The sequence below is a fragment of the Achroia grisella genome, unplaced genomic scaffold, assembly GCF_030625045.1.
Source record: "Achroia grisella isolate CSIRO2021 unplaced genomic scaffold, CSIRO_AGI_Agris_v1 utg241, whole genome shotgun sequence".
Classification (NCBI taxonomy): domain Eukaryota; kingdom Metazoa; phylum Arthropoda; class Insecta; order Lepidoptera; family Pyralidae; genus Achroia; species Achroia grisella.
This window is the reverse complement of record NW_026712734.1, coordinates 4,573,445-4,681,132: the sequence shown is the minus strand read 5'-3', so window position 1 is coordinate 4,681,132 and position 107,688 is coordinate 4,573,445. Positions and strand designations below refer to the sequence as shown.

The 107,688-nt window shown below is 34.8% G+C and overlaps 1 protein-coding gene across 1 annotated transcript; it reads left to right on the top strand.

Annotated features, from left to right (window-relative positions):
- The first annotated feature begins 33,186 nt into the window (after positions 1 to 33,186).
- LOC131842670 (ATP-binding cassette sub-family D member 1) lies at positions 33,187 to 90,408 on the top strand. The gene is made up of 16 exons (XM_059191241.1): positions 33,187 to 33,351; positions 69,478 to 69,841; positions 71,997 to 72,122; positions 73,667 to 73,871; positions 75,656 to 75,755; positions 77,030 to 77,161; positions 77,795 to 77,934; positions 78,792 to 78,964; positions 80,054 to 80,225; positions 81,560 to 81,666; positions 82,620 to 82,788; positions 83,483 to 83,636; positions 84,052 to 84,204; positions 84,888 to 85,121; positions 86,228 to 86,353; positions 87,070 to 90,408. Exons 2-16 carry the CDS (start codon positions 69,683 to 69,685, stop codon positions 87,257 to 87,259), a joined length of 2,340 nt encoding a protein of 779 aa, XP_059047224.1. The 5' UTR covers positions 33,187 to 33,351; positions 69,478 to 69,682; the 3' UTR covers positions 87,260 to 90,408.
- Positions 90,409 to 107,688: the final 17,280 nt, after the last annotated feature.

Genomic DNA, 107,688 nt, shown 5'->3' with positions numbered 1-107,688 from the left:
GTTGTCCACAATGGACTGACTGATTTGACTTCAAGCTCATGCTATCATCATCTACTAGTGTCCCCAACTAGTAGTATAGTTCTGTTTATTATTAGTATAGACAAGAGCACCATTCTTAAAATATTCAAATAAAGTTAAATAAAAAAGAATTTATTCATGTAGGATATTTTAGCCGCTTATGAAAGTCAGGATTATATTATTAATATTTTTTTCCTACCATCCAGTTTAGTATACAGATTCAATTGAGAAGAACTGGTAAGACACTCAATTGAATTTCTTCTATTTTTGTTGAAACACTACTTGAAAGACTCTTGTGATATATGGTATATACATCAATCTATAAGGGTGTGAGATCATATCCCACTGCTGTCACCATGTGATATAATGGCAATTGATTCTCAAACTGTATTTATTCTTTTTTTTATTATCTAAATTGATTTTGGGAGTCTTGTTACCAGACATGTCATACCCATTATAGCTATCCTAAACTAAATGAAATTTAAATAATTACTAACTGAGAGGAATCTATGTATCAAATTGCTTTTCTCAGTGCACACACAAACACAGAGCAATCTCAGAAGAGGCATGTAGTACACTCTCAATAATACCCACACCAAATTTATTGATTTCAAAAGTTTTAATAAATAGTTTCTTCTCATCTTGCAGCTTGCTTCTCATTCCATCAATAGATGCTGGACATCTTCAGCTTTTCTACACAGCACAATCAAGTAAAAAAATCACCCCCTTATGTTATGTGTTAAATTTATTTTTATGAAGTAAATCTTTAATGAAAGCAGTGCAACATACTAACATAATATACATAGAAAACACCCAAACTAATACAAACAATCATACTCCTAAATACAAATATCTGCACCTTGCGAGCAATTGAACCCATCATAATCAGAAGTAAGGTGATGTGCTAAGGCCATAGACCACAGAGACCATCAAATTTTTTTTTTAAATACGCCAGCATATTTACCCATCCTACTACAAAAAGTGTTTTCATCACAGAATGAGTGGGAAGGTATATAATTTGTATGTTTTATTTTGTTTCATTGTGCCAACTATCAGCCTCGACAAATGGTTACCCATTACACACTTTAACTGTTGTACATTATGAGTTATTTTCCAGTGTCATTAACATATATAATTAGTCATCAACCCTTTGTCTACAATTCCTGATAGGTACCTATTGAAATGCCAAGTTAATACATTATGAATAATTATACGCACATCTGTTGCTACTCTCAAGGACAAATATGATAATATTTTGTGTAATATTGAATAAATTTTAATATTGAATGTAAAAAAACCCAAGGAATGATGGATAGATGATGGATGATGAATTTTTAATGGAATGGTTTAAGGCCTGCGCTTACGGTTTACACTGGCGCGGCACCAGTGGAGGATGATAAGATGAACATATAGTTAGGTCAGTCAACCCATCGTGACAAATTCACCAGGAATTTATTAAGATGGTTTCCAGGGGTAACCACATGGAGATGAACCTGACTTGGTACATTGTTAGCAATGGGTGATGGATAGATGATGAATGATGAATTTTTAATGGAATGGTCCAAGGCGCTTACGGTTTACGCTGGCGCGGCACCAGTGGAGGATGATAAGATGAACATAAAGTCAGGTCAGTCAACCCATTGTGACAAATTCACCAGGAATTTATTAAGGTGGTTTCCAGGGGGAACCACATGGAGATGAACTTGACATGGTACATTGTTAGCAATGGGGTCACCGGTCCACATTACTAATTCTCTTTCCCCCCAATGATGACTATTGAAGCTGTTGAGTTGTATAGTATGTTGGGAGACTGCCTGAAAGCAACCTCCCAACATACTATACCCTCAGTGCCTTTAGGAGATAGGCTAGGTAAATCATGGCCCTACATACCGGCTGAATGTGAGGCTGTGTACGGAAAAACAGTCACATGTTAGAAGGAGAGTGATTTTAAGCTAGTAGGAATTTGTGGAGAAGAGGAAAATTATATACGCGGATGCCAAATAACGGTGAAAAGACTAGGGAATATCTTATGAATGTAAAAAAGACTAGGGAATATCCTATTAAAAAAAAAATATCCTATTTTTTTTTGTAGTGCATTTCAATATATATATTAAACCAAAGTAGGATACTGTTTACTGAAGTAGACTTTCTACGAAGTCGACAGCGTGGGTACCTCTGTTTACCTTATTCTACCGGTCAGCACTTTGTGATATAGCGGAGAAATTATAGGGCCCTTAACACATTAGACATGACACCTTAGTTCTCAGAAATGGTAACGTAAAAGGAGGCAACGGTAGCACATGATAATGTCATGATTTTTTTTATAATTATTGTTTTATTAACCGACTAAAATTTTTGTTCGTCCGATTGTTCTTACTAATCTCAGAAATGGCTGGACCCCTTTTGATGAGACTTTCATTCATAGATAGCTAATATTATAAGGACTAACATAGGCTGCTTTTATTTTAGATATTTTATATATTTCAATTCAAAACGGACGATATCGCGGGTAGTAATTAGAAAATAAATAGAATAAATCTGCCAAATATAGTCCCTATACTGGTCCCAGAATCCGGTAGGATACGTGACGTGATGACGTCGCTACCAAATTGTTGAGGCCGGTTTTGTTATGAATTTATAATCCATTTACAACGTCATAAGTTTAAAATTTATTGCTGACAAATAGCGAAATATATAACTAATTAAAACAAGTAATATTTAAATATGGGCTGTGAATATTTTATTACATTTAAGGTTCCGCGTTGGGTTTTAGAAACCTGTATATCGTTTCATCAATTCCGCCTTCTATACCAATGTATTAGATCACAATGTCTTTATGCACGTTTACCCTTACTGGATTGTTTTTTTTTGTTATTGTTTACACTGGTTAAACTGAATTGTTATTGTTAAGAATGTATAGCTTTATGCTTTTGCCTACTCTCAGTCTATGGTAATAAAAATAATATATAGATATTGTCTGTGGAAAATCATTATCATTATTACATAGTATAAAAAGTCTCTGTCGCTGTCTGTCCGTCTCTATATATGCTTAAATTTTTAAAACTACGCAACGGATTTTGCAGCGGTATTTATATATATAGAGTTATTCAACAGGAAGGTTTATGTTTATAATACATGTACACCCGTGCGAAGCCGAGGCGAGTCGCTAGTAAGTGAATAAAAACATCATAAAATTACTAGTTAGTTTATTATAAATAAATATCCACATTAACAAAGGTTATGGCCATAATATTATAATAATCTATAATATAATAATAATCTCAGCACAATTCATACAGCGCCATCTAGACCCAAGATAAGTTAGCTAAAGCTTGTGTTATGGGCACTAGATAACTGATAGAAATACATAAATTTTTTCGTAAATACATACATATTATATATAGAAAACATCCAGAGTCCAGACTGACACACAATCGTACTCATGAACACCAATGTTTGTGCCGTGCGAAGAATCGAACCCTCGACCATCGGACGTGAAGCGGTGTGCTAGACCGCCAGACCACCGAGGTCGTCAAATAATAGTTCAGATTACGTATGTTTGCTAAATAAATGCCACATTAAGCAGTGAGGAGTGTCAGTGGAGATAAAGCCCAATGGATGTAAATGACATGAAATTTGAAGTTTTATTTTATGGGTGATTATGGAATGGTGCACCCGCCTGCGCTAACGGTTTACGCTGGCGGGCAACATTACGTTACATATATGACTAGCTCAAAATAACGGACATAAATTATATTTTATTTTAAAAGTAAACAGACGAAGTCTGGGAAAACCACAAGTAAGACATAAGTTTAAAAATATCAGACAATTTACTATAATTATCTTATTAAGCGTAATAATGTATTACAATCACAGCAGATTACAAACAAATGCATTACAAAATGCAGTAATTTTGGTCTATTATATTATTATCTAAAAAGAAAATTGTATCTGTCGTCAGTCAGACTTTACAACGTGTATTTCAGTAATTTCTTGCCTTTCGGATTAGTGTACCTACTGCTATATTCTTTTAGTCCAAATCCATACGTCATACTCGTGAACGAGTGCTGCTTGTAGGGACTGGTCTGCTCTAATCACTACGACTGTTTTAATCCTATTGTGTATTTAATATTTGACCCTAATAAATTAGTGCTAGTTGGTGGTTGGTATTCGCATGTTTTAAATTGGAGATGTAAAGTAACAATGATTATTTAAAAGAGCAACACGCAAGAACGACTTTACAGCTTCACCGGACGATAGAGGGCGAGTGCAGATGGCACTCCAAACCAAAGGAAGGACTTATGGAGCGGCTGAGGGATAATTTCCGCCTGACGGATACGACTTTAGTCTAAGGATACCGCTCGATCGGGGATTGATCGGAGGGTAATGTATAATAATAATCTCAGGACAATTCACACAGCGCCATCTAGACCCAAGTTAAGATAGCTAAAGCTTGTGTTATGGGTACTAGACAACTGATACAAACACATAGATTTTTTTTAGTAAATACATACATATTATACATAGAAAACACCCAGACCGATACAAACAATCATACTCATGAATACAAATGTTTGTGCCGTGCGAGGAATCGAACCCGCGACCATCGGACGTAAAGCGGTGTGCTAGACCGCTAGACCACCGAGGTCGTCGTCGTATGAATGACCTTCTAGGGCATTTATGGTAGTCAAAGGCTTTGACATATCTGTGTTGTAATAAAGGTAGATAATACTTTGCATATACCCTTATAGTTAGGTAGAAATTTAAAACAATACCAGTTAAATGGTGTTGCCTAGATTCGAACCTACGACCTTTGAGGTCTATAAGTCAAAGTCGTAAACTAATAGGCCACGCCGCTCCCATGCTATGCATGCATATTGCGGTATGAATTTGTATTTCGTTATTTTCCCAAAACAATAACCAATTTATACGACTTTTAGATTAAGATGATTTAATAAAAGATACGTAGAGAGGTTTTTTGCAATATTTTGCAATTTATTTTAGCTAGTTGGCGCTAGATGGCTCTGTTAAACAATTGTGAATTTGCGACGGTATTCTAAAACGTGATATAAAAGTTTTAAAATGTAAATATATGATCGAAGTAGATTTAGACCAGTAGTAAATACAGTCCCCCGTCCCGTCAATCTATCATCCTATTAAAACGGGGATCGAAATTTCGACAACCCACGGTGAGGTTCGAACCTCTCACACTAAATTCGTATCCGTCAGGCAGGAGTTGGCCTTCAGCGCTCCATAAGTTCTTCCGCGGGTTTGGAGTACCTTTAAATAAATTTAAAATATTTATTGAGCAAAGCCACTAAAATAGAAAGAATAGAATAGAATAGAAATAATCTTTATTCAAATAAACTCATTACAAGCACTTTTGAATAGTCATATTTTGATTCTACCACTCATTCGGAATGCAGATTCATCACAAGAAGAATGAGCAAGAAACTTGTGTGTTGCTCTTTTTAATAGATGTTTTTTTTATATACAAATAATTACAGTGTAACAAGTAAGAGGCATGCGACAATCAACATAGAAATCGCTACTCACTCATTATTAGTGTAATCAGATAATATTGTCAGTGCTAGGAATTTAAAATTTTTCTACAAAAACATTAACTCACTAAAGAAAGAAAAAAAGAAAAAAAAATATTCGCTTTTGCTTCGCGATTACTTAAATGGCAAACGTGCATGGCAATAGTTCGTGCACGGCATTTTCACAGCTGTGTAAGTGTACAATATAAATGAACTGGCTATTAAAAAAAAGAAATTTTTGTTTCTTGCCAGTTCTTCTCAATTGAATCTATACACTGAACTGGACGGTAGGGATAACAAATATTAATACAAACAACTGGACGTTTATAACCGGCAAAAAGGTCTTGGTGAATTTGTCACGATGGGCTAACTGACCTGATCTGATGCTCATCTTGTCATCCTCCACTGGTGCCCCGTCAGCGTAAACCGTTAGCGCAGGCGGGTGCACCATTCCATTATCATACACTAAAAAAAACCGGCAAAAAGGATTGTTGGTAATGTGGATTGATAATCCCATTGCTAGCAATGTACCATGTCAGGTCGACCTCCACGCGGTTCCCCCTGGAAACCATCGTGTTAAATTCCTGGTGAATTTGTCACGATGGGCTAACTGACCTGACCTCATCATCTTATCATCCTCCACTAGTGCCCCGCCAGCGTAAACCGTTAGCGCAGGCGGCTGCACCATTCCATTATCAAGCCTCAAAAAAAAAAGAACCGGCAAAAATGTCCTACATGAATAAATGATTTTTGATTTGCTTTGATTTGTTATAATTTCGGTTGTTACTTTTGTACTTTTATAATACTATAATTATTAAACGTTTATTACCGTATACTAAATAATATAAATAGTATTGAGATAATAGAGAAGTCGGTTATAAGACATGTGGATATGCAAATGACATAAATTAAGGAAACCGAAATTATGTTCAAGTTAAGTAGGTGATGGATTGCGCGCATAGAGTTCCGTAGCTGTGTTTTTTTTATTCAATATATCCGGGACGATGTGTGCCCGGATATCAATAAACCAGCTTATTATTAGTTCATAGAAACTAATTCTTGATCATACTAACGAAATATATAGGTATATACTGTTTTAAACTTGACGCGGTCATTATTTATACGTATATAATTAGTAAAAATCACGGGATCTTACAACGTTTTATATTTATGTGATTTTTACTAATTATACGTAGAAATATATAGTAAATAAATATAAAACGTAGGTATATTTTTACTAATTATACGTAGAAATATATAGGTACACCCGCCTGCGCTTAACGGTTTACGCTGGCCGGACACCAGTGGAGGATGATAAGATGAACATGAGATCAGGTTAGTTGGCGCTTCGTGGGAAGTTCACTAGGAATTTATCACGATTTCTAGAGGAGCCTGGAGGTCATAATGGAATGGTGCACTCATCCGCTTTAACGGTTTACGCTGACGGGCACCAGTGGAGATTGATAGGATGAGCTTGAGGTCATGTTTGGCCCATCGTGACATGTTCAGTAAGAATTTATCACAATGATTTACAGTAGGAACCGCGTGGAGGTAAACATGACTTAGTATTGACATCTTAGAGAAGTCAGTTATAAGATCTGTACATGCAAATGACATAATTTAAGGAAATCTATATTAGAAGTGGGCGATGGATTGCGTACATAGAGTTCCGTAGCTTTGTAATACGTAGGCAGGTGGTACTAATTATTCTTTACCTACAGCCATAACTTAAACATGCCATAAAAAACAGAATAATTATAGAAAAATTAAGTAACCCTCGCTGGTCTTGTGGTTTAGCATACCGCCTTATTTTCCGATGGTCGCAGGTTCCATTCCTCGTACGCTACAAACATTTATATTCATGACAATGATTGTATTTGTCTGGGTGGTTCCTATGATTATTTTTATTTTACTTTTAAGTATTTTTATAAGTTATCTAGTACCCATAACAAAAGCTTTTCTCAGCTTGGGATCAGATGGCGCTGTGTGAATCGTCAAAAAAAAAACTCAACTTCATAACGGAAGACTGAGTCGTCTGGGTAATGATTAGTAAAAAAAAACTAGATATAGACCGAGGTAGATTTTTTAAAAAGTCTTCTGCATGGGTATCTCAATCTCAGTTACTTCAGTCGCCAAACAACTTACTGTTTTTACCTGCGATTCGGTTGAGTGTCTCCTTTTTTAATTACTCCAATGCTGATGGCCGCAGCTGCCTTTTACTGCTTCACCGAACGATAGGGCGCGAGTACAGATGGCACTCCAAAGCCGCGGAAGGAATTATATAGCAACTGAAGGCCAACTCCCGGCTGACACAGTCACACGACACGACAAAGTCGTATACTTTACTCTGAGGGCATCGCTAGGGGTTCAAACAAATTGCAGGATAGTGAGGAAAGATATCTTCTTTTTTTTTTCCATATTCGTCCATCTCCTTTTGATGGAACAGGCAAAGATCCTTAGACCGTACAGCCTAGTCTACGTTTAAACTTCTATCTTAATTCTATGCAATTGCAACAACTTTTTTTTATACTACAATGGTGACAAAGCATACAGCAGATCTAATGGTAAACGGTTATCGTAGCCTATAGCTGTCTAAAAGACTAGGGCAGTCACAAGCGCGTTGTCGACCCTTAAGAATTCCTAATATATGCTTGAAAAATGCCATGCTGTCTTGTCTAGAGAAAACCTCGGTAGGTAGTTCATTCCAGTGAAAGGCGCATACTATATACGAACAGTGCAAATATACATTGCGTATTCGGTTTCAGGTTGGTATAGTTTTTTTAATAATATTGGTGCCAATATCAAGTCGGTGTGTGAAATATTTTATATATGTAACAAGGATATCAACAATTACCGTGATAATGATTGCCACCTCTAACCAAAACACTATTTTATGTGTTGCAGTTAATAGTTAATGAAGTTAATATCATTATTTTTTAGTATTTTCTTTATAAATAAAAATAAATAATAAATATTTAATAACAATTACTTACAATCTCATCATCTAGTCCCAAATGTAAGCAGAGTTTGTGTTATGGGTTAGACAACTGATATAAATACACAAATACATTTTTGTTCATAAACATATACATAATATTTACCATACAAACAATCATACTCATGAATACAAATGTTTGTACTGTGCGCGGATCGAACCCGCGACCATCGGAACTAAAGCGGTGTAATAAACTGCTAGACCACCGAGGTCGTTAAAATGTGTTTTCAAATCTTTCATACTATTCTATGTTGACGGATACTATGTGATTAATTTTGAGTAAAAGAAATTCCTAGCAGAAATAATGTATGTCTGGAAGCTAATGACTGCTAAACCACCATCATAAAATTAGGCATAATATAGGTTTTTATAGTGGATGAATAATAATTAAAATCATTAATAATTTGGCAGTTCCGAGTGCACCGGTAAAAGATAATGGGCGTGAAGATAGATATATATAAATCAGAATATTTCGTAATAATGTATAAGTTAATTTGAAAACAATAAGAGCTGAGTTTCTTATATAAGCACTTTTGTATTTCATTTCATATATTTTTTACTCTAACACTCATTCGGAACGTAGACTCATCACAAGAAGTATAAGCAACATACTCGAATGGTTCTCTTTTAAATAAATGTTGTTCGAAGTAAATTGAATAAATAAATATATAACTAAATATTATATTAAATCGGCGTTTTGGTTTAAGAACTACAGGAAACTAAAGATCATATTAATGTGGAGCAATTTATCCATTTATTACCACTCTCTATCGAATAGGTAGTTTGTTATACCGGTTAGATAAAAATGGTTCACAAATAAAATCACACAGAATATTTCATCAAAGCATTTGAGGACTAAATAGTAGATAGAGATGTGAAAGTAACGACAACAGAAGTACCCACACCTACTATTTACCAAACTAAGTAGTACTCGTTACTAGAATATAGTTACAGTACTAGTTATCTTTCATTAAATTGACAGTGCTTTAAATGAATATATAGTGGAGTTCTATGTGTTTTGGTATACATTTTTTAGGTCGCAACTTTATGTAATGTAGACTGAGTATCTACACTTTTACAAACTATTGTAGAGCTGTTTCCCATAGCTGGCGTATAGCTTCAACTACCCGAACTAAGAAATAACTGATATATACAGTAACTATTTAAATGTACTAACTAAGTAATTATAGTCACTATATAACTACAGTACATAAACAGTTGTAGTTGCTGGCCAAGTACAACAACTAAGTAACTAGAGTAACTAGTGACTAAAAGAATTCTAAAATAATAACAAGGTACTTCGTTTCAGGTGACGTACTAGTTATTTCGTACTCGCTACGTACCGTTTGCAAGCTCTACTAAACTGCAATGCAATTCGTAAATGGCAGTTGCCGCGTGTCTAACCTACTGAGGGACCGGTTCCACGGGTTCGATGCTCGACTGCATTCTCCTATATTGATTCGCGAGCTGTTGAAGACGTGATGCTAGATATCGTAAATGTTGAAATAAGTCGTACACCGTGATTACACTAAAATATGACGTGAAATAAATAGAATAGAAATCGTTTTTATTTGAAATGGATTGTTACTTATGCTCTTTTATTTCATAAGTAGAAATATATTCGGAATAATTTTTAAGGTTTTTTGATAATAAATTATACTTTTTTATCTGAAACAAGACCTACTTCGAGATTCCTACGAAAGTGATTCACTCAGCTAAGTATGGGTAGCTCGAAAATCAGGTCGATGTCCAAGTTCTGAAAACCGTGAACCAAACTCCTGATGAATTCGTTATGATGAGCTGACTGGTCTGATTTCATTCTCAAATTATTTATTATACTACATCGTTGGCCTAGCTCAGTTCACGCAGGCACCGTTAGCGCAGGCGGTTGCACCATACCATATCTAGATAATCATTATATATATTTATATTGGAATTATGCAAATAATTAAAATTGAAGTGTGAGTTTGTAATATTTAAATAAACAGCTTTTCACTACATGCATATGACAGTATATACGGTACTTACAACAAAAAAATATTTAAACAAATTTTGGCTGTCTGTCTGTTTGTTCTTCATATCTGAAATGACTGGCGATTTTGATAGGACGTTCACTCAAAGTTAGCTAACGTTGTAAGGAGTAACTTGGGGTACTTTTATTTTAAACAAAAATTTATGTTATAAAAAAAGTTTATATTCCACTTAGACGATGTCTCGGCTGATAGCTAGTCCGCAATAACACAGGCAACACATTGCATTTTGTGATCAGAAAATGTTTACCACTTTCCTTCAAGAAGGCCGTCACCTCATTCACCATTCAGTTGTAGATAAGGTCCGCCGCTGATTTACCATTTCGAATGTGCAAACACTTATCTGCATTTATGTATATCCTTACCACATTAGTTTATGAAGTAATCAGTATACAAAATCAAGGCCAAAACCCAACCGGTTGAGTTGAACACTTTCTACAAAAACACTCGATTGAGTCTTCATTGGTCGGCCGGCCGAGTTGTTTTCACTTATGTGATTCATAGATGTATCTATCACCACGTGGTTGGTATTAAACGTTTTTGTGTTCACATTTAATGGATTATTATTAGTGGTCGCCTTATGCTCGAAATTAGACCATAATTAATTTATAAGTTCTAATACAATAGAATAGTTCTTAGACAATAGAACCTTAATAATGTTCTACTGTCTAAGACTACTTGTATATATACATTTTATTTAATCTTTTTTTTCGTTTGCTTGTTTTTTATATTGTAACATTGTTGAAAAGCACTGAATAAATATTTTTTTCTTTCTTTCTTCTTTGTGTGTGTGTGTCTAATACATGATAGTGTGTGTAATGTTTTATTTATTTAAAATGTAAATAAAAAAAATATTAGCATTCTTCATGAAATTTTATGCTCCTCCGTTCGAGAAATTTTCGTAAAGTGTACAAAATTTTTGCTACACTTATTAATATCCCTCTGATCGATACCCCGTTCAATTCAAACGGTGATGGAAATTACGGCGATCTGAACACACGTTCTATTATAACTAGCAGTGCACTTTGCAAAGTCGTATTCGTCAGGCGGGAGTTGGCCTTCAGCCGCTTCGTAAGTCCTTCCTCGGGTTTGGAGTGCCATCTGCACTCCCCCTATTGTTTGGTGAAGCTGCTAGAGCCAACTGCGGCCAACAGCATTAGAGTAGTCCAAAAAAAACGTATTAATATAATGATCATAATCATTGTCCTCAACCGGCCACTGGTCATCGAGCTCTAAACATTTTCGTGTTGACAGTTAACGGAACTTTGAGACTTCCTGCTATTGGTACAATTTTTTCTTCTTCAGTCATCTACTTGAGCATTGACATATCATCTGTTTTTACCATCGTGGTGGCTTCTATTTGGTTATATGCTGTTTTGTTTTGTAATTTATCATACTAAAATTCCAATTTAGGGACCAAGTGCAGCCAATTCTTGGGCTTGGATATCTCTTTTCAAGAACAGGTTTTTGCCTGTTATTACCACAACAGAAGAGAAACATAAGTCTCTGTTTTTCCGATTACCACGGTGGTCAGATAGTGCACTGTTTCAAGTTTTCCTTCTCTAGCACCGACGTGAAATGAAAATAAAAAAGGCGTACATTTAGTAACATCACTAATTTAAAAATATTTATTGTAAGGCAACAAGCACTCTTGCTGAATGTGACGGCGATACTATTAAATCACAAATAATATACCCTTGTTGATTCTGGGTATACCTCTTGGAAATGGACATGGAAAAGCACAGTAGGTTTGTCTTTATCTTTACCTTCGTGATAAACCTAGCGGTCCAATACTGCGTAAAATATATAGAGTATCTACAATTTAGGTGAGATATGCCCTGATCACGGATTTCCTATCGTTCATATACGAACATAACAGTATTTACTACTGGTATCGAATCCAGTTATAAATTAGTTTGTTTATTTCCTACTTCCTGATCTTTTATAGTGGCAGTGCTTTAACTTTCTATTTCTTTGTGATCATTGCTATCAAACCTGATACTTTTAAGTGTTGTGTCTAAAACTTCTGTAGTAACTACAGCTACATTGTCATTCGATATTGTTGGGTTTTTATTTAAAATTAATATTAATTTAGTAGTTACATTTTTAACATTAAAACTGATAGCACCTATACAAGCATTTTCTGTCTGATTTGGATGTGTGTCGATATAATCATCATCACACAATGCTTTAAAGTGCGGAAGCTAGTCTTCGATCTACATCAGAGGATATTTCGCTTACTGTTACGATCAGACGATTAGATAGTTATAAGTATAGTATATTATATAGAATACTGTTTTATTTAGAGTGTCTTCTGTTCACATAAGAATTTAGTGACATGCTGGTAATGAAAGAAGATCTGACCTTTTGTTTTATCTCCATCGTCACTACACTAACATCTCTCCAATGTGCTTACTCTTCGTTTGTAACTGCTGACTACACTTCCTCTTACAGATAATAAATATCATTAGGCTAGTATTTAGACACTTCTTAATTTGACTGTGGAGTATATTATACTTATTATATTTTTCAGTAATTATCTACTATTAGGTAACACTTTGACTGCTTATTTAAATTACAAATTTACATAACCAGTGTTTACTTGACCTTACCTTAAAAGATTAACTATTGAAAAATAAATTACGCGTCCAATACGTTCTTAACTGGTTTCTTTTTGTAATAATAACTCGTAGTTTAAATATAGAACGCAATATTTTTTATTCTTCTATATTTAGTAATGAGTTCTAGCAAAGTATATGTCGTTAATTTTAGAGACATATTGTCTATGGTGTGTTTTTTATAGACAAATGTTGTTATGATGGTTACAAATATTTTTTATGCTTACGAAGGTTGACTTGTTAACTAATGGGAAATGCCATTTACCTTTGTCTCATAAGAGTTGTATAATTTTTTATTCTGTGTAAAAATTTAAAAAATATTCATCATCTGCTTCTTCCTTATTATAATCTTACTATATCATCTTTCACACAGTCCATTCATCTGTTTTTCGGCCTTCCTCTGCCCTTATAATCATCCACATTCATATGTAACACCTTAAAAATATAAAATATATAATTACAGTTTAATGAAGTATGGAGTTTTTTTGCACCAATTTATGGGAATTTAATGACTTTACTGTATTGTCGTTTTTCGCGACAATTATTGCTATTGCACCAGGAAGCACATGCCCAACGGTGGGATATCCCATGCTGATGAAGAAGAAGAATGTTGATATGATTTATAATTATTAAATATTTGATAAGAATGCTGATATAAACAACTATTTGACGACCTTGGTGGTCTAGCGGTTTAGCACACCGCTTTATATCGGGGGTTTGATTCTTCACAATCAATCTTCCAATTCCCTTCCGCCCTGTCCTGAGTACAACACCCGTTTCACAAACCGACTAGCTGTCTTCCGATTGCAGTTAGCTAACTTCCGTTTCCGTTGCTAATCGTATGGTACAGTGGGCACTTTGCAATCGACATCTATTGCATTACTGCGGCAAAACACGTCTTTGTTCGGTCATACGCATGATCAAAGAGTATTTTATATCCAACTAGCTGGTACCCGCGACTTCGTCCGCGTGGAATTTAACTTTCATTTTCTAAAATAAAAATAGCCTAAGTTACTCCTTATTACATCAGCTATCTGCCAATAAAAGTCCAGTCAGAATCGGTCCACCCATTTCAGAGATTAGGCGGAACAACCTGACAGAGAGACAAAAATTGTAAAAAATGTTATTTTGGTGTAAGTACCGTATTTATTCATATGCTTGTGGTAAAAAATGTTTATTTCAATATTACAAACAGACACTCCAATTTTATTTATATGTATAGACTAGCTGACACTGCGAACTCCGTTTCGCTTCAAGATTAAATATGTCAAACGTTTTTTGAAGTTTACGCAATAAATTTCTGATCGCACCCTGTTTGACAGGTATCAGCCGTGTTATGAGAAAATATAGTTGTTGTTTTTAGTATTTTACATGCAATTTCTTCATATTTTATCAAAGTTTAAACCTTCTCTGGACTTACACGAGTATTTCAAGTCTAAAATTAGCCAAATCGGTACAGCCGTTCTCGAGTTTTCGCGAGACGAACGAACAGCAATTCATTATATATATATATATATATATATATATATACATTATTATAACTAATATAAATTATAATATAATATATAATAATCCTTATAACATTAGATATCTGCCAGTGAAAGTCCCGTCAAAATCGAAGAAGAGAAAACTTCGAAATTTTCTCAATCTAGATGACATGTATGCATTTACTAAAACGTATCAACGTTTTAGTAAATGCATATGTGTGCTTAAATCTTTAAACTACGCAACGGATAATAATATAATAATAATAATATATTTATTGACACCAATTTATATATAGTTACAGTTATTCTCCTTATAAACTATTACATTTTTGTTAAATACACATCATACATATAATTTACCAGTAGCATCTATACTAGGCCGAGCCTGTATCATAGATACTACCTTCTTCCAGCGACAAATAGGTAAAAATTAAAATGTATAAAAATAGAATGATTCGAGAGCAAGGTTTATACATATGTTGTTGTAGTATGGAACAAGCCGAGAAGTTAAAAGATTTGCAATGCATCCGTGTAAAGCCGGGACGAATTTTTAGTAGCCTATAAATTTCATGTTTTTAAACCGCGGACACATAATAATTATAATAATCTCAGGATATTTCACACAGCGCCATCTAGACCCAAGTTAAGAATAGTTAAAGTGTGTTTTGTTTGTAGATAACTGATACATATACATAGATATTTTTTATGTAAATAAATACATATAGTAAAACACCCAGACCGATACAAACAATCATACTCATGAATACAAATGTTTGTGCCGTGCGAGGAATCGAACCCGCGACAATCGGTCGTGTGCTAGACCGCTAGACCACCGAGGTCGTCAATCTAGTAGGACATGTAAAAGACTTTTACGTAGTAGAAAATAAAGTCGCTGTCGCTGTCTGTCCGTCCCTATGTGTGCTTAAATCTTTAAACTACGCAACGGATTCTGAAGCAGTTTTTTTAATAGATAGAGTGACTCAAGAGGAAGGTTTATATATATAATACATGTACACTCGTGCAAAGTCGGGGCGAGTAGCTAGTTTTTAGATAAACTTATTGCATAGTTCCCGACCGAGAGCGAGTTCGTATCGCTTCTGCGGATCAGTTCGCTCTATTAGTTCGTTAGCTCCTGACTCACAGATCTCTTAAAGTATTGAACCTCGATTCAATACAAATAGACTCTGATAACTAGGTTGATGTACCTCTAGGGCACTCGTAAGCCTACGAGAGGCTTGTAGAGGTAGGTAGGTGTTTTTTTTTACTGCGTAACTGTACGTTTTTTTTACGTCGTCCCACTTCTATTCTTGTTTTTATTTTCGATCGTAAATACGTGTTTTTTTTTAGTCCGGAAGTATGGGGTTTTTTTACAAATTCATAGTGATTATGAATACGAAAGTGTGTTTTGTTTGTTACCTTTTCACGGTTGAATGGTTTTTTTTAATGGCTGATAGTGGCATGGTATACTCAAATGCGCTAACGATTTACGCTGGCGGGGCACCAGTGGAAGATGATAAGATGAACATGAGGTCAGGTCAGTTAGCCCATCGTGACAAATTCACCATGAATTTATCATGATGGTTTCCTGGGGAGGCCAACTACTGAATGGATTTTGATGAAACTTTATAGTATACAGTAATAGCTTTTCACCAAATGCATTTGAAAGTATATAGGGCACTTGCATAAAAAAATTGTCTGACTGTCTTAATGTCTGAAATAACTGATCAGATTTTGACGGGAATATCACTCCCAGATAACTAATGTTATAAGGAGCAATTGAAGGTACTTCTATTTTAGATAGTATATATAGTTCTAACATCAGAATTTAACAAAAATTGGCCGTCTGTCTGTTCTTACTAATCTTTGAAACAGCTGGGCCGATTTTGACGGGACTTTTAATCCCAGATAGCTAATATTATAAGGAGCAATATAAGGTACTTTTATTTATATTAATAATGATACTCGGACGAAGACGCGGAGTACAGCTAGTATTATAAATATGTACAGCTGATGGTATTTTTAACTTCAATTGTGCCATCCGCCAATACAGTGTTTCTACATATCGTTTAGGTATCGACTTGTCTTAATATTTACAAGTAGTGTCATATTTGAAACGGCCTACTTTGGCAACGGTTGCATTTGTGTATAGTCGACTGCGAAAATTCGTAACACGATTAGATGTAATATGTTTATATAATCTTCATTATATATTACAAGAATTGTTATATCGATACATAACAATTTTGTAATTGTTTATATAGGAACAGTAAGATTAATGATATACAAATTGAATAAAAAAAAATCTTTCATTTTTTTCTTTTCCAAAATATCATTTTAAATTACTTGGCCTACTGTGGCCAGATAACTTTTTAAATTAGGTACTTTAAGACTCCAGAAGTCAAGTAATTAAGAAATTTATTGCAACAACTGAATGTATTTTTTGTAACTATTTCCATATAAATGTAAATTAAAATAAAAAATGTTACTAAATAAATAGTAGGTTAGTGAATGTTCGTCGCACTTGTTACAACGATATATATATTACTGACTGTACCGAACAAATATGCCATTTTGGTATAAATATTTTTGCAACTTTTCTATGTAAATACAAATATGTAAGTAATAAACAATGTTTTTAACTAAATAAATAGAGCCAATGAATATTCATAATAATTACTACAATATATATAATACAATATATATAAAGCTGACTGTACCAACCAAATAGGTTCATTGACACTCACCTACTAACCTCATCAAATATTGACACGTTTCATCTGTTTGATTCTTGGATGGCAGGCGCAGTATTTCGCGTATTTACCACTATGATCATGGTTTTTTATTATGTACCTTATTTTATGATCAGTAGAGTCTATTTTTATATAACTAATACGGTGGTCCACCTGATGGAAGGTTAGGTAGGCTTCGATACTTCGATGCAAACATTTTGTATTGATTTGTATGTAGTAATGAGTATGATTGTGTGTATCAGTCTGGGTGTATATTTTTTTATTTGTTGATCATGGAATGGTGTTTTTTACCAGTGGAGGATGATAAGATGAGCATGAGGTCAGGTCCGCTGGCCAATGATGACCAGGAATTTATCACGATGGTGTCCAAGGAGAATCGCGTAGAGGTCCACCCTACATGCTAGCAAGAGGATCATTATGATAGAGATATTCAGTGGATTACGTATACAGTTGTAAATATAATTTACTTCGTTCCGATTGCAGTTGCACGTTACATACAAACTGTTACTTAGCAACAATACTTATTTTAAATGTGATGGATTATACTTTTTCTACTTCAATCAATGTGCCTAATACGGTCCCTTAATCCATTACATTTAAGACATTCTACATCTCTACATTTAAATAACATACATAATATAAAACAATATACAGAAGAGTAAACAATAGAACTACTAGCAAAAAACATATCCAAAATTAAATCTGTTAAAATACCAATAATTTCTGTTGGACCTATTCAAGATCGCTAGAAGGCATTGGATGCGAACAGCGCAGGACCGATCGTCGTGGAGATCTTTGGGGAAGGTCTTTGTTCAGCAGTGGACGTCTTCCGGGCTGAGATGATGATGATGATTGTTTTCGTATAAAACAGTGGACAATCGAGCTTGCGGCTCACCTGATGGTAAGAGATTACCGCCGCCCATGACAACCCGCAATGTCAGGGGAATTGCAAGTGCTTTGTCTGCCTTTTAAGAAGGAATAAGCTCTTTTCTTGAAGGTTTCAATATCGTATCGGTTCGGAAATGTGGCTGGAAGGTGATTCCACAATGTGATTGTGCGAGGCAAAATGTTTCTGGAAAAACGCACTGTATAGTACCGCCATTCGTCCAGATGATCAGGATGGTATATATCCTTTGATATCCTGGATTTACTATATATATACTAATATCGTTTTATGTGAAATTTGAAATTTAATATATATGTTTATATTATTTTTTAAATGTCTAGTACATGTTGTTTCAATGAAATTTATAATTCTGTTTTTGTTTCAGAAAACGCATCACATATTGTAAGTACAGCTACGTTTATATATTACCCTTGAGACATACATAATCATAATATTATAAACGCCAAAGTTTTTAAGTATGGATGGATGGAATGGATGTATGATTCTCTCACGCAAAAACTACTGAACGGATTTGATGAAACTTTATAGTAATACAGCTTATATTATAGTAATTACATCTGAGGACAATTCACACAGCGTCATCTAGTCCTAAACCAAGTAGAGTTTGTATTATGGGTACTAGACAACTGATATAAATACATTTTTATTTGTAAATACATGTTACTAATATTATAAACGTGGAAGTTTGAGAGTGTGGATGGATGGATGGATGGATGGATATGAATGTGTTGGCAATTGATGAATAAAGCATTTATCTATCTATCTTAGACGACCTCGGTGGTCTAGCGGTCAAGCACATCGCTTTACGACCGATGGTCGCGGGTTCGATTCCTCGCACGGCACAAACATTTGTATTCATGAGTATGATTGTTTGTATCGGTCTGGGTGTTTTCTATGTATAATATGTTTGTTTTCAAAATAATCGATGTATATGTATCAGTTATCTAGTACCCATAACACAAGCTTTAGCTAGCTTATCTTGGGTCTAGATGGTGCTGTGTGAATTGTCCTGAGATGATTATTATTATTATTATTATTATTATCTATAATTGTGATAGTAGTGAGACATAATTTGAGGAGATTTGTTTACCCAATTGGGTCATCCGACATCCTGGGAAAGGAAAGGGTTTTCCCCTTTTCTTTTTAAACCGTTATACGTGATAAAACGTAGTACAATAAGATAACAGATGCCCGATGCAGAGGTTTGATTAAATAATTAACATATAGTAGATTTTTTTTATTTTAAAACAATATATGTATATAATAATATTAATAATAGCCGTAGACAATTAACACAGCGCCATCTAGCTCCACGATAACCAGAGTGTAATGGGTACTAGACAACTGATATAAATACTTAGATATTTTTTTTGTAAAAAAACATCTATTCAAAAGCGCAACACACAAGTTTCTTGCTCATTCTTCTTGTAATGAATATGCATTCCGATTGAGTGGTAGATTCAAAAGTGCTTGTACTGAGTTTATTTGAATAAAGATTATTTCTATTTCTATTGTAAATATATATTTAATATACATGGAAACACCCAGCCAACAACAAATAAACATAGTTATGAATACAAATGTTTGCACCGTGCGATGAATCGAACCCGCGATCATCGGAAGAAAAGCGGTATCTTATACCGCTAGACAACCTAGGCTGTCATATTTAAAAAGGCCCTAACCCTAAGTCCAGTAGTGGGCTATAATATTCAAGGACGTCGAAGTTTGACAATGCCTCTATCTACCTCATCTAGGATAACAGCCGTGAAGTTATATTTATCATTATTGCAAAAAACCTAAGCGCGAAGGTTTCGACGTACCTATATTTCGCAGTCGCGCAATCTTTAGCATTCATTTTGCAAACTGCATGCTTGGATGACTCTGATATTGTTGTTTCATTTTTTTATATGACGTCATATAAAAAAAAAATGGCAAACAGTTTTACCTACCTGATGGTAAGTGGCAGTAATGGCCTATATATGTGAACTAAAGACATCAGGTAGTCATGTCTAATGACGGCCTGCCTTAAGGTAAATGGTAACCGTAGACTATGTGAACAGCACTACAAACATCACGTAATAATGTAACGCCCGTGATACCACTCATTTGGAAGTGCTAAGATATCATGCCTCTTCTGCAATTTCACTACTCGCTATATCATCTTTAACAAAAACACATCTTATAAAGAAAACTTCAAAATAAAGAAATAGCAATGCACAATATATAAATATAATCTGTATTTGTCAGTCTGCCTGTTTCTTTCGTTTTCACGACTAAAGCGATCGTAATGAAATTTGACATTAAGTTACATGGTACCAGGAGGATGAGTATAGGCTGTCTCTAAACTAAAAGAAGCAAACAAATTTGAAGAAGAAGATCTAATAGAAATAGGTGAGATTGAGGTCTTCAGACGCAGACCGCAGCTGGCTTGCTGCTTTACACTGGATGATAGGAGACGGGTGCAGATGACACTCCAAACCCGAAGAACTTATTGAGCGGCTGAAAGCCAATTCTTGCCTGATGGATACGACTTTAGTCTGAGAGCACCGCTAAGGGTTCGAGCCTCAGCATAAGCCCTCGTAATTTCGATCCTCGTTTGAATTGGACGGGCTGGATCTGAGGGGTGTTGGCTAGGTATGTGAGCGTATATGCAAGTGTATGTATGTATACGTGTAGATACACATTACCTAATTAACAGATATTCTAATATGGAAGTATGTAAAATATTTTATCTACAAGTAATCAATAATAATTATCACTAATTACGCCACCTTGATATCCTGTTACGAATTGCTATCTTGTTTTTACTCGTGCGTATTACAAAAAATGAATGTCGAATATGATAAGCGGAGGTACTTCCGCGTTCTATAAATTTCTTTTAGACTTTGTCCAAAGTTGTCTGCGTGGGCACCTCTATATCGACTATTTTAGTCACCAAGCAGCTCATGGGCACCTCTATATCGACTATTTTAGTCACCAAGCAGCTCATGGGCACCTCTATATCGACTATTTTAGTCACCAAGCAGCTCATTGTCATCCATATGTGGAACTCTGTTTCTGCATTTAGCCCCTCGTTTGGGCAGTTATAGTAGATCCAAAACTACTAGTACGGTTACTTTCTGAGTCCAGCTCCTGCCAGACTAAGAGCAATTAACAGCCGCCAAGTAACTTGTTGGAATGGCATCATTTTATTGTATTGTATGTTGGGCTCAGTTTTGGCATTTGACTTCTCGTTTTGGACGGCTGTGCGTGTAAAGCCAAGATTACCAGAGCAGCCTCCCAGACTAAGGGGGCTTTTGAACCGCCAAGTAACTTGTTATAAGGGGGTATTTTATTGTATTGTTTAGTGGAGTCTGTTTAGGCATTTAGCTTCCTATTTAAGCCGTTGTGTGTATAGAGCTAAGATTATTAAAGTAACCAGACAAGTTTTCAGACTAAGGGAGCATTTTCACCTGAAGAGTCTGGTAATTTTGTTGGTTGAACGTGCGGATCTCAGGAATTACTGGTTCGAATTGAAAAATTGTTTGAGTGTTTAATAACTCATTTATAGAGAGACCATAGACTACCCACATAACATTACGCTATGTCCACGCGGTTCCCCCTGGAAACCAACGTGATAAATTCTTGGTGAATTTGTCACGATGGGCTAACTGACCTGACCTCATGCTCACCTTATCATCCTCCACGGGTGCATCGCTAGTGTAAACCGTTAGCGCAGGCGGGTGCACCAATCCATTATCATACACAAAAAAAAAAACATTACGCTATGACGAATAGGAGTGGAAATGCTTAGAAAGAACTACTGCTTCAAAAAAATTATTGGACTGTTTAATAGCCCATTTATAAATGAAGGTCATAGGCTAATAACACATTTTTATTTATTTTTTTATTTTATTTATTTATTTAATTAACACAATATAAACTTACAGCTAATTGCCAAAACGTTTATATTTTAAAATAATTTATACTACTTAAAATTACACGATGATAAAAATATTTTTATTTTAGTAATTATGGAAGGCAAGGCTTCTGTAAGGCACATTACGCTACGACAAATAAGAGCGGATTTGCGATGAAATATGTTGCATAAAAAGGGAAAACTTTATTTCTTCTCTCTCTTTCTTTCTTAAGTGATGCGTAAAATATTGCGCGGGTCAGCTAGTACGTCATGAAAAGTCAATGTTATAGTACAAGTAAAAACTTATCAAGTGTCATAGTGGGTCCGACTATTTAATGATAAGAACATTAGTAAAAATGATAATAGAGCATGCTGCTTTGGCGTATCCACGCCAAAGCAGCATGCTCTATTATCATTTTTCGCACTTCGATATATTTGATAGTCTGCTTGATTGAATCTACTACCGAATGAATGGTTAAAATATTTGAAGGATATCTTTACAACTTTAATAGATGATGCCTCCATCTATGGTAACGGTATACGTTGACGGGACGTGATACGTGGAAATGTCAAGTTGTGGTGTACTTTAGTTTGTTAGTGGTATTTCCATCACCGGACAGTCATTTTTTTGTATCGGTCAGAAGTCACCTGTCGGTTTTAATGAATGCTCTTTTTGTTGATAATTATATACTACGACCCTTTAAAGCTTTTGCACGGGTTAACACAAATGTTTGAATATCTCGACTTTTATGTACTGCGATATACATGTATTGTATATACAAACCTTTTACTTGTATTATATATAGGTATAGCTCTTCCTATTGTATCACTACTTATCTACATATAGCTGAAAACTGAATTAAAATCTGTTGCGTATTTTAAGAGATCTAAGGGTACAGACAGCTAGAGCAGCTTTGTTTTGTACTACGTAATATATAAAGATAGAGCTAAGAAACTTATGCGTAGTGTTGCAAGTCACGACGTCGATAAAATAAACACTCGTCCCATCACTAGGCAGTTATGAAAGTCGTTTGTAAACTTTCCTTCGCTGGCCATGTTGCACATTATTCACCGTCACGTGTGTTTGTTTACGTCGTCTGAGCGCAGGAACTGTTGCGTCACGCGATCGAACGTTTCGCGCTTGACTATTCAATATTTACTATTTATTTGAAAAGAATACGAACTGACGGTAGATGTGACTTATCATAAGGAGTCTGTAATAGACCTACATGAACAAAAATATTTTGAATTATAATTTACCTTTTTCTGACGCAAAAATATTAAAAAAGTTATTATACAATTAAAAAGAAATTTATATTTCAACGGGATTCATGTACTTATATTTATTATTAGTTGTTCCCGCGACTTCGTTCTCGTGGATTTAACGTTATTTTTCTAAAATAAAATTAGCCTAAGTTACTCCTTATTATAAGCTATTATAGCTACCTGCCAAAAACAGTCCCGTTAAAAAACAGACAGACAGATAAAAATTTTAAAAAATGTTATTTTGGTGTATGTACCGTATTTATAGTCATATGTAGTAAAAAACAGTTATTTCAATATTACAAACAGACACTCCAATTTTATTTATATGTATAGATTATTGTAATACTTATATATTGACTGCCTTTATGGGGTAGCGGTTGTCACACGGCCTTACTTTCCGAAGGTCGCTCGTTTGATCTCGCACGGTGCAATCGCTTATTCATAAGTATGATTGTTCGTATTGAGGTGGGGCTTTTCTATGTATATTATGGGTATTATACATATATTATTGGTATAGTACATATTTACAAAAAAAGGAATTTATGTATTTATAAACACTTTATTGCACCAATAGAATTAATACATAAGAATTATACAGAAAAGAGATATGGATGTGCAAAAGGCGGTGTTATCGCAAGAAGAAATCTCTTCCAGACAACCTTTAGGTAGAGAAAATACAACTAAAGTGGTAGGTGGCGCATGAATAGAATGGAAGAATATTTATACCAGCTTGTGTTATAGGTACTAACCTATAACACAAGCTTTGCTTAGTGTAGAACTAGATGGCGCTGTGTGCATTGAGATGATGTTATTATTATTATATGGTAGGTCAGTCTAGACCTCATCAAAACCGTTCCTCTGTCGTGTACTATATCCGTTTTGTTTGTATGTATGTCACGCGATATTTACCCTTGAAATTAGACTCAATAACAACGGAAACAACGCACTCTATGTTAGGTTAAAAAGTACATAAAACGTACATAAAAAGTACATAAAACAATACAGTCAGCTTCATAAAAATTAACGTTGTCCAGTAGATTAGAATAGGGAATTTCTCTCTTTTTGTAAAGTGACTCCTTTGACTATTTGTTACTAAAGTCTATATTCTAAAACTTATTTATAACATACATGATGATGTTCCTGGATGTATAATTTATTATATTAAGATGTTCTCTAAGTAATAGTGTAATTGTTACACTATCTCGTATATACAATATAGATTGATTATAATTAGACTTGTCATAAGTGTCTGTTATGGACCTACATGAAGAAATATTTTTTTGAGTTTTGAGTTTGAGTTTTTGATGATGATTATTATTACAATCATCATCATCATTTTCATCATCAGCTCACTTTCGCGCAATTTAGTCTGCGTCACATTTTCCACGTATTTTTTGTAACTGTTTTTATTGCAGCTCTGCTTCTATTGGTCTTAGCAAGATATACACTCTACAACCTTCCTCAATAAATTGCGTATCCAAAACTAAAAGAACTTCAGCAGAGTCGATTTTTACTCCAACAACAAACTCACAAACTTTACCTCTTTGTAATACTAGTATTATATACGTAAGTCCATATTTATTCATAGGTCTGTTAGACATTTATGACACAAACCTTGCGGTGCCCTCAGACTAAAGTATCCGTTAGGCAGGAATTGGACTTCTGCCGCTCCATAAGTTCTTCTGCAGGTTGGAAGTGCCATCAGCACTCGCCCTCTATTGTCTGGTGAAGCTGTAAAGGCCAGCTGGGGCCAACAGCATTAAAACAGTCAGAAAAAAAATATGATTATTCAATTTTTAGTTTATGGTTAAATTGAAACTAAGTGTACATGATCAGGCGACTCCCACAAGACCAGCGCGCGTTATCAATAATTTTATTTTAATAATATTTATCTGAGTGAACATTAAATATTGATTAGGCAGTATCTCCAATCGGTACAAAGAACATTCTGTCCGACGGTATATATACCAGGGCTGTCAGTATTATAACTTTTTGACACTTATTTAAAGCGTCCGATTTATATATAAAAGCCTTTTTTTTATTTTGACGGCCTCGGTGGTCTAGCGGTTTAGCGTTTCTTACTTCTTATGGTCGCGGGTTCGATTCCTCGCACGGCACAAACATTTGTATTCATGAGTATGATTGTTTGTATCGGTCTCGGTGTTTTCTATGTATAATATTACATTTATGTACGAAAACAAACTATGTATTTGTATCAGTTATCTAGTACACATAACACAAGCTTTAGCTAGCTTAACTTGGGTATAGATGTCGCTGTGTGAATTGTCCTGAGATTATTATTATTGTTTTATTACATTATTATTATTTTAATTTAATGTGTCTACCATTAAATTGAGAAAGCATTTGTTCATCAGTTTGTTCGTTACTGTTAAAAAAAAAAAGAAATTCAGCTTTGTCTCTACAGTCTTGTACATTGTAAATTTTTTACTAAAACTTGATAGAAAATAACACTCAATTTTGAGAGTGACATTGTGGCCCAGTAGTTTATTACTCGACTTCCACTCCAAAGGTCATCCATCACTTGAAATTGGGCGACACCAAAATCTTAAGTGAAAGAGTGACAAACAGCCATACAGCCTACCATACTGCCAAACTACGCTTTTATAATATTAGTGAGATAGAAACCCCTATCTGTAATTTGTCTTTTATACTTAAGTAATATTTACTTCGTACATTATAAATAGATCCTCCCCCTCAGATCGTTCCTCCGTCCAATTAAAACGGGGATCGAAATTACGACGGCATGATCCGAGGTTCGAAACCCTGACGGATACGACTTTAGTCTAACGGCACCGCCGCCATCTGGCGGGAGTTGGCCTTCAGCCGCTCCATAAGTCCTTCCGCGGGTTTGGAGTATCATCTGCACTCGCCCCCTATGTTCTGGTAAAGGCCAGCTGCGTCCAACAGCATTAGAGTAATCCAAAAATACTATAAATAGATTTATTTAATTAAGTTAGATTCTTTTATGTAATTGTTATTTCTTTCTGTGAGATGAAAAATAAAAAGATATTCATTCATTCATTTCTTTACATTTACTTATATGTACATATAATTGGAATGACAGTGGTAAGACAATATAAAATGATTATAAACTTGTACGAAACTGATAATCTCCTGGTACTTCGTACCACAGTCCAAAAATCGCCTCCGTACATTGATTCTACCAACAGCCAACCCTGATATATATGTATATACATATGCATATAGTAGACATATTGCTCTTTATTCTATCGCCACAGATAACTTGCTTTTACTTTGCTCGGGAAATTATTGCTTTTATTCTACACTTGTCTGGTATATAAAAGTGAGACATGTTTGGTCAGTCCTGTGTTTTCTGCTGTGGACTTTAAAAATCATTTACGTCTATAGGTAGATAGATAGATAATTTAATTGTACTATAAATAGATTTATTTAATTAAGTTAGATTCCTTCACATCATTACATAGTATAAAACAAAGTAGCTGTCACTGGCTGTCTGTCCCTACGTATGCTTAAATCTTTAAAACTACGCTACAGATTTTGAAGCCGTTTTTTTAATAGATAGAGTGATTCAAGAGGAAGGTTTATGTATATAATACATGTACACCCGTGCGAAGGGCGAGTAGCTGTTTACTTATATAATTGAAATGGCAGTGGTAAGACAATGTAAAATGATTATAAACTAGTACGAAACTGATAATGTCCTGGTACTTCGAACCGCGGTCCAAAAATCGCCTCATTGATTCCACCAACTGCCAACCCTGATATGAATGTACATCGGTACATAGAAGACTGTTTGTACCAACTGTAGATAATTAACTTATCTATGTTTAATGTTCGTCTACATATCCGCGAATGATTTTAATATTGCCACATAATTGCTTTTTATTCTATCGCCACAGATAATTTGCTTTTACTCTACTCGTAATTATTTCTTTTGTTGTATACTTGTCATTATATGGTATAAAACAAAGTCGCTATCGCTGTCTGACCGTCCCTATGTATGCATCATCATCATCATTACTGCTGGACATAGGCCTCCCCGAAAGATCTCCACGACGATCGGTCCTGCGCTGCTCGCATACAATGCCTTCCAGCGATCTTGACCAGATCGTCAGGCCACCCTGTGTATCTTTAAAAGTACGCAACGGATTTTGAAGCAGTTTTTTTTATAGATAGAGTTCTAGAGGAAGGTTTATATGTAAAATACATGGACACCAGAGCAAATCCGGGGCGAGTAGCTAGTTTTATATATAGAAGAGAGCTATGGTTGGTCAGTCTGATATTTTCTGTTCGTTTACGTAGATAGGTAGATAATGTTTTCTTTACAGTAGATCTTACATGGGGTAGTAAAGTTCGCTTCATAATCGGGAGGCATGCAAATTACAAATTTTGTTAATAGGATGAGATAATAAAGTGTTATTCATATATCAATTCTTGCAAAGGTAACAAACAGCATGTTTCTACGCTTCGTTTGTGTTATTCTATTTTAAACCTTATTCTCAGCTGTTTTAGTCATTAAATATATGTTGTAAAGTGAGAAATAAGCTATGAAATTTTAGAATATTACCTCTATTTACAACACTCATGAGCTGGAGTCACAGTCGCGATTTCAAAATCTATATAAATTTGATGGCCTAAGTGTTCTAACGGTTTACCACATCGACTTACATCCGACGGTCGCAGGTTAGATTCCACGCACGATACAAACATTTGATTTGATCATATATATTATGTTGTTGCTGAGCGTTTTCTATATATTATATATTAGAGCATCCCCTCGCAGTTTCATACGCACACAACCAAGTCCTTTTGCCCCTTTTAATTAAGTACTCTTTATGTATAAGTCTGCTGTGACCCACACAATCTGGATGCTATGATGTATTAATGATAATTCCGGACTGCTTTCCAACTTGATTTATTGAGTACACGATGATTAAGTGTGGACTGATGCTTGCTTGTGAGTATTTGGTATACTGAAGGAAAAATGGTATGTGTGGACGTTATATGGACGCGGCGCCGTGTAAAATGCTGACGGCTACGGTGACGCACTGTACACTTTAAATGTAATATCATTGACAGCCATAAATTATTCTGAATCGTATTCAGTATTTCCTACGCCGTGCAGTGTACCCCATTATAAATAGCTATAAAACATTAACTCCTTCAATTACAGCTCTAAGACCCACTTTTTTCCTCTAAATAATAGATACGGGAAAAGTGAAGTATTGTTCGAGTTAGGTGTTGTGTATTGTTTTGTTGCTTTTATCGACAAAAACTGCCTATAACATTTTAACAGCGCATTCAATCGATCTGAAACGTCGTCAAGTTTAATTAGTATTGTTGATTTGAGGGTTCCGTATTTATAATGTAGTGCAATAATTAGGGTCATGGTCCAGGGATTTACTAATCGACTTTGAGCCTAAAACTCGTGAGTTTAAATCTGCAGATGCCAAAAAAATTTACTGTGTTATTTTATATTTCTGACTAACTCTTTGTCTATAAAAACTGAATGACTAGGGTCTGGCCACGTGATGAGAACCTTTGCTATCTTCTCCTGCGTCAACTACCCCCGGGTCATTGATTTCAAGCTTCTTTCAGCTATCAACTGGCCCTACATATGCAGCTTGTATTCTTTTAAGCTAAAACTCAACCTAATCCTTTGTATTTGTGCTATATTTGATATTTTCTTTAAAGTATAATTTCTATTTTATTTTTTAATTCATGTAGTAACAAATCAAATTAATCCGGTAGGCGGCGGTAGGTCTGCCTTCGCCTGCTATGTTAATGGGCACGTCAAGTGTTGCATTGTTAATAACCACAATAGTGGACAATGCCTCTGACTACCTCGTCTGGGACAATAGTCGTCAAGATATATTATTATTCAAATTTTCCTTCGTTTTCTTCATGTATTACTGTATAGATATGAAAATGAAAGTTAGACCTATTTTCCCTTTCGAAGACGATATCTGTTTTTGTCACTCGCCAAAACTTTTTCCGACATCAATTTTATGTAGAAAGTCAAAGCCGAAATTTAGCTGTTTTGCGTTATTGTGGCCAAGCAAAGTGGGTTGTAAGCACGATGTTATATTGAAGTAGGCCCCTAGGCTTTGTGATTAGAACTGCATCATCGAAATAGGAGCTAAGAACTGCCGCGTTGTAGCCACCTAATACTGAAAAACTATTCGGAAGGAAAGATATTTTTAAATCTCTTGTTCTAAAACAATAAGGTCCTTTGCGTGATTAGTTAAAAGTAAATACATTCATAGGGTGGGTCGCGTAGAGCACGGCAAAATCGAAGGTCATCCACGGTGACCTTATAATGGTTGCAGGGAATCGATGGAGGCAAGTGGGTCAAGGAATTTATTTAATGGAATGAAACGAGGTCTATGTGTGCAGCTGTAGATGATAGATATAATATGGTATAAGAACTATGTCTAACTGTAATAGAGCTTTAGTCACAGGGTAGGGACGGGGAAGAGATAAGACATGTTGATTTTGTAAATACGTAATAGTGACGGCGTGACGTGTGCCCATCTGCCGGAATTGGATTGTTGCAGAAAGGGAATTAAGATTTTTATATAGATATAATGGAAAACAACCTGATGGCCCACCTGATTTTAGGTGGTGGCAATGATCGTCCATTAACATCTCGTAATTCATATAGTTGCTATTCTAGAGGATTAAAATTTCATATCTTGTCCTGTAATTTCACTTTCTAATCCCTACGAATGAAACTCGGCTTACAAAGCAAGCTGCTTGGCGGCTGTAATAGTTGAGACTGGTACCCCTTATGCTTTGCCATTCCGGAGGTCTAAGATGTTTACAAGCGTTTACAACCTGTAATTTCACATGTATTTTAAAGAGGAATAGGCAAGTTTCTTTATTTGCTTCTTACCTGAATCTGCATTCAGATTACTTGGTAGTGGGGCATTAATTAGGGAAGTTTTACATTCCAAAAATGCAGGTTGACAAGATGATCTTTCAAATGTGACCACAATTTTGAATCTAGACCTTAAATTATAGGAAGTGTGCTTTCCTAAATTGAATCATCTTGGGCAGTTCTGTTTTCCCATATCTTTCAAGAGAATCATGTTTTCTATATTTAGGTTTTATACCTAAACTCTGAAAATATGTAAACTTTGCGCCACCGATAATTCTACTGACGTCAATGCGTTGATTTATATCTTACTGTACAAGTTGGTTATTGAGTTTATGGGCTACGTCCGATGCATATAAATATACATTTTGGTGTGGATACTTTAGGTTAGTTATGATTACCGATTGTACAAACAGGAATTCTTGCGGTCTTTTTCCTACGTGGACGATATAGTGTCTATTGTTAGTTTTACTGAAGCACTTGACGATTTCCGATACTTAGAATTGTTTGGTCTTTTTCCTATGTTGACAATAATATGGTACTTGTTAGTTTTTCGACGATCTTCGTCATGCTTAAAGGCGTGTTAATTTGCGTGTATCTAATAACAAGTGGGGTTTTGTGTTTGTGTTTAAAATGTTTTAGAATTTTTCTGAATATTTAGGTCTGAGTAATTATTTCATTAATAATAATAACCAAGGACAATTCATACAACGCCACCTAGCCTCGAATTAAACAGAGCTTATGTTATGAGTACTGGACTGATTACTTAAATACTTTTTTGCGTAAATACTTACAAAATATACATCGAAAACACCTAGATCGTTAGAAAAAATCGTACTCAAATACAAATGTTTGTATCGTGCGTGGAATCGAATCCGCAGCCGATGGAAACGAGGAGTGTACTTAACCTCTAAACCACGGAGCATATCAAATATTTTTTCCCTGATTTCTTATAATACAAAGTATCCTATTTTTAATACAAGGTTAGTGTGGCTCACGAGATTGTGTTATATGATTGTCCTTCATGGTTCAGCACTCTAAGTAGGTTCTTTATAATGTGCTAGTTGTATCCTACGGTGCTGCCTGTATGAAAAACAGTCAATTGGTCCTTGATAATGTAGGTGAAAATAATTTTAAAATCTAACAATTATTTTAAATAATTTATTAAAATAATACACTTTAAAAACAATCCGAGACAATAAGAGAAATCTATCCATCTTTTTTTTGGTCATCCTCTCCCGACGAAAAAAAGATGGATGAATTGTACGCAAGATGATTAGTATAGAAGGAGAGTAAGCAGATATCATGGCTGATAAGGATCAATGGTAGAAGATGAGATACTGCACCAACTACAAATAATGGGATAAAGGTAAGGCAATGTTGATGACTGTTACTATTACTAATTCATATAATTACAGTATTGGTAAAATAATTATAATTCGTCTGCAAACTTATTGGTCTATTTGTCCAATGTGACTATTAGGTTAAAAATATAAGCTGTCCTCTATCAAGGCTCTACTCTAGGACCAGTGCGTTATACCCAAAATGGTTTTGTTTTTGTAGACAGGCCTTAGAGTACCAATTGAAATAGTGATCCTGCCGATGCTAATGATATTACCAGAGCTGTGGTTGGGGGAACTGATCAGAAGTCGAAAAGATGTGAGAAGACGAAAGAATAGAATAGAATAGAAAATCATTTATTCAAATAAACTTAATTTAAGCACTTTTGAATAGTCATAACAATTTGTTTTTTATCTACCACTCGTTCGGAAAGCTGTCTCATCACAAGAAGAACGAGCAAGAAACTTGTGTGTTGCTCTTTAAAGACTTTAGCAATAAGGAACAACAATTGCAATTACTAACATTACTTTTGATCCGATGTAGCGACAGTTTTACAGTAATATTGATCTAATGATTCCTACTACTTTCCAGTCAGGCTAATATTAGAACCAACCATTAGATCGACATTGGAATATCGCATTTTGTACCTTTTACCATTATTTTCATTTTTCACCGTCATTGAATGAGCTAAGTGACATTCAATCAATTGATTATAACTGAGTTTCTTGTCAGTTGTTCTTAGCTTGAAAGCATTTTGAACTGATGGTAGATTTGACATATTATAAAAGTCTCTAATAGAATAAAGTTATTCCAATTTAATCTGGATTTATTTTTAGAAATATAATGTTATTTTACATTATATTTTTAAAAATCATTCCAGATGTATAACATGTATAACATGATTAAAGGAAGCGATGAATTGAGGCCCACATACAGTTGCACTAGAGCCTACTGGCTATTTTATAGTTAAGGTATTTGTGTGTTTTATGGACGATAATGAAATGGTGTTCCCGCCTGCGCTAACGGCTTACGCTGGCGGGGCATCAGTGGAGGCTGATAGGATGAGCATGAAGTCAGATTAGTTAGCCCATCGTGGCAAATTCACCAAGAAGTTATTACGATCCAGGAGAAACTAGGTAGAGTCAACCTGACATTACATTGCTAGCAATAAGATAATCAGTCCACATTACTAACAATCCCCTTTTCCCCTGTGTTTTGGCATATTCTGGCAAGAAACACTTCCTCTAATCATGTATATATACATTACAAAAACGTCGATACAGTACTGGATTGGATTGAAATAGAATATAAGATTAGATTCAATTCTAATCATAAAGTAGCGTACAAAACATCGCTTACTTTATTACAATCTAACAGATATCTGGTACGATTTTGATTATGTTTGTGTTGACCTTAGTTTTTTTGTTGAGACAACAACTCGGCAACTTACAATCGTTTGTCTCGCCAGTACGCGAGCATTTCCCGTCAGATGCGAACGTGTGGACCACTGTACAATATAACGGATTAAATGAAATAATCGTGTTAATATAGTGACAATCGCTCGGTATTCAGTGTTTAGTGTTATATTATTGTAATTGTTTTATAAGGATTCAGTTTTTCGGTGAGTTTATTTATTTAATGTTTTTGCTTTCAATATCTGTATTTAGTAGTTCAAGGATTGTTACATTTGTTAATAATTATATGATAAGTAACTGGTATATATGGTTTCGATCAGATTTGTGTTTTGCATATTGTAGCGTAGAATTAGTGGTCCATTAAACAGTTTCGTTAGATAGAGATTCGTTCGTTTCTTTATTGGTTTGTGTAGGAAGTTGAAAATTTGATTGACTTGTTTGTTTGAAAGACTTAGGCAATAGATACAGATAAAATCCTGAGGCATGCTGTAATGAGAGAAATATTGAAACAATAGCGTTATTAGATTTTATAGTAGTGTTGTCATAAAGAGAAGATAAGTTATAAATAGCATTAATAGCATAGCAGAGTACAGTAGTTGTGCAAAAACGTCGTTCTACTGTATTGTTTGATTCAAATATTTTTCAGTTTGACGTGCAAAATATTGTATTCTTATATACAAGTATTTTGCTGTAGACTATTTAAATTCATATTTAGTTGAGTATGTTTATTTCTTGGTATTATTGCGTATGTTTATTATATACTGTAATATTCACCAAGAGCATGAAGTTTATTAAATAAATTAGCTACTTGCTCTAACTACGCCCGGGTGTATATGTATTATATATATAAATCTTCTCCTAGAATCACTCTATCTATTTAAAAAAACCGCTTCAAAATCCGTTGCGTAGTATTAAAGATTTAAGCATACATAAGGACAGAGCGATAGCGACATTGTTTTGTACTATGTAATAATGATAGTCAGCAAGAACATGTAGTTTTATAAATAAATAAATTGGCACTAGTGTTCTACAGAATATAGAGAGGCCAAATCCTCCATTTGCAGTATTGAAACATCAATCAAATGTCAAATTTCTAAAAACTTTCATTTTTATTGTATTGTTATTTATTCTTAAATTTATCACTTTTTCGTGCAATACTTCTAAATTTTTCTTTTATACAAGTCTCGTTCTGATAGAATTACAACAAAAAAACTTATAATTAGAGACATTAGTGTTTTTAGGGATGCGCTTACATTCGATAATTAATTTTTATTTTTGTAGATTTTTTAATTGTATTCAATAATTTTTATGTTATACATTTTCTGTTAATATTTGTGATAGCAAAAAGTAGTTAAAACATTTGTGTAGTAATTAGAACCTATTATTTTATAGTTTGTTGCTAGCGACACTTATAATTGACGATAACACTGACTAGCCCATCAGGAAGAACAGTCGTGAAGGTATTTTGTTGCTTCAAATATTTTAAATACATACATACTAGTACGACAATCCTATTAATATTATAAACTCGACTAGATAGATGGACATCTATACCTCTATACAAAACAACCAGTGGACAGATTCGAATGAAACTTGGTACATAGGTAGAGAATATTATGTCCTCTTATTTCAGCTGGCAAACAGCTTATTTTTAAGCTGTGTTTTGGTTATAGGGTGAGAAATTATGGCATAAGAGACGACATCTTAGTCCTCCAAAAATTTGTTTTACTGAAATATAGATCAATTATCGAAAAATGTTGTGGAATGTATATCACGCTACGACTAAATGCTGTTTCTAAACGCATTTATACAATAACAATGTTATAAAGAGGTAAATTTTGAGAGGTCTATTGAATAGATTATGGAAATTCATTTATTGTTGAGCCCATTTATAGAGTGTTGCTCTTTTTGATAGATGTTTTTTTTATATAAATAGAGGAATGCTATCATCATTACATAGTATAAAATAAAGTCGCTGTCGCTGTATGTCCGTCCCTAAGTATTGATGATTCTAGAGAAAGGTATGTATATATAATACATGTACACCCGTGCGAAGCCGGTGGGAGTAGCTAGTAATATTATAAAGAGATAAATTTTGAGGGGTCTACTATACAGATTATAGCAATTCTTTCATTGTTGAATAGCTAATTTATAGAGGAATGCTATAGGCTGTATGACATCACGCTACGACCAATAGGAACTGATCAGCAATGAAAAATGTGATGTAGACGATATTGCGTGGGTCAGCTAGTATTTACATTACATAGCATAAAATGAAGTCGCTTCCGATGTCTTTTCGCTTAGATCTTTTAAACTATGCAACGGATTTTAATGCAATAGATAGAATGATTCAAGAAGAAAGTTTGTATGTATACATGTATGCCTATGGGAATCCGTGGCGGGTAGGTATAGGTAGTAATATAAATTAAGAAACGAATATACGGATACGAGTGGGTGTTAGACCTACAATGAGAAACTGGCAGTTTTTATATTCGTTTACCCATCGCATATGCATAGGTGGTAAGCAGTCTCACCACTGCTGTAAAGCCATAGGGTAATTTTGGGGTTGATTCCCAGTCTGGGCCCGCCCGACCCGTCGTCTTATTCCCATAGATTTTGTCGCTTTTTGAGTTCTGTTCTCTATGTGTGTGTTCTATGTCAATTCGCTCCGCTTTACGACCGATGTTCGCGGGTTCGATTCTTCGCACGGCACAAACATTTGTATTCCTGAGTATGATTGTTTGTATCTGTCTGGGTGATTTCTATGTATATTATATGTATTTAAAAAAAAACCTATGTATATGTTTCAGCTATATGGTACCCATAACACAAGCTTTAGCTAGCTTAACTTGGGTCTAGATGGCGCTGTGTGAATTGTCTTGATATTATTATTATTATATTATATTATAGAGCATATCATACAGCGCCATCTAGTCATCTAGAACTGAGTTTGTATTACAAGTTAGTATTTGTATTTTACTATAGGAATGTCCTATTATAATTTTTACCACATTAAAACCTTTGACCAAGGAAACACATATTTCTATTTCTCCGATCTAAGCATGCCAATGATAAAGTATCTTTGTTAACGATTATTATCGTATCCTTCTTAATTGATTAATTAATCTACTTCTTTATCTATACTATATTTATGTTATCTAAGTTATTTGCAACTGATATTTTATTTTGTTAATGTCACCCTGTTTTACTTCGTCCGGGTAGACAATTACGAGCATTATTAATAATAATCTCAGGACAATTCACACAGTGCCTTCTAGACCAAGTTAAGCTAGCTAAAGCTAGTGTTTTACTTCGTCCGGGTAGACAATTACGAGCATTATTAATAATAATTCACACAGTGCCTCCTAGACCAAGTTAAGCTAGCTAAAGCTACCCTGTTTTACTTCGTCCGGGTAGACAATTACGAGCATTATTAATAATAATCTCAGGACAATTCACACAGATAGACCAAATACATAGAACTTCGTCCGGGTAGAGTTAAGATAGATAAAAAGCTTGTGTTATGGGTACTAGATAACTGATACAAACACTTAGATTTTTTTTCGTCGTATATATATACACATTATACGTAGAAAACACCAATTCACACAGTGATTACAAATGTTTGTGCTGTGCGAGGAATCGAACCCGCGACTATGGGAAGTATGGTGGTATGCTAAACCGCTAGACTACGGTGACCGTCAATTATTAATACTAGCTAAACCCCGTAGTATTGTCTGCGTGGAATTCAGTTAATTGTGTGCAATTGTCCGGAGATACAATTTTTTTTTCTAATAATAATTAATAAGAACCCAACAAATTAGTCCCAAGCTAAGCAGAGTTTGAGTTGTGAGTACTAAACAGTTGATAGAACTTAAATACATAGTTTTTTTTTGTAAATAACCAAATAAAATCCCCCCTAATCGATACAAACAATCATACTCAATATTTGTACTATGCTAGGAATTGAACCCGCGACTAATGTAAGGTGGCAGTCACTAGACCACCGAGGTCGTCATGTTTCAATTGAATTCTAAATTTAATAGGTAAATTGTGAATTGCGAAAGTGTAATTAGTTGCGAAAATACTACAAGATAGTACATAATCGAGCGAATTAAAATATTATCAGTTTTCGTAGATTAAAGAAACAGTAATGAGTAATTTCTCGATCAAAGGTGTTATTGTAAACACCTGCTGGTACGTTGCAGTTGCCAGCATCGGCCGACTGTCGATTATCAACTGTCATATACGAGTACAAATTATAAACGCGAAAGTTTGTATGGATGGATGTTTGTTACTCTTACACGCAAAAACTACTGCACGGATTTTGATTAAACTTTGCAGTTATATAGCTTATACATCGTAATAACATATAGATTATAATTTAAGAAGGTATTAGGTAATATGGGTGAAATATACACATAATAAGTGTAATACAGACAAAGTTGCATATAGTTAAATATAAATAATAAACATACACTTAAATTTCGTTGATTAGGTCTGAAACTGAAATGTGAAAGTCAACGAATTATCTTCACTGCTATAGCTTAGTGATCGGTTTTGAAATACCGGGAGGTATGTGGGTTGAGTTCCAATGTCATGTGGTTTTGTAATAAAACTATATTATTATGTTGATGTTTTGTAAGTTTGTCCTTAGAGCTGTTTATAGTGATTATAGTGCATGATATGTTGCGACAAGTTGGTACTTACTATAAAGTGAAGTTCATATTTATATTTTAGAATAGAAATGATCTTTATTCAAATAAACATAAAGCACTTTTTAATTATCATATTTTTTGACTTCACCACTCATTCGGAATTCATTAATCACGTGACCATAGAGTTTTCTTCATTTCATCGGTCACGTGATCAAGAGTAAAAAGTATGAGAATTTCAGTCTTCAGATTTTAAAAATGAAGTTCAACTTTGAACTTTGTGTCCTTGTAAAAATGATCTAGTTTCATGTGTCTGTTTCATCAGATTTTGTACCCGACCTATATATTTTACTTATTTTTAAACTTTCATGTTTAGTATTAAATATATTAATATATTTTAATTGGTTTTAACACGAATAATTTTATGTTAAATAAAGGTATTTACTTCTCTCGACGTTCCGACTGGGTTCCACTAGCCTTGGCCACGAGTTGACTGAAGTAGCTAGTGGAACCTAGTCGAAACGTCGAGAGAAGTAAATACCTTTACCATAAAATTATTCGTGTTAAAACCGGTTTAACTATATTAATTAAAATATTATAATATACTAGCTCTGCCCGCGGTTTCACCTATTATTCTAATGTATAAGCTATATTACTGTAAAGTTTCATCAAAATCAGTTCAGTAGTTTTTGCGTGAAAGAGTGACAAACATCCGCCCATACTCACAAATTGTCGCGTTTATAATATTAGTAAGATGTGTGGTAAAGGATACATTGTTAGTCAACAACAAAGGATGTATTTCATATGGACAGCGCCACGCGACAAACCTAGTGGTAGATAAAAAACTGAATTTTCTATAGAACATATCAATAAAATATAAAATGAAGATTTCAATTAAGAAAAAATGTAATAAAATTTTATAACTCATATTAATTGTGTGGGCAAATTGTTATTGGATTTGTTTGTATTGTATTGTATGACTGATTTATGGGTTTGTATGAATCTGTATTAAGATTGCATGAACAATAATAATTATCTTAATGTACAATCATTAATAAGCATCTATTACATTCTATTTATAATATTCTATTTAACCGACTTCAATAAACGTAGACGTACAAAACGTTTGTATTTTTGTACGTTGCGAGTATTTTTACTAATACAGTATCAATTGAATATTTGCTTTTCTAGTAGTGGTTTTTTTTTATAGTTACGCCCTTATTTCCATAGACTGAAGGTCCATGCCCTTTTGTGCAATTTTTTTTAATCGTTTCTTTCTTATTTATTTTACCACGCATTTATTGCTACGCGAATAATATGCATTGTGGCTTCCCGCAGTTTATATATATTTTTTATAATTTTTTTCTCTTTTGTCTGTTTTTTTTGTTTTATTTTTTTTCATAATACATTATATTATTATCTAGTAGTGGTATTAGAAATAATAGTATTGATAAATAATGGTATTAATAGATTGCTCGTATTTATGCTCATACTGTGCTAATTATTTTGTTTTTCTAATAGATAAATTGACAAAAGATACAATACTTAAGTTATACTTCCCCAGACCGTAAGTTCATGCAAAAAAATTGAAGCAATATTTAATTGGTTAATCTCTTAAAGATTCTGAGAAGTCCGTTTGCTCTCGTTGTTTATCTGGAATCTAGTAATTAGAAATCCAATTATATGCATTAAAAATAAAAATAAACAATTAGGTATTGAATTGTTATACTAGTTTTTAATGACTGAGGTTGACGACCTCGGTGGTCTAGCGGTCTAGCACACCGCTTTACGTCCGATGGGGGGTTCGATTCCTCGCACGGCACAAACATTTGTATTCATGAGTATGATTGTTTGTATCGGTCTGGGTGTTTTCTATGTATAATAATATGTATGAGGTTTCTTAAGGACTGTATTATTAATAAATTTAATTTTAGTATTAAGAGAAACTACGGCCGCTGATGGTAAAATAATTTCAAAAGAAACAATAAAAATGGAACACTAGAAAAATGGATTTTAAATATATATAAAAGAATATAATAATTGACTAAATAGGTGCGTCGTGCACACTCGTATATAAAATATATTGGTTTGGGATATAGACTAAATAGTTGAGTAAGATTTCTAATATTTTAAGTAAATTTAATTTAATTTTAAATTTTACAAGAGAATGACAGATGGTAAGTAAAAAAACGCAGGTTTGTACTTTATCTGTGTGAGGGCGCCTCTCACACAGATAAAGTACAAATACAGCATTGAGTGATGTCAGTAAGCAAATAATCACTATGTACAATTCCTTAATAATATATATTTATTATCTATTCAATAAAATATATATATAAAAAAATCAAGGGAAACTACGTGACATGGTAACTGCCAATAATGGGCCACTTCAGCCCCAATTTAATGTCCAATTATTAGCAATACTCACTAGTAATAATATTTAAGTTGCAAATGTAATTGTAATTTGGGTTGGTAAATATTTATTTTATTTTTAAGTAAAGCACGTTTAACGGTGCAAATGAAATATTAAGAAATACCTACGTGTATAGTGCTAAAATGTGCTGACTATTGCTATTAGTCCACTCATTAAATCGCTAACATTGCAAAAATCTGGTTATTTAATTCTATATTAAAGGGTTGTAATTGTAACATTGCATTTTTTCTAATATATCACATTTGTTAACTCCATTACATAGTATAAAACAAAGTCGCTGTCGCTGTCTGTCCGTTCCTATGTATGCTTAAATCTTTAAAACTGCGCAACGGATTTTGAAGCGGTTTTTTTTATAGATAGAGTGATTCAAGAGGAAGGTTTATATATATATAATACATGTACACCCGTGTGAAGCCGGGTTGAGTAGCTAGTGTCTTTATAAATTCAAAATCTTTTCATTCATTCGACAAAATAGAAATAGAAATAATCTTTATTCAAATAAACTCAATACAAGCGGATGTTACAGGTTTATGTATTTTTATGTTATTGTTAAATTTGTCGACCAATTTAAATGAAATTTAGTACATAGATAGTCCAGACCCTGAGAAAGGACGTAGGCTACTTTTTATTACGAAATAGGGTCGAAGTCGAAGGGAAGATGATAGTTTATTTTGAAGTATCGTTATTTTTAAAGCTGAAAGATTGAAACTTATTTATTAATCTGTTGATTATATATAAATATATATATGACTTTCTTAGTTTAAAAAAAAAAAGCTTAAAGGAGATGAAAGTTTTTATAAAATTCATCCTTCGTCGTCTATTTCACGCGGACGACGTCGCGAGCACAGCTATTAGCATTTATTTTGATGAACTCATCATCAAAATGTATGCCATTTGCAATATTGTGTGTGTTATCTACAGTAACAGACGACCTTACTAGTTATCAGTTGGGATGGTGCAAAGGCTACTGACGTAGTACAATATTGTAATTATACACAATAATACAATGTATTGCACATTACTTATGTTATTAACCGAGTCTTAACATGAATAATTTTATAGCGAATAAAGTTAAGTATCAAATCAGTCCATCAAACAAGACATTTCATAGTTCACACTAATAGTGCATGACTTACCGAGAAGATTTTTTTTATAACACGGGACAAACGAGCTTGCGGCTCACCTGATGGTAAGTGATTACCGCCGTCCATGAGCACCCGCAACACCAGGGGAATTGCAAGTACGTTGTCGGCCTTTTAAAAAGGAATAAGCTCTTTTCTTGAAGGTTTCAATATCGTATCGGTTCGGAAATACCATTGCTGGAAGGTGATTCCACAATGTGGTTGTGCGTGGCAAAAAAAGCAAAGAATGGGACATCATAAAGAAATAACATTCTCCTATTCACACACTTGATTTGAAAAACCCAATGTTGAGACAGGAACATTGACGCTTTTTTTAGGGAAAATCCCTCATTGAGATCCGCCCGTCCCAGGGGTTGGACTGACGGGACTGTGAGTCTCCTACACACTAAAAACCCCACGATAAAAAGGAACATTGACGCTTTTTTTTTAGGGAAAATCCCTCATTGAGATCCGCCCGTCCCAGGGGTTGGACGGACGGGACTGTGAGTCTCCTACACACTAAAAACCCCACGATAAAAAGGAACATTGACGCTTTTTTTTTAGGGAAAATCCCTCATTGAGATCCGCCCGTCCCAGGGGTTGGACGGACGGGACTGTGAGTCTCCTACACACTAAAAACCCCACGATAAAAAGGAACATTGACGCTGCGAGAAAGTTTCATTCCTTACTTTACATACTTTTAAGATAGTTTTGGCGTAGTGGTTTAATATACTGACTTAGAAATTACAGTCGTGAGTTCTAGTTTGTTTCACACCAAAAACTTACGTGTTCTATTTTAATTTCATAAGTTTGTGAGTTTTGTATTTATATATAATAACCTATCGTTCTGGAATTGTGTGTATATATATATATAATATATGTATAATATATGTAGTAAATACCCTTGAATGATTGATGCCTTCTAGCCCCAAGCTAAGCAGAGCTTGTATTATGTGTACTAGATAACTGATACAAATACTTAGATATGCGTTTTTTCTGTAAATACATACATAATATACATAGAAAATACTTAAACATATGCAAACAACTGGTTCATGAATACAATTGGTTTTGTTTGCATCGTGGTAGGAATCGAACCCGCGGCTTTAAAGCGGTGTATTAAACCGCTACACCACCGTGCACCGAGGCCGTCAATATGTATGTAAAAGAAGGGCATATATTATTATGCTACATATTCTGGATGCTTTTGACGAGAAGAACTTGTTTTGTTATAAATGGAATATATTTAAATTTAATCAAATAAAAAGAATTTATTACAATACAAGATTTAGTTTTTTTATATACACTACAATAAAACTGGTTATCAGGACCTTATCGGACACGCATTAGGAATCCGTGTAGTTTCTGTTAAACGCTTTCTAGATCTGTAACTTTATATTTGATTGAATTAATATCAAATTGATCATAAATAATAAGAATGCTGATAATTCACACAACGTTATGTACAGTTCCACAATAAGCAGAGCTTGTGTTTTTATGTAAATACTAACATATTTTTTGGTAAATAAATATATAATATGTATAGAAAACACCTAGACCGATACAAACAATCATACTCGTGAATACAAGTATTTGTACCGTGCGAGGATCGAACCCGCAACCATCGGAGGTAAAGCGGTATGCTAAATCGCTAGACCACCGAGGCCAAATGGATTAGATAAAAAATTAGACGAGAAAGGGTTGGTAACCGACACGTATGAGTCATCTACAAATAAGATTGTACAAAGTGCTTTCTCCTTCGCAAATGTCGGATAAAAATACCTAAATCTTTACACAGTACAAACACAATTTTACTAATAAATATTTAAATCGCATGTTACCTTGATTCCTTTTTATATACCCAGATAAGATATATAAATAAATATGATAACGATTCCGATATTAAATAAGTAAAATCAAATCTAATCTACTTGTAATTAAGTAGATAATATGAATTTCAGTAACCAATTCATTTGCAAAAAAATGTATTTATATCAGTTGTCTAGTATCCATAACATAAGCTTTAGCTAGCTTAACTTGGGTCTAGATGGCGCTGTTTGAATGGACAATTAACACAGCGCCATCTAGACCCAAGTTAAGCTAGCTAAGGTTTGTGTTATAGGTACTAGATAACTGATACAAATACATAGATTTTTTTTCGTAAATGCATATTATATGTATGCTACTGTAGCTCTGCGACCTACATAGATCTATTGTGCTCGCCCTTTTTCAATATTCGTGACCTAGACCCGTCAGGGACAAGAATTGAAGGATATTCTTTTGAGCGGTGGTTTTTATATCCTTAGGATAGAGTGTAAACTTTCCAAAGGAGATATTTCGTTAATGCATGAGTGAGCTACAACCAAATATGAGATTATTATTATTTGGAATGGTAAACATTTGACGTGCTAGCTATAAAGTCCAAATCGGACTATATAATGGGCCGGCTCAGTGTGTTCCTTCAAATATGGTTCAACGCTATGATGGCTTGACCGGCCGTCATACCCGTGAACGGGCGGCTGGTCTGTTCGGGTTACAGTTAATTTTTTTTCACAAAAATTCAATAGCATCAGCTGGTGGTCACGAAATACTTCCAAATGGAGTTTAAAAATGTTTAATTAAAATTGTTAAATTTAGAAATCTATTATTCTGTAATCATGTACAATCCATTTGAAAGGAATAGGAGCTGAGATTCTTGACAGTTCTTCTTCTCAAAAGCACTCCGAACTGACGGTAGATTTGTCATATCATAAGAGTCTGTAATAGACCTACGTGAATAAAGATATTTTGATTTAACATGTAGACTACATGATTGCATCCCATTATTAACAATAAGTAACAATGTGCATAAACAGTATCATGTTATCATACGACGACCTCGGTGGTCTAGCGGTCTAGCACACCGCTTTACGTGATCGCTTTATGATCGCGGGTTCGATTCTTCGCACGGCACAAACATTTGTATTCATGAGTATGATTGTTTGTATCGGTCTGGGTGTTTTCTATGTATAATATGTGTGTATTAACGAAAAAAATTATCTATGTACTTGTATCAGTTATCTAGTACCGTAACACAAGCTTTAGATAGCTTGACTTGGGTCTAGATGGCGCTGTGTGAATTGTCCTGAGATTATTATTATTATTATTATCATATATTGGCCTTGATATCTTTCTCTCTCTCTAGTCTTTTGGAATGGTATCACTCATACCATTCCAAAAGACTATTCATGCCTCCATATGCTGTAATTTCACTGCCTTATCCAGCCATCAACCGAAATTCATCTTTCAGGCAAGAAACAGGTATTATAGGCGATGCTATGATGACAAGTCTGCCGTCAAACAGCTTGCTTTACTGCCTACATGATGTACCATCATAAACAATGACTAGTAACAATCGCCTATATACTGAAACAGTGTCTTGTCAACATGTAATGCCCATGTACTCATACCACTTTTAAGACTAAGATTTTTCATGCCTCTATATGTCATAATTTCACTGCACTTTCACTTATCCAGCCCTCAACCTAATGTTATCTTTCAATGCAAGCGGCTTGGCGGCTGAAATTGGTATTATAGGCGATGCAGACCAATTGTATGATGACAAGTCTGGCGTCTAACAGCTTGCTTTATGGCCTACATGATGATATACCATCATAAACAATGACTAGTAACAATCGCCTATATACTTAAACAGCGTCTTATCAACATATAACGCCATGTTACTCATACCATTTCAGGAGACTAAGATTTGTCATGTCTCAATATGCCATAATTTCACTCTCTTATCCAGCCTCCAACCGAAAGATATCTTACAAAGCAAGCAGCTTGGCGGCTGATATAGGCAATGCTGACTAGTCAGAGTGATTTTTATCTTGTTTCTGAACCCTTATTGTTAGCAATCTGTCGATCAGCATCAGCTGTCGATAAAGACCAAGTTTTTTTTTTAATTTACTTTTGAACAAACTATAAGTACTAGCCAGTCTCAATTGTATCATAAAATTACTACATTTGCTCACCAGTGAGCATGAGGAAATTGCCTTAGTCGCACTATCTGAGGAATCAGCTAAGAATAGAATATAATAGAAAATTATTTATTCAAATTTAATTTAAGCACTTTTGAATTGTCATAACAATTTTTTTTTATCTACCGCTCATTCGGAAAGCTGTCCTGACAAGAAGAACGTGCAAGAAACTTGTGTGTTGCTCTTTTAAATAATACTTGTAAATTCAAGAACTAGGATATAAACTTCTACGATGGCAAGTCATTGGTTGAGGCATGGCAGTGGAATTAAAGAAGTTATGACGCCTTAGTCAATGAACGACGGATATCCAGGAAGTTACAATGTTTTCAGTTAATTTATGTGTGTTTGCGTCAGATGGAGATAAACTATTTATTTGTCTGTCACTCAAGAAATAACACTTTAACCTCTACGTATGTGATCACTTTTGAATTTATAAATCATTAGTTATACTAGCTGTTACCCCGACTTCGTCCGCGTGGAAGCAAACATTTTTATTAAAATATTTTTTCTAAAATGGACGTAGCGTTTAAATTACTCTTTATAACAACTATCTTAGATAGTTGTTACAAAGAGTAATCTAAACGCTCTAAAAATAATATTAAAAAAAAGCTCATCGAAATCGCTCCATGGGTTTCAGATATCAGTCCCAGCAAGAACAAACAGACTGTTAGATAGACAATTTTTTTAAAATTAATTTGTAATGTAAATGATGTAATGAGCATTTATTGTAAAAAAATTAAATATATATATTTGTATAGATTTTGCTAATGAAGTAAATTATTCAATTATTAAGTTATGTAAATATTTTTCATATCCATATATATAATAATGAGAAAATCTATTATTGTGACGGCCTCGATGGTTTAGCAGTTTAGGACACTGCCTTACTTACTATGCTCGAAGGTTCGTTTCCTCGCAGGCTATGTATTCGTGAGTATTATTATTTGTATTGGTCTGGGTGCTTTCTATTGTGTTTGTATTTACAAATAATGCGTTTAAGAATTGTTGCCTCTTCCTTATCTCATTTATTTGTAATATGTTTTTCTCTTCCATTCATCCTTGTTCGCAGTCATCCCGTTATTTACTATTTAATTCCAAATCCTTATTGGATTTAATAAAACAATAGTTTACGGTCAAATGACTATGTGTAAATTGGCCTGGGTTATTTTCATTATTTACACTACATTTTCTCAGCTTTCACTGTATTTTTTTACCACACTTACACGCCAAAACCAAGTAAGTGCAGTGTGTGTGTGTGTATGAGTGTGAGTGTGTGCGTATGAGTGTGTGTGTACTTATTGTGTATTATTATTATTGTTAATGTCTCTTGAACTCAGCTTTTGCTGGTTTTATACGCTTTATAGCGTATACCACACTTACGGGCCGAAACCAAGGAAGATTATTATTATTTTTTATATTTCCAAAAGAAATCTCATCTCCCCTCTTAAGGAGAGGAGATGGCAACTTACCCCCGGCACAGTCGGCCGGGGTTCAGGGCCCCAGGGAGAGAAACCGGCGTACAATGCGCGCAGAATCTAAGAGCACCGCTTTCTGCATCTTCCTCGTGACTGAGCCTCGGAATCCCAACCGTCTGAGATGTTGCTCCAGACTGGTTGGGATAAGACCGTTCACCGATATAACGATTGGAATGATTATTATTATTTCCACCGTTTCACAATATAAATATCGGTTGTTTTATAGTGATCACAAGGACGGGCTTATATCACCAAGTCACATGTTCACACAATTGAATTTTTAGACATTGTTTACTGGGCTGTTTAAAAATTTCCTAACTATTGAACACGTATCCAATATAGTGGATTTCTGTAGTTCAATGTAGCTAAATTTCCTTAATTGCAGTTGATGTAATGACGAATGCAATGTTTTTGGGATCACTCCAGTGGATGATAAAATAATAGGGATAATTACAACGGAAGTTTGGTGCCACATGTCTTTAATTTCTTCTGACAGAGGTAAGTATTTTTGTATTTTCTCGTTGTGTTTTTGTTTCAGGTTTTCAGTATTTGGGATGGATATATCTAAGAGGTAAGTTGTTTTTAGATTCTTATATATAAGTGTTATATCAGGTCTATTAGAAATTATTGATTTGTCGGTGATAATATCACGGTTCCAGTACAGCTTAGTGTCTTCATTTTCAAGAACTGCGGTAGGTGTATATTTATAATATGGTGTTTTGGTTGTTATAAGTTTGTTTTTGAGTGCAAGTTCCTGATGAATTAATTTTGCAACGTTGTCATGCCTCTGTACGTACTCTTTATTAGCCAATACGGGACAACCTCCTGTTATATGATTTATTGTTTCTGACCAATTATTACATAATCTACATTTATCACTCTGAACAGTATTATCTTTAATTATATATTTTGCATAGTTACGTGTGTTTATTATCTGATCTTGTATAGCGATCATGAAACCTTCTGTCTCTGGGTATATATTTCCTCGTGTGAGCCATGTATTCGATGCATCCTTATCAATATGGGGTTGATCTAGCTGACAGGGATATTTTCCATGGAGTTGTTTCCTTTTCCAGTTTTCTATTTTCTGTTCTGGTGTTATGATTTTATCTAAGGGTTTAAACTGATCGTTATTAAGTTGTAGTGCAGTTCCAGATGTCGACATAGATATGATTGCCTTATGCAACTTACTGGTGTTGGAATGTTGTTGGAAGTATGTACGTAGATTTTCAACTTGGGAGTAATGTAAATTTTTGATGTCTATAATCCCTCGGCCACCCATTTTTCGGTTTAATGTAAAACGTTCGACCGAAGAGTGTATATGATGTTGGTTATGTTTACGTGATACAGATCTTGTAACTGTGTTAATAGCATCAAGATCCGTATCTGTCCAATTAATTATACCAAATGAATAGGTAAGTACTGGTATTGCATAAGTATTTATGGCCTTTGTTTTATTTCTGGCTGAGAGAAGAGTTCTAAATATTTCGCAGAGACGTTGCTTATATTTCAATATTAAATCAGATTTTACTTGTGTGTGATCTATAGTAGTATGTTGTACATAGCCCAGATATTTATACGTCTCTTTATAATTCATACTGTCTATTATTTCCTGTAGTGACTGTACATAATGTGGTTGTGTCTGTTTATAGTGTCCTTTAACAATTGAATTTATTTTGCATTTTTCAGTACCAAACCTCATTTTAATATCCGTACTAAATAATTCTGTTAATTTGAGAAGATAATCTAATTGTTGTCTATTGGTTGCATATAGTTTTATGTCATCCATATATAATAAATGCGTGATTTTAGTTTTTATTTCCCGGCTTATAGTATATCCATATCCTGTGTTATTTAATATCCTAGATAAGGGATTTATTGCGAGGCAAAACCAGAGTGGGCTCAACGAGTCACCCTGAAAAATACCTCGAGCTATTTTAATTGGAGTAGATTTAATAGTTGAATTTTTTGTAGCTATTTGCAAAATGGTGTTCCATGTGGTCATTGTATATTTCAAAAAGTTTATTATTTGGTCATCAATTTTGTATAATTTTAATATGTATATAAGCCAGGAATGTGGGACACTATCATAGGCCTTCTGGTAATCAATATAAGCGTAGTGTAGATTTCTATGTTTTTGTTTTACTTGAAAATGGATTTCGGTGTCAATTATCAGTTGTTCTTTACAGCCTCTTGAACCTTTACAGGAACCCTTCTGTTCCTCGTGTATAATATTGTTGTGTGTTATATGCCGTCCTATTTTATGTGCGATAATAGATGTTAACAATTTATAGATCGTAGCTAAACATGTAATTGGTCTGTATTTCGACGGATTTAAATGATCTGTATCTTTCGGTTTAAGATATGTTATACCTTGCGTGAGAAACAATGGTGTATTTTCCGGTTCTTTAATTAATCTATCGAATATATTAGCAAGAGTTTGGTGTGTAGATGGTAAGTATTTTAACCAATAATTATGTACTTTATCTGGGCCTGGTGCTTTCCAGTTTAAGGTTCTGTCAATAGCAAGTTTAACATCTTCCAGATTAATCGTAACATTAGGCATTGGTTCCAAGCCTCCTACTTCATTTTCCTCTATAGACATCCAGGGTGTATGTTCATTATGTTGTACAGGGTTTGACCAGATATTTTCCCAGAAACCTTGTATTTTGGCAATTTCAGGTCCTTGTGTAACAAATTGGTCTTTATTTAAATGTCTGTAAAATAGTTTTTGATTAGTTTCAAATAAATTGTTTTGTTGTTTTCGTAAATTACTCTTTTGATATCTGCGTAAACGTTTTGCCATTGCCTGCAGCTTTTGTTTCTTTTCGTCAAGATCATCCACTGTACTATCTCTATTTCTTCCCAGACGATTAATTTTCTTTTGCTTTTTGACAGTCAGATTTCCTCGAAGGTATTGTGTAAGTTGTCCTATCTCTTTTCTAAGTCTATTGATTTTATATTCCAATCTTCTTTGCCATGGTATTTTTTGTGCTTCTTGGTTTCTGTTATTGATTCTGAATTTTCCGTATTTATTTTGTTTCGAGTATTGTGTATATAAGGAAGTAGTAAAAGCCGCACTATATATTATCAGTTGTAATTCTTCAAGTGTGTTAACAAGGTTTTCTTCTAAAAAATTTTTTATTATGTAATTTAATGTTTTAACTGTTTGGGTCATATTAGGGTTGGTTTGTAGCCTTGGTAAACTAGGTCTCAATGTAGGGTCGGTGCCTCTATATTTTATTAATGTTTCATTAAATATATCTTCTATTTTAGTATAATTAACTGTACTTGTGTTAGTTTCAGTGCTAGATTGTGGTTCAATATGTTGATTATTTATAGATGTGTCAGCGTTCTCTGGTATATTGTTGTATTGTTGAGGCGTTAGTGTATTTGTTTCCAATGAAGTGTCCGGGTTGATCGATTCTTCTTCCATACCTATATTGGCTTCGTGTTCCGTGTTTAAATGGTCTCCAACTTGCAGTTTTATGTTTTGTCTTTCTATGTGGCGGTATTCTATTGTTTCTATGTATTACTCGTATTTGATCAGCTAGTCTTTGCTGTGTTAAGTGATTTAGCTCTGGATAAATTTCGGTGAATTTTTTATGCAATACTGTTCTGTATCCTGTTAGATTATTTTCCAGGTCAGTGACTATATAATAGCAACGGAGCAATTGTCGGTTGATCTTATCTGTCCATCTCATCCGTTGTCTACTTCGGCCAGCCTGAGTGGTTGCAGGTAGAATTTCCTGCAAAACACTTCTGGCTGGGGGTGACGTGCTGATAGTATCACTTTCAGTCCTACTTGTTATTATTATCATTATTATTATTATTATTATTATTATTATTATTATTATTATCATTATTATTATTATTAATTACACTACATTTTTTCAGTTTTTCCTGGTTTTCTACGCTTTATAGCGTATACCATTATTATTATTATTCTCTTTTTCACAGCTTAAGCTGGTGATTAATACCGAGGACGGGACATGCCAAGTCTCTCATTACTTTATTTTGCTGGATGGTTAATTCTGTTATTGTTATACAAAAAATTACCTTATTATTATTATTAACTATTATTATTATTATATTCATGCTTCGTAGTAACGCAGAACGTTTTTACTATTACAAAAAGTATTTTCTTTCGTCTTTCTATTTATGAAATGATCAGAAGAGACTTTCTAACCGCCGCAGCGCCCGGTGAAAGTATTGTTTGACAAGTTTTGGTGCAGCGTGCACCGATACTTACTGGAATGGAAGAGTCTTTTTTCTCTTATATTAAGTACAAATGTTGATATCGTGCGAAGAATCGAACTCGCGGCCATCGAAAGTAAGGTGTGCTAAACCACTGAGGACGTCAAAATATCAAGTAAGAACTAGCTGTGCTCGCGGTTTCAACCGCGTAAAATTTATACCCTATATATTATTCTGAGGTATAAGCTATATTACTGTAAAGTTTCATCAAAATCCGTTCAGTAGTTTTCGTGCGTGAAAGAGTAAGAAACATCTATACATACTCACAAACTTTCGCGTTTATAATATTAGTGTGCTTTAATTATATATATGCTAAAGTAAAAAATCGATTGTTGCTATATTCCAATTAACTGAATATAAAGAGAGGACAATAGGAAAAGTAAATTTCTGACAGAGATATTATCTATCTATCGTTTTTCTTGTGATGAGAAGAATAAAAAAATAATTGTGACTACTCAAAAGTGCTTAAATTTTTTTGGAATAATGAATTTGCTGCTCTATTGTAATGTAGTTATTGTTTACTTTTAACAGAGTGTAGTCATTTCTAGTAACAGTATGAAATATAATTATAACGAATGTGCCAGTAATGAAAACGGCGTGGTCAATGTTGGTCAGTGACACCAATATAACCCCAGGCGCAGTGCAGCTGTGTGCGGACTAGGGTTGCCAACCATCGATCCGAAGCTCACGCATTAGGGTCCGGCCGGCGGTGGCCTGCAGAGGCTATTCCCTGCACGGCTACATGACTTCTATGGGAACCGTGCCGGTGATCTTGGAGAATGCATATGCGATTCCATGGCTACGGCGATATGTTCGAGGAGGAATAGTCGTCAGGAATAGTCCCCATTTGGCCCCTAAGCCCGTGGACCTCTATGATGTTTTTCCTGACGTTAAAAAAAAGGATTGCCAACCATACTTTATAATAACCTACTTTATTTTTGGTAATTATACTTTATACTTTTACATAAAGTATGCAAAAATACTTTATTTTCAACTGTGATTCGTAAAACAAAATACTCATTATGGATACTTAACGATTTATAATTACCGAACGAAATGTTAGATGTCAGTTGTGAGTTGTGACATTTGTCGCAGCTGTAGTGTTAAAAGCATATAAAAATACGTTATTAATGCAAAAACAAAAATTGAAAAATATTTTTTTTTCCTAATGTTTTATTTTTTTTCCTATCCAAACCAGTTTATACGTTTTTTTTATCAAATAAATAGTTGGCAACCCTAGTGCGGACCGACAATATTACTGTAACGGTTCTATACCACAGTTTTAAACTAAACCAGAGTATAATATTAAAACTAATCTATTAAATGACGGCCTCGGTGGTCTAGCGGTTGGTCAGAACGTTTTATCTACGATAGTCGCGGGTTAGATCCGCGCAGGATGCGAATTTGTATTTATGAGTGTGATTGTTTGTGTTGGTCTAGGTGTTTTCTATATACATATATATATTATTTATGTATGTATATACAAAAAAATGTATTTAAGTATTTATATCAGTTGTCTAGTACCCATAACACAAGCTTTGCTTAGCTTAGGACTAGTTGGCTCTCTGTGTTAAGTGTTCAGTGTTATTATTATTATTATTATTTTACAAAAACTCTACAAACATTCTCATCTCCACTCTTAAGGAGATGGCAACTTATTTTTTTGTTTCTCAGCTATTGCTGAATTATTATTATTATTATTATTATTATTATAAGCGTGAATGTTGAAATGATTGGACAGCAGATCTGTATACTCTTCAGTTTGGGTACACAATATTGACTTCAATCTAAGACATTTTTATACGGTTATTTTTAATTTATATTACTTATATATATTTTTTTTTCAATCTAAATCATTGTAGTGTTTGATGTGCTTTGTAATAAATTTTATTCTATTCTATTCTAAAAATGATTTTTTTCCTCTTTATATTACTACTTCAGATCACAAACATAATAAATGTTATTTTTAATTTATTGCCGCCAATGATTTACGTTCAGAATTTAATTTTACAAACGATTGCGAACATGACAAGGTCACTAAAACTCGACGGTTAACATTCTATAGTTAAATTATTTTTCCTAATATATGACAGTTTATTGTCGTCATATAAGTATCATAACATAGTATAAAACAAAGTCGCTGTCGCTGTCCGTCCCTATGTATGCTTAAATCTTTAAAACTACGCAACGGATTTTGAAGCTGTTTTTTAATAGATAGAGTGATTCTAGAGGAAGGTTTATATATATATATATATATAAATCTTCCTTATATAAAATTCATGTACACCCGGGCGAAGCCGGGGCGAGTAGCTAGTCTTATATATAAAAATCGTCTGACTGTTAGTTATATAGTACACCTCCGAAAGGTCTTGACCGATTTTTATGTAATTTTCTATGTAAGTAGCTATGACGTGGTCTAGTGTTTTGAGTAGTCATGCTCACTAAAATACCCAGACTTGTGGCGGCGTGGTGGGCCGGGTCACTGAGCTCCCTAAAATATGGTCGAGCGCAGTGATGGCTGGCTCATCCGTCATACTCGTGAACGGGTGCTGCTTGTAGGGACTGGTCTGCTCTAATCACTATGGCTGATTTCCTCTTACTAATTGTTTAACCAGTTGGTTACATATTCAATATTTTTTCTATTTGAGTATTTAATTGAATTTAGTGCTAATTGGTGATTTGTATTCACACACTTAAACTTAAAAATGTAAAGTAATAATAAAATTATTTAAAAGAGCAACACGCAAGTTTCTTGCTCGTTCTTCTTGTGATGAGACAGTTTTCCGAATGAGCGGTAGATTAAAAAAATGTAATGACTATTCAAAAGTGCTTCAATGTAAGTTTATTTGAATAAATTATTTTCTATTCTATTCTATGCCTGAAGGGTCTGAGAATCGCCTACTATCTATTTTTCATATCAAGTGATAAGGGTTGTTAACAACCACCCTTAACCACCCTTAACATTTATTTCTTATTTTTTGGACAATCCTTGTTTTGTCAATGTATATTTTGTCAGACTTTTTGGTGCTAGAAAGAATTCAATTAAACTTTTTATAAGCACATTTAAAAAGGACTTTGGATAGATATATATTTCAATACACACTTGTATTCTTATGTGTTGCGTTCAACACAATATAATTTTTGACAATTAATACAAATTATATATTAGAAAATAAATAAAAATCTTTACTATAAACGTTTTTAAGGTAGTATTTTATACACAATATTTTCTTTTAAATAGAAATGTCTCTACATCGGTGTTGGTCGTCACATAACCGGTTATTATGAAATGTGATACCGTAACTTGTAATTACGAAAATTAATTCAACTTATTCAAGGTCGCGGCAAGGCTCCGTTGTGGCGTAATAATATAGTGGGTACCTGTTTTTTTTATGGATGAGAATGGTCAATATGGGGCACCAGTGGAGGATGATAGGATGAGCGTGAACAAGTCAGTCAGCACATCGTGGCGAATTCATTAGGAATTAAAAGAAACTATAATACCATCCTTAATATCTGAATGAATGGCGGTCCTACACAGTGATTTTTTTAAGAAACTGCCACGCTCAACCACATTGTGGAATTGCATTCTAGCAATAGTATTTCCGAACCGATACGATATTGGAACCTTCAACAAAAGAGTTTACACCTTCTTAAATGGCCGGCAACGTACTTGCTATTACCCTGGTGTTGCGGGTGATGGGCGCCGGTAATAACTTGCCATCAGGCGAGCCGCAAGCTCGTTTGTCCTCTATGCTATACGCGTCGCTTTAAAGTCCCAGTGAAATCGGTCCAGCCGTTTCAAAGTTTAGCAAGAACAAATAGAGAGGCAAAATAGTTATAAATTATTTTTTTATATATTTATTATTTTTGTATATATCTACTTTCATATGAATTAGTGAATAGGTGTTAATTTGAAGTTACAAACACACACTACAAGTTCGTTTGTTTATATAGAATTAGAAACTATGATTTGCATGTACTATTACACCACTCACTCATAAACGAAATATCTCCTTTGGAAAGTTTACACTCTTTCCCGAGGAGATAAAAACCACCGCTCCTAAGAATATCCTTCAATTCTTGTCCCTGACGGGTCTCGGTAGCGAATTTTGAAAAAGGGCGATCACAATAGATCTATGTAGGTTGCAGTGCTATAGGTGCTACAGGTACCTGACAATAGCCCAACACACCAATAAAAAAAAATTGAATTAAAAAAAAATCGTAAAATGTAACGATTTCATTGTTATGAATCTGAGGTAACTTTAATGCACTTCGTGACAGTCCGTAGATGGTTTTGTGGTAAATTTCCGCCGCGACCACAGACGATAACGATCGACCTCAAGCCCCGGCCAAATGAGATGAGGAATGAGGACATCACGATTTGATGATCACAAGGGCACGGCTCGCCACAAATTCGTGATAACCAAACCAACAATGTATCAGCAGTCTCGATCCATCTTTTTTTGGTCAGGACTAAAAAAAAGATGGATGGATTTATCTTAAGGATGGATGGATGGTATTGGATTACGAATCCTTACTTTTTTTGGTCAGGACCAAAAAAAGATGTATTTATCTTATGGATGGATGGATGATGTTGGATTACGAATCCTTATAAAGTAATAAATAAAATAGAGAGTGGACTGTATTAATTGAAAATAAAATAATTAATGGAAAAGATAGCAGAAATACGATTTCGACCTGGAAGAACGTCTTCCACACTCCGAACACCCCAAAGTAAGCAATGTAACACCAAACTTACTCACCTTTGCTCAGGAACGTCCCGATGTGTAGTACTAGTGGCCACGCACTCGTAGAGTATATATTTTCAAAAAAACAATTCTATTGTAACTATTAAATCAATAATTTTATATCTTGTTTTATATAGTTAAAAATACGGACCGTCCATTTTATTCCAGTTCTTATTTTCAATTGTTTTTTATTCTTTTTTCGAAATTTAAGTGGCCACATGTATTTATATGTGGCCAGTATTACCGAGTGCCCTTCGCTCCAGTAAGCGAGCTGATGATACCACCTGCTTGGACTAAGGAGGTTCGGAATACGGAACAGATAGATTATTTTAGAAAGTGTTTAACATGAACATGGATGATGGGTTCCATTCGTCCTCATTCATATGGAGCCAGGACCACGTCTAAAAAGTGTTTACTTTTTAGACGTGGTCCTGGCTCCTACGAATTATTACTTATCCCATATCTATGCGAGTGCATGCTGTTGACCGTTGCGTCTCGTAACACCTCATTTGGAAAGTAACGGTCATCACAATAGCGGTAACTGTGCTAGTGAAGTGTTTTCCTCACTTTCACCGCTTGTGTTCACGATGCATTGTTGTTATTACCATAAACCTGATAATACAGAAACTTAGTTTATGTATATTTGTTTGTTTATGCGTATCGGCTTATACGATGTCTTTTTTTTTATTGAGGGCTATTGTCAGGTGTTTTAGGTCTGGTGCACGACCTATATAGGTCTACTAGCTTTTGCTCGCGGCTTCCCTCACGTTAATATATCTTAATATATTAACTCTAATTAGTTATATGTCTAAATATAATTGGAGTGTCTGTTTGTAATATTGAAATAACCGTTTTTTACAATATACATATGAATATAAATACGGTACATACACCAAAATAACATTTACAATTTTTGTCTGTCTGTTTGTTCCGGTTAATCAGTGAAATGGCTTGACCGATTTTGATGGGACTTTTTTGGCAGGTAGCTGATGTAATAAGGAGTAACTGGGCTACTTTTATTTTAGAAAAATAAAGTTAAACTCCAAACAGACTAAGTCGCAGGATCAGCTAGTATTTAATAAGGATAATGTCTCTTTCACCTACTTCTGCTTCCAAGTAACTTGCTTCTATTTTGGTTTATGTAGTAGATAGAACAGATCATATGATTATGTGATGTCCGTAGTGCTGTTCATGTACATATCCATGTACATATATGCGACAAGGGTTGCAAGGTCACCAACCTAATAGCCGGACAAACCAGCCAGTTTGTCCGGACATTTGGGTAAAATCCTCAATAACGCAGGGTGTCCGACCTACACTATATTATTGAGGATTTTCTGTATCAATATTAAAAGGTACGACAATTTTTTTTTATGTAAAATCAAGCAAAATCAAGCTCTATATTATTACCATAAATGTTGTTAAATTCTAATGAATTATAAATAAAGTTGAATATCAAATTAGTCTAAGTAATTAATTAATCAGTCAAATAAAGTCATCAGTCAAAAGTCGGAAGCCGGAGAAGCCGGACATTTTAGCAGAACACTCAATCAAAAAGCCTAACTATGTCCGGCTTTATCCGGACATCTTGCCAAGCTATATATTACTACTGGCTGTGCCTGCAGTTTCAATCGCGTGAAATTTATAGGCTATATGTTATTCTGATGTATAAGCTATATTACTGTAAAGTTTCATCAAAATCTGTTCAGTAGTTTTTGCGTGAAAGAGTAACAAACATCCACCCATACTCACAAACTTTCGCGTTTATAATATTAAAAAGATATACACAGTTTTTGCTCACCATCCAGTCAGCCGTAAGCTTGTTATTCCTATACATAAAAAAAGTATGGATTGTGTGTTTCTTCCTTCTCTTAGATTCTAAAATACAGTGATTTAGTATAGACAAGCATAATAATAATAATAATCTCAGGACAATTCACACAGCGCCATCTAGACCCAAGTTAAGCTAGCTAAAGCTTGTGATACGGGTACTAGACAACTGATATAAATACATAGATTTCTTTTTTATACATAGAAAACACTCAGACCGATACAAACAATCATACTCATGAATACAAATGTTTGTGTCGTGCGAGGAATCGAACCCGCGACCATCGGACGTAAAGCGGTATACCAGACCGCGAGACCACCGAGGTCGTCATAATATACGTAAACAAGTAGTTTGTGGGAAATTAATATAATTTCATCAGTCGTCCGTTTAGTTTTTAAATTAATTACTGTGCCTTCAACATAGTAGCGGGTCAAGGTGAGCGTCACGATCCATATATTTGGTGTTTCGATGCTAAATTGGAAATACGGTGCAGCAGTTTATTTATAGAGACGGTGGAAATGATGGTCGCCGTCTGAAGGTCGCCGTCTGAAAGTCGCACACATATCTAAATCTAACAATAACATGTTATTGTTATTGTTAGATTTAGACATTTCTTTGAATTGTTGTTTGCTGTATTATTTGTTCACATCTCGTAGGATGCCTCTGGCTGAATGGTTTTAGTAAAATTATAATTGTATATTTAGAAAAAAACTCTTGCACTACCTTTATCCGCTAAATACGTATATTGACAGAGCGTTGTTGGCTGGAAGAGATCTCTTTCAGAGATATGCCCACCGTTACTCGCAGTTTTTTATAAATATGTTATTTATATATATATAAATAACATAAAATATAAAAAAATAATCATAATAAGAAAAAACTTTATATTCTTCATTGCACATATATATATTGCACACATCATCCCGGACATGCAACTTCCATACTGTCAAATTTGTTATTTACCTATTAATTTATATTGAGTTTATAATGTTTACCCTACCTCTAATATATTTTCTATTTAAATACACTATGGGTATTATATATTTTTGGGTTTTCTTATATTTGGCTGAATGGTGTTGGCTTAAAGGGCCGGGGGTAAGTTGCCGTCTCCTCTCCTTAAGAGGGGAGATGAGAATTTTTAAATGATAATAATAATAATCTCAGGATAATTCACACAGCGCCATCTAGACCCAAATTAAGCTAGCTAAAGCTTGTGGACGGACTTTGGATACTAGACAACTGATATAAATACATACATAAATACATACATATTATACATACAAATCAAACAGACCGATACAAACAATCGTACTCATGAATACAAATGTTTGTGCCGTGCGAGGAATCGAACCCGCGACCTTCGGTCGTAAAGCGGTGTGCTAAACAGCTAGACCACCGAGTTCGTAAAATAAACACGCGTTTTAAATAATCATATATTACTTACACTGTTACTCACCAGCTATGCCACGGTGTGTTGAGTTGACTGGATGAGATCTCTATTAGAGATAAGTCTACCTTTGCTCTAATTGTTACTAATCATCATAATTACTGTACATTTTTTAATTGAGGAATATGGAATAATGCAACTCTTGCGCTAACGGTATACGCTGGCGTGGTACTTGTGGAGGATGATAGGATGAGCATGTTAAGTCAGTCGCGTGTCGATGCACTAAGAATTCACAGCGATGTGATGATATCCATAGGAGATCGACTGACAATTTAGCAATTAACTGTATATTACTGTATCAAAAATTGCGACCTTTTTGTGTTTTTTTTTATTTACGGCCCATCTTATGCTAAACGGTGACCGTAGCCTATGAACACCTGAAACACCAGGGGTATCACGAGCGCGTTGCCGACCCTTAAGAAACCTTAATATACCCTCCTTGAAAAACCCCATGCTGTAGTCTCGTGGGAAAACCTCGGCAGGAAGTTCATTCCACAATCTAAGTGTACGCGGGAGGAAACTCCTCTGAAACCGCACTGTTCGGGACCACTTAGGTTCCAGCGTGTGGGGATGAATTCCCTGTAGATGGCGAGCGGTGCGATGGTAAAAGGTGGCTGTCGGCATCATGTAGAAGAATTGTTGCTGTGGATCACTTATAATGACTTCTTTTTAACCATCCCTTACTGCTCAGGACACTGCTAAAATAAATACATCCATACATATAAATATAATTGGAGTGTCTGTTTAATATTGAAATAACCATTTTTACTACATACATATGAATATAAATACGGTACATACACCATAATTATTGGAGAGTCTGTCTGTTTGTTTCGGCCAATCAGTGAAATGGCTTGACCGATTTTGATGAGACTTTTATTGGCAGGTAGCTGTTGTAATAAGGAGTAACTTAGGCTAGTTTTATTTTAGAAAAATAAAGTTAAATTCCACGCGGACAAAGCTAGTTGATATTACAAATACTATACATACTTAGTAGAGCCACGAAATGTTTCAAATTTTAAAATAAATAGATTTGAAATGTCATTGTTTACATGAATATATGTAAGTGCTTTCATTACGGTTTTTTTGTGCGTCTGAAGGTTTCATTTTGTGTAGGGTGACCATTATTAATGTTGAAAAGACGGATAACGGCGGATTTCATTGAAAGAAAGAAAGAAAGAAAAAATTATTTATTCAGTGCTTTTCAACAATGTTACAATATAAAAAACAAGCAAACGAAATAAAAGATTATATAAAATTTATATATAATTAAACTTAATTTACCATGTAGATAATTAAAAATGAACAGAAAATAGTTAGCTAACATTTTGTCCCACGAAAATCTGATTGCCAATTGTTGAGAAACTGTTTGAGATAACAATCTGATCCTTATGATCATATACTTTGGACTCTAATTCCTATCAAATGGTATTATATATTTAGATTTTGTACTCTTGAATTATGTATAAGTAATCTAATTCGTATTTATTAGAATAAATCCCATCGATATAAACCTTGTGTGGGGATCCGAGATGCGGGTTCGATTCTTCATACGGTAAATATTTGTATCTAAGTGTTTTCTATGTCTGTATTTACAACAAATGTATCTATATAATCAGTTGATTAGTACCAAACACACAATTTGGAACTAGATGGCGTTGTGAATTATCCTGATATATTATTAGTACTGTCCGAACAAATACGTAGGTATGGTAACCCTACACCGGTAGTACGTGATTAAATTAACTTTCCTAACCCTTGAACCGTATCAATAATAGAGCACGAATTGTTACTCCGCAGTTGGTGGGCATTACTAATTCAGTAATTATACACAATAAGGTACAAATAAATACAGATTATATAATATTAGAGCATCTATACACGTAGTAAGTAGTTATTGGAATAATATGAGTAGTAGAATAGAATAGAATAGATAGGTAATTTTTATCAATCTCCTTGAAGCTTATCTAATGTGTCTGATGAGTGAGAGGTGCTGAGGGTTTAATACGTATATAGTAGAAAATACGAAGATAAAAATAAAATGCGACTTCTTTGACAGCGATAGGTAATAGAAAGTAACAATAAAGATTATGTTAAAGAAAGTTATTTAAAAATAGAATAAACACTTACCAAGGAGTTTGCTACACTTCTAATAAGATAGTGTATTGTTTGACGGACGGTATTATAGAATGTAGTAAGTAGTTGTCGGAATATAATGAGTGCAGAATAGAATAGAATAGAAGTATATATATAGTCCTGAGACATTGCGCGACACATAGGTGTCACGCAATGTCTCAAAACGACGCAGTGTCTCATTCGACTACTGTGGTTTACGACCAATATGTGTTGCCAGTGATGACTTACGGCGCTGAGACGTGATCATTACCTATGGGCCTCATAAATCAGCTCAGAGTCACTCAGAGGGCTATGCTTGGAGTTCCTCTGCGTGATCGAATTAGGTCACTCAGAGGGCTATGCTTGGAGAAATGAGGAGATCCGCAGAGAGTGACCGACATAGCCCGAAATATCGCGAAACTGAAGTGGCAATGGATAGGGCACATAGCTCCTAGGACAGATGGCCGTTGGGTCAGTAAAGTCCTAGAGTGGTAACCGCGGACCGGAAGACGCAGCGGGGGAGGGCCTCCAGCAAGGTGGACCGACGATCTGGTCAAGACCGCTGGAAGGCGTCGGATGGGAGCAGCGCAGGACCGATCGTCCTTTGGGGGAGGCCTTTGTTCAACAGTGGACGTCTTCCGGGTTGAAATGATGTTAATGACCACTATCTGTCCTTCGTGAGCGCATACCCTTAACAAACTAGTCACACAAAAATACGACGCAGTGTTTTTTTTAATTAATTTAAATTTCACCTGTCCATCCAAATAGGCAATGGAAGGCATATATTAAGCAGTGAATAATGAATTACAAAATGATGATGCTATTAAATAATTATAGGTTGTTAATGAAGTGTCATGGTTTAGTGGTTTACAATCTTAGTTACTCCGAGAGGTCAGGAGTACGAATCTAGCCGATACCGTTTTGTGCCGAAAGGTCATAAGATCAAACCTAGCAAATAGAATTTTGATATCATAAAGTCATTTATCTGACTGAATCTCTGTTAATAGGAACATCCATAACAAATCAATATGAGATCGAATCTATGAAATGAATTGAAATTGTTTATTTTGCAAGGACTAGCCGACACTGATATTATTTTGCTATTATAATTTGATATACCTGTCTGGTTCTCTGTTAATGGAAACACCGATAACAATTTTATATTAATCCAAAGGACCCTTTGCTTCGTATAATTAGCTAATAGTCGACTATTGCAACCTAGTCGAGTCTCATTTATTTATTTATAACATTTTACGGCACATTACATATTGTATGGCCGGACCGATTTTGACGGGATTTTGGCAGATAGCTGATGTCATAAGGAGTAACTAAGGCTAATTTTATTTTAGAAAAATTAAGTTAAATTCCACGCGGACGAAGTCGCGGGAACAGCTAGTCTTAAAACATATTGTAAGTAATAGCATATGTTATCTGTGGTAATAGTAATTTTGAAACTATGATGACGTTAGAAATGACAAAGTACGGCGAGAGATCACGACACGTCGTAAATTCAAATAGTCTAAAAATGTATTGTTATTGCAGAAATTGTTATGTCGTATCGTGTGTCTGGAAAATTTGAATGTTCAACGTCCGTTTGTACTGAGTACACGGAAATCATACGATCCGTTTTGTGATGAACTATACCTAATTATGTTTTTTTTATACAATTTGACCGCGTTTGACTGCAATCTCACCTGATGTTAAGTGATGATGTGGTCTAAGCTGTTACACGCAAGCTCAGTGCCTATGACTTGAGGTGCTTTACCTCCATGGTGTTATATGACTTGCATAAGCTCAGTGGCTATGACTTGAGGTGCTTTATCTCCATGGTGTTATATGACTTGCATCACAGGATACTTTTGTGTATATGTATTTACTACATGATCATGACTTGTGTTAAATTTCAAACCTGATTAGATTTAGTACCTTTTAACCCTGCCATGTTGATAATATAATCTCTAATCTCTAATCACTATGACTGATTTCCTCTTATTAATTGTTTAACCAGTTGGTTATATATTCAATATTTTTTCTTTTTGAGTATTTAATTGAATTAGTGCTAATTGGTGGTTTGTATTCACACACTTAAACTTAAAAATGTAAAGTAATAATAAAATTATTTAAAAGAGCAACACGCAAGTTTCTTGCTCGTTCTTCTTGTGATGAGACAGCTTTCCGAACGAGCGGTAGTTTAAAAAAAATGTAATGACTATTCAAAAGTGCTTCAATGTAAGTTTATTTGAATAAATGATTTTCTATTTCTATTTCTATTTCTATTTCATGTTGATAACAGTAATAAGGAATGAAAATAAAAGAGATGCTGGTAGAGACGTTTAGAGACAGAAGTGATATAAAACAAAGTGTATATAAAAATCTCTCATACTTGAAACTAGCTACCCATACCATATAAAAAAAACACAACGATAAAACATATGAATAAGATTATATCTAATAACAATACGATAATACAATTTATAAAAAAAAAAACAATATATAAAGTCGTATAAAATAAATAGAAAATAAATAAATGCGTTACTTAATTACCTAATTATTTATATTTATATACAAAAGAAAGTAAATTTATTTATTTAAGCAATTTTGTTAAACATACACTTTTATCAACAAGTAGCAACTCTCACGGATGCATTAAAAATCTTTGAATTTCTAACATTATTCTATATTATTTTATTATGTTTCATGTATTATACATATAAACCTTCCTCTTGAATCGCTCTATCTATTAAAAAAGGGGCTAGGTGCTATCTATTAAAAAAGGGGTTAGATCATCCCCCGTGGGCATTTTAACTGAAATAAATCTAGGGGTTAAATATCTACCTCAGATTATTGTACAATAAAAACATATTTTAAAAATAATATACGTAATTAATAAGATTTTATATGCGGTCTTCACCGTGTTAAGTATTTATTTCTTAATAAAACATTAGCATTTTGCACTCCTTCTCCATCATCATCATACCATCATCACTACATAGTATAAAATAAAGTCGCTGTCGCTCTGTCCGACCCTATGTATGCTTAAATCTTTAAAAACGCAACGGATTTTGAAGCGATTTTTTTAATGGATAGAGTGATTCAAGAGGAAGGCTTATATATATAATACATGTACACCTGTGCGAAGCCGGGGAGAGTAGCTAGTATTAACTATATGTGTGCGAAATTTCGTCTGCGCAAATTTCGTTGAAGTGGGTACAATACGAATTTATAAAAGAAGAGAAAAAACAGGAGAAATTTTCATAAACTTCCGTTCCTTCGTTATAAGTAAACGGAAAATTACACAAAAAAATGAAACTTGCCCGTTTCGCGATAAACTTGTTATCTCAGGCCAGTGTATGAAATTATAAGATGCTAGATTCATTGGACTGCGCTCTTAATAGTACAGTTTTATTATTAATGATAAAAAAACATCGTTAAATGTTGGATTTGTGCGACGAAGCATTTTTTTAATGGATGATAATGGAATGGTACCGTGCCAAGGGCTTACGCTGACGGGGTACCAGTGGAAGATGATAAGATGAGCATGAGAACAGGTCAGTCAGGCCATCGTGGTAAAGTCAACAGGAATTTATCAAGATAGTTTCCAGAGGGGGGAACCGCGTGGATGTCAACCTGACATGGTACATTGCTAGCATTGGGGTTTTTTAGGATTTTGGGATATTCTCAGGTGCTGTAGCAATGCGTTCGACATAGGTCTATTGTGCTCACCTTTTTTCAAAGTTCGACCTAGACCCGTCAGGGACAAGAATTGAAGGATATTCTTAGGAGCGATGGTTTTTATCTCCTCAGGATAGAGTGTATACATTGAAGGTATAAGATATTTTTGCATGAGTGGCTCATATGATGTGCAGTTTGGTTTCCTCGTCATCTTGGCAGAATCTGATCTCCTCAGGATAGAGTATACTTTCCAAAGCACTGGGGTTATTAATCCATATACCTAATAATCCCATCCGACGAAGCTATAAACTCAGGCCACTGTATGTATGTGGCGGCCTCGGTGGTCTAGCGGTTAATCGGACCGCCTTACTTCCGATGGTCGCGGGTTCGATTCCTCGTACGGCGCAAACATTTGTATTCATGAGTATGTTTGTTTGTCTGGGTGTTTTATATGTAAAGTATGTATTTGCGAATTTATATATCTATGCATTTGTATCAGTTATCTATTACCCATAATTCAAGCTTTAGCTAGCTTATCTTGGGACTAGATGGCGCTGTGTGAATTGTCAAAAATTAGAACTATTTAAATAAATTATATCCAGTTTGTTAATTAAACTAATGAGATATTAGAATTGGGTTAAAATGATATCTACCATTAAGTAACAATTAAATAATAATATATGTTGACAATAGTGTAGTACATGTGTGTGATAATAGTACACGTGACAAGGTGTTCTTGAATTAGTAATATAGGCTCCGATTAGAGTATGGCACAATGGTCAAAGACTTCAAATAATAATATTGATACGTGAAGCAAAAACTTTGTACCCCTTTGTACGGAAATATTACTAAGGACTATATAGTTTCACACACTTATAGTTTATACTAGCTGTACCCGCGACTTCGTCCGCGTGGAATTTAACTTTATTTATCTAAAATAAAAGTAGCCTAAGTTACTCCTTATTATATCAGCTACCTGCCAAAAAAAGTCCCGTCAAAATCGATCCAGCCATTTCAGAGATTAGCCAGAACAAACAGACAGACAGACAAAAATTGTAAAAAATGTTATTTTGGTGTATGTACGGTACATACACCAAAATAACATTATTTAGTAAAAAATGGTCATTTCAATATTCCAAACACTCCAATTTTATTTATATATATATATATATATATAGATGGTCCTACATGAATGAAGATATATTGATTTTGATTGAATAATTACATTATTTACTGAAATACTAAGTGACTTAATTTATAGCACAAATTAACCTTCGCCCACAATCCGCCGCGCTATCCTCTATGAGTCCTTGAACTTATGAATGTCGGTTTTTTTCCGTGAATATGTACTATTATAAATAAATAAATCTCGACATCTATTTATCTTTTGTCTCATAACAATATCCAATGCAATATCCTAGGGGCAGTTCAATCATTACGTAGGCAGATTTATTACAATTATTTACCCCCCCCCCCCCTCCTTATCAGCAAAAGTAAGCGAAACTCTTACCCCCTCCCCCATGCTTACGTAAACATTTTTCAATTAATGTATTGTTTTCTAGCAAAGACAATGTGAGAGTTGCGATTCGTGTAAAAAAGTAAAAAAATTGCCCATGACGTAATCATCATCTAGACTCTCCCACCCCCCATGTCATCCAAAATAAGCAAAGCAAAGACCCCACCGCCCCCCCCCAGTGCTTACGTAATACTTGAACGATCCCCTATGGCCTATTTTATGATTCTTATTGAAATTGACACCACTGTCTTCCATTAAAAAAATATTAACATCTCAAAACAATGAAACTTAGAACTTTGATACAAATAGTCTAAATATATATAACTCAAAGGTGACTGACTGACTGACATACTGATATTTTCTTTATTACAGTATTTAATTGAATTAGTGCTAATTGGTAATTTGTATTCACACACTTCAATTTAAAAATGTAAAGTAACAACAAAATTATTTAAAAGAGCAACACACAAGTTTCTTGCTCATTCAACTTGTGATGATACTTTCTGAATGAGCCGAAGATTGAAAAAAAAATGTGAATATTCAAAAATGCTTCTATGTAAGATAAATGATTTTCTATTCTATTCTACTGGTTGAAAGTACTTGGTGCTAAATCCGTCAAATATACATGTTTGTATTAAAGTTAAATAAAAAAATACGTGATGTAGTAATGACAAATTGAATTGGCAACGCAGCAGCTGAGAGCAGTCATGTACGCCATAGTTCTTATGTATATTGTACTAGTACGTAATTACTCATTACTGTTGCTCCAAGAAAGGAAGTGTGCGTCACTCACCTTCGGCCAAATGTGGAGGCTAATCTATCAGTTTGTTTTCCTCTATGTACCGTAAAAGAATAGGTTTACTTAAATCTTTTGCCTGTGCAAATTGTTAATGATTAGTTGAAGTGAATGAGCGTATTATAACGCGAGTTATAGCGCGGAACAAACACGCAGATTTGGACTCCTTCACTAGTCGACAATAGTTATCTAATTCTAGTTACTAGATGTTTATTACTTTTTTAAAGAAATCTATTAAGGATAGTACTAACTAAATAAAACGAACTAGTAGTATAATTGTAACTAGTAAACCCGCGTAACTTCATCTGCATCACACTTACTTGATATTTATCATTGTATTTCGCCTAATTTACATAATATCTTTTTATATTATAGACTATTTGTTGTTATGATGATAAGCTATATTACTTTAAAGTTTCATAAAAATCTGTTCAGTAGTTTTTATGTGAAAGAGTAACAAACATCCATTTAACCATCCATAGTCATAAACTTTCGCGTTTATAATATTAGTAAGATTCTAAATTACACTGAACAAATTTCATTACATCATCTAATATCAAGTCTAACAGAGCTAAAATACCATGAGTACTAAATAATTTATAGACATACGTAATTAAAATAATATTGTTATAATTTTATGTGTGTACACATAAAAACCCACTGACACAAACAGATATACTCACCTATGCAAATGTTTATATATTATGTGTATAATTATAGAATCCGTAATTATATGATAAAACAAAGTGTTACACCGCTATTTTACCAAGGTTGTTAAACTTCATCTGGTCTTGTTATTTCATCACATAGTACATCATAGATTTAAGAGGAGTGTCATGAAGTAGATTACAGAAGCAGCATACATGTTGTGTTGTCATAAAAATTTCGATACCAACAAATTGCAATATGCGTATTTCTTTACAATTTCCAGTACAATTGTAAGAATACATCGCAATTCTGATAACAGATGCTAATTATTTGATCTTATACCTTTATCATAAAGGTATGATCTCAAATAGAATGCAATAATTTATAATAGAGGTCGGAATAATAACAGTTAATTGTCGTGTTGCTACGTCTCGAACTGCGTCCGGAGTAATTGACATAACATTCAACGTGATTATGTTTAGTTTATTAGGTTATACACGGGCAGCTAATTATGCTATTGTTTGAATTAACTAAGGCGTTTGACTACGTGTACCACGCTATTCTAACAACATGCTTGGTTCACATTGCTCTGCTAGCTAGCAATATTTGTAGCGTTGTTTTGACTGAGGGGTCAAGGTTATTACTATACATATTTATTAATATATACGATGTCTTATATTGACATGCGTTTGGAGTACTGCAAGGGTAATATTTGGACCTCAATTATTTATTTCCAAGTAGATATTTTTAGATGTATTGAAGAATATACATATTTTCACAAATATTTTTCACAGTTAATGAACTTTTGTCATTAATAAGTCAAGGTTACATGAGAAACGAATGAATAGAGTTTAGAGGTTTAATTTTGTTTTAGTAAGGACATATTTAATAAAGTAAATAATTATTTTACTCTGAGCTGACGTATACCTGATTGGGAGTGGTAACAATTATGTATAAACCTGAGCAGCCTCACAGATCTGTATTATTATTTGTTGCTATATGACTTTTAGAGGCATATAATATTCACTTAATCATTTTAAATGTTCTTTTTTAAGAAAGCTCTTGGTCTGGGAAATTTTTGTAAATATATACGTTCAAAATGTATGTTGTCTTGTTTAGATTATGCACCCTATTCTTTAATTTTTTTAAATATATTTTCTTCGTAAATACTAAAGACGAGGACTTTGAGAGCATCCGGATCGGACTAAGCGATATGATAGCGTGTATGTTTTACTACTTGCCTCGACCTGTAATTATGTCTAACTTGCATCTTCGCATCATAAACTAACTGCCTACATCTTTTGCAATGCGGTATCCGTTGCAGAGTTGTTAGCGATCATTGTATCTATCTAACCATTAATCTTGGAGTTTATTACTTTTATTGCTGTAATATCATGTTAATGTTGCTATAAGTAGATAATATTTTACCGATATTGCAATCTGCTGTTGTTATATTAGAATGTGTAAGATTTTTGTGGATTCTGTTTGTGCTAAAGTAAGATGAGGAGAGTCATCTACATAAACAAACACAATTATTACTATTTTTATATTAGATTTTTTTTATATTAATCTATTGTTTCTTATTGTTACAGTAAAATGGACGAACGACCAGAGACGACTATCACAACTTAATACAAGAAATATAAATAAACGAGAAATTATACTAACCAGTTCCCAGCATCTGTGATTTAAAAATAAGTAATAACGATCTCTTATTAACATATAACGTAAGTTTATATAAATAATTTAAGGATACATAGAAAAGAATAATAAAAGAAAGACTAAAGATATAGAAAAATGCCAGCGATACTCTCAAAGATTCGGGAGCAGGCGTCGAGGGTACAACCCACAGTGGCACTGGGTGTCGGTGTCGGTGTTGCTTTAGCTGCTTGTGCTCTGTACGGAACGAGGGACAAGAAACAACCACCACCATGCAACAATAATAATAATTACAAGGTAAGAAATATACTACTTCTTACTAATATTATAAACGTGGAAGTTTGTGATTGTGGATGGATGGATGGAAGTTTGTTGCTTTTTCATGCAAAAACTACTGAATGGATTTGAATGAATTTTTATAATAATAAACTTGACACGTAGACTATAAATTTTAGCCACGGGAACAGCTAGTATATAATAAGTAGACAAATAATTCGGAACAATTTACACAGAGCCACCTATTCCCTAGCTAAATTGAGCTTGTGGCATGGGTGCTAGACAACTGATACACTTAAATGAAAACGTATTTCTAAATACATCTCATTATGCTTAAGAATACAAATGTTTGTATGATGCGAGAATGGATCCCGCGAATATAGGAAATAAGATGAATAGATAATCATGGCCGCACGATATTAAGTCCGCTAAATGTATTGAACTATATTTTGGATTGAAGTTAAATAAATAAAAAACTACTTTTATTGCCAAACATGAACAGAAAAAAGGGTACAATTAAGAAAAAAGCTTACAGGAGATGTCTTGGCTATTAAGCACATCCTCAGTGAGGTGCGCCTAATCAGCGCTGGTTTTCAATCAGCCTTCATTACTCGTGAAAAATATAAACGTGCGGGTTTAAAGTATCTAAGTAAATCTATTTGTTGTCTAGTACTACACAAGCTCTGCTTAGCTTGGTTTTAGAGGGCTCTGGCATAGGTGTGAATTGTCCTTGGCTATTATTATTAATGACGAATAGAATTTACTGTCTCTTTTATCAAAAGGTCTCTTGGCCTTTATGTGGAGTGCAAATTCTTCCGTGTGCGTTGATAGATGATAGAACTGTGCTACCTCGTCAAGAGCAGGAGCGGATTGTGAATTTGTGGGGCCCTGGGCTAAATCTACTAAGGGGCCGACCTAATTATATTACTACCAAAATCAAGCGACCAGAAATTCCCCATTCCTTTCGGTAGACGCGCACTTGCATGTTTTGATTGATCTCAGGGTGGCCAACCTTATGATAGGTTTTCTAATATTCTAGATATTTTTTTAAATTCTAAATATAGTTTTAGTGGGGACTGGGGGCCTTTTGTATCCTCGGGGCCCTGGGCTGCAGCCCAAAAAGACCTTAGGTAGATCCGTCCCTAGTTAAGAGTGTCACATGAACCTACCATTGGGTGTGGGACGTGATTCAGAACCGGTCTTTGTGGCAATTTTTTGTTGGTATTTAAATTTGAAGTCGAACGATTATGACTTTTATGATTGTTGTATATCTATAAATAACTTTGGTGTTTAATTGCTTATTAGCAATTCAAGAATGTTCTATTACCAAATAGAGATAGAATGATTATGATAGAATGAATTTTAATATAGTTATAAGTTGGTTTGTTTCTCTGATGATATACATAGAATGTAACTGATTGTTGTCTGTACATTAAATCGAATATATATACTTATTCAAAATGTCGATATAATTAGCGGTGTAACAGAAATATTGAAGAACATGACAATCGTAATATAGAGAATACAGCGTTGTATATTTGAATATTATAAAATAAATAATTGAGGAGTTAAATACCTATTTTTGTTGGAGTTTCCAACAAAAGTAGCTGTTGCCAATTACTTTTACAATCTGTTTATGTTCTTTGTAATATACTTCTGGTGCGATAAAGAGTAAATAAATAAATACATCATCATCATCATCATCGCAGCCCGGAAGACGTCCACTGCTGGACATAGGCCTTCCCCAAATATCTCTACGATGATCGGTGCTGTGCAGCTCGCATCCAATGCCTTCCAGCGATCTTGACCAGATCGTCGGTCCACTTTGCTGGAGGCCTTCCCACGCTGTGTCTTCTGGTCCGTGGTCGCCACTCGAGGACTTTGTTGCCCCAACGGCCATCTGTCCTACGAGCTATGTGCCCTGCTCGTTGCCACTTCAGTGTCGCAATTCTTCGGGCTATGTCGGTCACTCTGGTTCTTTTGCGGATCTCCTCATTTCTGATTCGATCACGCAGCACTCCAATCATAGCCCTCTCCATTGCCCTCTGAGTGACTCTGAGCTTGTTCATGAGGCCCTCTATGCCGTAAGTCATCAGCAACACACATTGGTCGTAAATTTCGTCTTGATAAATAAATACATGCTGTTCAATAAATTAATATGTATTTTGTTTTTCAGTTGGCGAAGAATGGTAAATACCATTCGGTTGAAAATGGCGCCAGTGAAACGTGCGGGGGACGCTGCGGGACGGAGCAGTGCGCACTCTGCCGAGGAGATGCAGACACAGACAACAAACAGAATATTGTAAGTATATACCTATATTAATATTATAAACGCGAAAGTTTGTGAGTATGAATGGATGTTTGTTACTTCACGCAAAAGCTACTAAACGGATTTTGATGAAACTTTACAGTAATATAGTTTATATATCAGAAAACTAGGAGGGTATAAATTTCAGGCAGGTGAAACCGCGGCCACAGCTAGTATGTATATGCACCATGAAGACGGTATCACACCATCTGATGGTAAACGGTTACTGTAGCCTATGGACGCCTGAACCACTAGGGGTGTTTCGTGCGCGTAGCCGACCCTAATTCTTTAAAAATCCGATGTATATATTGAGATATATTGGGAAATGTACTTTAATGTTTTAATATTGAAGTCCATTTTCCAATGTTTTTTTTATTTATTAGCTAATGAAGTTTTGGGAATATTAATGAAGGAGGCGTTTTTAGTTACACGTTACAATATCGCATAGATATAGATTTTGAAATATAATCTCTTGAAATTTCTTACTTCTCTACCATTAACGTATGACGTACTCGTAATTCCTCACTTAACATGTGACATCGTTCCTGGATGATTTCTTCTTTGTTATTAATTTATAGATAGGTTCTATCTAAAATAGTCCACAAGATTTCAATTAACTCCGATAAAAAACAAAATTTATCTGCGTTATATTCCCAATTTTTTTGCAATATTATTCATTGCCCATAACTATAAGGCCAGTTAAATAAAAAATGATAGCATGTTTTTCATTGAATTCATGATGCCAACAGTGTGTGTTTATGAGTCATTAGCTGACCCGCGAACAATCGTCTACCCCACATAGCCCCCGATTTTGCTACATTTATCAATGCAACTCCGCTCCTATTGGTCGCAGCGTGATGTTATAAAGCCTATAGTCTTCCTCGGTAAATGGGCTATCGAACACTAAAAGAATTTTCAAAATCGGTTCAGTAGATCCAGAGATTACCCCTCTTAACTTAATATACATATATATATTGTATGAACGTGTTTAGAAACACGGTTAGTAACATGGCGCGCGTTTTAAATCTCTTCCTCTTAGAAAGACTCAAGATGTCGGAATGCGGAATTGTGGATAATTATAGTGAAACAGGACCAGATTGATTATGTAACGTGATTGCTAACCAGTCTACAAGCTAGACTGGTTAGCGATCAACAAAGCCAAAGCAAAACAGCCCATCCTCAGATCACTTTAATCTTTTCCCCTACCCATCCTTTCTTAAAATGTTGGCAATGCACTTGCGATTCCCCTAGTGTTGCGGGTGCTCATTGACTGTACTCAGTTACCATCAGGAGAGCCCTAAACTTGTTTGCTTCCTACACTAAAAAAGAGATTTAGATTTAATTAATCTACCGATCATTCGGAAAGAAAAACGAGCAAGAAACTTGTGTGATGCTCTTTTAAAAAAGTATTGTTTGAATTAGATTTACATTAACAAGGATTAGGCATCCGACAATCAAAATAGAAACCGCTACGCGCTTAATCTCTGTTCAATCAGATAATATTGTCAGCGCTAAATAAAAATCATTTATGTTTTCAGGAAGATGCAGATGAAACCCTTTCAGTACCAGAGGAACACGTGCCCGGCCTGAATTTAGAGTTCCTCAGACAGCTGGGGACCCTCGCCCGTATCATGGTGCCAGGGTTCCGCAGCCATGAAGTGGCGTTGCTCAGTGCACACACCCTCTGCCTTTTCTCTAGAACATTCCTTTCAATATACGTAGCTTCTCTAGAAGGATCCATAGGTAAGATTCTTCTCTTCTATCATTCTTATTATGTTAAAGTCTAAGCACAACTATACTAAGATTATAAGGCTGAAGAGTTTGTTTGTTTGAACGCGCTAATCTCAGGAACCAGTGGTTCGAATTGAAAAATTCTTTTTGTGTTAGATAGTTCATATGTCGAGGAAGGCTTTAAGCTATATAATATTACGCTACGACTAATAGTAGCGGAGGATCAGTGAAAAATGTTGCAAAAAATTATTGGGGAAAATTATTCATATTTGAGGGTTTCTGTTGCGTGCGCTGCGCGAAAGAAGTCGCGGACGTAGCTAGTATGGTATAAGCTGAGATGATTGAGAATCTAATGTGTCCAGTTTGATCAAAAAAGAAATATATATATCAGGACAATTCACACAATGCCATCTAGTCCCAAGCTAAGCAGAGCTTGTGTTATGGGTACTAGACAACTGATATAAATATTTAGATACATTTTTTTTGTAAATACATACTATATCGATACAAACAATCATACTCATGAATACAAATGTTTGTATCTGTCTGGGTGTTTTTTACATATATTGTGTATGTATTTACAAAAAAAATATGTATTTGTATCAGTTGTCCAGTATACATCCATCTAGTCCTAAGATGGTGCTGTTTGAGTTGACCTGAAATACTATTATATTATTGAGACAAACTTGCTGTCCCCAAGTAGCGTTTAGAAAAATTTAATAGGTCTTTTATGGGAATAGGTATAAAAATTTACAATAAGATACCAAAGGATATGTTGGAATTACCCTTAAATAAATTCAAAACATCTATTACATCATATTTACTGAGCAAAGCCTATTACTCACTAAACGATTACTTGAATGACGAGTGTGCATGGCAATAGTTGTTCATGCACTGAATTTTCATTTAATGTTAGACATAGACACCTATATAAATATACATCGTAAATAAACTGGCTTTAAAAAAAAAAGTATTTCAATTGAGTTTCTTGCCAGTTCTTCTCAATTGGATCTATATACCGAACTGGACGGTAGGGAAAAAAATAAAATTATAATGTAAAAATTTGACGTTCATAAGCGGCTAGAAATGTCCTACATCAATAAATGATTTTTGAATTTGAATTTAAATGTATTATTAACCAATAATACTCATGAATATGATATAAATGTTTGTACTACCTGAGGAATCGAATCCGCGATTCGAAGTAAAACGGTGTATTTAACCTAGCTAGCTAGACCATCGAGACGAGTATTCTATCAGTTGCCTAGTACCCATAACACAAGCTCTACTCAGCTTGGGACTAGATGGCGTTGTGTGAATTGTCCAAAGATATTCTTTTTCTCTTGTCTTGGCAACAAACAGTCTTTATCTATACATCTGTACATATAAATGAAATTGGAGTGTCTGTTTGCAATATTGAAATAAACGTTTTTTTACTATATGCATATGAATACGGTACATACACCAAAATAACATTTTTTACAATTTTTGTCTGTCTGTCTGTCTGTTTGTTCCGGCTAATCTCTGAAATGGTTGGACCGATTTTGACGTGAAATTTTTGGCAAGTAGCCGATGTAATAACGGGTAACTTACGCTATTTTTAATTTAGAAATATAAAGTTAAACTCCACGCGGACGCAGTCGCGGGAACAGCTAGTATAAATATGTAATTATTTGTACATTTATCGTATTTTTTACGTCGTTACATTTACATCGTATACATTGAGTGTCGAAAAGTTTTGCATAATTATATCGTGAGCCTAGTGGACTAAAATTTTTTTTTTTATTTAATTTCAGTGAGGCATATTGTGCAAAAGGATATGCGCCGCTTCGCAGCACTCCTGCTGCAGTGGTTCGGTATCGCGATACCGGCCACCTTCATCAATTCCATGATCAGGTAATATCACCTAGAACTCCTACACTTAACCTCCTTTGGTTTATTACTTAACTGTATATTTAATAATAGCTTTTATATTAAATGCAAGCGAAGCCGCGGACGCTCGCTTTGTATCATTACTGGCTGCTGAAGTAGCAAAATGTTGATATGTTATTTTTTGTTTTTTATAAAAAAAGAAAATTATAATAAAATGTAGTCTAAGTTCATTCTAATACCTCAAAGAATATGTGTACAAAATTTCATGATGATCGGTTCAATAAAAAATATTTGTTTTTTTTAATAAAATGTAGTCTAAGTTCATTCTAATACCTCAAAGAATATGTGTACAAAATTTCATGATGATCGGTTCAATAAAAAATATTTGTTTTTTTTAATAAAATGTAGTCTAAGTTCATTCTAATATCTCAAAGAATATGTGAACAAAATTTCATGATGATCGGTTCAGTAGTTTTTGCTTGTCACCATAACATAGATGTATTATGCATATATACTTTACTCTTGGATCACTCTATCTATTGCTGAAACTGCATTAAAATCCGTTCCGTAATTCAAAAGATATAAGCGAACAGACAGCGGGAGCCATTTTGATTTTATACTGTACTAGCTACTCGCCCCGGCTTCGCCCGGGTGTACATGTATTATACATATAAACCTTCCTCTTGAATCGCTATCTATTAAAAAAAACTGCTTCAAAATCTATTGTGTAGTTTTAAAGATTTAAGCATATATAGGGACGGACAGACAGCGACAGTGACTTCATTTTACACTATGAAATGATGATAAAGATCTATTAAGCTCTCTCCTAATCTCCTCTCTTAGGATATGTTAAATCTTATTAGCTCAGTTTTTATACAATTCTTATATATATATACATCCCTCCATGACAATTTACAGTTCACATAAATCTACATATTCCTAATATCTTGGATTTACTATTTACCTATATAAATAATAATAATAATCTCAGGACAATTCACACAGCTCCATCTAGACCTAAGTTAAGCTAGCTATGGGTACTAGACAACTGATACAAGTACATAGATATATATATTTTTTCGTAAATACATACATATTATTCATAGAAAACACCCAGACCGATACAAACAATCATACTCATGAATACAAATGTTTGTGCGAGGAATCGAACCCGCGACCATCGGTCGTAAAGCGGTGTGCTAGACCGCTAGACCAATGAGGTCGTCAAATATCAAACTACAACAACATCATCTGAGCGCGAGGGTACAAATGTTAACTCGAGTGTGTATAATTTGCAGATACCTAGAAAGCAGACTGGCGCTTGCATTCCGCACCAGGCTGGTGAACCACGCCTACGACCTGTACTTCAAGAATCAAACATACTACCGCGTCTCCAATCTGGACGCCAGAATAGAGAACGCAGATCACAGGTAATAATTTGTATATAATAATATTCTTTTATTCAGCAACATAATACAGAGTAAAAATATAGAAAGACTTAAAAATTTCGAAACGGCCTCCACTGAGCTGATGCCGCAGCGTGCCACTGCAGCGTTGATTTTCAGTGGAGCCACTTGAAAAAAAATCCCATTCTTGGTGATGATATTATTGACTTTAAATATATAAAATGAAGAGTAAGTTAAATGTGTTTAATGGATTGTATTAATAGTTTTAAATAAAATAATTTCATAATAACGTATTGTAATAATAATTTTAAATATAAAAATGTGATAATAATGTAAATGTAATAAATATTACTGTAAGATTTTACACGCCGGAAACGGCAGGGCATGTTTGGAACTATTATAATCTTAAGACCATTATGTACACATGTTCCAGTAAATAAATTGAATTGAATTGAATAATAGAAGTCTACTTAATTGTGTAATATAATACAGCAAAAGTAACATATTTATTCAATATATATATATACATACAACTACTGGTTCAGTAGTTTAGGAGTCCATCTCGCGGACATACAACGTGACATATAATTTTTATACACAAAGATATATATAAATATTAATAAATGATTTTAATTTTGATTGTATTCTCTTCACCAGGCTAACAGAAGATGTATCAGTATTCACGCAGTCCGTAGCTCACCTGTACAGTTCCCTGACGAAGCCGTGCTTCGATCTGCTTCTCATCGTACTGACGCTGGCCAGTTATGCCAGCAAGATGAAGGGCAACATATTAATAGGTCAGTATCGTTGTTTAGTTAAATATTAGTTTTATTATCATATATTTAAGAACTATTATAATGTTGACACATAATATATAAAAAAATTAAGTTTAAGGGTGATTTTCTCGAAACTCTCCCTGTTATATATCCACAACAGAAAGAAAAAGTTTTGAGATGTTGGCGAGGTTTAGTCATTATCCTGCTGTACAGACAGGTTTATTGCTATCAACGTGGACTCTATTTTCTTCATGGTTTTTTTTTCTTATGGATGATAATGGAATGGTGCAACCGCCTAATGATAGGATGAGCTTGAGGTTAGTTAGCCTATCGTGATAAATTCACCAAGATGTATCAAGATGGTTTCCAGGAGGAACCGCGTGGGGGTCAACCTGACATGTGCACCATGTTGTTTATTGTTACCATATTGTTAGCAATAATTATCTTATATATAAAATTCTCGTGTCACAGTTTTCGTTCCCATACTCCTCCGAAACGGCTTGACCGATTCTCATGAAATTTTGAGCGTATTGAGTAGGTCTGAGAATCGGCCAACATCTATTTTTCATCCCCCTAAATGTTAGGGGTAGTACACCCCTAAATTTTTTTTTATTTTAAGGCAAAACAACGTTTGCCGGGACAGCTACTCAATCTATATTACTAACCCTTTCTTCCCCCATGATGAGTTTGACGAGGATGAAGTCAGATTAGCTCATCATTGCGAATTCACAAGGAATTAACCACGATATATTTTAAGGGGGACCACGTGGAGGTCGATTACATTTAAATATATTAAACCTATATGGTCAATATTCAGCCCCGATGCTGTGTGGAGTAGTTTCTAGCAACTAGATCTAATACGAATATGATGTTGCCAGGTCCGGGCATAGCGACGGTGGTGATCGTGCTGACTGGGCAGCTGCTGCGGCTGCTGAGTCCCAGGTTCGGTGCCTTGGCGAGTGAGGAGGCTCGCATGCGTGCTAACCTTCGTCACGTCCACTCGCGGCTCATCGCGCACGCTGAGGAGGTCGCCTTCTACGGAGGTCACAAGGTACTTACAAGACCTATACATCTTTACATATTTTTACACTAGTCAGCTCGTGACCACGGCTAGTGTAACCTAGTCGAAACGTCGAGAGAAGTAAATACCATTATTTACCATAAAATTATTTTTGTTTAAACCCGTTTAACTATATTTATATACTAGCTGTGCCCTCGGTTTCACACGCGTTAAATTTCAATATAAAATATAGCCTATGTGTTATTCGGATGCATAAGCTACATTACTGTAAAGTTTCATTATCCCTTCGAATGTTTTGACATAGATCTGTGCGCAAAACCGTGACTTCTTTTTAACCAATTTAGTCCTTATTATTAAACGAAATAAGATCGAAACGCATTTGTAAATATACATTGGAGCGTACATAACGCCTCTTCACTTTCGGTTGCTACGATAGGCGACAGACATTCGAAAGGTTAAAATCAGTTCAGTTCAGTTGTTTTTGCATGAAAGAGTAACAAACAACCATTCACAAACTTTTGCGTTTAAAATGTTATTAAGATATCTGAACACACTTGCAGTGTTTAGCGGTTTGTTTTTGGATAATAATGGAATGGAGCACCCGCCTGCGCTAACGGTTTACGCTGGCGGGGCTCCAGTGGAGGATGATAAGATGAGCATGAGGTCAGGTCAGTCAGCCCATCGTGCTGGCTAATCAGAAATGTATTTTTTATTCTAAATTAGTATTTAAATTTATAGTTCCTATTATTTATAATTTACCCACGCACATGAACTATAATAATAATAATCTCAGAACTATTAACACAGCGCCATCTAGACCCAAGTTAAGCTAGCTAAAGCTTGTGTTATGAATACTAGATAACTGATACATATACATAGATATTTTTTTTGTAAATACATACATATTATACATAGAAAACAACCAGACCGATACAAACAATCATACTCATGAATACAAATGTTTGTGCCGTGCGAGGAATCGAACCCGCGACCATCGGTCGTAACGCGGTGTGCTAGACCGCTAGACCACCGAGGTCGTCAAATGAACTATTCATGTGGTGTGAATTGGGCCTGAGGTATTATTATTATAATTGTATAATAAAACGTATCTGGTTCCAGGTGGAGCTAAGTCAGCTGCAGTCGGCGTACAAGGAGCTGGTGGCGCAGATGACTGGCGTGTTCAACAAGAAGCTCTGGTACGTGATGCTGGAGCAGTTCTGCATGAAGTACGTGTGGTCCGGCACTGGAATGGTGATGCTAGCGCTGCCCATACTCACAGGCACCACGGAAGGTATGTATTATGTTTATTTATTTATTTATCTACTATCTATAGAAGTAATAGCGTGTCTTTTATACTATTTTTCTTTATTTTGTATTCAAAAATATGTATGTATATTTTTTATTCCTTTATATACACGACTACCTGCAAATGTATCTAAGACATTTATAATATGTTAATTGGCTTTCGAGGCACAGGTTCAACTATATCGAAAATTTTGTATTGCAAACTCGCGCGAAAGTATGAAAATAAATAGTTAAAATCCCTCTTGATTTTTGGCGCTGACTTCGGGCTCTAAACTGTCAGGTCTAAAGATACAATTCCTGTGGCGGCGGTGGCGGCGGTGTTGCCACAACATACTAACTACCATATAGTAATTTTAAGTAGATATGAATGACGTGGTCCAGTGGAGTGAGTAGTCATGCTCACTAAAATGTTCAGATATGTGGCGGCGTGGTGGGCCGGGTCATTGGGACAACAGATGTGGAGATAACGAGAAATCATACGTCATACTCGTGAACGAGTGCTGCTTGTAGGGACTGGTCTGCTCTTATTACTACGACTGATTTAATCTTATTGTGTATTTATATTTGACCCTAATAAATTAGTTCTGGTTGGTAGTTTATATTCACACGTTTCGACTTGTAAATGTGAACTTACAAGCATTATTTAAGAGAGCAACACACAAGTTTCTTGCTTGTTCTTCTTGTGATGAGAAAGTTTTCCGAATGAGAGGTAGATAAAAAAAAATTGTTATGACTATTCAAAAGTGCGTAAATTAAGTTTATTTGAATAAAGGATTATTTATTCTATTCTATTCTATAACAGTAATGTTGACTTCCAAAAACGTATGTGCCTTCGTCATGTAGAAATGATTTGTAGAGTATGTTGTAATATAATTATTAGGATTTATTAGATTTATATATTTAAAGAAATATGGAGTATACCCTTTCTACCCGCTAATGTATCCTAATCTGTTTGTATTAGGTATGGTAGGGTACAACGAATTGCGGGTGCGGAGAGAGTTATGCCTAGTGTTATATTCATTTAAATTGATTAGGGGTAAAATGTTGTTGACGTCGACCGCAACTGCTGGCTGTGCCGCGCGGGGCCACACACTTACTAGGCAAAGCACCGGTCACAAGAGCACTGCGTACGTTAAATCATATAACGGAGCAAATAGATCTATTTTCTTGTTCTCTGAATGAGTTCACGAAGATCGCTTTATTTATTATAAGTTATAATTAATTTAAAAAATAATGTTTGCTGCACTATTGTATTAGGCTAAGACCTGTAAAAATAGATGTAAGTGTAGAAAATAAATAAATAAGTTTTGATGGCTACAGGCGAGGGTGGTGGCGGCATCAGCGCTCGCACAGAGTACATGACCACCTCGAGGAACCTTCTCAACTCGGCTGCAGACGCCATCGAGCGGCTGATGTCCAGTTACAAGGTAACCACATCTTTTTTTATACTAAAAAATATATGCACATAATGTAGTTAGCAACATGGCCGTATCAGCTAACTATTATTGACAACATGGATGGCTCAACGGAAATATATAAAATAAAAAAAAAAACATTAAAATATTAGTTCCCAAGTATATCATTACTTCTAAAGTTAGGTTAAGTTTACTTTAATTGAATTTGTTTTTATATAACTTACCCTAAAAGGCTTAAATCCATCTACTCGGGGGTTGTTGCCTCTGTTGATGCCGGGGCTAAGGGTTTCATCTCAAGGCCCTTCACCCCTTTAGGGGATGTTGGAGACCAGTGTCAGTCAGACAGATTTGGTGTCTGTGCGGCTGTCGTTCGATAGCTGTATGGATCTTCGTTACTGACAGATGGCATTAACAGCCCTCAAACCCAATGGATGTTAGAAAACATTCATAACTTTTATTTTATTATCACTTAATTTCCATTAATGTATTTTTTTAGTAAAAATTTCATCATATCCATTACATAATTTGTACACGTCATACATTTTTATGCTGTCCCTACTGTCTAGTTTGGATAACTACTTCAGTTGAGATCTGCTCAGAGATTAATTGGTACTGATTTTTTAAGTTTTTCCCTTCCTCAAGTTTCGGATAATATCGGATAGGGGCGGAGCCTAATTGAGACACGTTATGTAACCATTTTATTAGTTATTTTTCTAGTTTACTTTTGAAATTCCTTAAAAAATTAATATCCGTAACTGAATTTATCCGAAACTAACGGATAATCCGAAATAATTTCATATCCGCATCTGTATCCGTATCCGGTATAATAATCATTCCTATATCTGAAACCTATCCGTATCCGAAATTTCATATCCATAACATCCCTGGTTCTGGCAGTCGTGTAGCGTAAAATCAGCTCTACTCTACCCGACCGTACTGATGTGTGGTGGTGTTGTTATCCGCAGGAGATAGTGACGCTGGCGGGGTACGCGACGCGCGTGTCGGACATGTTGACGGTGTTTGCGGAGGTGGCCAAGGGCCGATGTGTGCGCAGTGTGCACGTGGCGCCAGCTATAACCGCGCCACCAGGCACCTTCCAGGTCACCTTCAAGGACAACCATCCCGTGCCGCAAGGTACCTAACATACATACGTCGTAAATAGTCGTAATTGTTTTTTTTAAATGTATATCGGCAGCCTAATAATAAAGATGATTGTAGCGAGTGTGGAAGAGACAGTCACTTGTCGGCAGAAAATGATTTCTAATAAATTTAAATTTAAGGACTTCTGACTGGCCGTATTTATTTTTTAAACTGTATATCGGTAGCCTATTTGAGATGGTAGCAATGAGTGTTGATAAGTGTGTGTGGGCTTGAATGCTCGTACTTACTTTATGAACTTTATATCGGCGACCTAATAAGTTAGATGATAGCTACGTATGTTTTATTTGACAAATGATTCTGTGCACAGGAATGGCGATGTACTTTTTTGAACTGTATATAGACAGTTTAACATTAATGGTGATAGCAGTGAGCGTTCAGTAGATAGATGTATTTGCGCGCTTGAATAGTCGAACTTATTTTGTGAACTGTATTTCAACGGCCTAATAAATTAGATGATATCAAGTAAAGTGTGTGCGTGCAGGCGTGGTGACGTACTTTTAGAACTGTATATCTGCGGCCTAATTCTCTAATTCATTAAATTAGACGATATCAGCTATTATGACATGTGCGCGCAGGCGTGGTGACATTCTTGTTTGAACTGTATACCTGCGGCCTAATGAATTAGATATCAGGTAATGTGTGTGTGTGTGTGTGTGTGTGCCGGCAGGCGTGGTGACGTACTCGAGCGACCTGTCGATCACGCTGCGCAACGTGCCCATCGTGACGCCGGCCTGCGACGTGGTGGCCAGCGGCGTCTCGCTCACCATCGCGCCCGGCACCCACCTGCTCATCGTGGGGCCCAACGGCTGCGGCAAGTCCAGGTACGGGGTTCCAAATATCTCATATCCTGACGAGATAAATACTGTCGTAGCCCAATTATGCATAAACGCCTTTGGAGAGTATACACTCTACCCTGAGGATATAAAAACCATCGTTCCTAAGAATGTCCTTGAATTCTTGTCCCTGATGGGTCTAGGTAACCAACTTTGAAAAAGGGTGAGCATAATACATAAATTATATATATTAGCACTGCGACCTACATGTATGTAGATGTAGGTCACAGTGCTACAGGTCTAAAACACCTGTAATAGCTCAAACCTCTGGATGGCACTGTGTAAATTGTCCTGAGCTATTGTATATATATATTGTATGATTGTGTAACGAGATAGTCGGTAGTGTCAGTAGCCTGTTTGACACCATGTCGGATTAAGTAATGAAAGAACTGTTTGTCCGCAGCCTGTTCCGCATCGTGTCGGGGCTGTGGCCGGTGTTCGGCGGCGAGCTGCAGGTCCCGCGCCCGTGCGGCTGCAGCGTGTGCTCCGACGAGACCAACACCCTCGCAGACGACGTCTGCGCCTCCAGACCCATCATGTTCTACATCCCTCAGAGGTACCCTATTGTAGACGTGATGCCTGCCGTTGAAAACTTTTGTTAATAGATGAAATGGTGCACCCGTCTGCGCTAACGGTTTATGCCGGTAGGGCAGAGGACGATGATAAGATGAGCATGAGGTCAGGTTAGGTCAGTTAGATCAGTGTGGTAAGTTCACCAGGAATTTATCACAATGATCTCCAGAAAGAATAGTCCATATTACTAACAATTTTTTCTCTTCTGTTTAAAATGCATTTTTCGTTATTAACGGTTAATTAACCGTTTTTCTGCTCGGTACTTTTAGTAGCTAGAATTAAAAAAGGTTTGAAAAAATTAAATACAAATTAATTTTCTCAACTAGAAACTCCAAAAACGAGCTCTCTTACGAGTTTTGATGTTACACCTAATTGGATTATTTTAATAGACAGTTATGAAGACTATTATAAAATTTCAAGCGCCGTAAATATCACATCATCCAGAACAGATATTCTGTATTAAAATAATACAGCAAAAATATAAATGTTTATTCTTTTTCTCTGTTACAATCGAATAACTAACCGTTTACCAGTAGCTAAGCATAATACTTTCTTTACTAAATGATATACAAGGTTGTATAATTTAACCATAATTTAGGTTAAGTATCGGTAGGTGACCGGTAGTGGACTCGTATGAGGTGGAGTGAGACGTGTGTTTGTCGGCAGGCCGTACATGTCGGAGGGCACGCTGATGGACCAGGTGACGTACCCGGCGCGCGTGGCCGAGGCCGGGCCGCACGTGGCGGCGGCGGAGGCCCGCGCGCGCCGCATCCTGCGCGTGGTGCGCCTCGACGCCTGCGCGGCGCGCCACGGGGGGCTCCGCGCCTCCGCCGACTGGCGCGCCACGCTCTCCGGCGGAGAGAAGCAGCGCATGGCCATGGCCAGGATGTTCTACCACAGGTGCGCCACCCACGCCTCGTTTTCAAACCGCAGCCGGTATTTACGGCTTCACCGGACGATCGCAGATGCCACTCTAAAACAAAGGAAGGACTTATGGATCGTTTTCGGACTGCTCTGATGCCCAGCCGTCGACCGCACCCGGTATTTACGGCTGCACCGGACGATCGCAGATAGCGAGTGCAGATGCCACTCTAAAACAAAACAAGGACTTATGGAGCGGCTAAAAGAGATACGACTTTAGTCTGAAAACACCGCTAAGGATTCCCTACACAATGTGCACTGTAGCAGGATTCGTTCGACAGTTTGATTACCGTTTCGTTTCACTCTTAAAAGTTGCCGCGATTTACAAATTATGACTTAGTATTTCAGCTGTACTACATTCACATTATATTAAATAATTATTAAGTGTATTGACTTAAATTTAGCAATTGTTAAATGTAAAATTAGTAGCTGTCACTCGCATCACGTTACAGCGCACACAGTAAACACATTTTTTTTTTCATTAATAATGGGACTGCGCTTGGTCTTACCTCATCTGATGATAAAAATAAATGACAAGATCTAGGATGTAGCGCGCTTACGCAGAAGATATCTATTCCCCATAGATTTAACTTCGGACTACTCTACTGCTATTGGCAACAGCCAGCCTTTACAGCTTCATTCAAAAAAAAAGGACTTATGATGCGACTGACGAACAACTCCCGACTGACGGATACAACTTTAGTCTAAGGGCACCACTAGGAGTTAGAACCTCAGCTTAAGTAAGCCGTTGTAATTTCGATCCCCGTTTGAATTGGACGGGGGATCGATCAGAAGAGTCATTTAAGTTGTCGTTTGTTTGTTTGAACGCCCTAATCTCAGGAACTACTGGTTCGAATTAAAAAAATCTTTTTATGTTGGATAGTCCATTTGTCGAAGAAGGCTTTAAGCTATATAACATACAACTACCACCAATAGGAGCGGAGCTGCGATGAAAGATATTGCAAAAGGTGGGGGAATGAAACACAGACGAAGTTGCTTGGGTCAGGTAGTACTATATACCATCTAAAATTTAATGTACCCTCACAGTTAACAATAAAGATTTAACCTATTCTGTTCTATTACAGGCCAGTATACGCGTTACTGGACGAGTGCACGAGCGCGGTCTCGATGGAGACTGAAGTGGTTATGTACGAGGAAGCCGTCAAGGAAGGCATCACCCTGCTTTCCATCACCCACAGGCCCAGCGTCTGGTTAGTATTCAAATGCTATTCAATTTCAACGCCATTTTATATTTAATTTTTTCATGTAATTGGCATTGCATCTATATGGACGGTAGGGAAAAAATTATATAGAAATAGACGTTCATAAGCTAAAATTTCTTACGTCCATAAAATACATTGAAATATTCAATTGAGTTTCTTGCCAGTTCTTCTCAATTGGATCTATATACTTAACTGGACGGTAGGGAAAATAATATAATATAAAAAAATTGACGTTCACAAGCAACTAAAATGTTCTACATGATTTTTTAATTTTTTGAAAAGTTCAGCCGCAGGTCACGGTGGTCTAGCGGTTTAGCACACCACTTTTCTTCCGATGGTCGCGGGTTCGATTGCTCGCACGGTACAAACATTTGTATTCATGTGTATGATTGTTCGCATGTTTTCTATGTATATTATATATATATATTTACAAAGTTTTAAGTATATCTAACAGTATTTAAGTATTTATATCCGTTGTCTAGTACCCATAACACGAGCTCTACTTAGCTTGGAACTAGATGGCGCTGTGTGAATTGTTTTGAGTTATTATTATTATTATTATTATTTTCTCTTTTCATAGCGAAGCTGGTGATTTGTACCAAGGACGGGACATGCCAAGCATTTATTATTATTATTTAAATAATAATAATAATAATAAATGAATTAGGATTATTTTTATTCTATTCTATTCTTGTTTATTCCAGGAAATACCACACCCACGTGCTGGAATTCGACGGTACCGGCAATTGGTCGTTCCGGCCGCTGGAGAAGGACGCCCCAGCTATCACCACCGGGCTGACTGGCATCCTCGGAGGCTCTGCAGCCAACGGAACCAGCTCCAGTGCCACCACTGCGCCTGCCACGACTGAAGTTACAGACAGCAGTGATGAGTAAAGGATACTTGCCAAATTTAGCAAATTATTGTGATTAATTAATTAGTATATATTGCACACCTTTGTATACAATTTGGAAAATACACTCTGAAGTTTTAAGTTTAAAGTCTAATTTCGAAGATTTTTATTATTTATTTTATTAATATTAGTACTTAAAATTATAAATATTGGAAAATCTACTCTAAAGCTTCAGCATTAAAGTCTACTTTCAAATGTTAGATTTATTTTATTTATCCAGCTTTTCATAAAATACAACATTTTGAAAATCCACTCTAAAGTTTTAACTTTAAAATCTAATTTCAAATAATTTAAATATTTTTAGTTCATCCGGTTATTTTACTCTAAAACTACAAAGTTTGGAAAATCAACTCTAACGGTGTAGCCTTTAAGTCTACTTTAAAAAAAATGAAATTCAGTATATCCAGTATTGTACTAGGTGTGCTATATATTCTATAGCAATGGACAGTAACACTAATGTATCTTATTCATAAAAAAAATATATTTCATAAACCTGTTTTAGTTATTCAACTATTCTGTCCTTTTCTTATAAGTTATTTTGTTAATTTAAAAGAAAGAGATAAAAGATAGATAATGGTTTTTAAAACAGTTTAATTGATAAATTGGTTTTTATGAATAAGACGGTTAGTTACTTAACATATACATACAAGTTAAATTATATCAATAACTCTATGTTTAACTGTGATTAAATGAATTAACCGAATTGTGGGAATTATCAGTTCAAAATAATTTCAAACAGAATTTTATATCCGCTAATCCGGATCCTCTTAATTGAAGCAAATCCTGATAATCGAAATATATCTTTGATTTGCAAACGAGCCCAATAATGTATCTTTAAATAAAAGTTTTAACTCCAGAAACCATTTAATATGGCAACAAAAAACTTCCTTAATTGTATATATATGTAACATTACAATATATAAAAAGGTCATAACATTAATAAGCGTGAAGATATACTCAAAAACATACTTTTTCTCTTTAAATATATTCTTTCCTTACGAAAGTCGAAAAGGCCATGTTGATATAGCGGTCACGTCACTCCTAGTCTATATATTATATATGGGAGATAGAAGCCTACCTATAAGATATACTACTGGAAGCGGCCCTAAATTATGAACACAGTTAATGTTTTTGTTATAAATAACTTTATGTACATGTAAATCAATTTGAAGACATTTTTGCTTGTTTTGTAGCAATGTTCGATCGGTACAAATGTATTACATATATATTTTTATATGTAGATATTGTTGAACATGTTTAGTTTTTAATCCTGAATTTCTTCTCAAATCATATAACAAAACAATTAATAAATTAATTAGAAAATAATTAAAATAAAAGGCCGGCAACGCACTTGCAATTCCCCTGGTGTTGTGGGTGCTCATGGGCGGCGGTCACTTACCATCAGGTGAGCCGCAAGCTCATTTGTCCTCTATGCTATAAAAAAATCTGAATATAACTTAACACTTTCAACGATAAGCGAAACTGGAATAAACCGGTTTACACTAGTTAATTAAACTAGTATAAACTGGTTTATTCCAGTTTTAGTGCCTGTAATACAGTACTACAAAAACAAAATCGTCTTCAAGCTGATTTGTCTATAGTCTATACATTATGTTAAGCTCTTATATTAATATTAATATCGTTTATTAAATAAACACAGTCCAATTTTAATATTAAATAAATATAGCATTTGATACATACACTTGTGTACTTATAAAACAAAATGGTTGACGGACTTGTAAAAATATATTTTTTTAATTGCATTTCTTTTGTGTCGGACTTATATTTTTTAATGTTTTTTTTTTATTCGTGTCGTCGGCGGTTTGTGACCACAGATATGTAATAGGTACATTGCAGATTATGTTGTGATATTTTAGTTTGTTATGATTATTTTTAGCGACTGTTAATTAATTGTTTTGCTTCTATGATTTTATTTAACATATAATTACAATGTAATGTACAGGGTTGTACGATATAGAAATGAAAACTAAATATAAGTTATTTAAATATTTACATGTACAACTGTAATTTTCAATATTTATTATTGTATTTTGGTATGTCTTTTATTGATATTAGTCAAAAATAAGAATATCGCATATAGAATAAAATGATTCACAGAAATATTTTCCTGTTTTAAGTATTTCTATTTCAATAAAAGACACACGAGAGTTGTGACAGGTTATATAAACATGGAATCACATATATTAATTACATCACTAATGGTACAGCCATGCGAAAACAACACTTATGAACCTAATTTTACTTTATTTATTTAATTTAAATTCTTTGTAATTATCACATCACAGTGACAATATATATATTTAATTGTTTACATGTCTGTACATATACGTTTTATTTTCCAAAGTGACGGTAGAATGGATTTAGGAGAGGTGTGTGTTACATACAATATTCTAGTATCATAAATGGATATATGGGCGCAATATACACTGTGACGTCCCGGGTGCTGTTCGTTATGGTTACCATATGAGGCCGTAAGCTTATTTGTAATTTTTTTTTATAAAGAATTTTGTATGTTTTTATTACTGTTTAAAAAACAATATGAGATTGAAAGGGATGACGTTGGGAAGTCATTATACTATATTATGTTGTATGTATGTGTGTATATATAAAAAAAAAATATTGTCGGCAATACTTAACGATTGGTTTGATATTACTGATAAAATTAACCTGAGTAATCTAATAACGGCAATTTTTAAATATAATCTGTAGTAAAAATTAAGTAATGAACTGTATAATTCAGTTATCTATGACCATCCTTTTTTTTTTATTTAAACATCACACGACTTTTTTTTTCTCTTATTTTAGCTCCGGCGGTATGTGTTGCCATTAGCCACACGACTTTAAGTGGGAGAGTATTGTAGCTCTACTCCAGATATTTGATAAATTAAAAAAGAATAAATTGTATGACAATCCCAGTGCCTAAAGTTACAGGTGCTTACAATATTACAAGCGTTAGTGATGGTCACATGTAAAATGAAACGGCGGACATGCTGTCTCCCTCGCACCCTTGGATATTTGTGTAACGGTTTTTAATTAACAATTAATGTTAACATATTTTTTTATATTATGTGAGATTGTCAAAGTGGCTGTTGATTATTTTATATATATATTTATGTACCTTTGTTGTAAGTATATAAGAGGAATGTTACATATCGCGAATTATTAATGTATTTTTTTATGATTTCTCTTTCACTGGTGTGTATTGATAGAAAATCTTGAGTTTGAAATTTTTTAATTTTATTTTCTGTTCAAATATCAGTTGGCAAATGGCAACATCTATTTGCCCACTGGTGAGATATAATAAGTGTTTTTTTATCAATATGTGACAGTTGTAGTGGATAAAATAATGTGTATAGTGTAAATATATTAGTATGCAGGAGACGATGGGACTTGTAAGTGATTATAAATGGGGTTTATATTGATAATTGTGTTTTATTATATCTTAACCCAATGGCCACAGAAGTCTAGACCATCCCACTGTTCGACTGTATCTGTCCCATCTCTCAGTAACAGAAGAATCGGTACATAAACGACGGAAAGTTAATCGTAAAAAAAAAATTTACGGCCTCGGTGATCTAGCGGTTTAGCACACCGCCTTACTTTCGATAGTCGCGAGTTCGATTCCTCGCACGGCACCAATATTCGTATTCATGAGTATGATTGTTTGTATCGGTCTGGGTATTTTCTGTGTGTAATTCAAATTCAAAATATCTTTATTCATGTAGGTCTATTACAGACTCTTACGATATGTCAAATCTACCGTCAGTTCGGACTTCGGAACGATTTCGAGATGAGAAGAACTGACAAGAAACTCAGTTCGTATTTTTTTTTAATATTGTACATATTTACAATAATACAGATGTATTTAAATTCAAATTTGGGAGAATAGAGTGACCACCAGCATATGCTATTAATAAATAAAAAAACAAAAAATGTAATCAGTGTTCGCAACCTGAACAGACCAGTCATACTTGTGAACGTGTGCTGCTTGTGGGGACAAGCAGCACACGTTCACAAGTATGACTGGTCTGTTCAGGTTACGAACACTGATTACATTTTCAGTTCAGAGATACAGTTCAGCTTGTTGTTCAAGCAGCACATGACGGATGAGCCAGCCATCATTGCACTAATATGTATGTATTTACGAAAAAAATCTATGTATTTGTATCAGTTATCTAGTACCCATAACACAAGCAATAGCTAGCTTAACTTGGGTCTAGATGGCGCTGTGTGAACTGTCCTGAGATTATTATCATTATTACATAGTATAAAACAAAGTCACTGTCGCTGTCTTTCCGTCTCTATGTATACTTAAATATTTAAAACTACGCAACGGATTTTGAAGTTGCCTTTTTAATAGATGGAATTCAAGAGGAAGGTTTATATATATAATACATGTACCTACACCCGTGCGAAGCCAGGGCGAGTCATCATTGTCTTGCCTTTATCCCATTATTTGTGGTCAGCGCAGTATGTCATTCTCTTCCACTGCTCTCTATCGGCCGTCATATTGGAACATACTCTTCTTTTATTCATATCATCTTTCACACAATCCATCCATCTTTTCTTAGGGCGTCGCCTCCCTTTACATCCATCCACATTCATATTATACACTTTCCATAAGACATGATCCTCGTTCCTCCGCATAACATGCCTATACCAGCTCAATCTTTTACCTCGCAACTTTTCTATAACCGGCATAACTTTCAAACTTCCTCGTATATACACATTCCTTATTCTGTTATTACTGGTGACCCCACACATCCATCTTAACATTCGCATTTCTGCCACATGCACACGCCTTTCGTCCATCCCCTTTACGGCCCAACATTCAGATCCATACAAAATATTATTATAATTGTTATATACTTTTAGTTAGAACTACCGTCCACAGCCACAGTTATAATATTCCGATTTTGCAAACAATCTATAGATAAACATGATAGTAAAAAAACAAAAGAACACAAAATACTGTGACACAAAAAAACAAAAACAACATTAATATATTGTTTTTATATCTCTGTCTTATTTAAACATCCCACTTTGACGAGAAAAATATGAAATGCAGTTCTAGTACATTAGTTTCATGTATTTATATTTACATACCTAATACAAAATGAAGTCGGTACCACTGTATGTTCGCTTAGATCTTTTAAACTACGCAACAGATTTTAATAAAGATGTTATTGAAGAGGAAGTTTATATATATATGTAACTAGCTGTACCCGCAACTTCGTCCGCGTGGAATTTAACTTTATTTTTCTTAAATAAAAGAGTTTTTCTAAAATAAATGTAGCCTAAGTTACTCCTTATTACATCAGCTACCTGCCAAAAAAGGTCCCGTCAAAATCGGCCCAGCGATTTCAGAGATTAGCTGGAAAAAAAGGGAGAGACAGAAAAAAAATGTTATTTTGGTGTATGTACCGTATTTATATTGATATGCATGTAGTAAAAACCGGTTATTTCAATATTACAAACATTACAGACACTCCAATTTTATTTATATGTATAGATAATACATGTACATCAGTACGAAGTTGGGGCGGACTAGTATTGTATAAACATAACGAATACAAAATTCAAATTCAAAATATATTGATTCATGTAAGTCTATTACAGACTCTTATGATATGTCAAATCTACCGCCAGTTCGGAATGATTTCAAGATGAGAAGAACTGACAAGAAACTCAACTCGTATTCTTTTCAATGAACAATTTACTCAACGAGCAAAACTCATGTTCAGTAGCAGCCCATTAGTACTTTTACCAAAAAATTGCCATCTACTGCATTTCTTGTTGCCATTCAAAATAAAAAAAAACCTGCTAGCGCCTCATTAATGGCAATCAAACTGTATGGTAATGAGATATGAAGGTGAGATAACTGCCTGCCGGGAGCAGAGGTCACCAGAGACAGTTCATTAACTCCACAACTAATTGGATGTCCATGTGCTCCGCCAAATTACTTATCAGGATTTGGCGGAAACTGGACGTGCTTTGGGGTTTTTCCACAAGACATATATACTATATGTACTAGTTTTTACTGGATTTTCTGCGTGGGTGGATTACTAAACTTGATCCAACATAACATAACATAATAATATGTTTGGACTGTATTTTTATTTTTGATTTACAGGAGTACAGTGTGTATGGCTTGATAGTTAGAAACAGAAAGGGAGGAGTGACAGTTTGAATGAATCTTTTTTAAACTGTTAAGTGTTGCCATTACAAAACGAAAATATATACTACAAAATATTTATATTTATTTTAGGTTCAAATTGTCTTGAACAATACGAGCTAGAGAAATAAAAAAGGCACAGCAATAATAAATTATAATATTAATACATTCTCTCGCAGCCACTGTGTTTTAGGGGTTTAGCACTTACTTCCAATGGTCACGGTTCGATTCCTTGCACGGTACAAACATTTCTATTCAAAATTATGATTATTTATATTGTTCTGTATATTTTTTATGTATTTATAAAAAATATATCTAAGTATTTTAATCTGTATACTAATACAGACATATTATATATATAAAATCTTAATATGCTATCGTAGTCGTCGATCTCACATTGTATTTTACTGATAAAGGCTATAATAGAATAGCAGAGAGGGTGGACTCACTGCCCCCACTGAGTTATAGACCGTTTTGTCTCATTAATTAGTTTTAAATTATATTATTCTATGGACAATAGCCTATATTATTATTTTTTTTTTCCAAATATTCTCATCTCCCCTCTTAAGGAGAGGAGATGGCAACATACCCCCGGTAGAAGCACAGTCGGCCGGGGTTCAGGGCCCCAGGGAGAGAAACCGGCGTACAATGCGGGCAGAATCTAACAGCACCGCTTTCAGCATCTTTGGAGTGAGCCGCCCCGGAATCCCAACCGTCTGAGATGTTGTTCCAGACTGGTTGGGATAAGACCCTTCACCGACATAACGATTGGAATGATTTCGGTGGACATCACCCCCCACATTTCGGTCACCTCGTGAGCCAGGTCAAAATATTTTCTCTTTTTCTCAGTTTCAGCTTTCTCGAGGTTCTCGTCATGCGGTATGGTGATGTCCACCAAAAACACCCTCGAAAGTACCCGATCCATCACCACGATATCAGGTTTGTTCGCAAGAACGGTCCTGTCCCTGGTGATGGATCGGTCCCAGTAGAGCTTGACGCTGCCGCTTTCGAGGACCGGCTGGGGCTTATAGTACGGCAACCTCTCATTCGCGAGGCCGTACTTTAGAGCTAGTTCTTGATTGAGTATTTTGGCTACCTGGTTGTGTCTGTGCAAGTATTATTATTATTATTATTTATTTATTTTTTCTCAGCTTTTGCTGGTTTTCTCCACACTTACGGACCGAAACCAAGTAAGTGCAGAGTGTGTGTATGTGTGTGTGCGCGTGTATGTATACGCGAGTGTGTGTGTACTTATTGTGTGCTTGGTGTGACTGGTGTTATATCATTTTCATTGATTTCGAGAAATTTTCGGATTGTACGACAGGTATTTAAGATGGCAGCCTTTTGAAGGGTGATGTAGTGTTTTTTGTATATCTAATTGTTTCAGGCTATGATGTAGGTGTTTGGGTATGATACCTGTAGATGAGAGGACTATGGGTATTATATAAACTTTTTCCTGTTTCCAAATTCTTGTTACTTCTTCCTTTAGCTCTGCATATTTGCTTATTTTTCAGCAATTGTCTTCTGTAGATTGTGGGTATTAGGAACTTATTATTATTATTATTAAAATGCACATTAATAATATTAATCCGTCATACTCGTGAGCGGGTGCTGCTTGTGGGGATTAGTCTGTTCGAGTTACGAACACTGATTAGACTATTTGCTTTTGCAATATCATATGCTACATAGTGGTCACTCTATTCTCCCAAATTTGAATTTAAAAATGAATCTGTATTATTGTAAACATTTATTTGAAAAGAATTCGTGTCAGTTCTTCTCATCTCAAAATCATTCCGAACTGACGGTAGATTTGACATATCATCAAAGTCTGTAATAGACTTACATGAATAAATATATTTTAAATTTGAATTTGATAGAATACTATAAACATATAAGTAAATTATCTACGCCCCACGACTTCGTCTGCGTTTTTAAAATATTCCTCATTGCATTTCCGCTTCTATTGGACATAGCGTAATGTTAAATAGGCTAATAAATATTATCCATACAAACAGACTTTCAAAATCTATTAAGAAGTACATCATCAACATCTGCTTCTACCTTATCCCATTTATTTGTAGTCGGCGTACTATGTTTTTCTCTTCCATTCCTCCCTGTTCGCAGTCACCCCTCTTTCACACAGTCCATCCACCTCTTATTCGGCCTTCCTCTCCCCCTACAACCCTCTATATTCATCTTACTACTGTTGTGTACTAATGTTTGTGAGAATTGATGGATATCTTCACTCAAATGGACCTTTTCACTCAAAAACTAGTGAACGAATTTTGATGAAATTTCACAGTAATATAGCTTATGCATCAGAATAACATATCTATAATTTAAAAAGATATTATATAAATTGGGCAAAATATAACGATAAATGTAAAGGAAGTGTGATACAGACGAAGTTGAATGGGTCACGAAAAAACTACTGAACCGATCATCATGAAATTTTGTACACATGTTCTCGGAGGTATTAGAATGAACATACTTTTATTAAAAAAAATATATAATTTTATTAAATAAATTATCGTATATATCCGAATCTCGTGAAGGCGCCCCCTTTGATGAGTTAGATTTCGTGTTCGTTCAATCGGTTTCTCTAAGGTTGCCTTGAAAACATTGCTTTTAGCTATAAGGTCGCCTTATTGTAACGATACATGAGTCCTTTGTTATATTGTTTGTACTTCTTCTTTACTATAAACAAAGTACTGTTGCAAATAAAGTATATTCTATCTATATCTATCTATCTATCTATAATTGCTCTCTAAGCGTAAACTGCCATTATTGCTATTTAAAAAGTAACTATTTTCTTAACTACACTTCAGAGTTCATTGCCTCTCTGCAGTGAAGGTGAAATGACTGTTGATCTTACAATGTGCATGTTTTATCTGCATATTGTTTTCTTTATTGAACTCTACTACTCGTGAATATAATTATAATATTTGATTTGGTACTACAATTAATATATTTTTTTATACCTACATATATTTAATTAGCATGACCAACTATATGATTTTTGTAGGTGTTAATGGAATGGAGCACCCGCCTGCGCTAACGGTTTACGCTGGCGGGGCACCAGTGGACGGTGATGGTGAAGATGAATGAGGTCTGGTCAGTTAGCGCGTCGTGATAAATTCACCAATAATTTGTCACGATGGTTTCCAGGGGGAACCGCGTGGAGGTCATCCTGCTAGTATTGGAGTTATTAGTCCACATTACTAACTATTCTCTTTCCCTCACTAGATGATATTATCACTCGTGGTAAGTCCCCATATCCTATATATATATATATATATATATATATATATATAATTATGGTCAGACATTATATTGTGAAACTCCCCTTTGCTAATAATAGTAATATTTTTTATAACATTTAGAGATATACATAAGTACCTGGAACCCTAAGAAAGGAAATAGGTTGTTTATTTAATCTACCCTTAAAGCGGTAAAATGGGGTTAATTAATTCGTGAGCGATAAATATTTGAAATTAAATAAAATATCTAAATATATGATAATTAAATTACCCCTCATAAGGTATGACCATTACCATAGATAGTAATACTAGATAGAGGTCCTAATGCTAATTCAGGTAATGAAAACTGTGAAATTAGTAGTAGTCTAAGATTTATATAATTGTATATGCATATTGGTAAATGTAACTGGCTCCTAATAAAGAAAGGTGACACAGCATGTTGTCAACTTACCCGGCCGGTAAAAAAAAATGCTAGTTCAGGATTATATTCTTAAGAGATTTTTTTATTTTTTATTTATTTATTTAATTCAGGCTACATGGCCCATATTATAAATACCTTATAGACTAACATACATAAGAAATAATAATAAAAAGTAAATAAAATTGTCTCTATGGTCACGGCACTGACGAAGGCAATCTGCCACGGTAGCGCCGATACACTACCCCCTTCGGCCAGTAGTCCTCCTTCATGAAGGTGGGCAACATGTTGGTGGGGACCCGGGCCACTATGTGTGAATAATGTATGAATGTGGAAGCATGTGAGGGCTAAAGTCACTTGTATCTTTTCGATGCGCCGAGGTTTTCGCTGATCTTCAGCTTGTATCAGAGTCCGGGATAGGTAATGGTACTACATTACTGTTCAGCAACTTGCACTCGTTAGGTTTATAACACGTTATTACTTTTAGGTTAGAAACGTCTCGCGCGTGTGTCGGCTCGGTAAGTTCTTTTCGGTAACAATCCACGTCATGGTAGGGAAAAAGAGGGTAGGCCAAATATACCTACCTATATTTTTGAACACAAACTATCAAATATTAAAAACACAAATAAATTAATAGTTACTTGAGTCACAAAATAAATCAGTCGTAGTAATCAGATCAGACCAGTCCCTTCAAGCAACACCTGTTCACGAGTATAACGTGTGAATCAATTACATCACGTTATCATGTGACATTCGTGATAGCAATCATGCGTATAGTAAGTGATAAACATCGCCTATATACACAAACAGTATTACGGAATCATGTTATCATGTTTTTTCTGTGATAGTAATCATGCGTTACTAAACCAGAGAACAAATCAATAATCATGCCTCTTAACCTGTAATTTCACTGCCTAATCGCTCCCTAGAAATGAAACACATCTTACAAAACAAGCTGCGTGCCAGATGAAATAGGTGAGACGAGGGTTGCCAGCTTTTTTTGACAAAAAAAAAACGTATAAACTGTTTTGGATAGGAAAAAAATAAAGTATTAGGAAAAAAGATATTTTTCAAATTTGTTTGTATTAAAAACGTATTTTTGTTTGCTTTTAACATTAGATTTTATAAGGGCAGAGGAAGGCCAAAAAAGAGATGGATGGACTGTGTGAAAGATGATATGGTAAGAAAGAAAGTAAATAACGCGATGACTGCGAACAGGGATGAATGGAAACGAAAAACATATTACGCCGACCCCAAATAAATGGGATAAGGAAGAAGCAGATGATGACTAGAGCTGTGACAAATGTCACAACTCACAATTGACATCTAACATTTCGTTCAGTAATTATAAATCGTTAAGTACGCTTAACGAGTATATTGTTTTACGCATCACAGTAAACGTTGAAAATAAAGTATTTTTGCATACTTTATGTAAAAGTATAAAGTATTTGGTAACTATACTAATAAAGTAGGATACGTTATAATAAAGTATGGTTGGCAACCTTAGGTGAGACTGAGGTACTTATGCAGATCTATATCTATGTATTTAAAAAAACTATATGTATCTAATGTACCATAGAAATACAGTCACCTTTTACAGTCAATCTATCTACATACTTTTTAAAAAATATTCTATTTTTAAATAACAGTACCTAAATATTAAAATATCAGTACGTACGTATCAGTAGAAAAATAGAAACATATTTTTCAAATAAACTTGATATACCTAAGCACTGTTGAATAGTCATATATTCTACCACTCATTCGGATACACAATAGAAGAAGAACGAGCTACAACCTTGTATTTTGCTCTTTTAAATAAATGCAGCTCAGATTTACATCTACACTAGCATAGCAGATCTTTGTAAAATCCTTAATAAACATTGATTGATTGATAAATCATAATGTGTTTCCATTAATTACAATCGTCACGAACCGCACTTTCTCTAGGTACGACTTTGGCAATTGTAAGTTTTATACTTTTTGAGACAATCGGATTAGATTTCAAAAGTAGTGGATGGCCCAGTTTATTTGCTGTCCACTGGACAATATGTAAATTGTAGTGACGGTAGGGAAAAATAATATTATAATAATTATAAATAGCATAGTTTAGACTTAGACTTAGATAAATAAATGGTTACATGAGTACCAAAATAAATCGGTCATAATAATCAGAGCAATTCATCCAAGCAACACGCGTTCACGAGTATTACGATTGAGCCAGCCATCACTCCACTCAATCATATTTTAAATAACAATATAACCATGACTTTCTTGACCCACTGATCAATCAATGACTAGTTTCGTCATGCTCACCTATGATTGAACTGAAATCATCATATTGTTCCGGTTAAACATCTTATTTATGACCAATTGAAGTAACTATTTAAATTTATAAATCGTCCAATAAAAAAAGAGTGATAACATATCAATTTAATGAACACAGTGACACGACAAACATTTTTAGTCATGTTACTGTAGATAATTGCAAATATTTATATTTTTTAATATAGGGGAAAAGGAGATTGATAATTGTGCAGACTGATCTGGCTAAGTCACATCCGTGTTAGACTTCGTTGCTAGAAACGACCCTAGATTATGGCTTCCGGTTATTGACCGTGATTGTGTATGATAGGTTCTAATAATGTTGTGTAATAGGACCTCCACGTGGTCTCTCCCTTTAAAACCTTCCTGGTTTAACTGTTAATTTCTTGTTAATTCGCAATGATGAACTATCTGAACTGACTTCAACCTTATAAATATCATAAAGAAGGACAGGGGATTGTTAGTAATAATAATAATAGAATAGAAAATCATTTATTCAAATAAACTTATATTGAAGCACTTTTTAATAGTCATCACATTTTTTTAATCTACCGCTCATTCGGAAAGCTTTTTTAAATAATTTTATTCTTACTTACTTAAGTTTAAGTGTCTGAATTCAAACTACCGATTAGCACTTAAAGCAATTCAATTAAATAATCAAATAGAAATAATATTTAATACATAACTGGTTAAACAATTAATAAGAGGAAATCAGTCATAGTGATTAGAGTAGACAGTCCCTACAAGCAGCACCCGTTCACGAGTATGACGGATGAGCCAGCCATCACTGCGCTCGACCATATTTTAGCGAGCCCAATGACCCGGCCCACCACGCCGCCACAAGTCTGGACATTTTAGTGAGCATGACTACTCAAAACACCAGACCACGTCATAGCTACTCACAATTGCCATCTGATGGTTATAGTATTCACATTTTACATAAGAATGCATGCGACAATCAATACAAAAACCGCTACGCTTTCATATTTCTAAAATAGTTCAATCAAGAAAGCAATGAGATAAATAAATTATAACGTTGTATGCTAATAAACTAATTATTTACTTGATATGTTGTCATCTATGAATTATAATGTTAATTATAATAGTATGAATTATAATGTGGACTAATGGTCCAATAACTAACAATGAATCGTGTCAGATTGACCTCCATACCCCCTCCTTCCCTCTCGAAACCATCGTGATAAATTTTTGGTGAATTGGTCACGATGGGCTAACTGACCTGACCTGATGTTTTTCTTATCATCTTCCACTGGTGGCCTGTCAGCATATACCGTTAGCGTAGGCGAGAGCACTATTCCTTTGACATCCATTAAAAAAACAATTCTAGATGATTCTAGAAAATTGCAATGTAGGTTTTTTCAACATTCGTTCAATCTCTATTAGAGACCTTGCGTCTCCCCTCACCCAAGCGCAATACTTTTAATGGAATTTTTGTAAACTCCTTAAAATTATCGCAATTTTTTTAACGACTGAAATTCCATTATCATCCAATAAAAAAATTGCGAATAGTCTTAAATATGGACTTTTGTTTCTTTCGCTTATTTTGGTAACATTACAAATAGACATAGAAATATTTTTTAATGAAATAAATTTAACTTTTGAATAGTTGCATTTTTTACTCATTATAAGAAGAATGTGCAAGAATTTTACGTTTTGCTTCTAATTCCTATATTGATGTAAGATTCCGAACCAAAAGGATAAAACAGTATCCTAATCTTTGCAAATTTATTCGTCGGTTTGTCACAACGACATATTTTAGGTTTGACAAAGTGTGACATTGTATTTACAATTGTATATATAAGTGGTTGGTGAAGTCACAAACTTATTGAAACGTATAAAAATATCATGAAATGTATATAGTAGTGTACCTACCATATTTGGAAGGGGTTTTTATTTCTTGTAACGTAATATATTAATTTCAGTAATAAAAATCTATTTTCCTTTAAAATGAGATCAGCTATCATAGATTAAGAATTAAAATTTTGAAAACCTCAACGGTTTTAATAAAATTGAAGTGACGTTAGGGAAAAATAATATTACGTGATATAAAAATTTGAATTCTAGTGACGTAATTCCTAAATCCCTTTGCATAATTCGTGAATAGTTTGAATAATTCGTGATTTCAGGCCCCTAAGTCTATAATATCACGTATCTGAAAAATGTTCAATGTTGGAGTTGGCAACATTCGCTTCAGTTTCATCATACGGCAGACGGTAGGTAGACCGGGACATGTGCTGTTACACGAAGCGTGCCTGGTTATCAGCCGGGTTATCGGGTAACAACCAACCACCTAATTGTCATATTTCGGAGGTAGGTATGTATAAAGATATGCGCTGTATCTTCGCCAGATTGTAAAAACCGTGTAGGTATGTGCGCCGAAAAATTACAGAGGAGATATTTATATTCAGTGACTAGCTGTACTCGCAACTTCGTCCGCGTGGAATTTTACTAAATATTTTCTAAAAAAAAAGATATTTTATAAAATACATGTAGCCTGTGTTACTCCTTATTAGCTACCTGGCAAAAAAAGTCCCGTCAAAATAGGTCCAGCCATTTGATAGATTAGCCGGAACAAACAGACAACAAACAAAATAACAAAATTTTATTTTGTCTGTTTTTTTAATTTTTTTTAATGCCTTTTTTAAAGCAGACGCTTTAAAAAATGGCATTAAAAAAAATTTGCTTTTAAAATATATGTAATAATAAATAGTAGTATTTTTTTTATTTGGGTTTTGGGCTATCTTCAGGTTCTTTGACCTGTAGCACCGCGAGTACTGCGACCTACATAGATCTATTGTACTCGCCCTTTTTCAGAGTTCACTATCTAGACCTGTTTGTTCCCGTCAGGGACAAGAATTAAAGGATATTCTTAGGAGCGATGGTTTTTATCTCCTCAGGATAGTGTAGTTTCCAAAGGAGATATTACGTTTATGCATGAGTGAGCAACAACCACATAGGGTGTGTAGGGGCGTTTTCTCTTCAGTTTGGCAGAATCTGCAGATTTTTGTTGTGTACAGGCTTAGGTTTGCAATATGTTTGTACAATTAGCAGTGTCCAGAGAGGGCCATAGTCATGATGCATATGTTATTTTTACTCAATAGCAATAGTTTATAAGAATATTTGTTCGCGTAGCCCGTTATTAGTGCTTTTGAATGTACTAATCCTGGCATTTTCTGCCAGTGATTCAGTGGCTCTTGTTTAGTTATTCATTTGAGATGTCCCAGTTTTAGGCAACGAGGCACGCCACAGAAGGATTCGATGACCAGAAACTTTATTACATGATCGGCATTTTCATTGCCTTCAATGTTTGAGTGCCCATTTCAGTATAATATTATTTCTGTTTCCTACTTAATTTAGTAACAAGATACAGTTTCTAATAAGTTTGGATCGGATTTCGTACGAGTGAAGTGCTAGAAGAGCAGCTTGACTGTTCCAATAAATGTATATGTTCTAATTTAAGGTTTAAAATTACTTCCAGACATCTTATTAAGGCGTAAGTTTCAGCCTAAAAGATTGAGGCGTCCTACATCATCTCCTATTTTGGACTCGTCTGTGAATCAAACCAGGTCCTGCTCTGAATGAGTCAGTTTATGATTATTTTGCCATTCGTCTCTCCCATATATTTCAATGTTGTAATATTGTACAAAGTTACTTTCTGGTGCCATGTTGTTTTCAAGCATTCCCAGAATAGGATCACTTGTTGTCGAGTCTTGTATTGGTTTTATGGCCAGGGAATGTCAAGAGATCCCCTTAGGAAGTGGATTCTGAGCATATTGGTCTTCGCCTTTTCCTGTATAAATAAAGGAAGAGGCGTCAATTCCAATAAAGCGTCTAGTGCTGCTCCCGGTGTGGAGTTCATAGTTCTTGTAGTAATCAGACAAGTAATTCTCTTGTATGCTTCTTCCTTATGCCATTTATTTGGGGTAATATGTTTTTCTCTTTCATTCATCCCTGTTCGCAGTCATCTCTTTATTTACTCCCTTTCTTAGCATATCATCTTTCACACAGTCCATCCATCTCTTTTTCGGCCATCCACATTCATATGTAACACCTTCCTTAAAATATTATCTTCATTCCTACGCATTACATGCCTATACCATGACAGACGATTACTCTTCAACCTCTCCGACACCGGGGCCACTTTCATACTTCCTCTAATGTATTTACAAACAAACAATTCCCTGTAGGCGGTTTAACTTGGTGACATCTGTGGATTGGAGGGTTTTCCGCCACTAGATTGCAAATGCATAGGTGGTAAGCAGTCACACCATTGTTGTAAAGCCATAGGGTAATTTTGGGGTTGATTCCCCGTCTGGGCCCACCCGACCCGTCGTCTTATTCCCATAGATTTTGTCGCTTTTTGAGTTATGGTCTCTATGTGTGTGTTCTATGTCAATTGACGACCTCGGTGGTCTAGCGATCTAGCACACCGCTTTACGTCCGACGGTCGCGGGTTCGATTCCTCGCATGGCACAAACATTTGTATTCATGAGTATGATTGTTTGTATCGGTCTGGGTGTTTTCTATGTAAAATATGTATGTATTTACAAAAAAAATCTATGTATATACATCAGTTATCTAGTACCCATAACAAAAGCTTTAGCTAGCTTAACTTGGGTTCTAGATGGCGCTGTGTGAATTGTCCTGAGATTATTTATTATTATTATTATCATCTTTTCTCTTTCTTTCTCTTCCTTTACAAGTTTAAAAGAAGGTAATACTCATTTAAACGGACCTTAGCCAAGTGTGGGAGAGGTTGTGCTGTGTAAAGATACTGTTGAGGAGGTCAAGATATTATATTATTATTATTATTATTTTGGTCGAAGGTTACGCTCACATGGGCGTAAAGTCAAGTTCCTACTTGACTTCTTATGTCACTTCACCCTCAATCAAAAGACATCTTACAAAGTACTGAACTGCTTGGCGGCTGAAATAGATGAGATGACGGAGGTGTCCAAACAGATGACTTGGTACAAAGTTTATCTCGATAAATTTCAATTAATAGTGTCTGATGTTTGTAATATACAGGGTACAAAAAGCGTTTTATCGTCAGGGCAACCAATTACAGCAAAGTTTGTGTTAGCCTTGGCTTCGTTCGCGTTGAATTTAAGTTTATTTATAACTAGCTTTTGCCCGCGGCTTCGCTCGCTTTAATTTATCCCCTTAGGGGTGGAATTTATTAATATCCTTTCTTAGGGGATACTTACGTCATAGTAGCTTTATGCCTGCAAAGCCCGATCGGTTTAAAATTGACAAAGTTTCATATAAACTTTCATCCCCTATTTTATCCCCTTGGGGGTAGAATTAATCAAAATCCTTTCTTAGCGGATCCTACGTCGTAACATCTACCTGCATGTCAAATTTCAGCCCGATCCGTCTAGTGGTTTGGGCTGTGCGTTGATAGATCACTATGTCAGTCACCTTTGAGTTATATATATTTAGATAAAATTTTAAAAATAAAAGTACCCTAAATTGCTTCTTGTAATATTCGTCAACTGCGAGTGAAAGTCCTGTCGATTTTGACGGACGTTCAGCCATATCAGAGATTAGCAAGAACAAACAGACTGTCAGACAAAATTTTTTATATAGGTTTTAATTTGTAATATAATTAATACGTAAACACTTGTAAAGCTGTTCATTGGAAATTACACATAGTCACTTAATTTTTTTTTGTATAGATTAAAATAGTTTCAATTTAGTGCGGTTTTCTAGAAACTTTTTGCCAACCACCACATTGTGGAATCACCTTCCAGCAATGGTATTTCCGAACCGATACGTTATTGAAACATTCAAGAAAAGAGCTTATTCCTTTTTAAAAGGCCGACAACGTACTTGCAATTGCCCTGGTGTTGCGGGTGCTCATGGGCGGCGGTAATCACTTACCATCAGGTGAGCCGCATGCTCGTTTGTCCCCTGTGTTATAAAAAAAAACTAACTTTGCTCGCGGTTTCACGTGTAATTTATAGCTTATGTATTATTCTGATGTAAGCTACATTATGCAAAATTATATCAGTAGTTTTTGCGTCAAACAGTAGCCAACATCAGTCCATCCATACTCACAAACTATAATATTAGTAAGATACACAGGGTACAAATACCGGTCTGTCTATCTGTAGAGCAATCTGTTACAGCAACCTTTGTATATATACATTATATATGGGTCATATATAATAGATGTAAAATAAAACGCAATAATAATTTAGTCGATAACTCAGTTTTCCGGGGGTTATTAAGTTATCAGCGCGTTGCGATCCCTGACAACTGTTTCGGAAGCTTTTTTCAGCCGTATATCTGGGGACAGCACCTATTTTTGTATACTATGTAATATTTAACTATATTACGCAATAGAAGGCACTAGAAGGTATGTGAATCTTAACGAGGTGCGTGGATGTAATCTTTATAAATGATTATAAAACACCAAATTGTAAATTAAATCGTAATTGTATATATTTATTAAAATGTCGATATAATTAGCGGTGTAACAGAAATATTGAAGAACAGAAAAACAAATGACAATCGTAATATAGAGAATACAACGTTGTATATTTGAATATTATAAAATAAATAATTGAGAAGGTTTAAATACCTATTTTTGTTGGAGTTTCCAACAGAAGGTAAGGTTTTATTTTATTATTTCAATTAATTTTATTTATTAAAAGTAATAAACAAACGATTAACAAAACGGCTTTACGATTAACAGCACTTCAATAGGCCAAACGTCATAACAATGATAGAGACAATAACGGGTCACTGTCCTTTAAACAAACACTTGTACACAATAGGTGGTACAAACAGTCCATAAATTGAAAAAGGTATCAAGGCTGTATTGGAGCCGAAGAAACGGCTGCTCACGTAATCCTGGAGTGCGTAGCAGTGGCCACACAACGAACATAAGTCCTAGGAACCGTGAGGTCGTTCCATAAAGCCTATGGAGATACCAGGAGGCTTTTGCGCTTCTGGGAAGAGCTTAGCTAGCTACTTTAGTAGTCTCGGCCCTACACAGTATATTACAGGAATATTTGTACACCAAGAATCAGAAACTCTTTATCACAGTCATTCTACAATTATTACACACGACTTTCACATATTAGAGCTGGATGTTTAATATATATGCAAATATATTTTTTAGTATAGAAGCCAACAGAATATCAGGGCTGCAAGTTTATCTGTAGCTTTATGCTGAGTTAGCTGCATTCAACTTTACAGCAAATAAAACTACTTCCATTTGGTGAATATAGATTTTTTTGAGGAATTAAGTATCCAATACAATTTTAAAATTAAATCAACTTTAAATTAGGTACTAGTAAACAAAAAACCATATGTTGGATTACGTTATAATCCTTATAAAGTAATATATAAAATAGAGACTGGACTGTATTTATTGAAAAGAAAATAATTAATGGAAAAGGAAGCAGAAATACGATTTCGACCTGGAAGAACGTCTTCCACACTCCGAACACCCCAAAGTAAGCAATGTAACATCAAACTTACTCCCCTTTGCTGAGCAACGTCCCGATGTGTAGTACAGTTTAGTGGCCATGCACTCTACAGTGTATATTTTCATAAAAACAATTATATTGTGTTAAATCATTAATTATCTTGGTTTATATAGTTCAAAATATGGAGCGTCCATTTTATTCCACTTTTTATTTTCAATTGTTTTTTATTCTTTTTTCGAAATTTAAGTGGCCACATGTTTTTATATAATATTTTTCTTTCTTCTTCTTTCTTTCTTTCAGTATTACCGAGCACCCTTTGATCCAGTAAGCGAGGCGATGATACAACCTGCTTAGACTAAGGAGGTTCGGAATACGGAACACCTTGCCATAAGATACAACAGAGTTCAATCATCTGGCAATATTTACAATTGTTGCATAAGCTTCGATCACTGTACCAATAAATAATAAATAGTGAACTTCTTATTAATATTTACTAAACGAAATAGGTATATTTCTAAGGTGATTAGAATGTCAAACAAACTCACGGCCCGCCTGATGGTAAATGACAACTGTTGTGTACATGAACAGTATTATGGATATTATGTCGCCATGTGATAGCCGTGGTTTTTTAATAGATGATAATGGAATGGTACATCCGTCTGCGCTAAACGTTTAGGCGGGACACTAGTGGAGGATGATAAGATGAACATAAGGTCAGGACAGGTAGTTAGCCTATAGTAACAAATTCAACAC

Coding starts and splice junctions, on each gene's coding strand:
- LOC131842670 (XM_059191241.1), top strand. CDS start 69,683: ATGCCAGCGATACTCTCAAAGATTCGGGAGCAGGCGTCGAGGGTACAA. Junction 75,756..77,029: donor TTCATCAATTCCATGATCAG/GTAATATCACCT, acceptor TATAATTTGCAG/ATACCTAGAAAGCAGACTGG. Junction 80,226..81,559: donor ACTCACAGGCACCACGGAAG/GTATGTATTATG, acceptor TGATGGCTACAG/GCGAGGGTGGTGGCGGCATC.